Consider the following 121,896-nt stretch of genomic DNA (forward strand, 5'->3'; position numbering starts at 1 on the left):
GAATAGTAACACTTGCTTATTTCACTGATGTGCTTTGGTGACAAATGCACCAAAAACAAAAGGACATTCACATACGACAGCAGAAAACCATTCACTGGAAATCCTAAGAGTTGTTTAGCTCAGCTGTGCAGACAGAGCAGCCCCTGACTGCATTCAGTGATTCGTTCTGCCTTACCGACAGACTGTTCCTCAGGAAAATCTTTGGGTTGTGTTTTTTTTCCCTGAACATGCACAAAATGTTTTAAAGTGACTCATGAGGAAAAAGCTCTTATTGGTAACAGCAGGAAAAAATATGAGTCAGGCGGAGGTCATGCTGAACCTCTGCCTGGCCTTGCTCCTCCGACTGAGCGCCAATTGTGCAACCTCAGCACAGAGAAGCTCTTGTTTCCTCCCATGCTTTAATCGTGTGGTCCCGTTCCCGACACCGAGACTGGTACCAGATGTGAGGGTTGGTCACACTTCATACATGGCTTAGCAGTGCTGCAGGGAAGCACATCCCACTGAAGACGTTTCATGGCATGCTTGTTTACAGCTCTAAAAACAGGCATTTTCAAAAGCAAGCAGGCTGAGTGTCTGGTATTGCACTTTGCTATGATGGTTCAGTTGGAAGAAAAGTCAGAAGGTCTCTTCTGCTCAGCATCTCCATGGATTACATGGGCCAGGTCTGCCTGGAGGCCCCATTCAGCCAAGAGTAAGGCCTGTACCATGCAACCAGAGGCTCTGCTCTCTGTCCTGCTGGCCGAAACATCATCCTCTGCAGCAAGGAGCCAGGAACAGAGCTGTGACACCAATCCTGTTCTTTGCTGACCTGGCTCCATGGGGCTCAAGAAAATAATGTCATGCAAAGACCAGCCACTAGCCCACGGACATGGCCAGGCTCCACCAGTTTTGCTGAGGTGGCTACCTCTATCTCTTTTTTGATGGAGAGCACCTGCTGCTCCTCCTGGAAGAAGGATGACTTCCCACTTCTTAAACCTCCCAAGCCCATCTGACACACAGGTGGGATACAGATGGGAAGGACAGGGGACTGTGCACTCCACTGACAGATAGCCACGTGAATCCATCTCTTACACACACATACACAAAATCTGCTTCTGTTAAGCAGGTCTGAAGCACAAAATAAAATGGCCAAAATATACAATCCACTTCCCTTTTTTAATCAGCACATGATCCTGCTTACAGCTAAGGGACGTATACACAAAACCAACCACATGCTTCTGATGAGAGATTTATCTAACTGTTTGCACAAACCAGTCTGTAATCCAAACCCTAGAAAACATTTCACAATTTGTAGAACATCTTTCATTGATGCATTAGATTTAAACACTTAGAGAAAACATCTCACTTTGAAGGACCTAAAGGGAAATTGCTTCTGTGTGGTGCTGAGCCAGTTCAATTAAAAACAGAGAAGCTCATGAAGGAAGAGGAGACTTTTCAAGCAGAAACACTGAACTAAGGGAACCTTCGTATACAGACAGGGAAAATTATGGCACCCTCACCTACTGCATGGATATTAAGTATGGACATCGAGACAGGTTTGCAAGAAAACAGCACATTTTAACTTGCTTAGAAGGTACAAACCCATGAATGTATTTGTTTAGAAGAAGGAACACAGTAAGTAGTTTTGGGAAGGCGTAGCATTTCTTTTTCTTTTTTTTTTTTTTTCTCCCCTTGTTAATTACTTCAAGTGTGATCATCCCTCATTACTAAGTATAAAGGAGTTAGGGGAGATAGGTTTTTCAAACAGGCAGAAGAAAAAAAAAATAAAACCAACACAGAACAGAAGCTGGGGTTGCAAGAAAAAGAATAAGAGTGTTAATATTTGTGCCAAAATGACCAGACAAGCCATGACTACAGATCTGTGTCTCTGAGGGAATCTAAACAAACATAAAAATCCCCAGTAGTTTCACAGATCTCACTGTATCCAGTGAAAAAATGCAATGCTTTTCTTTCTTCTCTCTCTCTCTCTCTCTTTTTTTTTTTTTTTTAAGAAAATCCTGGCCTTCTGTCAAGTCTAGCTGTTGTTTTTGAAACTACTTCTGTTTTGAGATTGATACTAAATCATCAGTGTGATTAAAATCAAAGGATCTGTGTTTTTTTTTCCACACCCTTGCTCATCCTCTCCCCACAAAAGCAGACTATGTCTTACAGACCTGTAAGAGCCACTGTGCCAGGTGCCTGATAGAGCCAAGCCAAATCTTGCCCAGAAGGCACTGCTGGGCTAAAAATCCCTCTGAATTGCTCAGCAGGAGGCTATTAGCATCCTGCTCTGACTCTGCATTTTGACGCGTATACATTTGCCACGGTTTCGCCCACCAAATGACTTCTGTCATCCGAAGCATCTGTTGAGTTCAGGCTTTTGCTTAAACACTGTGACAAAGCTCCAGCTGGCACCATGTTTTCCGGCATGCTAACGAGGTTTATTCTGTCAATACCTGTGAATTAAGTAACAGAAGAGTGGGAACCTAATACTAAGCCCCAGACGTCAGGCAAGGGGGGAACTTTGCAGGGCTCTGTGCGGGCAGAAGGAAGCCTCCTTCCTTCAGCAGGAGTTTCCCATTATCCTGGGGAAGAACCACGCTCCTTTGCAGCGTATTTTCTCATCTCTGATCTTTCCACTTCTGATGCCAGGAAAAGCTGTTGTTCCTCCTCCCTCTCCTCCATGCAGCCCATGCCCCACTTTGGCAGCACCGTCTGTTTCCCCAGGTACTGAGAGGAAAATCATCCTGACCTCCTCACAGCCTGAACTGCTGTCACAAACATTTGCAGTTTTCCTACTATACCCTAGTGCTGAAAAGGGAAGCAGAAATCAAAATGCTGGCTTGGAAAAAGATAATATTGCATCACGGGCTTGGTAGTCCATAAAAGACAAAAGCAATTGACCGCCTTCTCTGCAAACATAGTCAAGATAAAGGAGAGATGCCTGGCAAGGAGGTGACCTGAAGTTCAATGTTCAGAGCACAAAGAGACTTCAGACTGTCTTTTGGCATTCTCAGGTGAAGTGAAAGACGTGGTCACGCATTGTAAAACAGGAGGAAAATTGTTCTCCTGACTTCTCCTTCCTTCCACTTTTCAGGCCACAAAAACCCCAGCTAAAAATATTTAACTCTATTTAACTGAAAATAAATAAATCACATTTATTCTCTGGTATTTAAAGCTCAGAAGGAGATGCTTTTCAAAATGTTTATTGGCTTGTGAAAACAGTGGGTTATTTACTGAATCTGTTCTGCACCCTTAATTAGCACAAATGCCAGTAGGGAAACTTCCTGCGTGCTTTCTCCCATGCTGACCTTCTGCTTGAGAAAAATTCCCTAGTGAAAATAAATTTTAATTCCCTCCTTGAAATCAAACATCTGGCTTTCGTTAAGGAGGCACGTAACCCTGTCTTTTGTGATATTTGGATTGCAAGTGCTCTGGGGCAGGGAGTACTTTCTTTGTTATTTGCTGCTGAAACTGATAGGGCTTTCGGTTTACAGATATAATAATGACAATGCTACCACTGAAGGATGATAACGTGATTAATATTGGTTTATCATTCAAAATGCCAAGTGCAAATATCAGCTCACATCATATTATATCACCCTTCATCTTTGTAATTAATTTCTAACATACTCAAAAAGGTACTGAATATTGTCCTACTCAAGAGCCAGAGCTCATGAACAGACCTAAATCCTCAAATCCCCATTGGAAGGTGGAAGTCAGCAGTGTGCCAGTCTCCTCGGTCTCCTCAGAAACATAGTACTGCTGATATCAAGTGCATCACTTTAGTGAGAGACACAAAAAATGCACGTGCACTTCTTGAAAGGTGGAAGGCGAATGAGATAGGACTGCATCCAGCACATTTTCATTTAGTTTGATGTTCTTTGCTTCTCAGAGACCTGGTGGGATGGACAGACCAGGGCCCTCTGGCAAAGTCAGAAAAGGCTCTATAATGGCCTACAAAATGTCTATGCCTTAGATGCAAAGGATTTAAGAGGGCAAAAGCTAGGCTAATGGCAACAATAAATACTTGCTTTGCCTGTATGCCTCTGATTCTGATCAAGCAACAAAGAGGAAAAACATTGGAGAGCAACGTGATTCCCTGCTTGCAAAAGATCTGTTTTTGCTAGACCTTTGTTCTTCCAGAAGCAAGAGGGACAAGAATTCCTAACACAACTTTGGGCACTGGAAATGTTCATGCGACAAGTCCCAAGGGCTTATAAACAGCAGCAGATGGGCAGGCCCTTAATCAACTGCTTGAGAAAATCACCCTGATGTCACTGCTGGAATCGGATGCCTCTCCCAGGATGTGGTACATATCCTTACCAGCAAGGTGGAAACCTCATGCTGTGGGGACAGGAAAATACCCTCTCTGTGACACGTATATCTTTATGATAAACAAGGGCTCAGTAAAAAAAGCTTTTATCGTATGGTCCACAACTAAAGAATCATTCCCATGTTAAAAATGTCATGGCTGGAGTAGTTTTGCATTCTGATAAGCTGCAGTGAGTGTCAGAAAGCAGTCTAAAACTCAGCAGATTGCCCAGAGTTTTGTTTGACCCAATGGTGATGTAGACCAAGAATAGCAGGCTCTGTGTAATTCTCAGGTCCTTGGGGCAGAAGAAGGAGGAACAGTCAGTACATTTCTGCCTTTACGAAGATGCTGAAACATCTTCCAAGGGAGACACATCAAGAGGAGGTAAAGGCAATATTGATATCCCCTTTCTTTTTTTAATGTGCCAAGTACAAAAATGGAAAGTGTATCTTCTTTTTTAAAAGCAAACATCTGAATTTTGAAGAGTTGTGAGCCAACATTATGCAACAACTTAGTCCCCAACAAAATAGGCTGCTTTTCAGTCTAGAGTTGTCTAAAAATAAATGTGGGAGGACTGTTTTCCCAAAAGGGTAATGGTTATGAACACAACTCAATGTCCACTTACAAAATTCTTTTCTGCGTACCTACAAACAGCACTAATTATTATCCAAGCAGAAGGGTTTATTTTAATCTCATTTACTATTAGATCCTCTTCTATCCTTCTCTTTTACATTCTTATCAGTCTGAATAGTAAATATAGATGAATGTAGTAAATACAGATGAATGTTTTTATTTTTTAACTTGTCATCTTTGCCACTATATACATTTATTTGTATATACATATCTGTTTATATGCACACAGCAATATATGTGCCACTACATGTATATATAAAGACATTTACACAGGTACATGCATATGTACGTATGTGTGTATACACATACAGTGACATCCATCAGAAGGGCAATTCTACTTGATTCAGCAGTGTTGATATTTAAATTAAAAAGATGGAACTGTATCAGTCTGTTGGAACATTTTTCAACCATGATTACACTCTGTAAGGATTACAATTCATACAGAAAGCAATTGTGACAAGGAAGGACCAGATGTGACAAAGGGGGAAAAAATAAAAGAAATAGAAATGATGGCTTGCATTAGTCTCTGGCAATTGTGTGCAGTCAGTGGGTAGGGGAATGGCTCCCTGCACCTTGGATTCTTGGGCTGGATTTTGTAAACACCCTGTAGAAGCTTTTATCTATCAGTTTAGTTTCAGCCTCTGTCCTTAACAAGTCTTTACTTGCACACCATAAAGGCAAGTCCCATTGCACCTTATTAACTTGTTTATTCTTTCCAGCTCTCTGCATTCAAACTAAATCACATTATGCAATTAGCTGCTATGAAAACAAATGAAACGTATTTTGTTTTTGCATGCTCGAGCATCCATTCAAAATCTGTTCTCCTCAAAAAGCATTTGGTTGATATAGGATCAATCTGATGTCTCAATTGTTTTCCTGTCCTGTGAAAAGAAGCTTCAGCTGAGGTTATGTTTAAAACCACTGAGATGGTGCAAAAAAATCTGTGACCCAAACAGAAGGTTTTGATGATTTGGACAACCGGATCATCTTTCCCATAGGAGAGAAAGAATTCATTATTTTTAGGAGGTAGGTATGACAGGGGTGGTCTTGACATGCCACAAGGTTTATCCTGTAAGATATTTACATTTTTTTTCTGTTGAAAAGTCTTGCCTCCAAACTCTGGTGTTCAAGTGATTCAATTATTAGCAACTTCTGGCAAAAAAAATAAATTAATAAAAAAGGCAGCACATCTCAGCTATGCTGCATGACTTTTATTTGTATGGGAAAAGGAAAGAGACAGTTACCATGTAAACAAAAGAAAAACAAGAACAAAATCTCACTTGCTCAGCTGAGCTCACCACCAGCTAAACACAATTTAGATCAGCACCAACAGCAGGATCTGCTCCGATAGATTTTACCATAAAAGGAAATTTGGGGGTTTACTGTTATCAGAGGGGCTGAACAAATGATGCAATACCAACAACAAGAAGAAACTCAAACTATTCGAAACTGTTGGTTTTAGCATGCATTTGCTTTCTAAATGTGTAATATGCCCACTGTGGCTGTCATCAGAATGACTCTGAATGATTTATTTTGTGACTTTCTTATAAAAGTCAGTTCATATAAGCCTATTTCCAGCGTTAATGTATTCCCAAAAAATGCAGAATGAGGGCATACGCTGGGTGTACCCCAGGTCATAGGAAAAAATTAACCCAAGAAGTCCAAGAAGGCTTCCTGGTTGTCTCTCTCTTATCAATGTATTTCAAGTAGGCTTACAACTTACCTTTTCAACTTACCTTTTATGTTATTGGAGGCCGAATTCAGTCACAAAAATACCACCGTCCTACAAGTCATGGCAAAAACTATTGATGTTCAGGGGTATGCAGCAGGTTACTTGCCTGAAACCTACTACAGAACTGGGTCTTTGCTTTCTTCTATCAAGCATAGTGCATGCTGGGTGTAAGAAGTTCCCAAATCATGTATACTATATTGGTAACAAAATGTCATCTAGACAAACATTAGAAAAATCCTTAGTCCTCCTTGAAGAGAAGGCAAAATATTTTTGCATGGCACGTGAAGACAGGATTGTTAAAAGGGAGTATTTAAAAACAAACTAAAATTTAAATTATATTACAACAATTTCAAATTCTATTTCAAATAAGTTCAAAGTAATTCCCACTGAAAATAAGTGGGATAAATTTGAGAAAACACAAGGCTGTCTTTCAGTAAATATTTATGGAAATACAGAAAGAGGAACAGAAACTTGGTCATAAATGTGCCAAGGTGTCATTAACATTTGCTCTCTCTGTATGAGCCATGGGTTCTTCCTCTTGGGGGAATCACAGTGGAAAACTGTAAACAAATTTTTCTGCACAGCATCATAAAATAAATTCCCAGTTCTGTATTCAGTGCTGGGGATATTGCCAGGCAACAGGAAATTATTGCTCTATCTTGAGAGAATGCCGCAAATTTATTATTTTTAGGTCATCCATCAGTGACACAATGAAAAGTTTTGCCTAGGTTTTATTCCAACAAGCCCATACTTGAAAGTAAACAGATGTCCAGAAACTTCAGCAGATTATAAAACAGAAATTAATTGCTGATGTTCATTAAAATCTGTAGCAATGAAGTGATATCAGTATGCAATTTAATGGGAATTAAGAGTTTGTTTATGCCCGTGCAGCATTACCCTTCAAACTGCCTCATTAAGAGCTTCAAGGAGACGTGTGAGGGTCATTTCCATGCCAAAGAGTTCCTGCATGCTCCAGACACACCATCACTGAAGCACTAGCTACAGGAACGTGCACGAGCACAGGCTACGGCACAACTTTCTGGCAGGACCCTGGTCCTGATGGCAGTGAAGCCCCCATAACCCCCAGCAACTTCCTCCAGTAGCTAATAACCATCGCTGCTAAAATAACCCTGCAGTTCTGCTTTCTGGAAGTTCAGCTTCCAGTCCTGGGAACCTGCTAGGGTGTTATTTTTTTTTTTTTTTTTGCTGTCACATTAATTACCTTTTTTGCTTAGCACATTTTCAGAGGAAACGCTCCTAATTTTTTGTTAATCAAAGAGATGATGATGGTGAAAGGATCTGGTCTTTCAGGCAAATAGGAAGGATAAAGCTCTACCAGAAGCTATAAATTCAGTATGGGGTTAATAGAAGGGTTTTATGGACTATTTGCATGCAGGCGTATGCTATATGATTGAAAGAGCCCTCTTCAGCTTCAGAATTTTAAAAACCCAGAGCTCTGTGTAAGTTACAATGACAAATGACTTCATTTTCAAACACTTTCTTAAAAATGTAAATGCATTTGTCATCTTTGAACATAAATCTATTAACCATTCGGTGTCATATATGGCATTTTAAAATATTAAACACTTTTACATTCATCCTTTTTAGTGGTGTTTTGTTTTGTTTTGTTTGCCACTGGCTACAAACACGTTTCCAGCCATATTTTTCAGCTTCTCTGGCAGGAGCTAATTTGTCAAGCTCTGGTTAGCTAGAGCACTTGCAACTGCCTTCCCATACCCACCAGTTGCAGCCAACTAACATATGGAGATGCAATTAGGCTGAGCCCAGTTTTTAATTACTGTACACACAAGCAACCTCTGTTGGTACACACTTGGACAGAGGGGCTGGTCTTGGTGAAGGGGGAAATTAGGGAGAGCAGAGACAATGAGAGTGGGAAGGTAGGAGGGAAAGGACAAAGCTGCATGGTGCTTGAAATAGCATTTGCTAATTGCATATAGACTGTAATGCCTCAGAAAGCCCCAATTAAGGCAATGGAAATGCAGAAGCAGTAATGCAGGGATGAATCATCTGACCTAAAATAGAGGGAATGATGAAACATATAAGGGAAGAAAGTGTGTCATTTTAGCTTTAACAGCGAAATAATTCCACCTATAATCTTCCAAAAATGTTTGGCCAACAGAAACCACAAGGCAGGGTTGGTTACTATAGCTTTATCCAGGTACAGTGGAGAATTTACCTGTCAGAAGCTATAGTTGAAAATGGACAGCTCTGCCCTTCTGCAGGTATCCGGCACAAAAGCTAGCCACCAAGCCAAGTACCACGCGTGCTGGCCAATCTCCAGTCTGTAGTGACACTGTCCATTAAGGAGACAAAATAACCCAAAGATCAATTCATCAACGTTAAAAAATCAAACATGTCATGAATTATAGAATCCCCTTTCACTTTCTCTCTTCCCGGTCAGCGTTGTACTAATAAATAAAAAAGACCACAAATTAGCTCTCATCCCAGCGTAGGTCTGCAGCAGGCGTGAAGCAATGCAGAAAAAGTTCCCAAGGCAGGGAGCCTGCACGTAGTCCTAAATTTACATCCATGATTTATATGAAAAAATGGCCAGCTGAAGGGGGGAAAGAACAAATCCAGGCAGCCGAGCAGCATGCCGGAGAGAAGAAGACAGCTCCTCTTCCACATCACACCTTCACGCAGATAGCTGGGAACAAACACAGCCCTTCGGCAACCCCAGTGTCCATTGACAAGACACTGCAGGGTCAGATTCCTCAACCACTGACGTCAGGATTTAGGAGTTGCTTTAAATCACCACAGCCAACCGCCTCCTCTAGTCTGGAGACCACCAAACTAATCTCCTCTGCCAGCATATCAGGTATCCCATATGCTGTCCTGGCAGCAGGGCACCCTCCACCTTTTCCCACTTCAAATACGTCCATCATCCACACAAACGGGAAATCTGTGTTTTCACCTCCAACAGGGAACTTCCCTTTTGTATTTAAAGACAACCTCACTACTACTTTGTGCTACTGCAGAAATATGAGGAGACCATAAAAAGAGAAAGAATGGCCACAGACACTGAAGATGCAACAGTTAGGGCCTCCTGTGCCGCTCTGAGACTCACAGCGTTTTCTGTGCTTTAAATGAGCCACTTGGTAAGTGCCATCATCTTCTAACGCGGTGTCAGAATATTCCTTTTACCTGCACAAGCCAAAGATTTCTCAGATCAGATACCATAGCTCAAAAAATATCTTCTCATATCTGCAGTACAGACGGTTCAGGCATACAAATAACACAATGTACAAAATTAAAAAACATTTTCAAGCAAAAATATCTCTGCATCCCTTCATCCTCTTTAGCAGGGCTTCAGTTCAGTTTCCCAATTTGTGCAAAAAGAGACAGATACTCATGTCACGTGCTAGTGCATGTCGCGTGCACTTGAATGCTCAGCCTTCACTGCAGTCTGCCCAAAAGCAATTGCCTGCTGGGTAGAAGCGCACATTTTCAGCAAAATTGGCTGAATTGTGCAGTGCGCGTGCATTTGCACCACCTTACAACCCTAGCTCAGTCCGAGGAACTGAGGTCTTCCTTTCTACGTTCCCATCTCACTGGCTGAGTTTGTAACTCCGAGGCCAAGTGAGGCCTGGTGGTGTGAGGCCTGCCACCGAGGTAGCTGTGTAGGGAGCTCCCTTGGGTCTTCAAACTCTGATTAAAACTCTGGGTAGTTTGGCTAGGGCAAAAATTTGAAAGGTTTTGCTTGTTTCGTTGTCTGTTTTTTAATGCCAGTGACAGCACCAGGGCAGATGTTGTAAGAAGTCATCGGGTGGTGAAGCAGCGCGATGCTTCTACAGAGAGGCAGCCGGCCTCTGTTGTCCATATATAATTGTCTCAGACATAATGAACTGCCACAGGGAAGTGGGGGAAGAGCATCACGTAGGCAGAAAAGCAGGTCATGTGAAAAGGCCTCTTCCAGAGCACCATTTCCTATTCCCCAGCCCTCCTAGAGATGTCGGGCAGTCAGAACTGTAAAGCAACGTTTACAAATAAATCCCCTTTCTGGTTTCATCACACAAGGAATGTAATTTAATGGCACTGAACTGATGATAAGGAAATCAGCCAGTAGCGTGAACATAAAGACATCAATAATTCAGGATCTTTGCTTATTTCTGCTATGCTGCTTTAACTTTCTACTCAGCGATGAATAAATCAGTACTGCGATGACATCAACAAGGCTGCACGGGCCATCAAATGCAAAAGCTGACAGACAGCTGTCACAGGGCTGCATTTCTGTCTTCACGGCCCGAAAGAAAGTTTCAGTTCCCGAACTCGTATCACGGTCACATCTTTACTGTGCACAGAAAGGCACTACGCTGAGTCTAAAGTTGTTAGAAATTGTTATAAAATGTGTATTTTGTAGTCCTAGGAGCAGCAAGTAAACATCCTGTGTGAAATAGCCTAGTGACAAAACAGCTCCCTCAGGTGCAGTGAATGCTTTTAGGCTGCATAAAGTGAAAAATGCCATATAGAAATAGCACAACTCTTCCGACGCCGTTTGATCGAGCAAACAAACGCAGGCAATTTTTCAGTAAGCCAATAGGTTTGCTTCCTGGTGTTTGTATTTTCTACATAGTGGGAAATTACCGCAAATCATTTCTAACATTCGGATACAGTCCTCTGAAGAGAAAAATAATCTACTTGTAATACCCCACTTTTTTTTTTTTTTGGCATCTTAACAATGCACAAACAAAATGCACTTGCTGCAGCTCCGAAAATTGCTATCCATCTCTGCGCAATCTCTCACCCCAGAAGATTGCTGTTTGAGGCCAAACTGCTGCCGAGGAATTAAGGCATCAAGCTGACTTCTTAAATATTCCACCGCATGAGTAGCTCTTTGGTGCTCTCTGATTCACTTATAGACAGACGTAGAGAACCGAGGCTACATTCGCTGTGCTTCCTGCCAAGAAATTTAATCCCTAAAGCCACGTTTACAGGAAAACAGGAGGATAAACATCACTATCATGCTAATGCAAGATTTCCCACTGTCAATCCATTTATTTTTTTCCAGAAAGTAAATTTTGCTAAACATACACAAAAGCATGAGCCCTTTTATATATTTATATATATGTGTATATATATATAACAATCATGAAACACTTCATTTTGCTTAGCTTTTCTTCGTTTGGCATTAGTGTATGGACAGAATTATGGAAAACGCTTGCCATATCGTCTGTCTTTCCATTTGCTCTTTCCTAAATTTCCATTCGTACGCTTTGTCTAAAATAAAGAGCCAGGATGCACACATTCATTAGGAAATCAAAGCTGCTTTACAAAACTGTCTTACACATGTCCACTGTAATCAGAATACTCTGGATTTTATTTTTAGAAGACCTGAGAAGCCAAACTGCAGCCGAAGTTAACCATAGCTGTGAAAACCGATAACATGAAATCACTCCCTGTCTGTTGCACCGTGACAAATTTTGTATTTCAGTCGGTCTGGCAGCTTGCTTTTATCAACATACTTTTGAAAGCATCCCTGAATGGCTTACTAGTTGCAAGCGAAGATACATTATTCTTTTAAACAATAAGGGCGGTACCGTGACCAGCTGGCTGCTTAGAGAATGCATGCCTTAATATTTTGTAGCCTGCTATTCTCCGCAGCATTGTTTGACCCACGGAACTATCACCTTTTTAAGTATGCATCTGCTTACCCCTATTGAGCAGCTTTCTGTGGTAACATCTAGCTTGTCGTTATCTGGCAGCTTTTATCTGAAACTGTCCAAGCTGCTAGAATCATGCGGATTCGGAGTGGAAAATATTAACTAGATTCTGCTATTTGCAGAAGCATGAGGGTGACAGCTAAAAAAGCTCAGAACTTGGCACTACGAAACTGCGAAAACAGGGATGAAGAGGGGAGTCTTACGTTATATCGTATTATAGCTATTTTCCTGTTAAAAATTTAAAACTCCAGAAAGAGTTTTGTTTGTGTCCCATGCTTCACATGGGTTATGGAAACACTGTTGTATTTGTAATATTCACGTTGCATATCTTATTGCCTGGTTGTCAGTCGGTTCCCATTCTCTGAGTGTCATATTTTTGTGATGAGCAGTGACAGCTCTACCTAGAAGGAATAAAATTTCCTTTTACCTGCTAACAGTCATGATGGGAAGTTTCATATGAACGTGCAAGAACAAAACCAAAGATAAAACACATGTTCTTTTCCATGGACAGCTGTCAGCATTGAGAAACTGGTGACAAATTGTATCTGTGTATTTTGGCAAGTCATACTTTACCTGTGTTTTGGCAGAGTATTTGGGATCAATAAAGCGAGACCTCTGGCATTTCCAGGAGCATTTGCTGCATTCTGCAGGGGCAGAGAGGAACGGGTTCATGCAGCCGTTCTCTGCATGACAGGTGACAGCGCTTCGCTTCCCAGAGGTTCTGGGATTGCAGGGGAAGGGTCGGTGTGCTCCAAAGCATTAGCGCCTGCTCCACCACAAAGCCTTGGGGCCAACCGGGGGAGCTGGCACACTTTTTAGAAATTAATTAGCTCCCTCTCCAATATGTCATTGGCAATAATAATTCCAAGGGTTTTGGTGGAAACAACACATCACACGCTGGCCCCCGCAGTACTGTATTTCTGCTCTTCCAGCAGCTAGGAGAGAACTGTAGCGTTTGAGAAGCCACACTGCCTGCAAGGAGAGGATGTGGCATACACATCCACAGCACATTAAGTCCCCAAAGTACAGAACAGACAGAAGACTCAGAAAATTTACCAAAATTAAAAAAAAAAAAAAATGGGTATAAAAAATACCCAGCCAAGGTTTCCCCTCCAAAATGAAGGAAAGTTAAACTGCACGACTTTCCTTCTGATGCCCTTCTTTCTTTAACCTCTCTCCTCCTCTTCCCCCAAATCAAGCTTTTCTCTACAAAACTTTATCTCAGCTGCTGATATATGGGTGCCAAAGCGTACGTGAGAAAATTCTAGAACTGTAAAATAAAATAACCTGATGTCATTGGTTTTAAATCAAAGACACAGGGTCCAAACCTTCACTGAAAAGACCTAGGGGTCTACAAATCAAAAATAACTTTGAAACTACAGATCTAGAAAAAGCCTATCTCAAGGACATGATCTTCTTCCAAATATTGTTATATTTTAAATAAGTGTTAACATTACAAAAGCAAACTGTACAGCATACACAATTTGGTCCTGTTGTAAAATACATTTACATCGTAAAAGAGTAGCTTCTTATACATACACGTACAATCAAACCAAGTGTTTAAGTTTTCATATACATGCTTTCTCACCAGGTCCATATATAATCATTCATACTTCTTATATAGTTTGCTTTATGTTCATGTTTTGCAGGGGATTGTGTTTTAACAAAATTCCAGTGATTAATCTCGCTGGCAAGAGTGACCAACAGTTAATCTGAGCAGCTACTGGATACTCTGAATGTAAAGGAAACCTTACACTGATCAAACGTGCATCTGGTAATAACAGCTGCAGCCACACATATATAGAGGGAGAATGCTCCATCAAAGCATTTAAAATTAGAAATGTTTTTAAAAAAAAATCATAACCATGCTATTCTTAAGGAATGAGAAAGTATTCAAACAATTGTGAATGAACACGTTTGACAAAGTTAACCTACTTAAGAGACAACTCAAACCCCAACCAGCTCTAGCACGTGAATTCCTTGCCTATGTTCCATTGCAATCAGGAAAAATCTGACTTAAGGGAACTGAAGCATCTACGCAATGTTAATAATGTCAACTAAACTCAAATATGAAATGCAGCCAGATTGAGTCTCGTGTCTCTTGAAACCACAAAACCTTTGAGAATTATCTTCAAAATTCTCTCAAATCATCTGCTTAAGGTAAGGACTACAGAGATTAATTGCTCTCTGGTACCAATATTACACAAGCCAGTACACAGGCTCTATTCAAACAGCTGCACTTTCCCTGGAGAAATTGGCAAATTAAGAGTATTGACAGTAGCTGCACAGAAAGGCATATTTCTACATGTACGCCTGTGTGTAGACCTTGAAGAACACGGTCTGTTCAGCAGGTGATTCCAGCGTGGACGTTCCCCATCTGTGACACAGGTCCTGTTGGGAGAACTGGGGATGAGAAGATTACACAAGACCCGTTTGTTTCTGCTTGGCTGATACACCACTGAGTACATATGAAAAAGGTTAGCAGGGCCTTGCGGGACTCATGATCACAGGCAGGTTTCACAAGCGCTCCGCTGGCAGTGGCAGCACATACACTGGTCTATCCTGACAGATAAAGCCCGTTTCTGAGTTGCCTGCTCCCAGCAGCACGCCAGGCCCACGTGCCACGCCAGCAGCTGGCACACTCGCAGAACAGACCAGCCTGGGGACGCGATCCTGCCGAAACCAAGCGGCTCGCTCGCTTTTACGGTCCTTGATGGCGCGCTCGGGTTGTTAAATTGTTCATCGCCACGCACGTGGCTGCCGCCGTTACTACCAGCACGCTCGGGGTTTCGCGCTGGCTCATCGCACAGAAGAGACGGTGCCAGGGGAAAATTCAGGGAGGCACTCGCTCCCTTCCAACCCCCTCCACAGGCATTTTGGTGCTCTTCGCCCGCCCAGCAGCTCTCCGCTCTGACAGAACCGCGGGCACAACGCGCCCGCTTTCAACAGGCGCGCGCGGCGGAGCCGTTGATCCCCTCGCGAGCCCACCGCCCTTGCCTCAGTTTCCCTCCCGCGCGCGGGCGGCCGTTAACGGCCGCGGGCACGCGCGCCGCGGGGCGGGGCGGCGTGTGGAGGGGGGGGGGAGGGAGGGGGGGGATCCCCTCGTCCCCGTGCCCGCCTCGCCTCGCCCCGCTCCCCCCCCCTCCCCTTCCACCCCCCCCCCGCCGCTTTCCAGGCTCGGGCGGGCGGACCAATGGGAGCGCCGCGCACGTGACGAGCGCTCCCCGCGATGACCTCATCCCTGGTGTGGGATGACGTCAAATTCAAGATGGATGGAATCACGGCGGCGGCAGCGGCGGCGGCGGCGGGGGAGCCGTGAGCGGGGCCGCCGCGGGGGGCTGAGGCGGGGAGCGGGTGAGTAACGGCCGCGTCTCGCGCCCCCCGGCCCGCAGCGTGAGGGGGACAGGGGAGGGGAGGGGGGGGAGCCGAGCAGGCGCGGGCGAAGCCCCCCCCCCCCTTCCTCCTCCTCCTCCTCCTCCTCCTCCTCCTCCGCCCCCCACGGTGTACCAGAGGCGTCTTTTCCTGACGTAACTCCGAGGTGCTTTTATTTTTTTATTTTTTTAATTTTTTTTTTTTTTTTTTAGCCTTTCCCCTCCTTCTCTCTCTCTCTCCTTCTCCTTCTTTCCACCCCAGCGGCGGAGCGCGCCTGCGCCGGTTACGAAACGCGTCGTCGCCGCTGCGCCTCGCGGCACGCACCCGCCACATCGCCCCGCCGCTCTCCCCCCCACCCCCAACCCAACCCCCCCACCTCAACGCCCTCCGGCCCTGCGCTGTGCGCATGCGCCGCGCCCGCGCCCCTCCTCCTCCTCCTCCTCCGGCGGGCGAAGCGCGGAACTGCGCCTGCGCGGAGTGGGGGGGGGGGGAGAGGGGGTGGTGCGCGCCTGCGCTGGGCGGCGGGAAGCCCCGCCCCGCCCCCTGCGCGTGGCCGCGGCTGAGGGGGCGGTTGGCGGCCCCGTGACGGGGGGGGACGGTTGTGAGGGGCGGAGGCGGCCCCGCCGCGTCCCGGCCGCTCGCAGGTGTTAAACGAGGCGGGAGCTGCTCGCCTCAGCCCTCCCTGGTCACGCTGAGCCCTTGAGGAGGGAGTAGTGTGTAGTGGAAAAGCGCCCCGGCTGCCCGCCGGTGACATTACCAAAAGCTGTGCCATATCGACCCCGTTAGAGCTGTCCGGGTTCTGCCTCAGTGCCCCTCAAGTTTCAACTCCAAACTCTCTCACGTACCCAGCCTGGTTTTTGCTCACACAAAATCCCAGAAACGCTTCGTCTAAAGCAGTCGTTTTCACGAGGCAGGACCTCATCACATACTGAGCGAGCGCTTCTCAAGAATTAAATGGCATTTGTTTAAAAACTATGTTTCTAAAAACTTTTTTTTTTTTTTTTGTCTAAAAGCAGTTTTTGCTGTTGGAAGTACAGCAGCACTAATAGGCTGTAGGTACAAGATTATGTTGGACCACACAACCTCAATTTTTTTCAAGTACAGCAACCGTTTAGTCGTTAACAGTTAAGATACCACGAATATTTTTATCCTTAGGACAATGTCAACACAGAAGCACAGTTTCTTTCTAAACACGTTTTTATACAACCCATTTTTAATTTTTAGTACCGAATCGGGAGCAGTAAATCCGTTTTACAGGTAGAGCGGGTACTGCTCTGTATTTGTGTCCCCCGAGCACTGCCAGTTACAGCCCTCTCTTCTGACTTTGCTCAAACGGACGAACCGACTGCCTTGACTAAAATTTTCCACCAGCCTTGTGCTGATGTTCTTGGGGGGGAAAGTTTTGAGCAAACCGTAGCTACTGTTTTTATAAAAACTGTTTGCAGAAAACAAATGATGTGGCCAGCTCTTGAGTGGATGAGGATCTCACATCCTTTTCTGTCTGAAGCTTTTCTTGCACTCGTGGTACAGAGTTGTCCTCTCAGAAGAACCTACCTGTAGAAAATCCACCGAGTGTGGCTGGATTGTGACTGCTGAAAGAATTTACAAATACACGTTCTCAGTAGGGACTTGCAGGGAGGTGTCACAGATGATAGCTCGTGGGGTCCTCAGCTATGACGGCGTGTGTCGGAAGAGGATTTATTGGGGTTTTCTCCAGCTTTGAGCTCCCCAGAGCCTGCTGGAGCTACGATCCCATTGCAGATGAGAACTGAGTGGGTGACTGTGTCTCATTTTCAGTGGTAGTCCTCCTCTGATTTGATCACATTCAGCATTGCCTGTGATCCCAACTGTGGGATCAAAGTCATAATGAACTGGATGTGTTTTTAAACACCTACAGTGACTTATCATTTAGTATTTATTAGCAATTTAACTTCATGTGAAAAGCAGCAATAGCATATAAGAAGTTCCATGAGTCCTGTTTGCTCTGTACATTTAATTGTACACAAAGACCATAAGGGAGGCCACGTGCCCTCACTTTTCCTCCTGTGCAGATCTCCAGAAGCTGGCTGTCTCTAAGACACAAGGGTTCTGAGCTCATCTTTCTCCTGTGTGTGCGATGCCAGAGAATACTGGTGCTCAGAGAATCAGAGAGCTGGTGCCATGATCATCCGCATAGGAATGGCCAGCTAAGCTTTCCTTAGGGTTTGAGTGGACAACTTCACGGAAAGCCGTGAGCTGTCATGGTGTACTGAAGCTGTTTATTTTTGAACTTCGGTGGCTGTCAAGCAGTCAGCGTTAAAAACATCAAGGAGTTGCCATTTTTAGTTCTCAAGGTTCTGAAAGTTGTTTTGTCTGCACGGCAGTGATAACTCTGGTCTATAAACAAGCGTGGCCTTACTGGGGAGAGGAAGGAGGAGCCGGGGAGAGGAAACGGGGCTGCAACCACCCTATAGCTCGTACTGCGCTCAGAGGTGCTGTGCTGTGAGTCACACACTACAGTTGCAGCTGCTTCCAGCGCTCATTAAAAGAAATTCTCAGCTTTAGAGCAAGTGAACTGCTTTGTAGTGAACGCTGCTACATTGAGTGGTCAGAGATCCTCAGAAAAAGGGGAAAGAAAAAGTCTTGATGCTGCACAATCCTCTGTTGCAAAGGGAAAGATCGGAAGAAGCAGTACTTTAAAATAGACATTCTGTGCAGAGGGAGTCGCTTTCCTCAAATATTTATACTGTAGATTCAATATTATTTAATGTTTAACTTTTCCTTTTTTTCTTTAGCAATAATATTTAAGACAGCAATTCTATTACATCTTTCATTTGGCAGTGAAATAAAACAACAAAAAAGCTGTTGCTGTCGTTCACCAGCTACTTCAGGTGTTACGCTGTTCTCCAATAGTGCAGGTGTGTGTTATGAACAAAACAATAAAGAGCTGAACAACTTCTCTACCTTCCTAAACTCATTCTAAGCCCCCCCCCACACACACACACACTACCATCAGCTCTAAAAATCTCGCATTCCATGAAAAAATAGTTTTAAAATCAATCAGTCCTGATTGTCAGCTTTTTTTTCGTCTTCCCGTCTTTGCTATGCAAAATCTTCCGTGCAATCTGTAATAAAAAGGCATTAAAAGTCCTCTGCCCAAATAATTTCAAAAATAGCTGAGTTGCAAAACTTGTCCTTTCACAGTAATTCATCTACGATCAAATTCCTTCCTTTGGGAAAGGAAGAAATACTTTTTCCCTTTTTCCTCAGAGCACCAGCCTCCGTGCCCGTGGTTTATCGCACATCAGCGCTTAGCAGCGTGAGTAACCCCTGGGTTGTGATTCATTCCCCGTCGTCCCCTCTCTAAGTTGTGGTTAGCTCAGGGGCACCTCTCGCTCTGAGGTCAGCCCAGGTCCCCATCACCCCCCCTCTCATTTCCTTCCAGGAAAGGCAGGCACCGAGCCTGATGCCCCAGTAGATTAGGAGCTGGGGAAGTAGCAGTAGCACCCACCAGGTAACAAACGTGAGGGCTGCTTTGGCTCCAGCTGGTTGACTTCCTGGTCTGAATATGTTTGTGAGCATCTTAGGAGGGTTTTGCAGCAATAGTGTCCTTGTCCAGCCAATACGCCTCACAGGAATCCTTTTAAAGTAAGTTAGGAAACACGGGAGGAAAAGCAGCAGAATTACAGTGATTGCCAACCACTCTTTGCTGCAGCCAGGTCCGTCTGACCCAACTAGAAGGAATTTGTCTTGTGCCAGGACCGAACTCTGGGTGCAGCCCTGCAGCTATTGAGGTCAGCAGCCAAATTGCCCGCAAACTTAGCAAGAAGAGGAGCAGCTCCTTCCTTGTGCGTTCTTCAGAGGTGTAACAAAAAGCTACAGTGTTCTTGGTCGCTAGTGCAAGTGGAGGAGGAGGTTTGCTTAATAAATGAATGAACAAAGCTGAGACACCCAGCTCCAAGTGCACGGGGACTTGGAGCTGAAGATCTTCCACGTGCTTTTTGTGACCCTGTAAGTCTTCTGCTTGACTCACGTCCAATTGCTGTTGCCTCCCCACTCTTACAGTGTGCTCTTAGCGATGGCTGTGTGGACTTTTCTTTAGATCCCTCCAGGGGGTAGAAGACACCTGCGCTCCCCAAATCCTGCAAACTGCCGAGTTGCTCACTCGGCGAGTTTTTAGGCTCAGCCCACATTCCAGCTTTTATAAAAGTTCTTTTTTTTGCGTTAAAATTAAGTACGTGACTTTTGCCCCCGTCCCCCTTATTCTTGTGCAAACCTTAGTGTAAAAATTGCGTTGGTAGGAAATCATCTTACGTGGGTATTATTAACTTCTCTTCCCACCCAAAATTCACCATTCCCATAAAAAAAAAATCTCTATATTAATGGGCATATTGCCATCATTAGGGTTTGTCATTTTCACTATGCCAGCAAACTTAAAAGCAGAACGTAAATACGGTTTTGTTGTGAATTGGGCCAGTTAAACAAAACGAGAGCGGCTCATGTAGCAAAGCAGGTGACTGGAGGATTATCCAGCTTGCTAAGCGTTATCTCAGCCTTGCCAATAAAATAATAAACCCAGCCCGCAGCGGGCGCGCAGCCATACACATCTGGTGTGCAGCTCCCCTCCGCTTTCGTGATTTCACGCGTCTCTTATCAAAAAGTCCAATGAAATATTTCTGGGGATCATTCATCAAGTGTTTAAACTGCACGCTCTGCCACTGGGTCGCTGGGGCTTGTCCCATTGGAGATTTTAGTGGCAGTGTTACAAAACTCGGAGGAATGAAAACCGAAGGCTTCCTTAGGGAAAGGGATTTGAAAACTTCTTAGTCTCTTGATTTTTATTACAACAATTTGGATGTCGAGTCACGCACTCCTCGGTCGACGTGTTGAGGCCAGGACCAACATTTTATCAAACCGCTTTTAATGTGTTTAAATCTTCCAAGAAGGATGAGAGAAGCTGTTCCTGCCCTCTCCCTTCCATCCAGTGGTTGTGCAATCCCCCCGTGAGCTGGGTCAGTTTTCTGGTCTGACGGGGAGCTCGTCCTTCCTTGCAGAGGGAGGAGGCACGCGCTGATCCTCGCCCGAGCAATCCCCGATTAGGCAGGGTTGGGAATGAGGTGAAATCGCAGCCTTTGCTGCTCGCTCCTGAACAGGGGTGTGAAGGGCAAGCGGAGCCTTGTGGTGGTGGTCTGGGGTTTTGTAGAGTGCTGCGGGTCAGGAGGAGCTGTGCTGAGTGTCAGTGGGCAAAACTGCGGGTATGGTCTGCGTGTGGAAAATGGTTTTTAATTTCTAATTGGATGTCTGGTCTGCGACAGGACAACTGCTGGTTATCTCTCTGTGGTGGAGGGCGAAAGACTGCGCAATGTTGGAGAATTTCTTCTTTTCCTGTCCTTAAATTTCTTTGTATGCCTGTGGGTTAAATAGTTGGAAAATAGTATACCGATGTCACACATTAACAAACGCATTACTTATCTGACTTTATGCCCATCTTCATACCAGTAAGGCTCTGCTGCTGCTGACCTACTGGAAGTGAAATGTATTTGTCATCCTGGAGAAAGTTTTCAGCGTTGTCTGCAGTGAAAAACACAGCAATAGCAGCTGAAATCACATTTTACAAAACCCAGAAAGACAAAATCCCCAAACCTGCAGCAGGAGATCGCTCAAATGCGTAGTTAGAAGAAGATGCCAGAAGTGCAAACCACCTTGCTCTCTCTGCAGGTTCAAAGCTTGTGGTTCTGCATCTAAGAAAAGGCATTTGATAAGCTGTGGTCAAGCTCAAATAATAAAATCCAGCACAGGGTGCTCGAGCAGAAGTTCAAGCAGTGTCGGCTGCTTCTGCATCTGGACTCTTGATGGAGAAGGAGACTTTTTTTCCCCCGGTGTCTGAAAGAGCACGAGAGCAAGCAGAGCCATCGCAGCCCCTGCAGGCGCTTACAGCTGAGCTCTTACAACTTGCCCGTGCTCACCTGGGAACCGCAGGGAGCCCCTGGTGTTTCTCAGCCGGGTCCCCCAGTCCGTGCTCCTCTGGGTTTTGGTGGGTTCCCCCCCCCCACGGTTACGTGTGCATTTCCCTGTTAAAACCACCCTTAACCCCCGCTTGTTGCCTGCCCCCTCTGTGTGCACCCCTTCCTCTTCCCTTGCGTTTTCTGGTCCTGCCTGTGGTTTCTCTCAGCCCTGACACCTCCTTGCTGCAGCGCTGCATCCCCTTACGTGTCTCAGGGCGCAGCCTGTCCCACTGCCACCCCCAACACGCCAGTAACATTCAGCTGACAGCTACGTGGCTATAATGGGTGTCAGCAGGCAACATCGACATCTTATTTTAGTCGCTTATGTACACGCAGGTGTAAGCTGTTATGTGTAAACTTCTCACAAGTCGGCCTGGTTCTGGTTGTAAAGTTCCAGCGCTGGGGACTTCTTTGCTTCTGAAAGTGATGTTTCAGAGCAGCAAGGCTGATGGAGCGACTTGCTGACAAAGAATGAGCAGTTTCATGGCTTCTCTTGCGGCAGCTCTGAGGCGTCTGACCTCTCGGTGAGCTGATTAATCTTCTAACCTTATAAAAGAGCAAGCTTCTAAAAGGCTGGGTTGATTTTTTTTTTCTTTTTCCTGCTTCATTTTAGGGAGCTGAATCAACTTACTTGGAGGTCAAACAGGCAGCAGAGCTGGTAAAAGGAAGAGGAGGGTCCCAGAGGGCTGGGAGCAGGAGGCAGGAGCGTGAGGGACAGAGGAACAGAAGGGGATCTAACACTGCGAGGGCAGGTAGCTGCTGAAGATAATGAACTGCTGAGCCAAAGAGAAAGCTTTTTCATCCTTTACTTGTGAAGAGCTTTCAAGAGTAGAGCCTTCCTTTTTGCAGAAAGTCATTTTGAAGTAGTAGAGGTGTCTTCTTCTGCCCTTGTTCAATATATATATATATACACAATGATCATCATCTGGCCGAACGTGGTACTCCAGTCTCCGAAGCCTGATATCGGTAAGGGGCTGTCGAAGGCTGACAGCACAATTTCTTCCCAACCTCTCAAAGGAAGGCTGCAGCCACTTCTGCTGCACTTACCTCTGCTGGGCCTGGAGTCTCGCTGTCACTGTGCCTCCTGCAGACCCGCAGCTGCTGTAGCAGCTGAACACAGACGGTGGGAGATCTTTTGGTGTGCTCCGTTTCCTTGATGTCACCCCAACACCAGGGAAGAAAATAGGAAGTAGCTTTGTTTCCGGTCAGTAGTGAAGATGGCTGGGAAAAACGGTTGGAGAGAGTAGAAGGTGATTATCTGGAGGCTGACAGGAAAGGGCTTAGGCGAAATAATTTTCAGCTGAGGAATTATAATTCCTCAAAAACCTGGAATCAGATCTAGAGGCTGGCATAGCTCTGTTATCTGCACAATGCTAGGCATGCCGTTTGTATCGGGGTGGAGTGCCAGCAGCCTTACATCAGCTTTAGTGGAAAGTTGTTGTAAGGAGTTCTTGTCTTCCTAAAGCTGCAGCGCTGCCACCGTTTGCTGCCTCTTCGGTTGTGCCAGAGCAATTGTTTCTGAGATGGTGCTTTACTGTGAGCACTGACCGGCATTTGAAAAGAAATATTTGTTTTCTATTTATTGCCTAACCTGGCCTGTGATGCAGGCTGGCAAATATTTGTATGAGTGTGGTGATTTTACGCAGCTGGGCAGCTGAACTCCACCACAGCTGCTCTCTCACTCCCCCTCCTCAAAGGAAAAGGGGGAAAAATACAATGGAAAGAGCTTAAGGGTTGAGATAAGGACAGGGAGATCCCTCAACAATTACTGTCACAGGCAAAACAGACTCGGCATAGGGAGATCAATATAATTTCATGCCTATCACTAGCAGACTCGAGCAGTGAGAAATTAAAGCACACTAAAAACACCTTCCATCCACCCACCGTCTCTTACGTCCTCCCCCCAAGCAGTGCAGGGGATTGGGGAATGGGGGCTGCGGTCAGTCCCTGATGCTTGGTCTCCACCGCTCCCTCAGGGTCCCTCCCTGTCCCTGCTCCCTGTGGGGTCCCTCCCATGGGATGCCGTCCTTCCCCAGCTGAGCCTGCGGGGGCTGCCCACAGGCAGCAGCTCTTCAAGCACTGCTCCCACACGGCTCCGTCCCACGGGGTCCATCCATCCATCCCCCAGGAGCAAACTGCTCCAGCACGGGTCCCCCACGGGTGGGCGGCAGCTCCCCCCAGGCCCCCTGCTCCTGCAGGGGCTCTCCATGGGCTGCAGCCTCCTCCAGGCCACATCCACCTGCTCCATGGGGGCTCCTCCACCCATGGGGGGGCTGCAGCGTGGAGATCTGCTCCATGTGGGACCCATGGGCTGCAGGGGGACAGCCTGCTCCACCAGGGGCCTCTCCCTGCACAGGCCGCAGGGGAACTGCTGCTGCCTGCCTGGAGCACCTCCTGCCCTCCTGCTGCACTCACCTGGGGGCTGCAGGGCTGGGTCTCTCAGTGCTCTCTCTCTCCTCTCCCAGCTGCTGTTGCATGGCATTTTTCCTCTTCCTTATCTCTGCTCTCCCAGACGCCCACCCAGCATCACCCCCTGGCTCAGCTCTGGCCAGCAGTGGGTCCCTCTTGCAGCTGGCTGGAGCTAGTGCTGCTCTGGCATGGGGCAGCTGCTGGGCTTTGTTCACAGAGGCCACCCCTGCAGCCCCCCTGCTACCAAAACCTTGCCACATAAACCCAAGACAACCAGCACAGCTGCAGAAGGTGTGAACTGTGGTGTGCAGATAGGATGAACCAAAGGGAGCAGGAGTGTTTTGGATCAACTTTATTACTGCCTAGTGTTCATGCAGTGAAACTTTAATACAGCGTACATTTACACTAGTAATCTTTGTGGGGGTTTTGGTTTCTTTTTAAATCTGTCTTAAGGCTTTCTGGTAGTCTGTGTAAATGTGTTGAAATGGTTCTGCATGACCAGTTCTGGTTTTGTTTCTTAATGCATCATGTAACTTGTTTTATTTCAGACTGTTGCATTTAAAGGCTGTTAAGCTGAAAGTCAAGCACTTGAATTGGGCAAGTCCGGGATTAAAGCTGCCTTTGCAGGATTAATTCAGTCCCTTGCTAGTTGTAGATGTCGCAGCCTTGGTTACTCTTAAAGGGACAGAGTTGGGTTACGCCAGAGCTCTGCCTCCTTCAGAGCACACGAGCTGTGCTTGGAGAATGAAACGGGGGATTGTACTAGCATAATTATCTCTGCCTCGTGTAATGGAATAAATTGAAGGTGTTCTACGAATAAAAAGGGGAATGCAGGAGGAAAAATGGGGGACTGTTGGGTGCTGCTTGAGATGTGTCACTTTTACCCCCGTCTGTACTAACAGCATGACTGTGTTATGGTGAACAAATGAACACACAGTAATTAATTGCACGTTTATTTTGCAAATGTCTTACGGAAGACACAGGGCCTGGGTAAAGCAGATTAAAATGAAAGATTTGAAAATATTTCAAAACACTTGGCTGTCTCCTTCCCAGAGCATCCTTGAAGTATGGGTTCAGCAGCAGCTTCCAGTGGGTGTCTGTACAGTGATGCGTTTGGTTCAAGTTTCCTTCCTAAATACATCGTTCGTTTATTTCTCTACACTATGCTGCAGCTTGTATCACAGATAAATCACTTGAGCATGTAAACTCAGTTTCTTTAAGGTGAAACCAAAGGAAGAGATGCATTCCTGGAGCACATCCTAGTAACACTGCAGGTGTTACTGAGTGCACAGGCCTGGAGACCGGACAGTCAGACCCCGGCACTTCAAATGGCAGAGGTGTCCCGAAAGTAGCTCACGCCCCAGACAGTACTTTTACATAAAACATAGAAAGCAGAACAAGACAGATGGGTTTCTCACATTCATAGAAGCCTCACAGTTCTGCTTTTTTAGAGGGAGGTGTGGGGGAATTAAGGATAAGTGACTGTGGATGAAGCAACGCTGCAAGGCACTGAAACTCTCAGTTAAGAGATCTGGTGAGGAAACAGAATTCAGCCGCTGCTGTTGCCATGATGCTGTTCCTTCTTTCAGTAGGTTCAGAGGTAGCTCAGTCCTGTGGCATGACCAGTGCTCTGAGAAACTGTATCCCACGCCCTTGAAGTCATCTCAGTAATACCAGTTCAGACTTGGATCACCTCTTTCTAGCCACTGGTTGTAAGATTTCCCATTCCCGTTTATTAATTACAGGGTTGTGATTTCTTATTTTTTGATGTATTATTTTTTTAGCTTTGCTTGTAAGTTGATGAACGGTTGTGCTGGCTCTGGCTGGGATGTTACCTTTCCCTGCAGCAGCCCACGCAGTGCTGTGCTCTGCACTTGGAGCTGGAACAGCAGCGTTATCACCCCAGTGTTGTGTCTGCTGCTGAGCAGTGCTGGCACCGCACCAGGGCTCCCTCCAACCCTCCTAGGGGGTGGGCAAAAAGTGAGGAGAGAAACATCACTAGGGCAGCTGACCTAACCCAACCAAAGGGCTATTCCATACCATGTGGTGTCACGCTCAGCAATAAAAGGGAAACAGGAAGAAGAGGGGAGGGGTGGGCTCCCGTGAAAACATCGGTCCTCCTCCCGAACACCGGCTGCGTGCGTTGAGGCCCTGCTGCAAGGACGTGATCAAGCATCGCTCATTTGTGGGAAGTAGAGAGTCATTTCTTTCCTCTGCACTTCCACACAGCCTTCATTTGTTTTGTTTTGATTTGTTTTCTCCTCTCCCTCTCCCTTTTCCGCTTTCCTTTTTTTTTTTTCCTTTAGTTAAATTGATTAGTTAATAATAATCTTTCCTTAATAATTATTGTTTGTTTTGTTTTGTTTTGTTTTTCCCTTTAATTAAATTATCCTTATCTCAACCCGTGAGATGTTCTCTACTTCACTTCTTCCCCTCCTCATCTAAGGAGGGGGAGTGAGAGAGCGGTTGTGGTGTTTAGCTGCCTGGCACGGTAAAACCACCACAGCAGCGAAACCTTTGTGGTATAATAGCATACACCTTATGTAAATATCTTTCAAACAGTTTCTTAAATCAACTGCAAAAAGAACAGAACTGCTTCTAACAGACACATCGTTGATTTGTTCTACATCACCATAGAGGAAGATGGTGTAAAATTCCTACTTACAGGGTAACGAATTATAATAGTAACATCTGGGGATAACTGTTCCTCTAGCATCTAGGTGGTGGGCAGAAACTGCTTTTATGCTGATAAATAAGATGGGGCGTTCAGCTCACTGATAATTTTTAAGCTAGAACAAAGCCCTGCTGGGATGCTTCAAGCAAAATCATGAAATTTCCAAGAAACCAGATTGTGACAGAGCAGTGCAAGAAGTGACACATGTATCGTAGCTAGAAGGGTATGTTAACAGCACTCGCTAAATATAAGTGAACATGATGAATTAATCTAGATTACAGACACTAATCCTGCTTCTGTCTCCCTCCCCAGTATTATTGTCCTTTCCATCCTATTAAAAATAACAAAAACCCTTTAATTTGCTCCATCAGCAGGAGGCTGTCGGGGTTGCCTAACTTTAGAAGGTGACTTGGCATCATTAAGTGTCCTCATTTCAGCTGGGACGGAGTTAATTTTCTTCATAGCTGCAAGTACAGTGTTTTGGACTTAGAGTGGAAACAGGGGCGATAACACGCCGATGTTTTAGCTGTAGCAGAGCAGCACTTGCACAGAGCCAAGGACTTTCCAGCTCCTCGTGCTGCCCTGCCAGTGAGGGGCTGGGGGTGCTGCAGGAGCTGCGGGGGGCACAGCCAGGACAGCTGGCCCGGGCTGGCCCGAGGGATGTCCCACACCACAGGCGTTGTGCTCAGCAATAAAACTGGGGTGTTGGCCGAGGCGGGGGGGCTGCTTCTGTCTGGGGACTGGCTGGGCATCAGCCAGCGTGTGCTGAGCTGCTGTGCTGTGCATCAAGTGCTTTTTACCTTTCTTTTGTTCCTCCGTTCCTCTGTTCTTTCATTCTTTCTTCCATTCTTCCTTTTGTCCTTTCCCTCTCTCGTTCTTTCCTCCGTCTGTTCTCATTAAACTGCCTCAACCCACAAGTTCTTGCACTTTTACTTTTTTTTCGGTTCTCCCCCACCTCTCTGTGGGGGAGTGAGCGAGTGTCTGGGAGGCACCTAGCTGCCTGCTGGGTTAAACCACAGCACTATCTGATTCAGAAGTTCATCGCTGCAGTTGCCAAGGTTGATCTTCATAAAGCTAAAGCTGAGAAAAAGGTGATCAGGGGAAACAATTAAATGGCACTCCTTCATGTGGATGGGTATACTGCAGGTAGAGAATACAGCCCCTTCACACCCCTCTAATTAGTTCAATGTAATAATCTGTGTAAGATCATTGTACGATCAACTATTAAGGTATGTTTGAAAGTGTTCTTTAACATGAGTTGGTTCTTCTCGTGCCTGTGCATCTGCTGGGGCCAACAATATTAATTCCCGGAGCTGTCCTCCAAACTAGCTGTTTGCTTCAGCAATATTGATGGCCTTTTAGCCTGTTTATGAAGGGCAGACAGATTAGCTATGTTCACATTACCTCCGAGAACTGTTTGCATAAAGCAACCTGCGACTTTTTTCTTGTTGTTCTCTTTCAGAAACATCCGAATCATGGAGGGGCTCTTGCATTACATAAATCCGGCACATGCCATTTCACTTCTGAGCGCACTGAATGAGGAGCGTCTAAAGGGACAGCTGTGTGATGTTGTTCTGATAGTAGGAGACCAGAAATTTCGAGCTCATAAAAACGTTCTGGCTGCCAGCAGTGAGTACTTCCAGACTCTGTTCACGAATAAGGAGAATGAGTCTCAGTCGGTGTTTCAGCTCGACTTTTGCGAACCAGATGCTTTTGATAATGTGTTGAACTACATCTATTCCTCATCCTTGTTCATTGAGAAAGGCAGTCTGGCAGCTGTGCAAGAACTGGGCTACAGCCTTGGGATATCCTTTCTTACAAACATTGTTTCTAAGAGCCCTCAAGCTCCTTTTCCAGCTTGCCCCGTTAAGAAGATACTGTATCAAGACGAAGAGGAAAGTAGTTCTCAGAAGAGAAGTGTCATTGTCTGTCAGAACAGAATTGAAGCACAAGGGAAGAGTATAAATCAAACACAACATGACTTAAGCCATACTTCTAAACCTTTACCCTCTGTTGCTGTCAAAACTAGCATTAGACCGCAAGCAGCAAAACCCACCGAAACCCTTCACAATTTATCACTGACTGAAAGGAGATGGCTGAAAGACAACCCTGTGAGCTACACCAAGCTTCATGAAACTTCTGGAACTGTAGAGGATCAGAGCAGATGTGGCTTGGTGAAAAGGAACACAGTACTGCCTCAAAAGCCCTTAGCAGAGAAAGAAATTGCAAGCGATGAACCTGGAAGCAGCGGCCAGCTCTTGAGAGGAAAGGCTGCAGAGGTGTCATTAAAGAGGCCGCGTCCTCCGGTCTTATCTCTGCGGGGCTCGTCGGAATCTACGTTTTTGCTGCGAGAGGCAGGAAAAGGAAATGGCCAAGGTGAAGACAGGAATTTGCTATACTACTCCAAGTTAGGGCTGGTAATCCCGTCTAGTGGATCTGGTCCTGAAAACCAAAGTATTGACCGAAGTGGGCCACTTGTAAAAAGCCTCCTTCGAAGGTCACTGTCCATGGACAGTCAGGTTCCTATGTATTCACCTTCTGTTGACCTAAAGCCTTCACAGGTATCATCCTCCTCCTCACCGGGAACTAACGATTCCCAGAAGACGTTTAACGTTGCATCTCAGAAGTCGTGTTTGAAGGAGTCGTCAGAGAAGTTAGTCTTAGACGAAAAGCCACAGGTAATGCACCCACATCGCCTTAGGTCTTTCAGTGCCTCTCAGTCAACCGATAGGGAGGTGGCTTCCCCTCTCACAGAGGTGCGAATAAAAACTGAACCCAGCAGTCCACTTTCAGATCCTTCCGAAATAATTAGAGTCACGGTGGGCGACGCATCAGTGTCTACGAATAAAGACTTTGCTTTCAAAACCGAGGATGATCATAAGGAGCCAAGCAGACTGCCTGCGAAGAGGAGATTTCAAGCGGATAGGAGGCTGCCGTTTAAGAAACTGAAGGTGAATGAGCAAGGTTCCCCTGAGTCAGACGAAAACTTTGAGGAAGGCTCGAGCCCCACGCACCTTGATGCTGATTTTGCTGATTCCGACGTCAGCAAGGATGAATACAGTGAGATGGAAGAAGCAAGACCAAATAAAAAATTTAAATGCAAGCACTGCCTTAAAATTTTCAGATCAACAGCAGGTCTTCACCGTCACGTTAACATGTATCATAATCCAGAGAAGCCCTATGCTTGTGACATATGCCACAAGAGGTTTCACACCAATTTCAAAGTGTGGACGCACTGCCAGACGCAGCATGGAATCGTGAAGAATCCCTCGCCTGCTTCCAGCTCGCATGCGGTTTTGGATGAAAAATTCCAAAGAAAACTGATCGATATAGTGAGAGAGAGAGAAATTAAGAAAGCTCTCATAGTTAAACTGCGACGCGGCAAGCAGGGTTTTCAGGGACAGTCTGCTTCACAAGCACAACAAGTCATCAAAAGGAATTTAAGGTCGAGAACGAAAGGAGCCTATATCTGTGTCTACTGTGGGAAGGCTTACCGTTTCCTCTCTCAATTCAAACAGCACATAAAAATGCACCCAGGGGAGAAACCAATCGGAGGAAACAAGGCTCCCAAGCAGAAAGACCACGCTCACATTGAAAGTCCGGTGGAGAACAAAGAAGTTTATCAGTGCCGTCTCTGTAACGCTAAGCTGTCTTCGCTTATCGAGCAGGGGAATCACGAGCGACTCTGTAGAAACGCTACTGTCTGTCCGTACTGCAGCCTTAGATTTTCCTCCCCGGAGCTGAAGCATGAGCACGAAAGCAAGTGTGAATACAAGAAGCTCACCTGTCTGGAGTGCATGCGCACCTTTAAGTCGTCCTTCAGCATCTGGCGTCATCAGGTGGAAGTCCACAACCAGAACACCATGTCTCCCACAGAGAACTTTTATTTGCCTATCCTGGATCACAACGGAGAAGTAACGAGCTCGTCGAGGTTGCCTTCCCAGCCGGAGTCCAATAAAGCGAACAATTTTGCCGCAAAGGAGGATGGAGTATTCAGTGACTCGTCAGAACAGATCAACTTCGACTCTGAAGACTCCTCGTGCCTGCCCGAAGACTTAAGCGTTTCCAAGCAGTTTAAAATCCAAATCAAGGAGGAGCCCACGGACGATGTAGAGGAAGAGGCCAGTGAAACGAGCAGAGAACCCAAGGAAGTGGTCTCCAACAAAGACGCCGGCCTGTGGCCCTGTGAGAAGTGCGGGAAGATTTTCACGGTGCGCAAGCAGCTGGAGCGTCACCAAGAGCTCCTGTGCTCCGTCAAGCCGTTCATTTGCCACGTGTGCAACAAGGCCTTCCGAACCAATTTCCGGCTCTGGAGTCACTTCCAGTCCCACATGTCCCAGGCCACAGAGGAGTCCTCGAACAAGGAGCCCGAGATATGCCCGCCCGCTAATTCCCCGTCACCGCCACCTTTACCTCCGCCCCCACCGCTGCCCAAAATCCAGCCTTTGGAGCCCGATAGCCCAACCGGCTTGTCCGAAAGCTCCGCTACTACTGAAAAATTGTTTGTCCCACAGGAGTCAGACACGCTCTTCTATCATGCTCCACCGCTCTCGGCAATCACGTTCAAAAGACAATACATGTGTAAACTCTGTCACAGGACTTTCAAGACAGCTTTTAGTCTTTGGAGCCATGAACAGACACACAATTAGCTTTAACAGATACCTTAAAGAGCTGGCTCAGTGGAGGCTATTTTCAGGATCTCGGACGTCTGCCATATAAACCAGAAAACGAAGAGGATCAAAGCAACGGCGACAGGAGATTGGGAATTTGTGATGCTGCTTGGATTTGAAGATTAAGGTAAACTAACTTGGTTAGTAGATAGCAAGCCGAGTAATTTAAAATACTGTGGTCTGGGATCTAATAGCAACAGAATATTTTGATTTCATTTAACACTGAAATGCAATCGCATCTGGATTGTATGCATGGATCTTCATCCTGTGATGTTGGTGTGCGCGTGTGTATTATATATAAAGTTATATATTAAATGAAAGAGCAACAACCATGTGGATTCTAACTGTGAGTTTATAGTAGTGAAATACTGTAACCAACTTCACTGATTTTATTTTTATTTTTCATTTTCTCCTTTTAAATAAACCAACACACAAGCTCCATATAAATATCTGCCATGCACGTGCAGTTAGGGAGGAAGTGGATGGAGTGTCTTGCTGTATCGACTTGGGTCTTAGAGATCTTTAGCAATAACAAATAAACCTCAAGTTTCAGTAATCCTGGTATTATTGGATACGAATGTTTGATACTTTAAGGGAAGAGAGAATTGTTTGTTGTTATATGGAACTTGTACAAATTAAAATAGAATCTAAAGTCAGCAATATTATTACTGAGATTTTATATTAAAAAAAAAAAAAAAAAACAGCAGCAAGCCTGCTTTCAGCCATTTAATTATAAGTTTCTAAGAAAAATTGGGGGAGGGGGTACATCGCTTTATATAATGTCCCAAAGAATAATTTACTATAGATATTTCGGTAGCTGAAGTTGTATTAACAACCATTATAACTCAAATGGTACTGTTTATAACATGAAGTGAGATTGAATAGATGTCAGACAAGTTTCAAAATTTTGTTTCCACTGTTTGTACAACTGTTTGTAATTCTAACTACAAAGGAATGTATAACTATTAAAGCAAAACAAGAGAGCTCGTTGAGGGATAGAAGAATAGTTGTGTTCCTACACACAGTAATAAGCTTGGCCATGAGTACAAAGATATGTTTTATCAAAAGCGAAAAATGTAAATATTTATATAGACACCTGTATAAATGAAGAAGTATGTATTTGAGATTCGTATTAAGCGTACATATCCAGCGCAGAGCAGAGGAGAAGACATCACACTACAATCACTGTATTTTAGGAGTACAATGCATAGAGTATTTCTTTCTGCCGCTTTCTATCATTTGTGGTACTGTGTTGCAGTTTTCTAATTTGTTAAAAATCATGGGTGTAATGGGCTGCAGATGCTTCGTGTGGTTCCATTATTTTACTGCAAATCACAACTGGAGCGTTTAGCATAAGCAGGATCGTAGAAGCTATAGCACGGGTCCAAAATTACTCTGCAAGTAAAGGAAATACTTACCCAGAAGCAGTGGTAAATTAACAGGGAGAAGATTTTCCGCTAGAATTTACACCTAAAGGAGTGGTGCTGGATTGAAGTGAGCAGCAAGGATATAAGAGACTCAGACAGTGCTTATGGCCTTGACCGACGAGCCCGGGAGGCTGGGAGATGGGGACCGCACCGCACACTACCTAGCCAGAGCCCAGCCCGTGTTCACGGAGAGCAGCAGGAGGCCGGTGCCGATGTCACTGGGAGCAGCAGCGAGGCTTTAATCCTCTCTGGTTCTAATCACGCGTTTGTTTCAGCATCCCAAACTCCAAACGAATTGCACACTGATCCCAGGATCTGAGGATGTACATCCTCAGTTAGGCACGCACAGGGAGAGTTTTTTTCTCCCAACTGTGCCACTGTTAGTTTTTTTCCTAACGGAATTTTTTAGTGTTTTTTCCTGCAATTTAAGTTTAAAAGTGTTGGCTCAGTATGGACCACTGACTTTGTTCAGCTACCAAAAAAAGGTAATGCCATTTTCAAGCCTCTTCTTTCATTTTTTGATGAAAATCTAAAATTGTTACTATACATGCTAGTAGTAACACTTTATCCTTTTTGTTCGCTTCCAAGCAAACTGCATCTGAATGTGGTAAACTGTAAGAATATCAAATTCTTTACATGAAATTGCAATTGAAACAAAATTCTTACATACTCATTAGGTGGAATAGAAAATGTCACTATCAAATAAGACTAAATTTCCTTCTCACAAGAAAAAAACAATAAATGAAATGCTTAATACACTTAACCTGATTTAACAAAATGAGAAAGACATGAAGACTTGCTGAATACGCTTTAAATGTGCATAAGAAATCTGTGCATAGAAAATAGCAACATGTCAACTGGTACCTAAGTTCTCACCAATGATTCTTCTTCAGATACACTTAAAATAGTTTCTATCCAACCTTTTAAAAATCAGTGTGCTTTCTAAGGGAAAGTGGCAACTAGTTCATCAACGCTACAGTCATCTACCATCCAACTGGGTTCTGATGTATGGTATGATGATAAATACGGCACATTTAAAATCAGAAGCTCATACAGTGTCTTTCAAGAAACCTTGACCTTCTTCCTAGTACACTATGTATTATATTTAACAAACAAACAAACAAAAATATTTCTGGTCTAAATAGCCTCCTTCTAAGCTTTTCTGCAGAATTTTTTAAGTTTTGTTTTTAACTTTGAGCGTGTTCTGTGTTTTGTTTTGTTTTTTTTTTTTAAATTCGGTTCCTGCTTAGTAAAGGAATTCAGGATCTCTGAAGTTTAAATATGAGATGTTTATATAGTAGTTCTGGTTTTCTATTAGCTTTTTATACAGTATCTTTAAAAGCCCTTGATAGAAGTGTTTATTTTGGAGGATACGGAATAAATATGCTTCCACTTATATAACTTTAATATATGTTTTAAAAGTTAAATTATGGAGAAAAAAAAATGTTAGTTGCTTGTTTATAAATAAAGGTCTTCTGAAGAGTGTCTAGCTTGGCCACAGCCAAAATAAAAGGCAAATTTATTGACACAAAAACCTGTCCTCATCATATTTTGTTTAATTTTGTAACTGTGTACTGAGGTGATGCAAAGTTAGAGCTCTTGTTAAATACAAAAACTGTTGTTTTTTTTTTTTCTTCTTAAAATTTGTGACAGGAATGTGCAGATGTTTTAATATATAGATTAGAATCTTTAATTCTTTCTTTTGGGGTTATTTTTATAATCTGTCCAATGAATCTCAGAGAACTAAACTGCTTCAGTGGAAGTCCAGCGAAAACTTCCATTGCATTTACGAGGAGCAGGGTTGAGCCATGAAATGTATTTTGTTTGGGGACTTCTCTTCCTTTCGGGCACTGTGTTGGCAAAGGTTTAAGCATATGCTTAAGTTCCATGGAGATCAGTCTTAACTTTTTTTTTTAAATACATGCTTAAGGTTTTTCATATTTTGGGACCATGATCACCCACTGAAAGTGAGAAATGGCAGAAAAAAAGACATATGGATACAGTATTTAAGTTCTAGAACCAAAAGTTAAGTTGAATTTTCCCCTACATAAAAACTGCATGCACAGCTAAAGCTTCTGCAGTTTTACAGAAACAAAGGTCATCAACCAGTAATCATTTAGGTGGATTTCTGTAAGGCCTTTGGTGTGATCCCCCACGACATTCTTGCCGCCTCGTTGAAGGGATGTTGGTTTGATGGATGGACTGTTCGACGGAGAGAGAATTGGCTGGAGGGCCACGTCCAAAGAGTTTTAGTCAACAGCTCAGTGTCTGAGTGTAAAGACAAGGGGTGTCCCTCCAGGGTCTGTGCTGGGACCAATACTATTGAATATCTTCATCAGGGACAGTGGGATTAAGCTTGTGGGTGACACGAAGCTACTCAGCTCGTGCATCGGTACAGCAGAGGGAAGGGATGCCATCCGGAGGGACCTTGGCAGGCTTGAGGTGCGCGCCCCCTCGTGAAGTTCAGCAAGGCCAAGAACAAGGACTGGGTGAGGAATGGACCGAGAGCAGCCCTGCAGAGGACTTGGGGATATGAAAAATGGGATGTGAGCCAGCAATGTGTGCCTGCAGCCCAGAAAACCAGCCCTATCCTGGGCTGCATCAAAAGCAGCGTGGCTAGCAGAGCAAGGGAGGGGATTCTGCCCCTCTGCTCTGCTCTCCTGAGACCCCACCTGAAGTGCTGCCTTCAGCTCTGGGCCCCCAGCACAAGAAGGATGTAGAATTATTAGAAAGAGTCCAGAGGAGGGCCACAAAGATGCTCAGAGGGATGAAGCTCCTGTCCTATGAAGACAGGCTGAGGGAGCTGGGGTTGTTCAGCCTGGAGAAGGCTCTGGGGAGACCTTACAGCAGCCTGCCAGTACCTAAAGGGGCCTGCAGGAAGGCTGGGGAGGGGCTCTGTCAGGGAGCATAGTAATAGCACAAGGAGTAATGGCTTTAAATTAAAGGAGGGTAGGGTTAGATTAGGTATAAGAAAGAAATTCTTCACTTTGAGGGTGTTGAGGCCCTGGCACAGGCTGCCCAGAGAAGCTGTGGGTGCCCCATCCCTGGGGGTGCTCAAGGCCAGGCTGGATGGGGCTGTGGGCAGCCTGGGCTGCGGGGAGGTGTCCCTGCCCATGGCAGGGGGGTGGAACCAGGTGGTCTTTCAGGTCCCTTCCAACACAAACTGTTCTATGATAATACTGTCTCTACTTCATGTATATATATATTTTTTTTCCATAAGGGGGAATGAAACACCCGGACAGTTAACTGAGCAGATAACCTGCTGAAGCAGTGGGTGACACTAGAGTTTGTCTTACGTCCTTCAGAATGGAGATGTAGCCTTATCTGTGAACCAAAACACACAGCCATGACTTGTTCCTGCATTTCCTATTTAGGCAAGCATTCTAGTGGCATCCAGTAGATTTTTTATTTTTTTTTTTTTGGTGGTGGTGGTTGGTTTTTTTGTTTGTTTGTTTTTATCCCCCAAGTAGGATGTGCGGGTTTGGTCTGAAGCTACACGTACTCTGTTTTTGTTCCAAGCTTCCAGTGGTAAAACTAGAAGTTCCTCATATGGGACAAGGACAGACTATGCCTAACTTCTTGGCACTAACAGTGAGGGTGCAAATATCTGGCATGAGCCTGTAATCTGGCATGTGCCTATACTGTTCAATAAAATTGTTTACATTTTCCTACCAGAAGATTTAGATAAAAATCAAAGTAAGGTTAGCTTTTTTTAACGTTGCTGTTAATGAATCAGTGTTAATTTTTATTTTTTTTTTTTGGTTGAACACAGCCTGATAGTATTTTTTAATGTCATTGATTCTTGTTTATTTAAAATGACTTGTGAAAAATTGTACTATAAGTGTTGTACATAAGGGGACACTATCAAGAGAAAGGTTGTATACTGTAAAAGTGCTTATCTGTATTAACAATACTTGATATGAATAAAATCAATTTCAAGACATGAATTGACTCACAACACTTGAGCTGCTTAGGCATGAGAATGCCTACTAAAGGCATCCGCAGTTGTTTCAAGGATGCCTGTAAATTGTATCTGAATTCTGTGGGCTGAGCTTATCTTTCATTTTGCTTTTTCTCTAACTGTTCCAGAATAAAGGACCTGATCTGTTTTTTCCTTTTTTGATTTTTCAGTGATACACCGTACCTTCCAAAGATACAAGCTTCCCACTACTGCAGCCACATGTTCAATTAAAACATGTATGTAAAGGCAGAAAGAAAAAAAAAAAAAACTTTTTGCAAAATAACTTCACAAAAGATGTACAAAATATTCATTTTAAAGCTTCTTCTTGACAGTGTCCCTTTTTAAAAAACAGGAAAATGGAATCACTTGTAGTATTTGGGTGCAGGGGAACAGTTTCCTACAGTTTCTACAAGCTGGAATTATCCAATATATTTGCTATAGAATTTTCCAATTCGTTACGTAAAATCACTTGTCATTTTAAAGCATTATAGAGGTAAGACAAAAGAAGCCGGTTTTATAATCCTGTATACCTTACAGTCATTGTATATCAATTCAATACACCAGTGCTGAATTTTAATTAAGAATGGGTTTTTACTTTTTTTAGGACTGAGACTTACTAGCTTAGGGTAACTTTTTTTCTTTAATGTAATGTAAATCCATTGCTGCTTTGTACAACTTTTTCTACTGTGTGTTTTCTTTACTTAGATCTTGACTAAGAAATGTTGGCGTCCAATAAACTTACACTTTGTTTCTTTTGAATTATCGTGTTTTATACTGGATTCTCTTGGCAAATTGAGATGTTATTGTACATGCCATTGTGCCTGTGGGACTGGAATTTTGTTTACAAAAAGACTTCTTTTGATCTAGTTGTTGAATGCAAATGACAGTTTTTACTTTACTAAAATAATGACTTTTTGTGTGCTTTAGTAAGTGTCTCAGCAAACTTTTTGCTGGAAAATACAAGAAAACTGACTGCTGTAGAAAATCTGATGAAAACTTGAGCTGTGCCCAAATTCTGCTTCCTCTGCAATCAATGATTAAAACAACTTTGTGGAAGCAAGGTTACATTGACTGAGTATCTCTTTCATCTAAAGCTGGATTGAACCAGATGTTTGAAAATACACCGTCAGGAACGGTTATGGTGTTTTGCAGTGCTCTCATCAAAAGCTGTTTTGCAGCATATATTTCCATCTCCAAAAGCCTGTGGGTGAGAATGCAGTGTGTGCGTTCTCATGATGCAGAAAATTTCCTGTATCTTTTGGGAAGGGGGTTTCCTAGGTTACTTTCTTGAAAAAAGATAAGACACCTGTCTGTGAAAACTAGAGCTGTTTTCTGACTTTTCTGCACTCCACATCTGCCATCCTTTTCCATTTTCCATTGGTTGAACCCACCAACCAATTTCAATCACATTTAATAAGATGAGCCAAGGCCTCAAAGGAATTAATCTCCAACAAGTTTCATAAAAACCACTGATGTGGAAGCATAGAAGGGCCTTAGTGGGAAGGGTAGATTAGCAGTGAGAGCATGTGCTTAAGTTACCTGTCCTTTTTACACGTGCGTGCGTGTGTGTGGTGTCTTGTTAGAGTGGGGGAGGCCTGAGGTCAGGTGGAACATACTGGCAGAGCTGAAGTTCCACCAAGCGTCCAAAATGAAGGGTTGAAAGGGTACTCCAAGGTCAAGAGGATTTGTGCCTTTGATAATCCCTAAATCTCTGTGAAAACAGGGACAAAGGGCACCTGGCCTGTCCCTCCATGGAGCATCCCTGCGTGTCAGAAGATAAGCGAGCTGTAGAAAAAGTGGGGAGAGCTGCTCACTGATCCCCTCACAGAGTGGTAAGTCACCACAAGTTTGGCTCCCTCTTTCTGCTTTCAGCACAAGGAAATAACCTCTACTTCTTTCTGCATCCAGTCAAGATCTACATACAGTTTTCCATCTGTTAATTGTTAAAGAGCATTTGCTCGTTAACATTTGCTTAAATATTTAATATCTGATCTAGAGACCATACAATCTGTATTTGACATAAAAAAATTTTGACATTGGAATTTGACATTGAAGGCAAAGCCAGTTGCTGCTAACAAAGGATCTGCTTTACATTACTTCTGCAGTTATGATACAACCTTTAACAATTTCTTAATGTTAGGTCATCCAGGACCTAGGATGGATACAGCTGGATGTCATGGAGTCCTGGCTGCTGTCATTAACTTAAGCTGATGTTTGAGGGCAATATGCATCTCTCCAATGAAGAGAGATCACTGCTTGTTAAACACGAAGCAGTGATGAGGCAGCATGACCTGCTGGGATTACTAGCATCCAGCGACGCTTCTGCTATAAAGAAGAGACCATGCTGAGTTTTGTAAACTCCACAGGCAGGTGGAGCATTCCTTAATGAACGGCTTGGAGCCCCTGGGGTTTGACACCTTCCAACCCTTTTTGGCTGACAAGAAGCTGCATCCGTTCCTCTATGCTATGAAGACTATCAAATAGTTTAGGGGAAGAAAGATGTCCCTGACACAGCTGATCCTGCAAGGGGAAAGCTAAAGCCTTCCTCCCCTTCACTCATCAATCAACTGAGCAGCCAGGTGCCACCAGAAGGAAACTTAAATTTGTTAGCTTGCATTCAGATTACTTGGTTTCATCAGCAGAAATCTGATAGAAGCATGTCACTGATTTTTTTAAAGATAGAAATGTGAAAAAGCAAGCTCACCATGAGTAAGTATAGAGAAAAATCACTGATAATAAAAAATGAGTTTTAAAGTTGTGTAGTTTTTTAGGAAGTACTAATGCAGCTCAGAAGGCTTGGGAGAAGAATTACATCGAGCCTGAGATGTAATTAACTCTGTGGAGTTTATGGAGATGATCCTAGAATTTATTATGTGCCTCTAACACTTTGTATGGGCACTAGGAGGAGCCAGAAACAAAGGACTGCAAGGTACCATCCACCTGAAGAGCCCCACATGAATGCACCACACAGACAGGGAACCTCTCCCTCTGTATGTATGCATGTGTCTGCATATGTGTGTTTAAAATTGACTCTGTTTTGTGGCAGTTTCTGAGTTTGGAGAAAAATTCTTGTTTAGTCAAAGGCACGTTATTTACGCTTTCATCTAAAACCTGTCTTCTGCTCCAGTATTTATTCCTTCCACCAACCAGTATGTTTTCTGCCTGACCTCTGGGAGGGGAGAGACGATGTGCATCTCCGGATTCTTTAGTCTTGGCCTCCCTCTTGGGACTTCCAAGGATGCCAGCTTGTCCCAATGGTTTCTGCAGCGCAGACAGTTGTGTGAGAAAATACAAGAGGGTTAACTGTGATTTAACACTAATTATGATAACTTACAGTCAATATAATTGAACATAAGGTGAATTCATGACTGAGGAGTTTAAACTTTTTGGCCATAGAATCAGAGAATCACAGGATATCCTGAGTTGGAAGGGACCCACAATGATCATTGGGCTTTAAGTCCTGGCTCCGCACAGCACCACCCAAAAATCAGACCCTATGGCTGAGAGCACTGTCCAAACATTTCTTGAACTCTGTCAGGCTCGGTGCCATGACCACCTCCCTGGGGAGCCTGTCCCAGTGCCCGACCCCCCTCTGGGTGCAGACCCTTTCCCTAACCCCCAGCCTGACCCTGCCCTGTCCCAGCTCCATGCCGTCCCCTCGGGTCCTGTCGCTGTCCCCAGAGAGCAGAGCTCAGCGCCTGCCCCTCCGCTCCCCTCGCGAGGGAGCTGCAGGCCGCCATGAGGCCTCCCCTCAGCCTGCTCTGCTCGGGGCTGAGCAAACCCAGTGCCCTCAGCCGCTCCTCAGGCATCGTGCCCTCCAGACCCTTCACCATCTTTGTAGCCCTCCTTTGGACACTCTAATAGTTTTATGTCCTTTTAGTGTGGTGCCCAAAACTGCACACAGTACTCAAGGTGAGGCCACAGCAGCGCAGAGCAGCGCAGGACAACCCTTCCCTTTGCCCACACCATAACACCCTGCCTTCTTCCCCGTCCCCTCAAGCAGGCCACTCAAGCACCACACGCTGCTGCCTCTCCATGCCAGCCCCATGGACTGAGGCTTCCTGGCGCTCTCTGCTGGGGAGAATACAGCTGGCTCCAGCAGGTGAACATCAAGGAGGAAAGAAGAAGCTTGTGTCATGTTTTCCTTTCTAAAAGCTCACGGCGCTTTGCTGAACTCTAGTAAATATCTTTTGGAAGGGTTGCTGTAACAGAAAAACAATACTCTCAAACATACTTCTCCTTCTTTTATTGCATCGCCAGATACAAGTAGTAAAAGGAAGGATCAGCAATCCAAGACACGTGTCATTAACCTTTGTCTCTTTCACAAAGTCGTGACCACTCAGGAAGAGATTATTTACCCAGATATTGTAGCATGGGAAGAGCGCAACCCTACAGAAAAAAGAAAGTAGTTACAATACAACTAAATGTTAAGAAACTTCTAAGATTAATCAATAAAATACTGAGATTTCGATGAATACAAACGTGACAGTACCATTATTTGTGTGGTTGTTGTTTTTTTCCACATTGTTGTTTGTTTGTTTTCTTTTTCTGGATGTATTTTTGGTGTGTGAATAGGTTCAGAAGAAACTACAAGTACCCGAGGTGTACCAAGTTCCTTCCAAGGTAGAACTGAAACGTGGCATTATAGTTGTGCTTTATATCCAACTATGTATTTTGAAATTAATTATGATCAGTCAAAATAAAACACTGTGACCAACTTGTTTTGAACCTTAGCCAATTTGTCAACAATCATATTTATGGTGCATGGCTGTTTTTCAAGATTTTTGTTTTCAGGACCATGCCTGTGTATTAATAACGTATATAATAACAAAGCTATAAGAGCAATTTCCTGATCTAATGAAAAACTCAGCTCCTGGCAGTGTGCCCTCTTAAGCTCTTAGGAGATGTAGACCTTTGGGCAAAGGAGAACTAAACAACCTAAATGAAATGAAGTCTTTCTACTGATGTCACTATGCAAATATTACTTTTTTTTTTTTTTTTTTCCCAACAGAGATTGGTGCTTGGATAGATCAGATGTCTCCTGATTTTGCAAAAGAACCAAAAATAAGAATAATTAGTCAAATTGAAGGTCCAATGATGTCATCGCCTCAGCATTTTTGTATGTAGTTGAACTCCCTTATTAAGAAGATATTCTCTGGTGGGAGGAGCTGTTCCTGATCAAGAGCCTGCGCTGTGCTAGCCTCATTGCCCCATGCTAGCTCCTAGGTATTAAAGCCTGTTTAGTGGCAACTCCTCTGGTCTCAGGCTGCTGACCTACTTCCAGCAATGCTTCTCTGGGTATCCCACCTGGTCCTTGCTCCAGCCCTTTGCTCTCTTTCTCAGACAGACATCAACGAGTAGGGGGCAATGTTTCTGGTATGTCAAGTCATGTGAGACAGGAAGGGTCATAGGTGCCAAATCTCAGCTAGAAGGGAGTTACAGAAAACAGACCAGAGAGTACAAGAAAGAGCAGGACAAAATGCAGAAACACATCTTCTGGCTTTAGGATTGTTCCTCTCCCTGCCCCACTACCCCTGAGCAGACTTGCCAGGGTCAGCAGGTAGAAGGATGTGCCTGTTTCCTGCCTCTGGCACTGAGGGTAGAACAGTGGGAAAGAGGTTCAAGTGCTATATGCCAAAGGGATAATGGTCCGCACATATATGGGACCAAGTTATGTGCTAAGAGGTCCCGTTTCATGTGTGGAGATTTACAGGTCTGCCCCTTCCAGCAGAGCTGGCAGTGAAATACATGAAGTGTTTTCACCTCAGGTTGATAGGGTAAATGAAATCTCATAAGGAAGGCATGGTTATAGCCACATCACAGGCGTTATCCCACAGAGTCCCAGGATGCTGGGGAAAAAAAAAAAAAAAAAAAAAAAAAAAAAAAGCTCCACTGGCCTTTTGGCAGTTTTGCCAAATAAGCTCCCCTTACACTTTTATACTGCCCGGACAAAACACTTGTTTTGGACTTCATGTTATGCACTTCATGTTTTGTTTTGTTTTGTTTTGTTTGTTTTGGTTTGGTTTTGGTTTTGGTTGGTTTTGTTTTGGTTCTACTTAACAGATTTAGAAATGTAACTGATGACATAACTATGATCTCATCTGACCCTTTTGCCTGCATCTGTACCATGGGACTCAGGGTCACTTTCCAGGTCCTAGGTTTGAGCTCTGCTGTGTCCCAGCCCAAGGCAGGACAGGACCCTGGCACACACCATTCCCCCATTTGCCTGTGCTAAGCCCTAGCCACTGTCCCATCCTCAGGCAACAGATCTGGACATTTCAAACAAATTATTGAGGTCCTAAAATTCTGCCCCCGTTCTGTCTGCAGGAGAGCAAGAGCATCTCCAGAAACTTGGATATATGATGAATCTGGCAGCACTGGTTAACAGGTGAGATATTTTATTTCTGTTCATCTGTCCAGGGTAGCTCTAACAGGAAACCATTCTAGTATAGACCAGGTCATAGCAAGCTACGTGTCTGCAGTTTTCATCTTGCCTTTCTAACACAGCGAGCGAAACAGTTTACAAAATTCAGGCTTCAAAAGACCAAAACGTGGAGGTGTGAGAAAACTGCAATAAATGATGCATTTAAAACTCCCTTGTTCCAGAATCCTTGTGAGATCAACTCTGTACCATTTTCTCTCACTTCACCTTATTTCAATCTTGCTTTGCAGCCATCACTGGTAGAGATACATACTTGCTAAGTAAAAAGAAAGCTGAGATTGGGAAATACAAAGGTTCTTTAATAGAAATACAGTGGAGAGCCTAGCAGAAAAGTCAGAATCACACTTCCCAGCTTCAAAGAACGTGGAATTATGAACAACTAATTACTTTACTAATCTCATCCCCAGAGCTATACTTTGATGGGCAAGATCCTGAATGCTCTGAGAGGGCTATTCCAAGTTCACAAGCATATGAAAAGGGAAAGTAATTAAATATTAGCTGCCATATATTTTTGTTATACTTTAAAAGTAAAAACATAGAATATTTATAGTAACAAACTAGTTGATAAAATTCCAGAAAGGGAAACTGTTCTTAATATTTCAGTGTAATCTTTTACATCTTTTTTTCATTTCGTATTCAGTAATGAGTCTCACAACACTCGTGCCAGTTAAAGAAAATTGTCTAGATGGCATATGTGGGGAACTGAAACATGGGACAAGCTAAGGGCACGTTTGTCTGTCATCCTGTAGTACTGTGTTATAAATCCCTGAGCTATCCGCAAACCAGGTGGTACAGCAAAGTGCAATACAAGCAAAGACACCAGGTTTGATCTTAAACTGAACGTTCCCAGCTAATAAATCTGATCTCTCAGCAGGGTCAATTAACCCACGTACAGTGCTGTGCTAATGTAGCAATTGGTTGGATCTCTGGAGATCTCAGCAGCTTGCTCCTTGGTATCCTGTAGGTACACTCTAAATCTCCTGCCAGGAGCCAGGCAGGCAGAAGGCAGCAGGTCAGTAAATGGAGTGTGAGGTTTCCCAGTTCACCAGCAACATGCCATCATGGCAAAGACCACCAAACGGTATCCTGGGCTGCATTAGGAGGAATGTTACCAGCAGGAGTAGGGAGATGATCCTTCCTTACACTCAGCACCAGTGAGGCCAGTGGTGAGGCGGAGTGCTGGGTCCAGTTCTGTGCTCCCCAGTACAAGAGACAGGGACGTGGTGGAGAGAGAGTCCAGCCACAAGGCCACAAGGATGATTAAGGGTCTGGAGCATCTCTTATATGAAGAAAGGAGATGGAGCCAGGCTCTTTGCAGTGGTGTCCAGCACCCCAACAAGAGGCAATGGGCACACAAATAACATGAGGCTCCCTCTGAACACCAGGCAGCACTTCAGGAGCCCTGGCACAGGCTGCCTAGAGAGCTGTGGGGGCTCCTTGGGGATCTCCAGAAGCCGCCTGGGCCTGGCCCTGGGCAGCCTGTGCTGGGTGGCCCTGCTTGGGCAGGGCTTGGAGCAGGTGGCCTCCAGGGGTTCCTTCTCACCTCAGCCACTTGGTGACTCTGTAATGTACTCACTTATGTACTCACTTCCTTTTTTTTTTTTTTTTTTTTTTTAACCTTTGCTTCTAGCTATGAATCAGCCTGAAAGCGTCCAGCACACAAGCATTTGCAGTGTGGTCTGCGAGCCCGCACAACTTCTGCACCTCAACATCTGCCACCCTGGGGCTCCCCTGACAGAGCCCTGTCGACTTCCCTCTGTGGCCCACGGCACACACCCAGAGATCTGGAACCCCAGTTTCCAGCTAAGAAAGGGCATTTCTGCCCTGTAAAGCAACAGTCTGAACCTGAGTGGAGCAAGAAGTTAAAGCGGTGTTTCAGTGCCAGCCTCAGTGACTTCATCTTGAGGTCTCTTCCAACCTAGAAATTCTGTGATTCCGTGATCACGGGTTGTTTTGGGGCATGGATTGGGCAAAATAACACACACAGGTGAGGGGTTCCCTGCCTAGGAGTAGGTCAGTGTGAGACAGAGGGCGAGCAGGCACAGCAAAGCAGAACAAAACTGAGGACACAGCGATAGGGCAGCGCCCCAAAACACCCCAAAAATGGGGGAAACTCGCGTCTACACGAAGCGGGGAGGGGGCACACAGCGCCTGGATGGCGGCAGCAGGGGCCGGGCCCGGCCTCCCTCCCCTCAGCGCCCCGGCGGCGGGGGCGGGCGCTGCGGGCGCCGAGGGCGGTGCCGGGCGGGTCCCGGGGCCGCCGCCGGCCGCTGGGTGCGGGGGGGACGGGGACACAGGGACACGGGGACGGGCTCGGGCTCGGGCTGCGGCGTGGCGGTGGTGGCGGTGGGGGCTGGTATCGCGGCTCCCATTATGGTCAGCCATGGCGGGGCTGGCGGGCGGGCTGGGCGAGCTGCGCTGGTACGCGCTGGTCGCCCTCTTCGTGGCGGCGCTGGCCACGCTGGCCGTCTACCTGGTGCAGTACGCGCTGCTGGCCCTGCGCGGGGGGCGGCGGCGGAGGACCCCCAAGCAGCAGCAGGAGCAGCAGCAGCACCACCACCACCATCAGCAGCAGCAGCAGTGCCAGCAGCAGCAGCAGCAGCCCCCGTGGCGGCCTCGGGACGAGCTGCTGGAGGAGGGCGGCTCGGTGCTGGGCTGGGCGCTGTCGCTGTGCAGCTGGCGGCGGCAGTGGCGGCGGGCATGGGTGGCGGCGCTGCGCGACGAGGCGGCGGCCAGGGCGGTGAGTGCCGGCCGGGGAGCTGCGGGGAGGAGGTGGGGGGGGACGGCACGGGGCGAAACCCGGAGCCGGGCCCTCCGCGCTCAAACACCGCCCCGCCGGCTGCCTGCGGGGCTCCCGGGTGCCTGCGGTGCAGGGCGGCGGAGGGGAGAGCCCTCGGTGGGGCAGCGGCGGGGGGGGGGAGGTGGCTGTGCAGCGAGGTTTAGGGCAGCAAATGTCCCAGTTGTGGGGACTGCGAGCTGGCTGCTTTAGTGGAAAGGGCTGGGGATGAACGAGCCGGTGCTGCTGCGTGGCGTAAGCCTGAGAGGGAGCCTGCCCGCAGCACTCCTGGTGCCGGCAGGGCTCCGTGTGGCCGGGCAGCAGCGAGCCGGGGCTTGCCGTGCACGGTGGGGGAGGCTGGGGCAGGAGGAAGAGCCGGGCAACATGTGTGCCTGGGAGATAAGGAGAGCAGCGCGGCGTGCGGGAGGAAAATACGGCGTCCTCCGGGCTTGCACGGCTCGGAGAGACTGGGTTAAGACGCGAGGGTTTGCTGCTGGAAGGGGAGAGCCGAAAGGATTTGGGAACAGGTGCTGGGAAGCGGAACGGAGAGGCCAGCAGCAGCGTCCTGTCCCCAGCCAGAGAGCGAAGCCGCCGAGCCGGGCGTGCAGCTGGAGAGCCAGCAGCTGGAGCGGTGTCTTGCGATGAGTTCACCGCCTGGCACTGCAGCACCGCGCTGCTCCCCAGCACCACGCAGCTCGCCAAATCCCTGCCGGCCTCTGCGCTGCTGCGCCGGCATGCGCACCGCCTGGGGAATGCGATAGCTGCTGCCCCAGGAGCGTGACCTCACCGCCAAAACCTGCGCCTGCTGCCCTGCTGCTGCTGCCAACGCCGAGTAGCTGTCAGCGCTGCCGCTTCCACGCACCAGCAAGGCCTGGGGAAGGGCTCGTCCCTCACCTCTGCAAGCTGGGCTTTGGGTTTTCTTAGTTTTGGTGTAGACTTGAGCAGCTGCATGACCTCCCTCCCCCCCCCAAAAAAATATATATATATTTTATTGCTAGGCCAAACCAAAAATGCTCGTGGAGCATAACTCTGGTTAATCCTTATCAGGCAGAGCAGTTTCGCTGAGCTCTGTCGCTGCGCATGGGCTTCACCCTGCAGCATGTTGTATACCTTCATATTCTGTACAGTGAAAGATGATTAGGCCTGTATGTATGTCCTAAGTATAGGTTTTCAGGCTCTACCTTGTATTACATGGTGAGCTGTCACACAATTAAAACACGTGAGTTTTGACATAGGCTTGCAGTTCTGTCGCTGGTTCTTCCAGGATCTTTACAGGCCATGAATTTTCATCACTCCTTTTCAAGTGATGGGTTTGTCAGCTAATCATGCTTCTCTTCTTCTTTCTTAGGATTCACAATTGCTGACATTTGAGGAAGATGACCGACCAGAACCACTTGAGCTAGCAGTCAAACAAGTTGTTAGTGTGGTAAAGTCAGCTCAAGAGAAGGTAAACTTCATTTTTGTTTTGTTTCAGTTTACTTTTTAGCAAGAAGTGTAACTTTTTGTATGAGTGTCAGCAGGAGTTTGATTTCTCAGTACTTTGAGCATTTGACCTGATGAGTTTGTGGAGGCTGGTAGGGGACTGCCTCTCTAATGAGCCTGTGCAAACTCTTTGCATTGATTCACTTCTAGTGCAAGTCGTGAACAGCGTGCTCCAGGGCTTCTACCAAATGAACAATAACTAGAGCTATGACAAGTTTATAGAAACACCTTTTGTCACCTCCTACAGCAGCCTTCTCCCACCCCCCGTCATTACGGCTCCCCATCCTATTGTTGAAGCGTGGGGTGGGGAATTCATGAAGAAGGAAAGGGACACTTCTCCTCTGGGACAGGAAAGCATCTTTGTCTGCCTCTTGCTTGCTGTTTGTGTGGCTGATTACAGGTTTGCTTCATGAGTCCCAGCCAGATAAGGATCAGTGGGGCAGGTGCAGAGTCCTCAGGGTGACATCGTGGCTACTGAATCCTATATTCAGTGAGGAAGGGATTGTTTGCTTCTTTCTCGCCCACCCCCCCAGCGCCTACCAGGAAGTGTTTTTTCCCACACTTAGTGCACACAATATTAAAATAAGGCAGAATGTGGCTCTTAAAATAGTGTACAGATGCCTTAAAAGGAAAAAAACGGTTGTGTGCTTATTAGCAACGACAACTTTTGCGTTTTCATCCTAGTTACTGTAGCTACTAGTCAACATGCACTGATGCTTCAGGCACCTGAATCAGTTTAGCTTAATACTTCTAATTCTGCTTTGTTGTTTTTGTTTGCTTGTCTGATTTAAATGTTAAGCAGCTATACTGTGATTCCTTTAAAAACTATGCATGCTCATCTGTCTGATACTCAACTTAAAGTCACGCCCTGATTGATCAGTGGCAGCTGAGGGTTGCCGGTGTGTAAAGACATTTGTGCACTTGTTCTCTAGCCTTGATTCAATTTTTTTTTATTTTTTTTCCTACCAGTGCTCCCTGCCCCAGCAGTTAGGGCTAGCGAGATTGAAGCTCTCTCCCCTCTTGGCAAAGTTGTGATGTTTCAGTAGCGTTGGCCCCACAGTGGCCTGAGGCGGGTGAGCTGCTGTGGCGTTGCACAAAGCCATGCTGTGGGGCTGCTCTCTTGCCCTGTTCTACCTGGAGCTTTGTGCTGTTGCCTGCAGTCCCCTGGTCCTTGTCTGACCTTGGGTTGAGCCATTTCAGGATGCTAATGGAGCTGTTAATATTGCGACCAGCAATCTAATGGGGTTTCATAGCAGCTTGAAGCAATATAAGCACTTTTTAAAATGTATTGGATTAAGACAGTTTTGCTTATGTAAATTGGGTTGTTCTGAATTGCGCCAAAACCTGTTTCCATAATCATGTGCATAGCTGCTAGAAAAATTGCTCTGAACTATTCGTACGCCTTCAGTGAAGGTATAACCTGAATAATTTATTTGGATTTCAGTATGTAATAGCCTTGGAATTGCACTCAGGTGCTACTTTCACTCCTTCACTAAATTTGTACCTTTCTCTAAACACCTCAGGAGTTTTCTCATGTGGTAATTCTCTCTCTTATGTACTCTTCAGGAAATACCAAAGGTCCAAAGTTTTGGATTTATTTTTTTTTTCCCCTGCTCTTCAAACCCTTAATCTTTGCAAGCATTACCAGAAAACACAATATGAAATTGAAATCTCTCTTGGCAGCTTGTCCAGGCTCAGGCCTCTGGTCTGACTGGCTCTGAATGTGGCTTGTGACCATATGCTGCTTGTTTATCAATGCTGTAGCGTCCCACGGAGCTCTGCACTTGCCTGGGGCATAAGCTGGCACAGGACTGCTTTCCTGTAACTGGTTCAGCATGCTGCTTTACTTGTGATCTGGGTAGCGAGAGCGTATAGGAGCCTTGGTCAGCAGCCAGGGCTTGATTTATTGCACGTCGTTTCTAAATAGGTATTTTGAAGACTTTGCATCAGAGAGGTTGTGGTCATCAAAGGAAACAGAGGAATGAGGGTGAGAGTTCAAAATCTGTAACCGTGGGATGCAGAGGTGTGGCGATGGATCCCCGTGGCACACTTCTCTTTTGTGGTGGATAGTTTTATCCTCTTGAGTGCTGGGCCATGGAGCACACCAGAGGAGGGTCCTGCATGGTGCTGGGTGCGAGCCTCGTGACTGGCAAGGCTCGCCTGCGCTCACGCCGAATCAATACAGGATTGCCAGACAGGCTGTCACTGTTATATTACTGCTGACAGCCCTGTTTATGAGCAGGACGCGCTCCGACACGTGCTGTCTTGAGGTGCATGCGGCTGTCCTTGCCTTGAAGGAGCTCGAGGCTGTAAAAGCAGCGTGTGTTGGCCGATGCAAACGGTGTCAGGGAAGCTGCTGGCTGTGAACTTGGCAAACGCCGTTGTGATCGTGACGGAGCTGCTCCGTGGAGGAAGGTTACACCGCGCTGCCTCTCGACAAAGCCTCTATTTATACGTAGCTGTCGCTCCAGATTTGGGCCAGAGCCTAAACATATAGAACGAAGAGGCCTGTTTTCATTGTGTGGTGTTGGCTGTTTTGTTTCAATAAAGTAAACATTAGCAATATTCTCAGCTGATCCTGCCAACCTTTCCATTACTGCAGTCTATTTTCAGAGGCTTTGAACTTCCCAGAAACAATAAAAGGCTACAGGGAAGACAATTCTCTTGTTGCGAGCTTGGCACGGAAGGGTTTAGGCAGAGCAAACTTCCAAGTCTGTTCCCTAACCATAAAACTGGAGCAGAAATCCCCTCCTTTTCAAGCTTAAACAGAGCTGAGAAATGCCTTCAGAGGGCCCACTGCTCACTTTTCCTTTCACAAGTGGTTCATGAGAAGTTGCTGTAAGAGGAGTGACTGCCCCGCATCGCGTTAGGCAGTAGCAAATAGAAAAGCTAACGGGAAGCCTTGATATGATGGATCTCATTGGGAGAAGTCGTGGAGGGGAAGGAGGGCTACTCTGCAGGCTGACAAAAAGGCCTCGTTCAACCGCGTGGCTGTTGCAGCTTCATCCTCGTCTCCCTTTGCTTCCAGCTGGCAGCCCGTGCTGGCATCCTGCCGCAGCTCACCCACCTCCACTCGCTCCAGAGCAAGTGAAGGCATTGCGAAGCAAAGGCTGTTTTCCACCGCAGGAGAGGCTGTTTTCTCGTCCTGAATGCTACAGCATTACCTGGGATTCGTCCCTGGTTGTGTACATGTGTTTATCGACGATTAGTGTTGGTGGGCTGAACCGCCCTGACCACCACGTGCCATCTCTGTTGTCCTTTAACTCCTTCTTGTGCTTTGGAAGGTGTCCTGGAGATTTGCTCTTTTAATTATTGTTTGCTTGGTTTTTATTTATTTTTTTTTTTACAACCTTAAGAGGAATCATAGCCTATGCAGCTATTTTTTGTATATTTTTTTTTCCTGTACTAGCATAATCCTTTATCCTGACGGTATTTACTTTTTTTTTCCCCTGGTGCTTTCTGTCACTAAGTACATTACGGAGGAGTTATGTTTCCTTCCAGCCTTTGTTTGGCTTGGGTAAATAAGGTGTTCCTCAAGTCCCCTTTCGCAGTGCTGGTTTGCCAGTCACGCCTTTGCGTCCGGTCTCTGCAGCCGCTCCAGTTGGATTCGTGTTCCTTGAACGTGGTGGCTAAAGTGAAGCACAGCACAACAACAAGGTCTCCCTGTGTGTTGAGACTGACTGCTTCCCTGTGCCTCCGACAGCTCTTCCCAATGCATTTAAGGCTTCTCATCTGCCTCTCCTGCGGCTGCCTCACACCGTGGTTGACTTGATACATCCAGGTTTCTCTTACTTTGGTTTTCTCCTAGTGATACTGCCTCTATAGAGTGGAGCTTATTTCTTGATTCTGGCACACATGCTCTGAATTTGGTGTTACATTTCTCTTCTAGTCATCAAGGTTTTTCAGCTTTTCTGTGTAATGTCCTTATCTCCCTTTATATTGCTGCCTCCCAGCTTTCTTTCCTCAGTTCATATTTTCTTTCAGTTTTCTGCTGACGAGTTTTGGACATAGGTGTCCTTGTTAAAACAGGCAAGACAGCATAATAGATCTAACCTACCTAGGAACTGAGTTTCTTGTCAAAGGAAGACATCCAGGCTGGGATTTGTTTGCTTCAGTGGCGATAATGCTGGTTTTGGCACTGTCAGGCAGCTGCAGGTGCTCGTGGTCCTCCTGCAGGTTTGTGCCACATCTGCCAGCAAGTGCCAGGGGTACCCTAGCACCCCAGTGCCTTTCTCCAAGTTACGGTAGGACAAGCTGGCAAACCTTTCTTGCATTTTTTGTCTTCCATTTGTATCAGTGTCTTCAGCTATGCCACCTTCTAAGTTGCTTGTTTAACCTGCATGTTAGTGAGGCCAAACTACCCGGTCTATTTCTGGTGTTTATTTTCCACCTTCTTAAATATAGGTACTGCTTCTTGTCCTCCCACCAGCTCATGATCGCTTGGCCTGATAGGCTGATTGAAAAGTCTACCTCTCGTGTCTGCTTCTACTCCCTGATTGTTGTTTTTAACCACCCTTCCCCCTGCCCTTTTTTCCACTGCTTTGAATTTGTCTGCCTGTCAGACACAAAGGAATGGATAAATTCACTTGGTGTATCAGTTTTTGTTTTGCTTCTGTTGCTCCTGTGGTGTCTCCTCCTCCTGTGCACTCATTCCGTCATTCACCCTGCCTTCATCCCTGTGCTTATTGTCACTTTGGAAAACTGATCTGAGGTTTTCTCATTATATTTGCAGGCAGACTTGCTTTGATACCAGCTTCTTAAAATCAGCTACTAGCTGTGCCTGGGTTAGACATTGCGTTTGTGTTCTGTCCTTGATTTTGTCTGTCACATTTAATGAGCTGCTCGAGTGAAGATGGAATGGCGTAGAAGCTACAGAAAGCCCCTCAAGAAGTTGATGTACAGGCTCGCTTAGCCAAGGAAGGTGGTGTAATTCTCCTCTCAAACAGCTGAGCGTAATGACTGTGAAAAGGCAGAAGTTTCTGACTGGAAAAGTTTCCTGTGGGGAGGTTTTAAGCTGAGCACGCAAACCATCTTTGTGGCCGTGGACAAGATAACATGTCTGTGACAGAATGAGGGCCTTCTCTTTCTCAGAGCGGTAATCCAGAACCAAAATTGGAAATTGTGGGGCTCCTAAATCTCATAGCATCCCGATCCCTGCAGTTGAGATGAAAACAGCATTCACTGCGTTGCTGCCTCAGGGTATACTTGTTTCTTGTGCAAACTTTTAAAGATTTTTATTGCTTACATGGTACTGATACATGTTTCTTGGCCTCGAGTAACTTGTTCTTTCTTGAAGTAGATGCTAAACGCAGTAAAACTGATTTCTGTCCAGAGGAAAACCAATCAGGCCCGTAACATCGGGAGTTTTACACATGCACACGATACAGTCAGGCTTGGGGAAGGTGGAGAAGAACTTCTTCTGCTGGACTGTATGAACTTCCTTCTGAAATCATGGCCATTCATCATCCCTTTTACCACAGGAGGGGCTCTCCTGTCTCGCACAGAGAGATGGGGAAGAAGGGCTGATCTGGAGGAGTAACAGCAAGTCTGTGTGTGAAGCACAAATCTGTGTGGTGACAGGAACAATACCGAAACATCTCAAGGCAAGAGGACAGCCTGAGTGACAAGGAGAGGCATCCTGATTCTCCTTGAACTGAAGTAGCTTTTGCTGAAAGGAGAGAAGCTGAAATTCTGCAGCTCTGTCCAGAGGAACTGCAGAGTCAAGATAGAGAGGGGAAAGGCAGAGCAGGAGGGCAGGACTTTGGTAGCTGTGAGCACACATGTTCGGGCACTTCAGTTACGTGGAAAAATATTTGTCTTACTCTGACTGTAATGTTTCTTCAGTCTTGTTCCTTCTTGTTTGCCTCGAACAGTGTTTTAGGGTAATTTTACTAATAACTTTAGAGGAAGGGCTGGGAGCCACTGCTGGATAGAAGATCCTCAAAGTGCACGGAGAGATGCCTTGCTGGTGGTGGAGTGTCTGTCCATGGGGAGATGCTGGTGTGATAAGGCACTTTGGTCTTGCTGGTGGAAGAGTCCTGGTGTCTTTGTGCCACTGCTTCACCTTACCCTTCTACTGCAAGAGTACGAGGTCTTGCTTGTCCAGCTACAAGATAGCAAAGGCGAGGAGCTGGAGCATAACCCCTCTGGGAATCCAGAGTTAGCCAGCCACAGCTGCTGTGCAGTGGTACAAGGTCTTCATTTTAAAAGAAATTTTGTTATAGAAACTACAGGTTTTCTAGCCTCCATTGAAAGTGAAAGGTTGGTGACCAGGCATGTCCTTTGTGTGGAAGGGTGGGAAAGAGAGATGAGGAAGATAAGTGAAGTTGGAGAGCAATTTACCAGTCCAGATGCTACTGTTTTCTCATGAAAATCTACTCTCCTTCTTTCTCTGTTAACCAGATAGGGGTGCTTTGCCTGACCTTCCCTTTACCTGCTGGCAAATGCATTTTGTCTCTAGCTAGAGCTTTGCAGGATATGAATGAGCTGGGGTTTTTGGTGGTTGCTCTTCACTGGCTCAGAGAAAGGGAATTTGAGGAAGCAGGCTGGATGGGGCCATGGTGGAAGAAGAACACAGCACAGGAAGCTTCGGTATTTTTATTTATGTTGCTATTCTGGAGCAAATGGCCTATATATTTCTGCTCAGGTCTATCAAAAGAATCTGCTACGTTTCTAAAGAAATGTCACTTGCGAAGAGAAGTGGCAGTTGCGGTCTCTTGCTAGTAGGCAGCATCTTAGATGAAAACAGAACCTCTTTCTCTTCAAGTTTTTACCAAGAATTCTACTTTCTCGGTGTTCTTACTCTGTAAACCATCGTGCTGCTCCAGGTACTCCAGTTTTTGTGTGATATATGTAATTTTCCATCAACAAACAGGGAAACACTCCTTTTTGTGATTGGACTCAAACAGGCTCCTGTGCCTGACGACCACAGTTTCTTTCTCAAAAGTAAGGAGAGAAAGGGAATATTTGCTGGGTGACATTGGCAGAAAATAAAAAGCCCAAATGCTAGCAGTACATGCTCCTAAGCTACTGGTACAAATATTAGCAGATGATTTTGGCATATCTCAACAGGGTAGAGAAAGAAAAGTAGAAGTTCCGCCACTTGGATCATGTTTCCATCTTCTACTTGAAAGTGAAAACAAAAGCAAAAAGTTGCACATGAACACATCTACGCATTCTTCTACCACGCTTTTGTTTGTTTTATTTAAAGCAGTAGTCAGCTGTGTACCTGGTAACCCTGTCTCTTAGATGTCCAGAAGCTCCAGACGAATGGCCCTGCACCACATGTGCAGCAGGTCCAACTTGTTCTGAATGCATGAACTTCCCATGCATGTGTGGGTCAGATGTGTATGGGTGGTAAACCACCGTGCTTAGGATATGCAAGTGTCAGCAGTATTTGCATCAGACCTGTCCTTTTTCTCTTCTCTGCTCTCCATAAAGAGGAAGGACCTGTCATTTTCTGTCATCTTTAAGGAAAAAAACATGCTAATCCATCCTCATTGTGAATGAATTGAGTGATTCTGTGTTTTGACTCAACTACAAGTAAAATGAGCAGTTAGGGGTTTTGGTCTTGTTAGCTATAAAAAACGCTTAAAACTCTTTTCTGTTATGTCCTAATTGTGGCTGCTTATGGTGATTATATGGGATTAAGGGACATAAATCAGCTTTGAGGGAATTTAGGTTTTGGGAAAGAAGAGAGGTGAGGGAAGCAGATTTTTCCCACTTCCCACCTAGAGTTTGCAGAAGACAAACCTGAAAAGGCAAATCTCGATGCTCATGGGTGTGGTTGTGATAGTTATTTGTCCTGTCCACTCCCTCCCCCTGCTCCTTTGTAATTTCTCCCTTAATGGATGTGCTCAGAAGCCCTTGATGGTGCTCTGGTGCTTCTTACAACGTATCCAATAGAGCCCTGGGAAATGGGCTGTGTATTTAAGGAGAGACTGATAAGAATCTTCCTTAGGTACGTGATTCATTTTAAACCTTCAGCTTTAGTTCCAGTGCTTGTAAGTGCAGCAGTAAGTGCACAAACATAATTCACTGGCGTATGTGCAGAGTCTCCCTCAAACAAATCTTGCAGCAAATGATTTGTGCATCACATTAACCTGGTTAACTTGGCCTGAATCCATCCGAGGAGCATTTAACTCACCTTTCCAGTGGTGGAGCTGTGGGACAGTAACCACAGAGGAACTGCGATGAGCAGCTGTCTTCAACCAGCAGAGGCTGCAACTTTGCAAAGTGAACTTCTCCCCCTGGCTTAATGCATGACTTTTGACTTCTGTACCTGGGGGCTTCCTCTGCTGCCAGGTGCTTTCTGCATGTTCGTGGGACTTTGAGCACCAGCTCAAAACCTCAATTACTTTCAAGAGGGAGAGGGAAAAACAACAACAAAAAACCATTCTGTGTTTGTAAACTCACTGTGATAACAGGTTAAATTGCTGCTTATAAAGCTCAGGGCGTGTACTTAAGTGAGTGTATGGCATACAGGCTTGTCCCACACATTTAGCTTTACCACCAACGCTCAGTGCCTTTCTTGGTTTGGTCAAAGACTCAAACTTTTAAAGGCTTCTGCCCATCACCACCCTGGTGGTGGAATTACTCAAAATCCTCTCAGCAGCAGCATTATGCCAAAGTTTCACATTTGTAGGATACCGCTAAAATAAATCTTGCCCGGTTCATTGTAATGAGTTGAATGTTTGGTAAAAACAGCCATCCTATGATAGGATGCCTGGTTCCGGGTAGGAAAGGAGGGAGAACAAACTTGTTTGCATCCACAGTACAAAATTTAGATCTTAGAGATTCTAATGTATAGGTCTGTGAAACACAAGGAGTCTTCGTCAGGTGAGGAGTTATCTTGTGTTATATAACACAAAAGAAATTTTGGAAAATGCCAGAATTCTCAGGTATTAATCCAGAAGTGCATGTTTGAACTGCAGTGTTTGGAACTGAATGTGTAGAAGGAGGTAGGGATGTTAATGAAATTGCCTGGAAATCTTCCAGCTGCAGAACGTAGCATAATTCTGGTAGCCTAAAATCCCTCATTTTCTGAGTTGCTTTCTTGCTTTCACCATTCTTCCGAAGACTAAATTATTTTTCTCTTCCTTTGCCTCTTCCCCCTTTAATTTCTTTAGGTGGTTTCTTGTAATGTTGTGGGAGATTCCATTACGTTTGTTTTCAGTGTCTCACGTACTTCACCTGAAGCTGCAGAAAGCCAGTCATACAGTGTGAAACTGTCTCCAGTTTACTTGCAGGTAAGGCATTAAGTATTATTCTCTTTTTTTTTTTTTTTATTCTCTTGTTACATCTTATCTCCCAGTTCAGCTGAAAGATCTGAAAGATGGTATCAGGTTTTCACCTCCTGTTTGAAAAATTCATGTAAGCTCATCTGAACTCCAGTAAAACATTTAATAATGTTACAGTTCTATCTGGGGTGAGTTATAAATTCATGAATTAAGCCTCTTCTTTAGGACAACTGGATAAATAAAGCTTTGGGTAGATTGTTGAGATATGTAGAACAAAATTACCATTTATAACTGGCATATGCTCTCAAGTAACTTTTGGTTTCTTAGACTGTCGCTTTGGCACATGCTGACTCAGCAACAGGTATTCTTCCTTTGGTGAGCATCAGCGTGGAGCTTGACTTAAAATTTCTTTAAATGTTACCAGAACCCTCTCCGATAACTTCTTTCCTATCCACAGCTTCAGCTCTACGTGAAAGACAAAGGAGATGATGTCAAAGTTGAGTGGGTCCTCATTAATACCGATGAAACCAACTTTGAAATCCAGCCAACAGGGCAGGAGGTCAGTCAGTAAGTTTTATTTGTTGCAACAAATGCAAAGGTGCACTTCAGATGTGGAGGGACCTTAGACAACCTCTGCCAAATCTGCCCCAGGTGGTCACTCTGTCCCTCTGCTCAAGGAGGCAGAAAAGATGGGTCTCCAACCCTCTAATGCTTTAAATTAGCAGTAATGGTGGCTAGGGCTAAGCTATCACGTAAGGTTGGAACAACTGAAGTAAAAGTGCCTGTTCCTTTCTGCTGGCCACATTCAGCAGAAGAATGGGGCAGTTATCTATTGACAATGGTATTCTTAAACTGCTTCAGTGAAACTTGCCATGGCTCATCCATCAAAACCCCGCATCTCTGAAATCTGAGAGCGTCTCTCAGGATCACTGAAGCATTAAAGATAAACCTGCATTTGACAGACAAGTGACCTGGCAAACATTTTTCAGCCAAATACAAAGGTGTGAAGAATGTCTGTTACTAAATGCCTTCTTTTAGAGCACTTGTAAAATAATGAAAAAAATGTAAAGATGTACCCATCAAAGTAATTAAAAAATTGCCCCTTCTTTAACTTAAATAGTTTTGGAATCTGGTAACCCTGGTTCAGATACAGCTCTGAAAAAATTAAAAAAAAAAAAAAAAAAAAAGGAAATGATGGGTTATCTAGAAATATCTTGAGGCTTTCTGAATTGCACCTTATCTTAGTATATAAATTCTGTTTTTTGACACGTCCTGAAAGAGATTCTTCTGCCTTTGAATCTTCATAATTTTGGGTGGTGGCGGGGGTCACAAACATGGTGACTTTTACACCTTTCCTACACCAGTGGGTGTGTGGTTGCTTGTGTATTACGAGCTTGGTTTTCTGATTGAAAGACCTGTACTAAGTGACCCAGAATCATAATTTATTACCATAGCTTTTGTACGCAAGAATGTTAAGCTCATAACTAAAGAGAAGCAAGTCTTTTGAAGTGTGTTTTAATGGGGATTTTACTGTGCATCTAGCAGTGTAAATGATCACTTTTTGAGCAAGCATTAAGTACTTAACACGTGCGAATAACTTTGGCCCTGTCACTGACCTTCACTGGACTTCAAAACCTGCTTTTGGAGAGGTGCCTAAGTCCAGAGTTACAAAGTGGTTGCAGCGTGCTTTGCCTGTGTTTTTTAAATGAGCCTGTTAAGTTCTTACTACTTAAGGGCTTTTTTTTCCCCTTTGAAGTTTCTGTTAGCGTTTGTGGAGATGGCAACAAAGGAAGAGCTATTTAATGTATATAACAAAGAGCAACCTACCCCTTGGAAGTGCCTTCAGCTCTTAAACTTTAATGTTGGCTTTTGTGTCTCTTTTTCTTTTCCTCTTTCGGAAGAGATACTTTGTGTACAAATAAAGATCTGTAATTGCTGATGATTATCTACACAATAGTTCTGTCATCAGTCAAAAGAAGTGGATATAACGACCTATTTTCTGCTGATAAAAGCTGGATGAGCCGGAGCTACCTTTGGCAACCTGTCTGACTTGCGGGGCTTGGGTTGCTCGCGGTTCCGCTACCTTGACCTTGTGTGCTGCTTGGCCTCGAGCTAGCCACAGCAGCTCGCTGTCAGCCCCTGGCCTGTGTCAATCCCACAGTAAAACGTGTTGGATTGAACCTTTTTGCTTGGCAGTTAAGTCACTGTGACTTTGCAGGGTATGGTGTGATAGAGCATCGCTTTCCGAATAAAGATGGCTTAAAAAAAAAAGGTTGGCCGGAAAGGAAGCTCTTTAACCAAATTGTCTTGCAAATAACTATGGAAAAAAAAAAAACACACACACAGGAAATATCTACTAGTGGTATTCCAATGACAGTTGTTGCTGTTATTATTGCTAAATAACAAATACCAGGTTAGGTTGGTGGCAAAGTGAGAATTGGCTGGAATTTTACTACTTGGCAACATTCTTCGTCGAACAATGTGTAGGTAAGGGTAGGGGTGGCAAATCACCCCCAAAACAGTAAAACCAGCAAAAACAGCCAACAGTTTATCTTCTTAATAAAATATCCCTCAAAATAAAAATTAGTAAAACTGAGGCTTTCATCAGCCTAATTTTACTTCTTTCATATTTTTAAAAGTAAAAGTATTACCTGCATCTGCAGGAGTACGCTGCTGCCTCTTTCTTTGGCAGTTGTTTTGGGTACCACAGCGTGAGCAAGGCAACGCTGCAGAGGAATTAGCTGGTGCTCTTGCGGGTTTTGAACAGTAGCTGGATGTCATCAGGGGGTGGGTATGTAAGGAGGTGATGAAACAGGATTTCTGTACGCAACATTCCCGGGATTTTTATGAAACGCCCTGGATGTTTCTGTAACACTTGGGTAATTGGGAAAGGGGTGTTACTCCCGATTGGCTTGACCTGTTGTATAAGCTGCAACCATCCCTTTAGGAGATCAGAAGTAACTCTGTGTGTGTTTTCCTACTTTTAAAAAGGGGCTGAGGGTTTTAAGTGACAGACCATCACTTGACAAAGCTGGGCCTGCTTTGTTGGTGCTGCTTGCTGTGAATTGGTCACGGCATGCTTGCTGTAGATGTTCTCCCTTCTTCCAGCAGCATGTGGAAGGGCACCTTTTTTTCTTTTTCTGCTTTGTATACTTATTGCATTGCCCATCTATTCTGTATCTTCACCTGTAAGGTGCTTCCCTTTCTTTTAAAGCCTTGCTCTGCAGTAACACAGTCTCTCAATGTGATACCATGTAAGAAGAGATGGATGAGTCCTCAGATCTTTGTCTTCAACTTCAATCTTTTCTTTAGAAAACAAGCCTCATGGAGATTTCTCCTGGGCTGCCTTCAGAGCAGAGGTAGCATCATACTGCCCTTTATGTGACAGCTTCATTTGAAGATTTGCTCCCTTGTAGATAACTGAGCAGAAGAAAGCTTCCGAGTAGCGTTGACGCTGAAAGCAGGCTTCTACGTGGGCACAGGGGGAGGAGGGATGGTTCTCTGTCTAAAGAAACCTACAATTACTCCAGTGAAGCCACGCGTGTAAGCAAAATTGGTGACGTGTTCTGATGCTTCAGAGAGGAAGTGTGGAAGCAGGTGATGTTAAATGCAGGTGGCCATGAGGTTTTTGAGTAGGCAAACATATGAGTCAGTCCCATGGAGTGCCATGACTGCCTGTCCATGCAGCATGCTTTTTTTCAGCAAAGTTAAAGACCTGCAAGAGATGCTAAAATAACTTTCCAGTGCGGCCCAGGATTAGCACGTTCTCATCTGTCGCAAGCTGGCATAACTCCCATTAAATCAGTGGCACAGTGCCTATCTGCTTATCCCGTGGCCTGATCCGCTCTCCCCACAGAGTGCAAAGCAGTACAGAAACTTTAAAGCAGCATCATAAGATACAGACCGTCAATGAAACTTCTGTTTTTGTGGCTAATAGCTTTGCCTTCTTAACTCTCAGAACAGAGTGTGGCTTCATTAGCTTACATTTCTAGTTTTTCTTTAATGCTTAGTGTAGAAATTGAACTAATTATCTGCACGATCTCCTGGTACATTTTGTTGTTGGCAACAGAAACCATCTCTCTCTCTGATGAAGCTAATTTTCAGTAGCTTTGCTAGTTTAAATATACCAAGTGATATATATTTTTTTTTGCCTTAACTTGTATTCTTCTGAATTTTGAACAGCACAATTGTTTCTCCTTAGGGACAGGGAGCAGGGACATGTGCAATATCTGAAACACTCAGAGATGTTTTGAAGAACCTCTTTAGCTCAGTTTCTCCATCTGTAGTGTTGAGTACAAGGCCTACAGACATAAAGGAGATTCAGGTAAGTCCTATTCCTACCTGAATCTTTTGAGAAGTCTCTTTCTGCATTGTGCTTTTATTTACCTATTCATGACCCACAAACAAGTAAGTTTAACACCACTCAGTGATCAGAAACTGCAATGCTTGCTTTAAAACAACATAGCCTTTGGCAGTGGAGGCTTTGTGATTATAACTCCCATGTGGCTACTTGTAGATGTTACACCACATCACGTCTAATTCCCTATATTAATGTGACAGAAGCTGAACGCGTTTGCATATGCACAATCCCTCTTCTTTTGCTCGCTTTTCACAGAATGTACAGAACACGAGTGTTCTCCCTCAGGGCACTAGTCCGCCTAAACCTCCAAGGGCTCATGAACTGAAACTGCTGGTAAAGAACATTGCAGTAAACCTAGCTGATCACAGTGCTGCAGGTAAGGTAGCCCAGAGGATGCTGCGCATTTTTAAGTAGGGTGTTTGTTTTGTTTATTTCTGTGTTTGTTTTCTTCTGGCTGAAATCATTGGAAAGTTCTAGTTTACAAGCTTTGCTCAAAACAAGACGTAATAAATTGCTATGCTCTGAGAAACGGGCTTAGTCATGCTTGTACAAAAATGTGTTTTAGACTGGCTGATTATTTAGACACCTTAATCTTCATGGAAACAAATTCATCATGTTTGAAAACAAATTAAAATGAACATATTTGTAGAGCTGGTTGTTTATTTTTGGGAGTTACTTTTTATTTCTAAATAAACACACTTAGGGTGTGTACAAGGTAGTGGGGGAGGGCTCAGACCCAACTCTTCATTAACTCTTAGCAGTGGCATTGGGTTAGTTCAATATGACCTTGTTTTTACATCTGCTTTTCTTTACTTCTGAGCAATTTACTGATTTATGTAAAACTCTCCTCTTTTATGCAAACTTTCTGCAAAGGAGAGGGGTTTTTTTTGGTGGTGGTGGTAGTTTTTTTTGTTTGTTTGTTTGTTTTTTGTTTTTTTTTTCCAATACGGTACCTCTGTGGGGAGGGGAGGGGGGTACCTCTTGCAGATGGAGAATGAAACCAAAAGATCACTGCCTGGTGAAGTTGCACTGCTGGTTTAAGAAAAAAACACTGAGCCTGTCTAACAAGTATTCAAACTACTTCAAGTGCAAGCATGCTTGCATCACTGCTTGAGGCATGAGTGAGCATATTTGGGATTTTGTCAGAGGAAATGCAGACATGAGGCCCTATGATTTATGGTCGCTAACAATTCCGTAACAATCTTTTTAATGGAAGCTTGTGGCTGCTAAATTGGGAAAGGTACTAATTTTGGATAAATATATCCTGCTTGCTTTACTCCTTTTTTCAGTTAGATGTAGCAAGTTTCTGCCCCAGACTGTTGCATAATGCTGCTTTGCTCATCCTGGTTGGAAGCGACTCCTCTAAAACTTTCTGCAGGCTGTTTTTTTAAATATATATGTATATATATAGCGGTTCTGGAACTCTTTGCAGTGAAATGTCCTCTATAAATAAAGCTGTGCTGGAAACTGTAGAGTGCAGCAGGAAAACTCATTCAGAATTCATTGTTACTCTACAGTTTTGTAGTGCAAGCTAAGCATTTTCGTAGAGCTGATCATTTTGGCTGCTGTTAAAAAGTCATGAGATGAGATGCCTTTATTAGCACAGAGCACATGCTGCAAAGGATTCATTGCTGTGGGAAGGCTCGCTGAACCCTCCTTGAAAAGGAGAGGAAGAGGGGACAATTAATGCACTCTTCTTTAGGAAACTAGATACTGAGAACCAAAAATCACCGCTTGCTCTTCTAAGAGGAGATGGAGGAAATCTTGGTGGTTCCCTAGCAACTCTTGGAGCTCAGATGCTTTGGAGCTGAGAAATAAAGTTTCACAGTGGGGTTTAGCTGGTCACTTTAAATCCAGTGAAAATACTGCACAGCTGGGTAGATGCTGGCTTCTGGACATAGCTTGCTGCCGTTTGGTTATTGTTCCCTTCCCTCTTCCTGGCCTTGTCTTGGAACAATAATTAACCATCCTGTTGCAACTCTGAGACTCCCTAGGAGCATGCACTATTGCAGGCTCACCACCGCAGATACATACTGGGTTGGGGAGGGGAAAGGAGGGTTTGTCCATCCTGACCATTAAGCTCAAACATGGGTTGCCAGCAAGGTTTATAGGAGCTTGTGGCTTTCCTATGGATGTGTGAGTTCAGCCGGTGAGTAACCAGCAACAGAACTGGCCTCTGCTTATGGGCTGCATTTGGTTTTGTCTCCTTAATTTGTGCATGTAATCAAACACTGTCCTAGGTTGGTGCTATATGGCCCACAGTGCATCATCAAGGGTAAAAGGGACTTCTCCTGTTAAGGAAAAAAAAATCATTAGCTGTGAACAGCAGAGAGCATGGGGCGGAGCTGTTAAAATACCCCGCTGCAGTGTCAGTCCCTGGGTGGCTCCAGTGCAGAGCTGTTTGCACTTTTCTGCACCAGGCTGCTCAGCTCTGCTGGCAGCATGAGCAGGCAGCAGGGACATATGGCTGCTATAACAGAAAACTGCCCTGGGTTCATTAACTCAGGCTCAGCATGCTGGGAAAGCAGCTAAACTACTTACTCTCGGGTTAGCTTGGATCCCAAATAAGCTGCGTGTACGTAGTGCTTTGTCTCCTCTGATAACCTTGTCAGGCCCAAGCTGCTTCTCTGCTTGAGACGGGGCTTCTCCACAGCCCAGCCACACCACCAGTGGACAACTGAGAGCTGGTGGTGATGAATGTAAACCTGGGTTCTTCCAGAGGGCTGGAGGCAGCATATCTTCTGTTTGCTTTGCACAAAGTCATTACTGAGCTTTTCGCTGCTGCCCTTGCTATAGGGGGACCCCAAGACTGAAATGATTTCTAAGGCTGTGGAAGCCAAACAGAAGAAGTTGTTTTAAGAGTGACATGTTGAGCAAATTATTTGCACTTGGATTAGCAAATAGAAAAAAAACTACTCTGGTACACCAGTTAGTCACTGGAGTGAATTCCAAGATCAAGGTGTAGTAACTCTGCACCAGTACTCTGAAATGCCATGAACTTGTTAGAAACTGCAGTTCATAAAGCCATCATTAATTAACATGACTGTGATTGTTCCCTTGCTAGCAGAAGAAAGTTTATTTGGTGTCCAAAGAAACCGTGTGACTCTGGCCACTAGGAAATTTGGTCTGCTTTTGTAGAGCAGCTCAAAGCAACTTTACTTCCCCACCCACACCACCACCTCCTTGTTATTCACTCTGCATCCACATCCTTTCTTTTTATCTTTCTGTGCCTGCACTTCCTTGCTTCATGACAGAATTTAAAATGGGTCACCATGTTTCACACTGTATAGAAGAGTGTGTAGGACAACGGTGACCCGGTCTCAACCAGTGCCATTATTGCACATGGTTTACAAACCGAGGGGAGAAATTTATTCCGTGAGTGGGTAAGAAAGTGTTTCCAAATGGTCTGTTCAAAAGTGCAATATGTAAGGAAGGGAATTCTTCACTTTCTTTTGAGTAAGTATATCTCCTGGTGATGGAGTATTAATAACTTTTTTTTCCCCCCCTTACAGGCAGCACAAACCTTGTGTGTATAGTTCAGTTGAATGACCCTATGCAGAAGTTTTCCAGCTCTGTAGCCAAAAATGCTGCAAATCCCTTTTGGAAGGAAGAGTTTGTCTTGTAAGTAACTTACCTACAGAGAACATTTCATAGTTTTTTGTTTTGTTTTGTTTTGTTTTTTACTGGCACTATGTGAAGTTTCAAGGGAAGAACAATGTTTTGAAATATGTCCTGTCAGGTGGCCTCGGAAAAATCTGGAGCTGGTAGGGACTGCTGGATATCTAATTACCCTCTGCGTGGATATGAGATCAAATAGGTCTCTAGATCTCCCTGGCAGATATCTGGCTGTAGTTAATGACAGCAATAACAGGCAAAACAGATCACCCTGTACTCCAATTCAGTGTCAAAAAAAAAAAAATGTTAGCAAGGTTTTTAAGTCACTTTACCTTGAAAACTGCATCTGAGGAAATCTGATGTCTCTCCCTTCCCTCTCCCCCAACTGGGACATGTAAATGTGCAGACAGGTTGACTGTCTAAAAGAATTATGGCTATTATACAAAGCAGAGTGTAAAACTAGATAGTAACTAACTAGGTTGTTGTTTTTTTTGTGTAGAACATAAATGGGAATTTGGGGCAGCCTGCACAGTATTGTGTGATTTATGCAGCTTCTGTAAATAGGGTCAAAAGTGAGCAGTTCTGAAACTGTTTTAATTTCCACTTTCTGGTGGCAGAGCAGAAAATATCTGGTTGCTTCTGTGTTGTTTGAGGAGAGGAGTGGGAAGCCACAGATACGGTGATGAGTTATAGATGTGTTTCTCTAGTGGCTTTAGACAAGCACACAGGCTGAAGCAGCTTTCCAGGGAAATGGGGTAGTGATGCTGCCATGCAACATACTACAGGTGCTGCCTTTTTTTTTTTTTTTTTTCCTTCTACTGGATTATTAACGTGAGAGGCACTTGGTATGTGGTAGACTATCCATGGTTCTCTATGTAGCTTTCCTCTCCCACTTCAGTTCCATTCATAGAATCATCTAGGGTGGAAAAGACCTTTAAGATCATAGAAAAACTTGGGTTGAAAGGGAACCTTAAAGACTATCTAGTTCCAAACCATGGGCAGGGATGCCACCCACTAGAGAAGGTTGTCCAGGGCCTCATCCAGCCTGGCCTTGAACACCTCCAGGGATGGGGCATCCATAACCTCTCTCAGCAACCCGTGCCAGTGCCTCACTGCCCTCTGAATGAAGAATTTCCTCCTAACCTCTAATTTAAGTTTCCCCTCTTTTAGTTTAAAACCGTTCACCCTTGTCCTGTCTATCTGATTGAGCAAAAAGTTGCTCTCCATCTTTTTTATAAGCGCTCTCTAAGTATTGAGAGGCTGCATTGAGGTCTCCCCAGTCTTCCCTTCTTGAGGCTGAACATCCCCAGCTCTCTCAGCCTTTCTTCACAGGAGAGGTGCTCCAGCCCTCTGAGCATCTTTGTGGCCCTCCTCTGGACCTGCTCTACCAGCCCCACATCCTTCTGGTGCTGGGGGCCCCAGACCTGGACGCAGCACTCCGAGTGGGGCCTCACAAGGGCAGAGCAGAGGGGCACAATCCCCTCCCTCCACCCGCTGGCCACCCCTCTGCTGATGCAGTCCAGGATGCAGCTGGCCTTCTGGGCTGCAAGCACGCACTGCTGGCGATCATCAAGAACAAGTCCACCTGTTTTTCTTTGATGTTTTTCATCACTATCTAGTCACAGCGTGGCATTCACCATACTCATTCTTTCTCTTGTGAAGCAGAACCTCACCTTGCAAAGGTCTGAGTGAGCATTCAGCCCTGTGCCTGTCAGTGCTGAGTGCTGCCTTCCTTGAGGAGTGCTGTGCACTTCTGTGTGTTTCTCCTCAACTTCCAGGGGAAATAAGTGCGCAGATCTTTTCCTGCCTCCCCATTGCAGTTTTACTGGGCCGTGCCTACCTACTTTATGGGAGCGTGCTCTGCAAAAGCAGGAGTGTCGAGGGGAAAAGCAACACGGGTTGCTTGAAATAAAGGAAGGCACTGGGACTGGTTGTCAGAAGCTGTGCAGGACTTTGAGAACACTTGACTCCTCTGAATGCGTGCAGAAGGTGAGATGATAAGAAGTCACTGAGGTCAGCAAATTCAAATGGATGTTGCAGAACAACACTGAGAAGTCCCATCTTTCTGTGTGGCTTGGTGGAGAAATATGCCTCGTGTCTCCTCCTGCTGGCAAGCGGAGAACCAGCTAGGAAGCTCTCTTCCTACAATTCGATGACTTCATGTCTTACAGAGCCTGATTTCAGTTACGAGGATCTACAGCTTTTGTGGGAAGCCAGAGCAGGCTGCATTGTTCCCATCGCAGCTTAAGGATTAGTGTGATGCAACTTCTTCTCCACAGTAGGAGAAACAATGCGCTTTGTTAGCAGCTTTCTTTTCTGGCGTATCTCAAAGTGCTTCACTCCCTAGGTTTGTGAATCACGTCAGCCATCTGTTGGTGGAGCAGCATGTGCTCAGTGTTGTCGAACAGACACATGCCCAGCACTTTCAGACAGGAAGTTTATAAGAATAATGACCTTTCCAACTGAAAGTGCAGAGGGAGGGCAGGCAGGATGTGATTAAGTTGACTGGAATTTGGCCTTGATGCTAGGGATAATGCTGGGTTTTCCACGATGTTTGCTATTTTTCGGAAGGGCATGAGGTAAGCTTGGGGACTTTTAAAGATAAGTGATCAGGATTTGAGTGTATACTTTCTTTCACATTCATTCCCCCCTGACTTTTTTAATTCGGAAACAAAAATACCCACCAGCTTGAAGACCAGTGTCCTGACCACCATGTCAGGACTTGATTTAGCTTTGTGAGAAGAGCAGCAATGGGTAGCCTCAAGGTGCTTCTTCTCAGGTTTTGGAGGTGCAGGAGGGGATGGTAGAGGCAGGGAGAAGGTTAAAGCCTGCTGCATAGGTTATGTCCTGGAGCATCTGATGGAGCTGGAGTATCTGCAACCAAGATCACGCCAGCCTGAAGTGGAGACATGAAAAAATAAAATACATGCATGTGTTCCCTCGAGGTTTTTGGCAGAACACTTGCCAAGATGGGCGTAAAATCAAGTTTTACTACAAGACTCCTCAGTAGCTACCCAGTTCACTGTTTCACTGGAGGGAAGTTTTTGTTGTTGTTTTTTTTTAATCTCTTGTCTGTTACATCTTACAGAGTTCTACAAATGCCAGTAGTTCTGCTAATAGTACACATTAGTTCTGTCACAGAGAAACTATTTCTTCTTATCTTGCAACATCCTTCAGTCTTATTTTGGAAAAGTCATACTGACTTTTCCCACTTGAGCCTGTTGACTATTTCCTCGCTTCTCTCTTGCTTTGCAGGACGCTTTCCTGCTTTGACAAGATAATGCACAGCTTTGAATAGGCAGTTGATTGGATCTATTCCAGCATCTTAACTTAAAAATTTCAGCAATGCTCACTTCTGAACCTGCTAGGAAAAAAAAATGGCTTTCTTAGTGCTGCTGCATAGCAGTTGGACTAGGGACTATCAGCCTGAAAGGCAGTGCTGGGGAGAAGAAAAGCCTCTGACAGTTTAGGCAGTTGAACTTCTGAACCATGCTGGAGGGAACCAAACCCTGTTTTTCTGGCTGAGATTCCTTTAGTCATTCTTACTGAGGTCAAAAAGAAGCCACGCACACTGCCTGCCCAGCACCCTGGTGGGTTGGCCGTGTGGGGCTGTGCTTGGTGCAGGGCAAGGAGTTGGGACCAGAAAGAGACAGGGAATATCTACATGGGAAGGAGAATCTTTTGCATACAAAAACCTAACATAGTTTCATTTATTTTGCAGTGAACTAAGTGCCAAATCAAAAACATTGCAACTGCAAATAGTAGAAGACGGAAAGTTGGATAGTAAGTATTAAAACTGAGGCGTTTTGCATGATCACCTCATGAGCATTGCTAAATGTTGACATGAATCCTCCTTTAGTTCCACCTGGCTGTATAGCCAATATAAGAAACTGATTTGTGAACCTGTATAGAAGTTCAGGTGTCTTATGCTGACTCGTCCTGACTGTCCCATAAGCTGTACTTTCTGTAATGTAGAGAGCCCTGGAGGAGAAAACAACAGCAAAAGGGAGATCAGCCGAAAAGAGCTAGCCAAGTTTATACAAAACAGACATGTTGAGGAAGATGTGTAAGCTAAGTTTATGTTTTAAAACTCAGTAAGCCTGTCCTCAAATGTAGGTCCTAGAGTCGAAATCCACAGAAAATTGCAGTTTTTGGGCACGCTGATCCACCTGGGTCAGCCGCTGTCTAGGGACTTTCTTACTTCCTCCAGTAAGCCTAGACAGAAGAGAAATAAACTGTTAAAAAGTATCTGTCCTCCTCAGGACAGATTTAAGGTTGCAAATGAATCTTGAATCAGCCTTTGTTTCTAGGCTGTCAATAGCTGTTGGTAATCCTTATTATTTGCCCTTCTAAAGTTTTAACAGTTTCTCTGTAAGTATTTTTTGTTTCAAGTTAATCTTTCCCCTTCTTTCTCTGACTGAAGGGTAATTGTTCATCCTAACTCCTTCCTTTTCAAGCCCAAAAGACTGCCCAGCCATTACCAAGTATAAAATGCACTAATTCTGGTTGCATTGGATTAAATATAAAACTTATGGAATGAAATATTTTTGATTCTATTGTTACAGTTTACAATTAGTTTTCAGTGGCAGAGAAAAACTCACCACCAAACTATTGCACAGTGTTTATTCAGAGAAGTATTCCCTTCCAAGTGCTGAGGGTAAGGGATGGGTAGGTTTTGAGACCAGGGAGCATGTTGAGCTGTTTGCATGAGCTTTGTAAAGTTGCTCCAAAAATACGTTGCTTACCTGAGCTTTATTGAAGTGATGCCACAAGTTCATAAATTCTTCTCATAGGTACTGCTTGTCCTTTTGCTGATACACTTCTGCTTTAACTAGAAGTAGCAAGTGTATTTCACCTCTTGAATCCATTTGCTTTTTCCTTCTTACACCATGTTTCAGATATAAAACAAACAGGCAACAAATGACTATTTGTTGAAGGATTATTTGAAGGATGGGAAGTCAAATGTAAGCAAATGATTTTAAAAAAACCTCTGATGTGGATGCTGTTTTTCTGTTTGAGAGAGAGAGGGGAGATCTATATAATCAGCAAATGCATATTGTTTCTTACATAAAGTCTAGTCGTCAAGCATCTTTTGTAATGGGTCTTTCAAACAATACCAGTAGTATACCACATCCTTCTGAGAGTGTAAATATCAACCTGGTTTTAAAACAAAAAAGTCCCAGTTGATTACAATGACAATTGTCTTTCTTCTTCCCTGGCTCCACCAATGCCTTAGCTGTTCTTCTCCCAAAAATCTGAATGGAAAACTCAGAGTAGAATCATGAGAGTGGGTAATGGGAGTATAATGTAGATCTCTGTGCCCTTGGATTTTGCATAAAACTAGGATTTCATCCCTGAAATGATGCAGTAATTTTGCTAATGGTTTGTTCCAGTCTAATGTAGCTAACAAAGGGGAGGAATAAGAGAACTGACACTGAAGATCGAATTAAGAAACAATATTCTTGATGATACACCAGTTTACTAGGAACCCAAGGAGGTGTTCTCTGAAAAGAAAGATGGAAGTAACCCATTAAGGAGATTGTTCAAGAACATAATATTACTATTTCTAACTGTTTTTTTTTTTCCTCTAAGCATTCTGCTTATACAGGGGGGGAAATGGCCAGAAATAGTGGCAAGCAGGTCATGTTTCATGTATCCATTCTTTGTTGCTCAGTATTAGGCCAGACTGGGGAACAGTTGAAAAATGCAAAGAAAGCTCTGAACAAGGCACTCACTGTCCTGTGTCTTGTAATTAGCTGCTGTTCTTCCTCCTTTCCTGTCTCCTCATCCTTAAATATATTGACAGCTCAGATGAGTGCTGATTTATTTATTTATTTATTTTTAATTTATTTCTTCTAGGTTCTTTGTCCTCAAAGGCAACTGTACCTCTAGATTTGTTCAGGAAGCAACCTTCTGGCCAACAAAGCTTTGCACTGAACAGCACGGCCAGTGAGAGCAGTCCAGAGCTGGGGCCTCAGCTGGGATCCATTAGTGCAGAGGTATGGCCCGGGGATATTTTTAGGGTGGATCTTTGACTTCTGGAGGGCCTTGTGAATGCTCATCTTGTGCTGTGGACTGTCCTTCACAGTGCAGTGCAATGTGTGGCCCAATTCGAGTAGCACATTCATATTCTATGGCAACACGTCACACTGTATGTGTGCATATCAAAAGTAATAGCTGGCTATTGAATGTTCCTAGAAATGTTAAAGGAGCGCTAGCTAGGAATGTTAATGTCCTTCTTGCTTATCTGCACTGCTAAGGTGAAATATCTTTTCTCTTCCTAGTTCTTCTTTATAGAACCTAATGAGCTAAAGACCTGGCAAGTTTCTTCTCCAGTGTCAAGCACTAAGATAGAAAAGGATCGAACTGTGATGCCCTGTGGGACTGTGGTCACTACTGTAACTGCTGTGAAAACCAAACCTCGACTAGAAGGGAGATCATCTCCTCTGAGCACAGGTGAGGAAGTCCAATTCTTTCTATGTTTGCCGTTAGCATTGTCTGTGGGGAGCAGGAGAATTTGGTGCAAGGAGAGAGTGGGATGAAAGGGAAGGTGCTGGTGTCCAGATTTCTCTGATATGTTGGTGGTGGGGGGCATTTTTTTTATTCTTCAAAATCAGGTTTTTAATTTTCATGAAGCCTTGTTCTTACGAGAGGAGAGGTTAGTACTCCTTTTAGTACACGTTTTAAAGCTTTATGCTGGAGTAATAATGTAGAAGAGCTTTGTGGGTGTTTTTCCCATGTGACAAAAGTGTCAGTCTCTGAGTGCTTGCTGGTGACAGTCTTGTTGCTGTGCCTTCTAACCTCGGTATGTATTATAATCTGTGGCGAGGACTGGTGTGTCATTCTCTGACAAACTTTTTTCAGAATACCTTTGAGGAGTAGACTCAATTCTTCTTGGGATATGTATGAAAATAAAATCTCTAAACAGTCTTTGTTTGAAGTCTCACAAAGAGCTGCAGTCTCTTCAGTTCTCAAAGCAGATCTTTTGCTTAAATGGATATTGTCTAGTATATTACAGAAAATGCTTAAAAATAAATTCCTATACTTCACAGGTCTTTAGGGGGTCATGCTACCATAGAGAGCATGCATTGAGACTGCTTTCTCAAACACTTATGTTTTGAACAAGCTTTTAAATTGGTATAATTTACTCTTATTATTTTCATAGTAAGTGTCTCAAATAGTTTAAATAACCAAGAAATTTGGTCTTCAGATTCTCCTGTGAAAACTCCAGTTAAGGTCAAGATGATTGAAAAGGATTTCTCTGTTCAAGCTACCCATTCTCATGGTGCTACAGTCAGCAAAACTTTATCATCTTCAGATACAGGTAATAGAAACTTTCGAGGCTTATAATCAGAGCACGTCTCTCTAGGCTGCACATGGGATTAATGTAATCCTGTTAAAATAACAACAAACCCACATGGCTACTGCCTTTCAACAGGCACTGAGTTGTTTATGTTAGCAAGTGCTGTGGTTAGGGATATAGCAGTCTTGCAATAGAAGCCTGTTTTTAATTGGAGATTTAAATTACTAATTTTGAAAAAATAACAATGAGCTGTGGTTTGGAGAGGGGAGATGACTGCAAAAAAAAAAAAAAAAAAAAAGCCAGGCTGGCTTTTCTCTTACTTCTGAATGAAAGGCTCCTCCTTTATAAAGGCATGAGGGATACTGCACAAAATGAAAAACGTCCAAAACTTAACTCTAAGGCCATTCTGAATTCCCCTCTCTGAATAGAAGGCTTCAGGCTGGCTTGATGTAAAGCAGACCGGAACAGCAGGAACACTGAATTCTCTTCCAAACTCTGCCACTGTTGTTTTGTTTGGTGCTAATGCAAATACATAACCTTGCTGTGCCAGTTTGTTCACTTTCCTAAGTCACCTGGCATGTAGTTGAAGAGCCATTAGGTTCTTCAGAGCATCAGGTAGCATTGACGATATCTTTAATTACAAATTCACTTTGAATTCAACTCGATTTTGACTCTGTGCCCTGTGTTTTCGGGGTACAACTGTGAATCGTCAGCATATTTTTCAGGCCTTTGTGTTGTCACCATTCATTCTTCAGCTCTGTAGGCAGCAGTGATGAAAGATGTGGTCCAGTATAGCTGTAAATGGCACGTGATGTGGAGTTCAGTTTTCTTTGTACATATTTGAGCACACATGGGACAATCTGGAGACGATCTAGGCTGCACCTGGAACAGTCAGAAGGCTTGTTCAGAGATAGAGATGTACAGGCAAAAAGTCAAAAATTTGGGAAGGACTGCAAACTATGGGTTAATAACACTTGAATTTTTCCCTGTCTTTAGACAAATGTTACCACAAAGCAGGATGGTATTTACTAAGCCAATCTGGGAAGCCTTAGACTTCCAAGTTTTCTCTCATAACTTATTTTGATCTCAAAGATAAAAAGCACTTACTGGAAAACCTGTGAATGCAGCTTAGGGCACATTGAGATGGGCAGTGTTTTTCTTTTTATGGGAGTTCAGGGGAATTTCTGTGAAATATTAATACACCACAACAGGAAGAATTACTCATTAGATCAAAAGCTCAAGGAAAATGAAAGGAATACAAAGGAGCATTCAGTATGGCAATAACTTAGGTAGTATTTATTACAAACATGAAACCATAATAGCTACAAGCTCTATGGAAAAGACGCTGTGTCCTTGCCATAGTTCTAAATAATGACAACAATAAGAGTCGGTAAGTGCTTCTGATGCTGTCCTGAGCACTCAGCTCTTCCAAGGGGCTTTGCAGTGGTTATGAAGGTGGAAAAGCAGGGGTTTGTATCAAATGTGCAGGCGTGCGTGGGTGTGCATTCCACTTGTGCACACCTACTGTTAAATTCCAGAGGTATCTGAGGTACTTAGTGTGGTATTATTATTTAGGCCTCATTTTTTTGTGCTTTAATGTCACAATAACAAAGAGACACCACTCAGTTTAATCAATGCTATTCCTGACTGTATCCTTTTGTTTTTAAATCTCTTATTAAAGAGCCCACCTCCAATAATTAAATCTGTGGGTTGCTTTTTTTTTGCTTCATTAACTTTATTAGATTTGTTTGTTTCAAAGCTTGATGAATTTGATTAGTTTATATTTGCTTGTGCCCAAAGTTACTGCAGTGTAACAATGTGTTGAAATAATTAGCTGCTTTGCCTAGGTTTCTAAAAACCTTCTGTGTGTTCAAGGCACAGGTTTGTAAGTGCAACTTTTGTACCTTTTCTCAGAACAACGGGTAACATAGACTGAGAAGAATGGAAAGATGAGACCCTGTAGCTGGGTGGTGGATTGGAAAATGTTTTGTTATTCATGGTGTTTATACTATTTCTGCTAATTTCTTTGAATTTTAATTTAAGAACAATATCTTGCTCCAGTACTTCCTTTTTTTTTTTCTTCTTTCTGAAATAATTCTTTTGTTTCAGAACTGTTGGTATTGAATGGCACCGATCCTGTTGCAGAAGCAGCCATTCGACAGTTAAGCGAGTCTGCAAAGCAGAAGCTGAAGTCTCCTAGGAAGAAAAGCACCATTATCATATCAGGGGTGTCCAAGGTAGAGCAGAAAGCAACACGTTTAATTCTTAGTCTCTAGACTGTAACGTCTTTGCTCCACTGAGTACTACATGAATGTGCTTTCTGTTGTCTCCCATTCAGCAGTTTCTGCAGGATCTAGGTCTGTTCTTTTCTTACTGAAGAATTTTGAATTGAAGAAGTTTCTAATTTGTTTCAAGCTGAGCCAAATACAAGTGGGTTTACTGCAAAGTGGGTTGGTTTTTCATTCTTAATTTGACAGCTTGATTAAAACGTATGGTGTCCTTGGACAGGAGTGGGATGATTAGGAATTTGGGAAAGCCAGTTTAGGTGAGGACAAAAGATTAGTCCTTGTCTGTGTTTTGGATTTGTGAATTTGTATTTATCTGATATAGCTGTCAAGAAGTCCTTCTACAAGATGAAATACATTGATACCTATATTCTTAATAATTAAATAATAAGATTATAAATAATAAGATTATTTTCTATGCAAGCTGATACATTGTTACAGCAGCACATGTAGAAAAGTGTCCCCTTACTTATAGTGGGGCCAGTGACAGGAGTGAGGCATGTACTTAAGTCTTTTTTTTTTTTTTTCAGTCATTTGGCTTTATCAAGGCAATGTTTAGGTGAATATGGTCACCTAAATGGTCACCTGAATATGGATTCTTACTAGAATTTGACTATATGTTCCTCTCCTTTAGTGGAGATAAAGAAGCCTCACGATGGCTTTCTGATAGCCCTGAGCAGTGCAGATGAAAGTGTAAAGCAGAGAGAAGAAAAGAACTTTTGCAGGGATGTTTGTTGTTGTTTTTTTGTTTTGTTTTGTTTTGTTTTGTTTTTCTCTGGCAGAGCATCTTGTGTCAGTGTTGTCTCTTTATTTATTTTTTTTTCTTTCACTGGGCAGACCTCTTTATCTCAGGACAGTGAAGCTGCACTGATGATGGACTATGCTGCAGCCATGGACAGCTCCTGCAAAGAAGCAGATCCAGCACCCACTGGAGAGGAGGCTATTGCAAAAGTCACCTCTGATGAAAAGCTGTCATTAGGTGCTTCAGAAACAGTACCTGATACTGACCCTCAGCAAAGTGCCCATAAGGCTTGGGGCTTGGAGAATGGCAGTCAGCAGTGGAACTCCAACACGCTCTTAGACCAGACCTGTGAAGAAATATCTGGGAGCTCATTAAGTGTTTCAGAAACTGGGAGCATGAAAAAGTCTAAAGGTATGTGAGCCTTACCTCTCCTTCAGTGAACGTCTGCTTTTTTGTACATAAGTGACAGCGTTGTGCAACATTGTATATAGTAGGTTATCTTGTACTGATTTTTCTTCTGTAACTCCATGCAGTTGTGATGTTGATGGAAGCTGTCTTACTAGCAGCTATAAAGAGTGCAGACCTCCTGCTCCCAGAGGTACGGCAGGCTCTCTGACGTTCTCCTCCATCTGGAAGCTAGAAGGGCTCACCCTTACAAGCTGCAAGGCAGACCACTAAGCCTGACTCAGTATCTGGGAGGGAGATAACTGACCACATTGTCAGTTCCTCAGTGAGAAATGTGTTCTTGTAAACAAGGACTTGTGCTGTGTTAGGAGTCCCATTACTGATGTGAAATGGCAAGGTCCTGTGGTTGCTTCCTGGTAGGTTGCTTGTCTTCCTTTTTTCTTCCTTGCTTCTCTGAGCACAAGCTTCCCTGCCCTCACTAAAATATGTGCTCAGTCAGCACCAATGGCTGAGCCAGAAGTTTTTCTGTTTTCATTAATACATAGTTTTCTATAAACTGTAATAAAGCATAATTTAATAAGTAAATAAAGGGTCAGATCATTTTGCTCATGTAGTTACATGCCTGGATAGCTGCAATTTAGAAATGTCTTAGGATTCGTTGTGTTTCCTTTGACCAATGACCTCTTAGGCTGTTGTGCTGTCTTGTGGCTATGTGGTAGACACAGGTGGCTGTTAGAAAGTCTGAAAGAAGAGTGACTTCAGTGGACTTCCACCTGTGCCTTGAACAGGCAGCACACCAGCCTCAGGGGATGCGCATACAAGTTGCAAAAATGGCAGTTTCTCACCCGTATTCATCCCTCTTTTGCTTTATTTTATCTTCTTTCCTTATCCTGAGATAGTGTGAAATGGCTTTCTACAAAACCTCAGTATAGTACTAGATTATTGTAATGTGCCCCACATAAGGTGTATCTGTAAGGCCTCTTTGTCAAAGTTCTCCCTTAGGACATTGAGGTCTTGTCTTTTCACAGCACTTTTTTTTTTTTTTTTCATCTGATAGTTTAGAATGGCACAGCAACAATCAGTTTGGCATTAGAAAGTTTTGGGTGTGTTTGGGGTGGGGTTAGGCAGCTAAGCATGAAGTGAACATTTGTCTTTTTGGTGAGATTTACAAAGCTGTATGAGATTTTGCAAAAACCTCTGAACTCCTCTTTAATGTGTTATTCAAAATATGCAAATGGAAGTTTGTTTGTGAACTGTTGTCTCTTTTTTTTTTTTTCCCTGTGCAGTACGTTGCAAAGAGATCAGACTTCTGAAGATTCTCTTTGCACAGTGTAGGGTGGGACTGCTAAAAAAGGGCAAGTTATCTCTAATATTTGAGACAGTTGTCTCAGCTGAAAAAGATCTCTAAAAACAGTCTAAAATCCCTTTCCTTATGCACAGATCTTTGTGTGGAAATCTTGAATCTCTGCTTTGTCACAGCCAAAGAACTTTTATAGAGTGAGATAGGGAAAGGAGGTAGAAATGTCTTCCTGAGTTAGGTTTGAATAGTTCAAGGGGTTTTTTTGTTAAACGCCTTCCCTTCTAAAAAACAAGAACAGCAACAGCAAAAAACAGCCTTCTTCTTTAAAATGCCTTGTGTATGGTATTAATGTCTTAAAGTTAGCGTTGTCTTTCTCTCTATTTTTTTAGTCTTGCATATTTTTGTTCTTTACCTTTCTGACTTCCTGTTTCTTACCCATTCCCTTTTATAAACTTAAGAGGACCACTATGCCAGCCAGAATTAATTACCTACACAGTAAGTTACTTTCGTCTTACTTTTTAAAGAAAATGTAGCTTTACAATGGTACTCTCATTGTAAAAACCAAAGCAAAATGTAGTTTGGCACCTGTCTTCTTCTCCCCCCATCCATTTCTTTCCCCCCTCCAAAATGGCCTTCCTGTGCTCGGATGCCCTCGCAGACTCGTCTGCCGTAACAAATTCGTGGTGGGTGTGCTGTCCAGGTGGGTCACACGGAGTGGGCTGCAAGGAAGGCTTGGAGGGGTGCTCTGTGCTCCCGATCTCTGTCCACCATGCCCATTCCTGTCCTATCTGGTTATCGGTCAAACATCTGCTCATGCAACCATGTGTGACCCCATACTGGATATGCATACACAGAATGCTTATTTTAAAAGCTGCTGCTTACAGTTTTCTAGATCTCTTTTCTAGCCAAACTCCTTGAGCTACAAGTTCCTCAGCAGCTGTTTACAGTCACTTGGATTAAAACTGTTTTGGAGTTGGGAAGGAATGGAAAGAAGCAACTCTATTCGTTTCCTAGTAGATGTAGAAGGGAATCTGAATCTAATTTCTGTTATCGACCAAAGTGATCCTAGCCCCACAAGCCTGTGCTCAGGAGCCTGTGAAGACCTGAGTCTGGACAGTGCTCTTGAGACTCTCTCTGCTTATCTCCTGGTGTTAGGGGCAAAGTTGGCATGCGGATCCTGTTGAACTCGAGAAGTAAGCATGCAAACAGCACGAGCATCACCAAGCTTGTGATTTGCCCTGTACCCGATCTCCTCGGTCGGGGTGCATGCCTCCACAGCAGCTAGAGCCACCCTCAGGCAGCACGTGCCAGGCTGGCTGGAGACTGATGGGTGGCAGTGGGGATGTGGCAAGCTTCCAGGTACCGGTGACCTCAGTACCTCTGAAAACACAAGCTTTCATGCCAAGGGGCTCCTGCTTTTGCTGAGGCCATGCTGTTCTCAGGGAAGTGCTGCCTGCAGCTTTTTCAGCTGTAGCGAGTTGTCCTGGGCCACCAGCACAGGTTTTGCATCATTCTTTGTTTGGTTCTGTTCCCTAGGATGGAAAATCGGTCTGAATGGATAGGACTAAGTATCTGTTTACAGATAAACTCTTCTGTCCTGTACCTCCCATTGGCACAACTTCTGCTGCAGCTGCCAAGTCTGCTGGGCAGAACAGCTGAGTGCTAAAACAAAAGCCGCACAGCAGCAGGGCCTCAGCAACCTCCCCCAGCCCCGGCATATTAACAACTGTCAGTGTCACGGGGTAAAACACTGCTTCTTTTATGCTGTTGACAAGAGCTTGAAGTGGTACTGCCTTGCCAAAGTGATCAGTCAGGGGGTGATGGGAGAGCAGTCGAGAGTCAAATCCGTGAGTTGCAGTTGCTTTCAGCCGACTTCTGCTTCAATCCCGTTGTGCCTGGTGAGCTAAGTCTCGGCCTCAGCCAGACAAAACGTGCTGGAATATCCTCCCGGATGCTGAGTGCCTAGTCCGTAAAATAAAAAGTAATAATGCCAAGCACACATTTGTAAGTGTTCCGGTCTGAACAAAACATCTGGCTGCGTGGAGCAGGGCTGCCATGAATTGCCTATTCGGCAGCTGCTGCTGTGCGAAATGCCACGCAGCCCGCCTTGAGTCCTTTGATAATGATGTAATCCTAGTTGTTGGACATGGTCACATGCAGGAATTAGTCTGAGCATTGCTTTTTGCATCCGTTTGCAATGGGAGGAAAAGCAGAATGGAGACTGCGTGGTGACACGATTTAATGGTTGATTTGAGAAGGAGTAAGGAAACCTGGTTGTGGTAGGGGAGCAGGCTGCGGAAGCTTTGCCGGGGAGGTGACTGTCCTCACGCACGTACCCACCCGACTGCCAGAAACCTCCTGTGTTGGCTTGCTACCTGGGTCCTCCTCCGTTCAAATTGGCTTGTGCCACTGGGGCGACGACAGTGCCCAGTTCTGCACAAATCGATCACTGTGTTAATGCTGGGCTGATGTGCTGGCACCTGGCTGAGTGCTGCTGGTAGCATCCCTGTCAGCTGCCACCGGGCTGCCTTACACATCAGGAATGCATGTGGAAAGGGAAGGTGGAATTTGGCACAATGCTGGCTGCAGAAACAGCCAGGGCTTGCAAAGAAGGAAAACTGCTGGTGTCTGGTGTTGCCAGCACGAAGCCCTGGTGAGACGATAGCTGCAATTGCCTTGGCTGCACAGCAGGTTTGACATGGGATCAAGAGGAGGAGTACTACAAAAATAAAGGAACCTGGACTGATTTACCACAAGAAGGGATTTGGGCAAATTTCTGAATCTATTGGCAGCAGGTGTAATATTATTTGTAATCTGTTTGAGGTGAATTGTTATTTCTAGCAGGATTTTCAAACAGCGAACGCTTGATGATGGCTACTCTAGGTGATGGTGCTGACCTCTTGTAGAATACGTGCAGCCTGGCTTGTTCCAGTCTGCTGCATGCGGGCTGGCTGCCAGGTGCTGAGCTCAGGCACCAACCGCGTCCTGCACTTCAGATTAAAATGCCACCTTCACTTTGTGCATAACGGGGTCATCTTTTTGTTTCAGCTTCTTTTACTGCTGAAACAACAGACAGTAGCATTTCTTTCTCTATTTCATTCTTTCTGTGAAATACACCGTACTTTTATTGCATTAGAAAGGTTGCATATGCCTGTTTGACGTTTGAGAACCCAGTGTGCAACCCACACTAAACGCTGTGCATGTGTATGTTTGAACACTATCATAGCTTTCAGAAGAACACTTGAAACAAAGTGTAAGGAAGGCAACTTGCCCGAGATGCGTGGATTGACTTTAGAAGTTGAAATCAGAGGATTAATACTTGATTGCTTGTAGATAGATTGCACGGTAGCTTTCCTTCCTTTTCAACTGCATCAGTTCGGAGAGAACTGAAGGAAAAACTACTCTTTCTGTAGTGCTCCTCCAGCAACGCGTGCGAGCTCTTCTCTCCTGAACTTACCTGCTGACTGTAAGAGCGTGTGGATATGCATAGTTGTAGAGCTACCACAGTCTGTCTCGAATCTAAGCGATTCAGTTTGCATGATACCTGCATGGAACGAGGAGAAGCAGAGAAATACATAATTTCATGGAGCCTGAATTTCTTCATGGTATTTGTCTGGGTCGAGTGGGGGAAGGTGGATTCAGTAGCATGTAGTGTATGTATGTGTGCCTCTGGCTGACAGCACAGCGATTGCTCACGTTTGCCAGTATCCAAAATCACTTGTTCCAATGCGGGACTCGTGCTCCTATGTCCCATCAGTTACAAGCCATCAATATTGCTGATTTAGATGCACCACTCTCTTAGCTTTCTAACATTGAATTGTTAAGAGGGTTGTGCTCAATCTGGAGATGTTGAGACCCAGGCTGTTTTTTAGTAGTGGTGCAGTTAAAGGTAAAGCTGTGGTCCAAGAGGAAAGCAGCCCGTTCTGTCTAAAGTGTCCTGTGCCTCTGCTCTCTGCTTCTGCAGGTGGGATTTTGAAAAAAAGCGCGAAGCTCTTCTTCCGTCGGCGACACCATCAGAAGGACCCGGGAATGAGCCAGTCGCACAACGATCTTGTCTACCTGCAGCAGCCCCTGTCGGAGGAGACACGCAAGAAGGGAGGCACGCTTTCACGTCTTCTTAACAGAAAGCTGCTTTCCAAGAACAAAAGCAAGAGCAAACTGAACGGTGCTTCGGCAGAACCATATGTATAAGAGCGGACGCTCTCTGGTGGGATATTGCACATCAGTTGTTTACAGAGCAGTACTAAAGAATACGAATGAGGCTGATGACTTGCATAAAATGATGTTCGCTAACGCAGTGGTCAAGGAATAAACAGAAGGCTTGTCTTTTTTGTTTATTCTTCCAGAACATTTTTCTCTCTGGTTATCGAGTTGTTCCTCCGAATACAGGCAGCGCTAATTGCATCGTGACAGCTTTTGGAGGATTGAGTGGGTTATTGTACAAAATGAGGGAGGACAGGGAATGGTGCAGGTGGAGAGGACCTGCACGTGAGCACATAGTTTACATTAGTGGGGAGCTGAGAACTGAAAAACCATACCTGCTCTATGGCTGAACCACTATCAAGAGAGAAGATGCCACTGTGCTTCCTTGCTGCAGCATGGAGTAGTAGCAACACAAGTCTCAGTTTGTGTTTCTGGTCAGGCTGAAAGGGAAAAGAGAGACCCAGATCCAGTTTGTATTGTAATTTGGAAACGGGTAAGTTTTCAGAAGCAGACCTAAAATGCTGATTAAGATAGCCTACTGTAATATCTGTAGCCTGCTATAATAACTGCTCAGTCCATGTAGGTGGAGAGATGCCTTTTATATTAGCCATAAAATCAATAAATTATGCAAACACTTATACTAGCATATTGTTTAATGTTCTGTGCATAGGTTATACTCTAAAAAAAAAAAAACAGAACTTTTTTAAAAGTCTACTTGAGTCTACTTGCAAGCAAAACAGTTAAGACTTCTCCTCTGTAGCTTTTCTTCCCTGTGTGAGAAGCTGTGCTGCTAATGCAAAAACCTATCTTAGGGGCTCTAATTCCTTCTACCAAGTACTTGTTAGACAAGGATATAAACCATCATATCAAATGCAAAGCTAGGAGCAATAAGTGTCAAACAGAGCATATTTAACCCTATATAAACTTCTCATTAGACAGCTTGTTTTACTTGCCAAATACTTACTGAGATCTTAGAAAACACAGTTGTGAAGAGAACTCTTAAAAAAAAATAATGATCACAGTTCCCTCGGTCTTTCAGTTTCTCGATCTACCAGTGTTGCTATGGGGTGAGCGTTCAGTTGGCTTTCTGACTTTTTTCCCCTCATTAAATATTGCAGCTGGCTCCTTTAACTCCTTTAAGTTGAAAGGAAAAACTGGTGAAAGTAAAGGCATAGTTCTTGTTTCAGCTATTTAAGAGGGTAAAAGGCAGTGTTTCACAGGTACCACCTTTCATGCATACCTATAGCTTTCCATTGTATACATTCCTGCTGAGGACAAAGGACCAAGCCTGTTCTCTTTCTCCAATAAAAACATCCATTCCATCAAAACTACTGACACAAATGGAAGATAGACTGTGCCTGCTTTGCCAACAGGGTTTCCCCTTCCTGTCCCTTAAAATTCATCCAAGGCTTTGGCAGATATTTCAGCTTTCAACTTAAACCATTCTTCAAAAATAGAAAGTCGCTGAAGAACAGAAACACGTATCAAAACTTCCAATGGACTCTAGGTTCCTTGGTATTTTCTTTTTCAAAGATAAAAATAACTTTTTTTTTTTTTTTTTTTTTAACCAGCAAAATAGTAGAAGAAATGAATTGTCAAAATATTTTAACTGAGTCTACTGCTTAAAAGTAACATTTATGTGTAACCTAGTAAAATCACTGTAGTACAACAGTCCGGACTATCAGATGGCTGTATGTTTAAGCATGCTGCTTATTATGAAAACACTTGAAGGCATTTTAATATTCTGTGTTTTGATAATTTGTTACACATGAGTGTCCTGGAGCTGTAATGTGCTTAAAAATCCCAGTTTAGTAATATGGGTTTGTCCTGCTTGAGTGTGTGTGAACACTTTTGTTTGTAGTTATTTTAACACAAAGTAGAAGTTAGGATTCATTCATTCATTTTACAGCAGACCACGATCTGAGCATCCAAAAACCTGAAGTCAAGTTTCTTAAACGTGCACTTTTCCCCTCGACTTTGCTAGGAACTCTTTGCATGCTGGGGCAGGGTGGGTGATGAAATCCATCACAAATTTTAAATGTTCGGTTTTGTTTGCTGAAAGAGGAAGACTAACCACCAAATTGAAGAAACCAAAGCGAGACAGCTCTGCGGATAGCAGCACCCCATACACTAAGAGCTGGAGAATTGGGAATGTAGAGGGAGTATATAACACTACTTGGAGTCTGTTTAAATTACTGAACTGGGATTTTAATTTACAAAAGCTTTATCATTTACTGTAGGATGAAGTGGAAATAACACTGAATAATGTGCAGAATACAGAAGGGTTTGCTTGTATCTTACCCCAAAGAACAGACACACCCTGAGGCATTTTTGGTGTTTTTTTTTTTGTTGTTGGTTTTTTTTTTTTTTTTTGGTTGATCTTTCCAAAAGTCTTGGTAATTGCCTAAATGTGTGTCTTAAATGGTGGGAACTGCAGTGTGTGTATATATATATATATATACTGCAAACTGTGTGAAGATTTGTGCTCACGTATATTGAAAGAGAATTAATTATGAAGATGAGGAAAGCAAGGCATTTGGGGTTAAAAGGAAATCACGGGAATCTTGTTTTTTAATTGCCTTCACTCCTCAGGAAAATAAACATCATTTGGTTTGATATTTGACCTCTGCATCTGGCTGGCGTGTGTTCCTCACCTCTTCCAAAAAATGATTTTTGTCATATTGTAAAAACAAGATAAATATTTCTGTCCATAATTGAACCTTCTTAGTCTGTGTTTGTGATTTGCTTTTGCTTTATAACATTTAAGCATTTCGTTTTTATGACATGACGACCTGCATCCCTACCTAGCCAAGATTTGCCTTGGCTTTTCTGGGAATTTTAACTGAACAAGAAGTACAAGAATTAAAAATTTCTTTGTAAATTAAAGTGATAAAGCTGCTTAATATCTCACATGTGAATACAACCTAGGTAACTTTGTTAATGTTCACTTAAAGATCACTTTAAAAGTCACTTTGAAGAGGAGGGGCTCCTTTATCCCTAAGGCACTGTGTTTCACATTCAATTCACCCCAGGAGAAAATGTCAGTCATTTCACTCCCAACACTTTTGAAACTGAGGCTGCAGGAAGAAGGGATGTCATAATGAAAAAAAAAATATATATATATTCATTTAAAAAGCAAAATACCTTTGGCAAATTTGTTCGGCTTAATGGAGAGGTAATAAAACTGTGCAAGCATAAATTCTGGGCTTTATTCTTATGCTTTCTGTTAGATTTTTATTCCCCTGCTGACTCTTTGGCTGGGGCTCTAGGTCATACAGACCCATAGTTACTGCCTGGCTCTCAAGAGGGCTTGGTTTCCAGTCCTGCTTTTCTCAGACGATGCTGTTGCCTGCCTGTGATACCAGTTCGAGGATCAGTGAAGTTGAAATTTTAGGGTTGTTTTTAGTGCTGCAGCTCCTCACTAGTCCCAGGTGGTTTTCAAATGAAAGCTCTCTGCTATGTATTTCAAGTAATACTTTGGTGTTCTTGATATGTGAAATATCATAGGGAAAAAGTGGAATTGACTACATAAAATGTTGAATGTATGGGGGAAGAGAGCCTTGCTCTTGTTTTAACATCTCTTTTAGCTCTGGTAAATCAAGGTGTTACAAGGGGCAAGAGCTCTACAAGGTGGGAGTCACCTGGATTTTCTGTTTTAGCTTATTGCTGCATTTTACCTGTAGAGCTGAAGCTTGAGGTAAGCGCTTTTGGTACAGAAGGAAGCGTACCAGAGCTCCAAAGGCATTCATTCCCCCTGTGAGCAGGCACAGCTGACCTCCTACTCTGACCTCCACAGCACCTCGGTGGATTTATTCACGTGTTTTAAGTTAGCAAATGCCTCGGCGCATTGCTGAGCCGCAGCCTTGGTGACAAACAGTCCAAGATTAACGACGTAACAGGGAGGATTGCTTGAAGTCAGGGGTGAATAATACCATTTCACTCAGGATATCCAAACTGCTACTATGCAAGGTGCTGGCACAGTGCGAAGGATCTGTGAAGGAGGGATCTGAGGTATTTCCAATACTGTAACTTTGTATTTCCCAACAATGTACTATGCTTTGATATTCCAGGGGGAGTAAAACATTTTTTCCTAGCATACAACTGTGATGGTCACTTCTGTGGTGTTTTATTTTGTTGTTGTTGTTTTTCTGTGTGTGTATGTAAAATTAAGTTGGTGTAATTAAGAAGCCTACGATGTACAGATTTATTACATCACTAAAAAGCGCGAGGATTTTTTAAAGAAATAACTACTGCTGTACATACAATAAACGCCAGTTGACTCTGTGTTGTGTGCTGTCCTACGTACCTAGTCAGCCAACCTTAATAAGCAGTTTTCTACTCCACGAATTTGACCTGTTGTTTAATGCAGATCGTTCACCTGCTTGTCCAGGGGCAGACTCCTCCACCTACTCTGTGCCGACACCGTGGGTTATTTCTGATAATCCAGGCGCACCCAGCCCTACAAGGAGCCCTCTCTTGTTCCTTAAGAATTATCTGAAACACGGACAGGGTGGGAATCTAATGGAAGGGGGAATTGTAGAATCACCATGGTTACTCATTATTTATTCTCTCAGTTTTATAGTATTACCCTGAAACCATTTGTAATTTGGGGGAGGTATTGGGAGGCAAAAGGGGTGTTAGTGCATAGGTCCTGTATGAAAGACACCAGTACTAAAATGAGCACTGCCTGCGAATGAGGTTCTCTTGCGATCTTTCTGACAAAAAGTTTGCATTCTAAATGAATGCTTCCACAAAGCCCTACCAGACTGGAGGAAAGCAAGCCAAAACATTCACATGAAAACAGACACAGCAGTGCTTTTTCTTCCCAAAAGTGAGTGTTGCACCTTCTTTTGCAAGGAAACTGTACGTTGCCGTGAGAGTTACTGCCCACACCTCTCTGCCTATTTATTTCAAGTCCTTGAAGCGCTTAGCTGAAATCCCCTATTGCGCTCCTGACAAAGTTTCCTCATTTTCCTTTCTGCTCTAATCTTGGGTCTTTATTTATTTAACTTCTGTGGTGCTGTGAGGGTATGCTAGCAAAAGTGACAAGAAGCCTCCGAGCTATGGCAGGTGCCACATTCTGTCGCTTGGTTCATCGTTCCTGAACAGTGAATGAAAGGCATCCTCGTTTTTTTCATCTCTGTGCCAAGGATCAAGCCAGGTATAATGCACGAGTTCGTGGCCTGATGCCAATGCTGAAAAAATACACACAGAAAGCGTGTGGGAGCTGCGGGGTGCGGGCACACACGCGTTGTAAACCCAGACTGCTTTGGCTAAGAAACGTGCGTGTAACTCCCGATCAGAGAATCATAGATGGGTTGGGTTGGAAGGGACCTTAAAGGACACCTGGATCCTGGATCCACCCCCCTGCCATGGGCAGGGACACCTCCCCCCAGCCCAGGCTGCCCACAGCCCCATCCAGCCTGGCCTTGAGCCCCTCCAGGGATGGGGCACCCACAGCTTCTCTGGGGAAAGAGCCGGACCGCTTCCACACATCGCAGAGTAATCCCCCTTAACCAAGCAACCCTGACGCTTCATTTATTTATTCATTTATTTATTTATTTAATTTATGGATCCCGTTCACCAAGGCGGCAGGGGGGAAGAGGGGAGGGGGGGTGGTGGTGAGGACACGGCGAGGACTACATCTCCCAGCGTGCCCCGCGCCCCGGCCGCGCCGTCTTCCGCCGTCGCGTGGTTTCCGGAGCGGATCGGAACCCGGAGCCCGGATCCGATCCGGCTCGGGCCGTTCCCGGGGCAGGTAACGCCGCCGCCACGCGCCCCCCCCCACCCCCCCTCCCCACCCCGCGCGCGCGCGCGCGGCCCCCCCTCCCCTCCCGGTTCCCCCCCCCCCTCCCTCCCCTCCCTCCCCTCCCGGGGCCGTGGCGGCGGCGGGGGCGGGCTCCGGGCGCGGCGGCGGCGGCGGCGGCGGCGGCAGCGGCGGCTCCGTCCCCTCCTCCACGTCCTCCTCCTCCTCCTCCTCCGCCTCCACGCCGCCTGTTCTTTGTTACAGCGGCCGCGCCGCCGCGCCGGAGGGAGGGAGGGAGGGAGGGAAGGAGGGGGGCGAGCACCGCGGGTCCGAGGCAAAACCCGGCGGAGCCGCTCCCGGATCGCGGCTCGGGCCCCAGCGGGAGCCCTCCGCCGGCTCCCTGACGGGCGGCGGCCGTTAACGGCCCTTAACGGCCCTTAACGGCTGCTGGGGCGCCCGCCCGCTCTGAGGGCACGGGAGGGTGTCCCCCCCCGGGTGCGTTTCCACCTGGGTTGTGGCCGCCTGGCCACCGCTGCCCCTTTGTGTGGAAATATATATATATTATATATATATAAAATCTTATTTTATTTTTTTTTAATGTGAAAAATATAGAGAGAGTGACACATGTTGACGTGGAAAATAAAAAGGGAGTTTTCTCGCCGGCTTTGGTTTTTCCCCCGTGCAAGGCAGGGTGGTTTGGTGCGGTGGGACGGGTGGCTTCACGTAACACTTTTCTGACAGAAATGCTTCAAAATAATTTAAAAAAAAAAAAAAAAGAGCCCTGAATAAAAAAAATGTATAATATATATATAGCCCAGAGTGAACAGGAGATAAAAGGTGAAGTGAGCGTGTGCCCGGTGCCGCCGCGTGATGACATCATGGCACCGGGCTCAAAAGCCCCTGGGGTTTGTGAAGGGTTTTGAAGGGTTTTGAAGCCCGCAGGTGAGAGCTTGTGTATCTGCACATCAGCATCCTTAAACCCACTTCTGGCGTCCTTCCTTCCTTATATTTCTAATAAATTACGAACGGGAAGACAACGCCTCAGGAGCTTGTAGCAGTGCAAGGGCTGATAGTGCAAGGCGGTCAGTGCTCCTCCTGCACCTGCACGCAGGGACGCGGGTGGGTTTGACACCTAATACCCGTTCCTGTTGTGTTTTGATTTTTTTTCAGAGCACAGCAGGTCACTGTGCTGAGCGCAGGAAAGATGGAGGCTGACTCAGAAAGTTTGCTCTGTGGAAAAGGAAAACGCTCGCTACAAAACTGAAAATTAAGGTAGTGCAGATGATAGCTGAAATACAGTCTCATCAATTAAGTGAGGTATGTGTGAGGGACCTCAGCAGTTTTTCTCCATCACCTTGACTGGTATTTATGCCACTATGATTTCTCTCCCCCCCCCCACTTTATTGCTATTCTGATCTTAGGGCTGCTAGAGCAAGATCGACCTTGGTGCTCTGGTAACGCTGCCGGTCATCAGTCTGCTGTTTGGGAAGGGTGACACAGGAAAGCAGGCGCGCCTTTGAAGAGCGGGTTGCACAGCAGTACTGCTGATCTTGCTGCACCGCATCCCCTGTGTATCTGAACCACTGACTGAGGAGAGTAGTTGTTAATTCAGCCGTATTTAGGATGAAAGTCTTGTCAGGACACAAACTGTCTAAAAATAACTGGACATACACTTCTTGAAATAGTGCAGAGCATCCACAGAGCATCTTGGTTAGGAAGCAAACCATTCTTGCCATCAGCCTGTGGTTCACTTTCTATGGCTTGTTTTGTACTAGTGCACCCCAGGTGCACTAAATACCTGTTGCGTTGCCTATCTGCTTTCGGGAAGATAGCTTTGGGGAATTTCCCTGAATTGCTGCTGCTTCCCAGCACCAGACTTCTGTATAAACATGTAAATGTCTTGTTACGTGTGTTTATTCCCCAGGAGCCATAAACGGCTGGTGCTGCGTTGGCAGTGATAGCCCCTTACGAGGCAGCAGGCGTTAGGAGGGGCCGTGCTGCTGGCAAGAGGAAGGATTTGGGAGGGCTGTGCAGGAAGGCTGGGGTGCCCAGGCTTGTGTACATCTTTGGACAGGTTTCTGTTGTTGCAGTAGCAAATTCTAGGCCTTTTTTCAAACAGGGCTCTGCCAGCCTGGTGTGTCTTTGGTCACCTTCCCTCTCCTCTGTCCTCCTCACAGGTTCAGGCTCTTGCCTGTTATCTTCTTGACCACTGTACTTGCTGTTTCTGCAGCCACATTCTCTCTTGGACTTAGGTCAGGATCTTTGTGTTGCTTTGCCTCTTGCTGGGGCATTGGGAGGATCCCTTATGCGAAGAGGAGAATTTCAAGGTTTGAAAAGGGAAAACTGTCTTCTAGAGCCCACTTGAGTGATCTTAGTCATGCATAATCACAGGCTGCTTGCCAAAAGGATTTCAGATCGTCTAGACATCGAGGAGCAATAAATAGTGCTTATGTGAGTTTTTAATACATACTGCCAAAACTGGTTTATGAAAGTGAATGTGGATTATCCTTGTTTTACAGGTGAAAGCAAATTGGTGGGTTACCATTTCATGGCAGGTCAGTGACAGAGACGGGATTTGATTTTCCGTTTCCTGATGCTTGTTACCAACCTGTACATTTGCCTTTGGAACAGATCTGTATCTGCAGAGTGTAGGCTTTTGTGTTTATTAAATCAGTAATCCAGCCCTTCACAGATGATTTTTAATCTACCCTTCGATATGATGTTGCTTGTTCTGAGGTTCCACAAGAGCTTCTAACACAGGGTGCAGAGAAATGCCTGGAGGTTGGCAGGAGGGGAGCTGCTTAAGATGGCATTGCCTAGAGAGAGGTGCCCGTGAAGCTCCATTTGGGCTTCTTGCAAGTGAATTCAGCAACGCGTGTAATGATACAGCCATCACTGGGGGATTTTCCTTTTCTGTCCCAGCAGGAGCCAGGGGTGTGTTTGGGTGTGCTCTGGGTCAGTCAGCATCATCACTCCGTAACGGGATGTTTCACTAATATGGTGAAAGTAAAACTCATTCAGAACTAACTTCATCTCTTGTGTTTTGGCAGGCTTGAAAAATGGCTGAAGATGGCAGCGATGAGACTATGTTTATTTGTAAGTACTGGAAGGAAGATGAGTTACCTCTTGTGATGTGACTTGTCTCTGCAGAACGTTTGAAATTAAAGACTGAAACAGACTCATTTTTTATTTATGTAAAGGAAGCTCAGACAGCTTATGGGGGAGTGGAGAGAAGGCTGCTAATTTTAAGCATACACATTTTCCTGTTTCCGTCGGCAAACAGATGAAGAGCCCTGTGGATGTGACTTAGCAGAACAGCTTCTTCATGGCTGAAATAAGTGTGGTTGAAGGCTCGGGGCTTGCCAGGGACAAGTCTAAGCCCTGTGCTTGTACTGCCAGCTTTGGCAGCCAGGGCTTTGCACAGGGAGCTCTGACCTGTAGCCTCCAGCAGGAGGATGCAGGCTGGTTAATCTTTCAGGACGAGCCCAGTGTGAGATGTGCTGCCTGAACAGGGGTGCAGCGGGCAGCAGCCTGTGCTTGGTGGACCTCAGCTGTGGGCTTGCTTCCCAGCCTAACCCCTCTGTTTGTCACCCGTCTGGTGCTACAGTGGAAAAAAGGTTAGAAGATGCAGAGTTCACTCACATACATGTGTGAGCAGAGGGGACTTGGGCATTCTGGGTCCGATCTGGGAAGAGCAGAGCAGAGCCTATGTCTTTGGTGATAGGAATCCGCAGTCTTTCGCTCTTGATGGCTCCACAGCTGTGCGTTGACTTTATGGTAGCTAACTCTTCCCTCTACAACATATGTACTGGGGTTCCTTAAAAAACAGTGATGACTTGGTGGGAATTTTTGTTGAGTTGCAGATACCAGTGGTGAGATTACGGTGACTTCTTTTTCGTAAAAAGACCCTGGTAGATGCCGACAAGGATGGGGATGTGGTATCATTCCCTAATTTTAGATTGATGGTGTCACACAGCCTTTTTTCATCTTCCAGTGGAGGCAGAAGTCACTAAATTTCTTGTGCTTTCTTGTGCTCTGTGTAAGTTTTTCCCATGGAATATGGGGAGTGCTCAAGCTCGGGAAGAGCGAGTTGTTATGAGTGGTGCTGTGCACTCCCACAGTTAACGCCACTGAATATGTATTTCATAGACATAAGAGAGTTTCGGAAAATTTTTCATAAAACTTTGTGAACTTGCCCTCCCCAGGGTATTTTGGCATTTAGGCTAAATGCTTAATTTCTCTTGGTTTTGTATTTCTCCCATGGCCGTAATCTCTTGAAAGCGTCCCATATGGCGAGTGAACCAGCCGTGGGGGTTGTCTGCTCCAAGGCATCCCTCAGATTTTGAGATGTGCCACCCTGTGTCAGTCTCTTGTTCCCTCTGCTTCGATCATTCATCCATGCAGCAGCGAGAGGCACCTATCTCCTTCCTGCCTGTACTTTTGGACGATGCTCATTGAACCAGTGCAGTGGCTATTTTTGCAGGAGTGAAGGCCGCTTCGGTGTCGCCAAAAGATAAGGGGAAGAGCAAACGAAGTGCTTCCTTTCCTTTGGCAGCAAAGCCAGCTGAAGAAGCTGTCATTCCGGCTATTCCTTCCAGTCCCCGTCGGTGGTGACAACCCATCCCGGGTGATAATCCGGTTCTTTTCAGCAGTCTGCTTTACACATTCCTCCGTGGCTCCTCCACCCTAGTTGGTGTTGGAAATTTACATTTAACCCGGATTATATTAGAATATTAAGTGCAGTGCGAGCTACAGGTAGCTGAGTTTGCCACACAGAAGAGTGGGATGGTGGGATGGTAAACTGCCACTGCCAGCGTGGCAAACTGGGCTGGGAAATTCCTTCTGCTGAAAAATGAACTGATGGGCACTGGATGGTTGTTTTGTGACGGAGTTCACCAGCAGGCACCGCAAAGAGCTGTGCAGGAAGCAGTGGCTGGGCTTGGGGCTTGCGTGAGCTGGCACTGCCATTTGTGAAGTTTCTGTGGATTTTCACTGCTAAGCTCTTGTGGTTTTTTTGCCAGGAGAAAAAGAAAAACAGCACAACCGACAGGGAGCTGTGTTGTGTAGTTTGGGATCCCTTTTCCCCGTCTTAGATGAGATCCTGTTGTTAGTTCAGTGAGACAAACTGGGAGGGAGAGGTGTCCAGTTAGGAGTACAGTTTATCTTCACCAGAGGGAGCGTGCCCTGGGACAAAACTGCTTTTCTCTTGTTCTCATCCCAAACAAAGTGTACCAACCCTCTGCTTTGCAGCCTTGCTGGGGTTGCCTGACCTGCCCTTGTGAATGGGGAGCGCTAAGAAGATAACCCCTGTGCGATCATCCCCTGTGCTGCGTCAGCAGCTGCCCGGGCAGCGCAGTTTGACAGCTGGTTTTCACAGTGAAGCAGTGTATGCGTGTTTGAAATCCTGCTAAGTTAGCTTATTTTGCAAAGTTTCAAATCATCCCAGTCTGAAAATTATTTCTTAGGAGCCTTTCAGGTCTGAGTAATTTGCACTTAAACTAGAAGTTAACTGAGGTGAGCTGAAAGTGAGCTAAGGAGTAGCCTCGGTGCGTTGCTTAGTCAGCCGGCTTGTTTGGGAAGGCACCAGAAGCTGTCTCTGAGCTCTGCTAACTCGCTGCCAGACGCTGCCTCTGCCCTGCCTGAGGAGTGTGAGCGCATCAGGTGCTCGGCTCCTGCTCCACCTCCGTGCCTTGTGCAGGTTCTGCTACTGGCACCAGGGATTTGCATCTCTTCTTTCTAAAACAACCGTGCTACTCAAGCTGTTTCTAAAAGCCTGGAGTAAGGCAGTTTTGGAATAATGCAGCCAGGAGTAATGCAGTTTTCTCAGGCTGCTAGACATCATGGCACTTTATCTGAGGAATAATCCCATCTTTAAGCAGAATATTTCTTGTGCATGTATGGTAATTAGTTTCCTCAGAGAGAAGATTTAAACAATTGTGTTCTGATAGTACTGATCATAATGTATATTATCTCACCTACGTGGGTGCCAGCTATCACCTCAGTGTTCTGTTATACGTATTCTTTTAATCAATATAAATAAAACACTGTTTTATAAGTATTTTGCTTTGTGCTAGATTTTGCGTTTGGCTCTTGAAAGAGGCAGCTGTGCTACAGCAGCACTTTCCATGAACTTTGCTGTCTGCTTCCTTGCAGGGTGCGAGGACTGTGGGCAGTACCATGATTCAGAGTGTCCTGAGCTGGGCCCAGTGGTGACAGTCAAAGATTCCTTTGTGCTGAGCAGGGCCAGGTAAGGAGCATTTGTGTCAGTGCTGGCTAACCAAAGCTCACATTAGTGCCTCAAGTCAGATTTGTTTGTTAATGGGTTGTTAACGCTGACAGCTGAGAAGTGAACTCCCAGTCTATGAAAAGGACACAGCCTTCACAGAGAAGTAGAAAAAATGATGGAGAAACTTAAGTGCTCGACTGAATTGAAGCCAAAAAATAACTTGCTGCTCATCAGGACTTGGCTTCTTTGCTTAAGTTTCTGGCAAAAAGTGAGACAGCGCCAGATGGGGTGATGTCTTGGTCGAGTACCTGCAGCTCGTTCCCCTCCTCAGATGTACCGTACAGGTTTCAGACAAGCACAGAAGGATTTCCCAGTGCTGTGAATGGTTGTATCCTCCTGCTTGGTATAACCTCTGTAATTCCTCCACTGAGAAGCAAAACAAGTTGTTCTCATTATTGTGAGCCTGTATGAATGATTATGGATAATACTCCTGTCAGTAAGCCTACAACAGCGCAGCAGAAACAGTCATGCTTGCCAAAAGAAACAAAGAGGCTAAATGCAGTAGGAGAAAACAACAGTGAGTAGTGTATTTTTTACAGAGAAAAGAAATCTGGCATTGTAAGCAAAATTCACTTCAATGTGTAAAATGTGGGACTTTTGCTAAGGAGGAGAAACAGCTATCATGAAGATGTGGCACAGATCCCAGAAAGGGAAGTGAGTTCAATGGGCTTCACGAGCTTTATGAAGCTTCTCTATTTCTTGGGAAGTCACAGACAGAAACCATGGGCACGTGGGCAGCAAGTCTGACACGTCCTGGCTGTGCAAGCCATACCGTGTGTTCCCAGGATCATTTTGTAACAAACATCTGCCGTGCGTGTACCATGACGCCTCTCTGCACGGGCAGGGTGCTCTTTGTGGCCCAGGGTGCACGTTTGCTGGATGTACGCATGAGCAGTAGCCATTTCTCTGAGCCTTCAGGAAGTCCAGCAGCCCCGTGTAAGTTCCTGATAGACGTCAGTTTCTATGGCTGCAAATCCTCAAATAACAAACTTAGGCAGCCAGTGTTCATGGGGGCTACTGTTTGAACAGCCCCGACAGTAGAGGTGCTTTGGACATGAGGGTAATTTTGAAATGCCTGAAGGAATGGTATAAACTGGTGATGGAGGTACTTTTCTAAAAACTGGTCCCAGGCTGGGCGGTGCGGTAACTCCAACCTATATTAAGCAGATTCAACAACAAGTTAAACTACTATCTCATACCTTTAATGGTTGGGCTTTTTGTTGTTGTTGCCTTACGATTTAATACTCTTGTTTCTTCATGTGGTGGAGGACTGCAGTAGTGTCCAGATGTTCCAGTTGTGAATCCTTGTGAATGTGGTGTGTGCACTGGTTTTCAGCCTTTTTGAACACAGAGGTGCTTAGGTGTTCCTTAGTGGAAGCATTGGCTGCTGGCTTTAAAAGCAGGATTTTAAAATGACCATGATACAGAAAAATGTATTTATTTTTGAAGAGTTTACAGCTGAAAACCAGTAGGATAAGAAAGGGAAACAAGAAATGTAATTGAAACAAGATGTAACTTATTTTACATCTGGGGAACAGTATCTGAGAGAGTGATTTGTCTGAGGTTGAGGGCAAGTTTAACCACAAACTGGATATGAATCTCTTAACACCCTGTCTAGTTGCATAACCACATGATGGTTGTTTTCCTCTGTCCCGCTGGAAAGATAAAATAAATGCTCAATGGTTAGAAAAATGGCATTAAGAAACGTCTCCTGAACTTCACCGACCCTAACGTTGCATATTCTATTACTAAAACTGAAAGCAGGTTTTTTCAGTTGATTTGCTTATCACCAAGATTGTAATCTTTCTGTATTTCTCTTCATCTAGATAGGAAAGCAGATCAGCCAGTGTCAACTTTTATCCAGTAGCCTGTCTGGTTATATTTAGGTTTTCATTCGCTAGCACAGAACTGAAAAATCAAGGCTGTATTGGGTGTTTGACCATAACATCCCAACTTGGATACAATAACATGGTCAGAGATCGTGTTGAAAGCCTTGCTAAAGTCAAGGGAAATGACATCCACTGCTCTGCCTTCATCCATAAACGGGTCATTTTATCCTGGATGACAAATGGTTTGTCAGGTATGGATTTCACTTAACCGATGCACATTCGTCATGTGCCCATGAATACCTCCCAAAGTGTCTTGCTCCATGATTTTCCTAGGGACTGCAGCAAGGCTGATTGACCTCTAGTTCCTTTTGCTCTTTTTTGAAGGAGTGCAACATTTTTCTTTCTCAAATCACCAGGGACCTCCCCTGATGTCCAGGGTCTTTCTTTCAAAGGTGACACAGAACAGCTTCACTGTGGTACTGGATCACTCCCGTACACCCTCAGGTGCACCCTGCTGCGTTCCTGGACTTATATATTGCTTGAGCACTCTCGAGTAATTGCTGATTTGGCCCTCCTCCACCACTGGTAGTTTTTCTCCTCTGTTTATAAATCCTTACAGAAATCAGGGTATTTTGACAGAAAACTATTTTCTGTCTCTAGAGACTGGAGAAATAGATGCTGACATCTTCCTTCGATGAGTTCCTGCAGTCTTATCCCATATATAACTCAATTCTCTCTTCAATCTTAGATCATCTCTGCCTTCTAATTTGGAGATAAGACAATTGGAAGATGGGACTGAAGGAGTATTTGCTTTGACACAGCTAGTGAAACGTACGCAGTTTGGCCCATTTGAATCCAAGAGAGTTGCCAAGCTTGAAAAAGAATCAGTTTTCCCACTGAAGGTAAGATATGGCATGTGTAAAGCAATTGAAGTGAGTCTGTTTTACCCACGATGATTTTATGCTATCTACTACTATGGAAAAAAATGTGATGGCAATTATTTGGGACATCATTTAGGCATGCCCTATACCAGTCTACCTAAATGAGCATTCTCTGGGCACGATGCAGAAGAACTGATCTGGGGGCTTGTTCTGTGTGTTTGGAGTTAACGTCCTTATAGGAGATAAAGCCAGAATACTGTCAGCAAAACTGCTTGTCTGGCACCTAAACGTGATGATACAGGAAGTGTCATGCCTATGGCAGTTCATTTCTTTCTTTTTTTTCTTTTTTTTTTTTAATAACTGTGTTCAATTTGGTTTTGTTTGCTTAGTCAGTGGCATGTGCATTATTCTTATGGAACGTGCAATAAATGTATTTTTGTCTGGCTTGCATTTGTGTTATTTTTCTCTTTAAAAGTTTTGGTGGGAGAAATGCCCCGGTAAAAATGTAATTCAGTACTACGTGACTCAGAAGCAAAGATTTAGAGATGTGACATGGGCTGATGGGTGTTTCCCAGTGTGCTGTTTGGATTCTACACTGTTTACCTATATACAGTCATTCAAATTTTGTGAAGAACTAGTGGCTAAAGCAAGACTTTGGGGATAGAAGTTCTCTTTGTTCCCATGCTGCCCCTGGTAGTCTGCCTTAGACTTACTCATCTGAAGATGAGACTGATACATGATACATGCCTGATGCATGCACGGGTTAAGGCTTGCTTCGTCTCTGATGTACACTGAAGGAAAGCCATTACAAAGTAGAAAGTATAAATTCTTAACTTTGCATTATTAGTTACAGTTTTATTGCATGTGTAATTTGCTTGGTAGGTGTTCCAGAAGGATGGGCCCTTGGTTTACTTTGACACCTCAAATGAAGATGATTGCAACTGGATGATGATGGTGCGGCCAGCCACTGAGCACAAACATCAAAATTTAACTGCCTTCCAGCATGATAATGATATTTACTTCACCACCTCCCGGGACATCCCGCCAGGAACTGAGCTGCGAGTGTGGTATGCAGCTTTTTACGCCAAAAAAATGGAAAAGCCAGTGCTGAAGCAGGTCTCTAGTATTGCCAATGGTATGTGTGGGGGCCTTTCTTCCTTCCTAAGGGCCCAGTCCTGAGAGGGACTGATAGTTGTAGTTGACAGTGCTGTTTATTGAGTAGGCCTTGACCCTGAACATGGTAGCCTTTAGAGTCAGGCTAACCTGCATACATGGTTGCCTTACAAGAAGAAAGCATGGGTTCTTTACCACGGTATAACTGAGTTTTTGAAAACAGATGACTTAGTTGATGATTCGGCCTCTTCAGGCTGAACAACCTTGCTAAATAGTTCTTAACTAAAGAACTGGTATCAGAAGCAGCTCAGGGTACAAGAGCAAAGGGTCTCAGGTGTCAGTGTGTGTCTAAACATATAATGTAGATTTGTTAAAGAAGCCTTTTTTTTTTTATAGTTGTAGTGAAAATGTGTTGGTTTTGCTCAGAACTGCTGCACAGTTAAAAACTAATTTTACCTTGTGCAGTCTCACGTGAAAGCTACTAGAAAGAAGTAAGTTCAGATGTGAGGTGCCATTCCACATCATTGCTTGTGCATTGGCAAGGAAAGGCAGCAGATTTGTTAGTCTGAATTAGAATTTATTCCTCTGCCCCCTCGGTTTTCTTCTACTTCTGCATTTCTACAGCTAAAGGGCATGATCCTTTAGCATTGCAAGGGCAATTTCTTTCTGTTGTTGAGCTGGGAATACTCCTTATACAGTGTTATCACTTTGCTGAGTGTAATTTGGGGTGACAAATATCCTGGGGAGAGGCCAATGCCAATAGCATGTTTTATGGCTGATCTTGGTGGTGAGCACAGTCTTGAATGCTGAATCTGTCCTCTTAACACATTTATAAATTCTAAGATGTTTTCAGTTGGTATTAATCGAGTGGTTTCATCTTTTTCCTATTTAGCTTAACCCATTCATGTACTTTCAACCCATTCTCATGTATACAGTTTGTGCAAATGGGTATTTAAAAATATTTAGGTAAAAAGCTTAGGTATGTCCTGCTGTCTCTCTTCAGCACTTTCATTATATACTCCATAACATCAAAGGCATTTATGCAAATCCAGGCATAAAAATGTCCTGGTTAGGATTTTACATGAGAATGAGTTTTGCAGGCCTGCTGTTAGGCAAAACTTTGTGACTCTGCGTGCTGCTGTCAGTACAGAGGAAGAGAATCAAAAGGTCTGGAAAGTAAAGAAAAGGAACTGTTTTTCCTCTCCACAGATATGTGCTTGGTAGTGATGGAATATGATAAAGAGGGGAACAAAGTCTCTTCAAAGCCTTCGACTGCTGTCTTCCCCCATAAAAAAACGAAAAAATCCAGCATACCAGTAGCTGATCCAGCAGGTATGCAAAATTATGTTATTTTTGAGAGAGAGAGAGAGAGAGAGAGTAGATACAGATCTAAAGAGGGTAGATAGAGATCCAAAGAGCTGCTGGGTATGCCATTTCTCTGCAGATATCATGGTTATGTAACATTCAGCAAATCCTAATGTGTAGAGGGTTTGAAAGTCTAGATTTTTCTTTTTATTTTCATGGGCACTGTGCTTAAAACACATAGGCAGGTTCAAAAAAGGCCAGAAGGGACAAAAAGACCTCCAGGCAGATGATTTTCATGAAAGCCCTAACTGCTTCTGAATTTGCAGGTGGTTAAGGTTTGGCGGGGGACGTTCTAAAGAAAATCTGCAGACTTTCTTTGCAAACTGTAATAGTTCAAATGGCCAGGTGCTAGAAGAAAACATGAGATTGTGAGTGTAAGAACAGTGCTGTTTGGAAACAACAAAAATGCTGCCCATGCCTAAATGACAGTGATACCAGAAGTCTAGAAGAATTCAGACTGTATTTGCTGACAGGAACTCAGATTTATGTAAATTTATGAGCAATACAGGTACTATTGGCAAAGAACACAAGGTTAGGAAACAACTAACAGAGTCACAGAAGCTTAGTCCCCAAGATTGATCATGAAGCAATTCCTCTGTAATCTCTGATAAGAGAGCAATGAAATTAAGAAGCTGTCTAACACAAATTGCCTTGTCTTGCCTTGAAGTAAACTCAGAGTACATAGTTTGCAGATCAGGATGAAAATAAAGTATTCTGGGTCTCTTCTTTGAGAAGGTTGGTTTGCTAAGTTACTAGTATTAAAAGTAGTCAGGAGGAGAGGAGGAGATTGTTGCAGATGTGAACTTCATCAGAAGAGGTCCATACATTTTACCTGGATGCTGCCACAGCTGAAACATGAAGCTGGCTGAGCAGTTGCCTTTCAGTTCAGCATAACTGATTTTTCCTGGAAAAAAACAGTGAAGAATTTGAACAGCCCTTTCTACGTCCTTTATGCTACTGTCTGAAAGGCCAACTTCAACAGAAACAAAATGTGTACTGTTACATTTCAGAAGCCTTAAAGTGTCCCCGCTGTTGTAGTGTTTTGGTGCTTACAAAACAAAATATGCCTGTTTTGATTCTGACTGCTGACCCCAAGTCCTGCAAAGCTTCTGGCAGCTGACAGCTTAACCTGGAAGCCTGAAGAAGTGGGACGTGACTCTCCCTGGCAAACCAGTGCACCTAGTACCTAGGGTCTCTAGGTTTGAGGTAGATAAAAGGAGCAAGGGAAGTGCAAAACCAGAGATAATTTCCAAGACAGATTTCAGTTTTGCAGATGGTGGCTTTTCAGTTTTACTGGCCAGCAGCATCATGATACGGATCCAATAGCTTAGCTTACATGTTGTTTACCGATTTGACTTCTAAGTTATGCAGAATTTGGGGGTTCAGGTGTGTTGTCCTTGGCCTCCTGGACAAAGCTCTCAAGATAAGAAGTTCTTTTTGTAGCCTGTGAAGAAAGAAGTTCTGTTTTTGAATCATCATTTTTTATATATTTATTACAGCGCGGATGAGGTCTGACGCATGTAGTGCAGAATGTTGAACATGTTTGTAGCAGGGAACTATCAGAGAGTCTTTTATTTTTGTTTAAGAGCCAAGAGTGAGAAGGAGGAAGTATTTTTATCATCCCATTACAGATGGGGTCCTTAGGCAGAGAGAGATTAACTGACTTGCTTACTGTCACGCAGGAAATCTGTGGCAGAAACTGAGGTACAGTCTGAATTTCTTGCACTGGCATTCACTCAATCTAATTACAGCCTCATCCTGCTTTCCGGGGGATTCTTGTGTACTGTGGAATATTCAGCTTTGTGTGTCAAAAATTCTGTGAACCAGTCCAGATTTACCAGGTACTTGGCAAATTCAGACAGATCATCCGAAGAGTGAAAGTTGAGGGACTGTGAACCTTTTTTTTTTTTTTTTCCCAATTCCAGATCCATTTTCCCCCTAATATCTGTATGCGTGTTTGTTGGCTGATAGTTAAAATACTGATCTGGTAGTCTGATAGAACACCCAGTTCATGAAACCACTCAAAACCAGGTTTTTATTGTTCTCACCCTTACATCTGTTAATCCAAATGCTCTTACTCTGTGATGCTCTTTGGAGAGAGCAAGGAGGATTTTTCTACTTCTGTCCTCAACTGACCCAGAAGAGTACTAGTAGCTCCACTGCTAAAAATTGATTTGCATCTTGTCTTTGATCATCACTGCTCTTTAGAAAGTGATAAAGGGACCCTTGGGACCTTACAAGAGCGCCAATGTTCTCTCCTGCAGCCATTTGGATTCTATTCAGTGTTCTCATCTGTTTTGACTTTTAAAGTAGTCATGTCTGGAAGATCCCGAAGTGGTCCCAGAGAATAAATCATACATAGGTTTTCTTGTGAATTGCACGTGTTACAGGCATGTGACTACTTGTTTTGTTTGGTCTGCTGGTTGGAGTATAGCTGGGAAGCTCAAAATTAAGCAGTTGCCTCTGTGGGCCACTTATTGCTTAAATCATAGTTTGTGGTATGCAGGGAGTCACCGCAAGAGGAACAAGGCTACAGGGATTTACTGCTTCTTTTTCCCATTTTCAAACCTTTAAGTTATTTCTTCTTGTGATTTAGTGAATGCTTCAGAAAGCAGCGGAGCTGCAGAAGCAGAGTCCAGCCAGTGGACGTGTAAAGTCTGTTCTTCTGCTTTCCAAGAGCCTCAGCTGCTGACAGGTAAGGAGTGTTAGAAATTGATGCCAGAGTACTGAGCAGCGTTAGGAGAGTTCAGTTCTCCCAGAGCACAAGGCTGCAAAGCCATGTCCTCATCCATGATGCAGGTTTTATATACTCATGTAAAAATAGGTTTTATATATTTGTGTAAAAATTGTTTGCGAAAGGTAAAACAATGATGTTATTGATGTGGCAGCAGAAAATCTCTAGGCATACAGTTGTGATATTGAATCTAGAAGAAATAAAATTACTGTCTAGAAGATGACGTGAGCGTTAGGAGCATCAAGGGTAGAAAACTGCATGAATGATCTATAACATCAGACACGTCAGCTTATACTTAATGATGCTATCTGTCTGGTATTTATAGCACAGATGCAGTAAAGGTAATGAAATAGGTGGGTTCCTTTTCTCTGCATTTCATTTCCAGCTGTTTTATTCAGTCTTCTAAAGATCTTAAAATATTTAAGAGCTCCGACCGTTTGAGAAATCATTTTTGAAAAGGGGACTTTGGCTGCTAAATAACTTGGATATTTGGAAAAATGTACACACTGTCAGGGGCACAGCCTATTTCCAGTTATATCTATTAAAAATTGCAGTCCATGTTAGTAATTGTTTGCATGTTTAATAGACTTTATGCTTTTAGTTAGGATGGTATTGTGACTGACTGCTTCTGAAATAATTTGGAGTCCATTAAATGAGGTCGACCTGATTGATAGGTTTCAGCTAGATTTATCCCTGGGGGAATTCCATGGCAGTTTCTTTCCTCTTTATTCTCTTGTTCTTTCCATCCATCCAGAGCACTTGCTGAGTCACCTGGAGCAAGCTAAAGGTGCTCCCCAAGCCAGCCAAAATGAGGCTGTTACAGAGAAAGCAACAGAGACTCCCCCTGCGGATCCGCCAGTGGTTTGTGATGCAGCTGGTGCCAGTACAGACTCCAGGAGGAAGGCCAGACGGGGAAGAAAGCCCAAAACAGCAAAAGCAGAAACGCCCCTCGTCGTTGTTGAAGAGAAGGATTCGGCAGGTAAGACAGTGCTAAGTATGTGTTCCCCTCATATGTCTTTAGTTTTCAGAAAGGCCTACAAAGTAAAGCACAGTCAGGGTGGAGGTTTTCAGGCGGATCACTAAAACAGATGATTTACAAACCTGTGTTAGTTATCTGCAAGGTCCATGTCTACAGTAAAGGTTGCAACATCTGTGCTTAGATGACCTGCATTCTCCTGCAACAGTTTTAGGAATAGAGGGGCCCAGAGACAACTGTGTAGCATCCTGCGAGAAGAAACAGGAGAGAAAGCATCCTCCCTCTCAAGAAGAGAGAGCTTCCTCTCTCAGACTTACATTGTATTCCTAGAAGGGGCTTTTTTCAGGGTCTTACTTCCCTTTAAGAGAAGTTCTAGTAGGAATTTGCAAGGCATGGTCACCTGTACTAGTAGGCTGGAAAGGTAAGAAATTACATCTTCGTAAGCGATGTTAGCTACAGCTCACTTGTGATTCAGTAGCCCCTTTCTCTGTCTTGAAAGTTCTACCTACTCATTTGCAATCAGTTACTTGTCAAGGATCCTAGTTCAGTGCCACGTGTCATTACAAAAGCAAGTTCCTGCAATTAAGGTTTTCTTTCAAGCTCTCCACGTTAACACTTTATTTTTATGATGTGTTTGCAGCGGAACGTGTAGCTAGCACTGCAACTGAAGTCCCGCCAGATGAGGTAGCCCTGCCTTCAGCTACAGAAGAGAGGATTATGGAATTGGTTTTAGGAAAGATGCCTAGCACCACAAACAGCATCAGTTCAGTCACAAAGTAAGTGTTCTGGGATGCAGAATTTCCTCTCGGGCTTAATCAAGTCGGAGTAGCATGTAACAGCTCTGCTCAAACACTGAACCCACAGATGCTGTTTTTCATTAGTGTAAAACTGCATGCTGCTGCCACTAGAAGAGCCACAAAGCTGGATCGAGCACTGTAGGATGATGCACAGTTGGTGAGAGATTTGCACTAGAAGGTTGTAATATAAACCATGGGAATTTAATTTTCTGACATGTTAATGGTTTCATTCAGTGTGATACCAAAGCCTCTTCCAGTTGCACAGTGAAATATTACTCTTGTTGAATGTTGGTGATAAAACAGGCAAAAAGTTTTTGGCTTTAAAAGAAACAACAACACATTATTATTCAGTCTGGTTTGTATCTTAACTCATAAATGACTTCATACTGATTCATGTTCATGATACTTCAGACTTGGAGCAGTAAGAAGGGAAAATTTATGTATACCAGAACCTCAGGGAGACTGCTAAATATCATTGACTGATTTAAAATCTTCTGTGTTTTTCCGGCTTGATAAAACTGTCTTTTTGAATGATTTTTTTTCTTTTTCTTTCATTTTTTTTGGTATAATAAATTAATTGGTGTTTCAAAATTAGCTAGTAATGCTATATGCTAAAGTCCTGAGCAGACGGAGGACCATCAAAATGCATTCCAACGGGTGGCTGTGCTGGGAAATAGAACAGTACCGCTTCTTGGTGCCCTGCTGCCTTCTTGTCATACACGCTTTTTGCATGAAAACAGGTTTCTAAGCCGAAGTACTGCTAAAGTTTTTAGAGAGTAAGCAGAACAGATCCTTTATGCTGCTCTGAGAGGCCTTAAAAGACGATCTCTGGGGCTGGTGGCTGCTGCTTTTTTTCTTTTTTGTCCTGGGTGAAGTTAATTTGGAATGAGCTGCTTTCTGACATCTGCTGCTACCAGTGGGTGGCCGGGAGGTCATCTTCTCAAGGATGAAGCTCCAGCACTCCCTCTCCTGCCAGAAGCTGAGCGTAACACTCTTCTAGCTTTTGCCAGCTCTTGGGACTTCCTTGCAACCTGTGGGATACCTTTCAGTCCCTGCCTTTCTTTCTCTGATCCAGTAGGTTTGCTCATCACCAAAACACCATGTCCCTCAAAAGAAGTTTAATTCTCTCCAGTAGACATGGTATACGGCGGAAGCTGATAAAACAACTCGGGGAGCACAAACGTGTCTATCAATGCAGTATCTGCAGTAAGATCTTCCAGAACAGCAGCAACCTCAGCAGGCACATCCGTTCTCATGGTGGGTTTGCTTTCTGTCTCGCTTGCATACTGCTTCTGTCTCTCGTTGGTTCCACCTTTGAGTAAAGCATTTAAACTATTCTTAATATTGGTGTGCATAATCTTAATAGAGTTGCTTTTTTTAAAAAAAAAACTTTCTCTAATGACCTCTTTAATTTTTTCAGTCCAAAGCATGAGAAGATAAAGTTGGAAGTTGAAATTTGAGTATTTAGAATCTGAATGTAGGTACATATTATAAGCAAAGGCTAGGATGTGATGGCTTTTCCACAACCGTTCCAAAACTGTTCATCACTTTACATACACACAGTCCCCCATCTTCACAGGCTCATGGTCAACATTGATGTGTAAATACCAGCTGAGTGCTTTTTGACCTGTGGTCTGCAGTTCCAGGGGGTGCATGACCTGCTTCTAAGGATTCTGTGAAAAATAACAATTTCAAAAGGGTTGGGGGGAACCAAACGTAATTCTTGTCAGTAGGTAAACTGCACTAAAATGGAAAAGGTCAAAATCCATTATCTGCGTCTCCTGAATTACTTAAACTTCTCATCACTAGCCTGTTTATTTGCAGTTGCTTGTCCTTTGGTTTCCCCTGTCTTGCCTAGAGTTGATTATTATCAGTCTCTGACTTTTCTTTTTTTTTTTTTTTTTTAATCTTGATTGATCCCCTCAGGTGACAAACTATTTAAATGTGAGGAATGCGCAAAGCTGTTCAGCCGTAAAGAGAGCTTGAAGCAGCATGTTTCCTACAAGCACAGCAGGAACGAAGTGAGTGGAAATGACTAGCGGGCTTCTTCTGAGGTTAGGTGAAAATGCATCCAGGTGCTAGCGGGGGAGTTTGGGTCAATTACATTTGAGTAGATACCTGTGAATTTCTTATAAGTGAGATAAGACTGAGGGAGAGGTAACATTTTCTGTTACAACAACAGATTAGTTTGGAAAATGGACACGCTTTGGAGCATGGAAGTCTTTTTTCATGTCTGAATTTTCTATAGAAAATTGTTTTCAGGCATCTGTTACAGCAAGAGAAACTGGAGATAGCTGGACCTGCATGACCTAGAAGTGAGATCTGAATTCAGTTTATTGTACTAAAAAGGACTATTCCAGTCTTGTTTGCCTGTCCTGGTTTATCTATCACCACCTGTAGCATCATTTAGTGGGTGAACTCTGGGTGAAGGCTGTGTCAGTAAGGGCTGTGATCAGATGTGTAAATGTGTGATGCTTATAGTAGCAGTGCTGTGCCTGCTATGAGGGCCTTTCAGTGCTGCTGCCATATAAATATTTAACACACCTGTGGTGGAGCCTTATCAGTGAATATTTCTGTTCTTGCTGGGCATCAAGGTCCTAAGCTCTCAGACTCCTGGCATCTGCTTCGGAGCTAGAGGATGAGTCAGATTACATCTCGCTTTTCAAACATTCTGTCTCCACATCGGACTGGGAGGTTATTGGGAAGACTGTTACAAGCACACAGATGCATTGTCTGTTCTTTTTGTTTTGTATAGAGGTCATATGTAGAAACATGGCATGATAATCTAGCATTAGAATTTTGTATCTGTGTATTTAAGTGTCCTGTTGAAGGAAGAAAAATTAGGAAAGGCAGAAAAAGTAATTGAGATTCAGAATTTCTCTGTCAGATGTGACTTGGCTTTTTCCCCTCGTAAACACTGTTTGCAATCCTCAGGTTGACAGTGAGTACAGATACAAATGTACAACATGTGAAAAGGCCTTTCGGATAGAGAGTGCGTTGGAATTCCATAACTGCAGGACAGGTGAGAATGGCTAATGGTTCAGCTTCCTCTCATCTTTACTCAGTTTTGTGGGTATGGCTACAGATCTATCTCAGTATAGTAACTGCAAAGGGGAAGTAGGCATTTGGATTTTTTCATCACCACAAGCAACCTGCCCCCTTCTTTCCCCCTTTTCTCACAAAACCTGAAAAAAAAAGTTAAAAAAAAAAAAAAAAAAAAAAAAGTGAAGACAGTAATCTGTAGAGGTTTTTTTACATCCACTTTTGTATTGCATTTTTTAGTATTTCCTGCTCAGCTATATAAAATCCTAACTAATATTTCAATCGTATGTTCACAGCTACCCTGTCACCATCTGTTTAACTTTCTTTCCTGAAACTAAGTTTAGCCTCTTTTCTCTGAGATAGGGGAACTAGAAAAGGAGCCAGTACTATCAATAGTTTGTAGTTCTCTGGGATTATAGTTTTTGTGGTTTTGTGGCTCTGGGCAGCCTGCTCTAGTGGTTGGCAACCCTGCCTAGACCAGGGGAGTTGAAACTAGATGATCTTTAAGGTCGTTTTCAACCCAGGCCATTCAATGCTGCTTTTTCATGCTTTGTTTATACTTGCAGTAGTCTCTACAGATGCTTCTTTCTTGGTATCACTAGAACTTGTCCTTTTCTTCCACAGCCATCCCTCGTGGTTACTCATATTAGTTGCACTGAGTGATCTTATGCTTAGAAAATGACATCCCGATTACTTTTACAGACCCATGATAACTCTCAGTTTAAAATCACTTGGGCTATTGCCCCTTCCACACCATCCTAAGTAGGTTTTCTCATTTCCTTTCAGAGGAAAAAAAAACTCAGCCATATGTAGAATGGAAAGTAATGCTGAGTGACCTCACTCTTGTGTTCATTCAAGGACAGCAGCATACTTTCTGTCTCTTGAGTTGACTGTTAGCAAAATGAGCAGCAGTTTTTACTCTACTATTTAACAAACCAAGCTGTTACTTCATTGTGATTACTTTAGCGTTGGCAAATTCCACCTACAGCACCAGGCTGTCATGTTTTGACAAAAGTCTCAACTGCTGAATATCAAGTGAATTTCCCGTAGGCCTATTATCATGTGATGGTTTGCTTTTTGAGATTTTATACTTTGTTCTGGAGTATACCGTACTGGCATGTATTACACAGTCAACTCCAAACATAATTTTAATGTATGCTAGACCACAATGGAGATAGCCAGGTTGAGGAAGTTATGATGCTAGAGCCAGTGTTCAAATTAACATAATATATTTCTATTGCTTTTGGAAAAAATATGTTCCAGTGCATTCCAGTGATACTTTCACATACTTTTTTACTACCTATTTCATAGGTAGCAAAATTAAACGTGATATGTTGTTTGATGTTTATTATACCTTTAATGGGAAGACAAATTTTGAAGAAAAAGAAGAATACATGCTTCTGCATTTCCCTTCTCAATCCATATAATGATGTATTTTATGTTAAAATTCAGGTCTAACAAAAGAACTACATGTCCCACAAACACGCACAACCTGCTTTCCTCTGTAAAGACCTGCATGGTTTCTCTTACAGATGACAAGACATTCCAGTGTGAGATGTGTTTCAGATTCTTTTCTACAAACAGCAATCTTTCCAAACACAAGAAAAAGCATGGAGATAAGAAGTTTGCCTGTGAAATCTGCAATAAGATGTTCTACAGGAAGGATGTCATGCTAGACCATCAAAGACGACACCTGGAAGGTAAGTATACTGCATATGAACAGAACTGTTATGGTAGGTGTCGTTTTTAGTCAGCTTCCTGACCTAAAGTAGCAAGCTTCAGCAATATGTGATATTTATTAAAAAAAATAATAGTAATGAATCCTTGAGGAAAGTTACCTAATTCTGTGAAACCTTTCTAGGAGCTGCACCATTTTTTTTCTTCATGTGATTGTAGTCAGTGCTGCTAACAATCACATGAAAGTTGTTTGGGTTGCTATGCATTAGCTTAGACTAGCTGATTTTAACAGTTTATTTTTTATTTTTTAAGTCTGAGTTCTGTTCTTTTTTTTTTTTTTTTTTTTTTCTTTAAATGTGTGGTAACTTGAAAATTTGAGGGCAGAGAATTAACTTGCAATGTAGGATTGAAAGTGACTACTGTATAAATTTATTTTTAAAGGCTGCTACCTGGCCAGTATAATATAAATAGAATGCTGTGTGATGTTAATCTTCTGAAATCTGGGGAAATGTATGAAAGTAATATAAGATTTGTCTGAACTTTCAAGCATCTAAAGACCTTATAGGTACTCAGAGAGAGTGGAAAAAGTAGGGTAATGATAGATTGCTGAAGTATATATTAAAATGCCACTAGTGGTACAGATGATAAGACCACAGGTGATTCAAAAAATTAAAAAAAAAAAAACAGGTTATCTGATTTGGTGCTTTGGGTATAGCTGATTGTCACTGGCCTCTCGTGATTCAGCCCTCTGTGTCATGAGCAGAGGACAAGGGTTAGAGTGGCAATGGCAAGAAATTTCATGTTCAACTTCCACAGAACAGCAGCAGCCCTCTTGAAAGTAGCAGAGAAAGGTCTGAAAGCTCCTTCTCTGAAAGTTCCCTCTCTCCTTAGAGATATTTGGGGAGAATTTCTAGGCCAGATAACCGATCAAAATGCCAAGGCCTACTGCATCTGCCTGTTTTCCTGTTGACAGTAAATGTCTGTTTTCAGACACAGCAGAGTTGGTGTAATGTCCAACACTTTGGATACGTCACTTTGGCAGACTGCTTCTATATTCTTAAGGCACCGTTTTAACTAAGCAATTATCCTTTTGCTAGCAATTAACGTCTGCGTTGAGGCTCTTCCCAGTGTTTCACTCTTCTTTACAGTATTCACCTGAGAGGGCATGCAGATTGGAGTGGAAAACCATGGTTTATTTTTTTTGTTTTGTTTTTTTGATGGGGACTGTTCTGTTAAGGGGTGAGGCGTGTGAAACGAGAAGACTTTGAACACAGCACGGAAAACATGGTTCGCTACAAGAAGGAGCCTTCGGGATGCCCCGTGTGTGGGAAGGTAGGCTTCTTCGCCAGCGTGTGCCCCGTGAAGCTCTGTGTTGTAGCTCCAAGAACACTCCAAGGGTATGCTGTGCCTCAACCCAGCGCTTCTGAATGAATTATCGTGGCGTAGCAAGTTACCACCCATGTATTAAACCACAGTAACTGTCTACCTGAATAGACACTTAGCCTGCCAAAAGCTTTTAGGTAAATGACGTTTACTAAGGTATCTGCCAAATCAGATTACCTCGCAGCTCAGACAGGCATGCGGTCAGTTAGCAGCGAGTCCTGGGGCCCAGCCAAGGTGTTTGTTGCTCTTTCAGCTGCGTCAGCTCCATTATATGTCCAAGCACACTGTGTCTAGAGACACTGAGAGCTCTTATGGCAAAAATAAAAGCTAAAATTAAGTTCAGACTAGAATTTCTTCAGGACATGTAAGAAAACATAGAGTGTTACTTGGCCACTGTGTCTGTCAGTGAAATCCCTTGGCTTACACTACTTAGCATAAAGTTTTTCTGCCAGAATGTGAACAGCTAGAATTGACTGTGTGCATTGAAAATCATTTTCTATTAGAATTCAAAGTGAACTCATTGTGTGACCATGCTGCTGTTGTGTTTGGGAGCTAGTGGTCACGATCTGAAGTTGCTGTTGTCACCAGTACGAATATTGTGGGTTTAACTAGTGATTCGATAAATGTTTAATGATTTGTGGTGCTAGATGTGCTCAAGCAACTGTTAATTTGGTCTGTAGGCCCTTATTTTGGATTATTTCAATACATGAAGCATCAATGAAGACAGATTTTTGTAAGTATCTTTTTACAGATAGAGGCAACGTTACCTTATGTAATTCTGCTCCATCTTTTTTGGAAGCCCACCTCTGACAAGCAGGCAATTTCAGTCAGTTCTTTGAAACTGTTTATGTGTATTTTGCTGTGTTGGCAGTTTCTGAGGTAGTCTGCTGAGTTCCTACATGTTTCTGGCCAGAATGAATAATATGGGATAGTAAATATGTTCTGAGCAGTCCGTTGAATAACTTATAAAGAATTGTAGTCCTGCTGGATGTGATACAAAAGCCCATCCTTCTTCTTTTGTCTTAGGTATTTTCATGCAGAAGCAATATGAACAAACACCTTTTAACACATGGAGACAAGAAGTACACCTGTGAAATCTGTGGGCGTAAATTTTTCAGGGTGGATGTGCTGAGAGATCATATTCACGTCCATTTTAAGGTATTGCATTAATATTTTAGTAGGAAAGGCCTGTTATTTAGCAAGCATTAATAAGCACATCAGTAAATATGTTCAGACTGCTACAGCCACGTGTTCATACTGGCGACACAAGAGTGATTGTGTACCCTGTGCAGTGATGTTTCTACGGCAGCCTAGCAAGTGTCGTGTTCTGCTTTACCCATGGCTCTGCTGTGTTCCACAGGTGGACTGCTACAGAGCACGTGGACTATCATGTTTAAAGTTATTGCAGGTACCACTGCAGAATGCTGTTCTGAACATAATGCAAATACACTTCTTTGACCTTGGGTGAATCAGACAGGTTGCTCAGTTTAAGGCAGGGAGAATAACAACTCGTTTAACAGGAGGACTGCTAACAGATGCATTGTTCCAGCAAACAAACCAGAAAAGTAATTGAATCATCGTGATTGTGATTCTCTTGCATATGCCAGCATAACTGTCTGTGCGCTCAGTTCCTAACCTGGTTTAATCAGAATGACCCACATCATTTTAAAATAGAAAAAAAATAAAATAAAAACACCACTACTACTAGTGCCTAATCAGATACTGATTGTTTTGACATAACTGGGTTAGCACAAAATTGAAAGGAATTGTATCACTCATGCTTATAAAGATGCTTATATGGTTGTAATACTGAACCAGTTGGGTATCTTTTTACATTCAAGTTCCTTTCATATACAAAAAATGGAGTACTATCTGTTCAGATAAACAGTTGTTCCTTGTTTAATCATGAACAGAGGGACTTTGTTTACCTGAACTGAGTGAAGTGGGAGGATATTTTAAATAATATTACAGCAGTTAATGTGAAGCAGTCAGGGTGGCAAAAAAGAAAAAGAAAAAAAAAAGCTGTCAATCTGTTACCTTTTCACATAGGTCTTTATTAAAACAGAATATTCTTTCCTACCCTACACAGGATATAGCACTAATGGACGATCACCAGAGGGAAGAATTCATTGGTAAAATTGGAATCTCATCAGAGGAAAACGATGACAACTCTGATGAAAGTGCAGATTCTGAGCCTCACAAGTATAGCTGCAAAAGGTGCCAGGTAGCTTTAAATACTTTCAAATTAATTTGATGGGCGGGAGGGGGGGGAAAGGAGTGGAGTTATTTATAAATTTTTAATTTTTAAGTAACACTGAGGATTAGGAAGTAGAAGGCCAGTTCACAGGTCTGCTCTTCTCTGTAGTGCTTGTTACCTCTATTCTAGGAAGTGATCTTATTCCGTAAGACATCAGGTGGTGTTCTGTAAGGCAAATGCTAAATACTTAAAAAGATAAACACATAAATATACACTTCCCTCTGTGTAAGGCAGCAAGCAAGCAAAACTGGAGGAAGAAACAGTAAAGGAATATTCAAATTTTATGCTATCTTTTAATTATATGCAAATTAAAGTTGTTGTGGCATTTCTGAACGACACCAACCACAATTTGATTAATTTTGACAAGATCAGATGTCCTCTAGTCGGTATCCAGTCTGGAGGATTAACACCATTGTTAATGTTCAGCATGACTGCTTATTCTTGGCCTATTCTGTTACTAACAGGATGGTTCTGCTGGCACAGACTTTACTCACTTGTCAGTGAACAGAGGAAGACTCTTTCAGCCTCTTATTGCATGGCTTTTGCCATTTAGTAAAGAAATAATGAGGAAGAATGGGATCCTTAAGCCCCATTTGGATTCTGTACAGTAACTGGGGGAGCACGCAGTGCTGAGGTGGGGGGGGATGCAAAATGAATCAGTGACAACAGCAAAACTGGGCAAACTGGCAGTGGGACAGGAGAACCTTGGTAGTTAAGCCACTGACTTGGCCTCTGGAAATCAGACTTTATGTCACAGTCTACTCTTAATGTGATGAAAGTGCTTAGGCTATCTTCTTCTCATTTTAAAAACTCAGAGATATTAATACATCATTTTTCTATACTTATCTGCAAACCGTTTTTAAATGCAAACTTATTTTAAGCTTATGTCAGTAAGCATAAGAAGATGTGGTATCACAGCAGTTAATCATGCACTTGCTTTCAATGTGGTAATTATAATGTCTGGCGCTTAATGGGTACATAAACTGCACAAAAATGTGTGCTTCTAAATGTGGGAAATTATGCCATTCAAATTAGAAAGCTCTTTCTGGAAGCTTTTTTTGTTTGTTTGTTTGTTTTCAGCACTTTTTTTAAGTGTCTGTGAAGTAAGAAACCATGTAAGGCAGTGGGAAATGAGTGTTACCTGTGATGAGATGGGGAGGCTCTTTTTGGCTGAAAATTTACACATTCTTAAGGGATTCCACATATATATAAGTGTTAGTGAAATACGTCTTCTGAGGATATCTGTCTTTATTTTTTCCTTTTCCCAAAGGACATCTTCACCAAGCTATGCAGTACTGTCAGTTATACTCTGAGTCATTCCAAAATCAGAGCAAAAGATCATGTCATGGCACTTCGCCCTGATATATGGGAGCATATGTGTATATGCAAGGTCACTTAGCCCAGGTCAAGCACCTGGCTGTCATAGCTGTAGTGCTTCCAGGGCCTGAGCTGGAATTGCTGCTCTGCAAATGCCTAGAAACAGCAACTCTTCTTGCTCTGCAAAGGGAGAGCTTACTGTATCTGTAGAGTCCAAAAGACATTTCTCTCCATCTCTGACGTCCTTGGTTCAACAGCTAGTGGAGGTTAGATGTGGCTCTCTTCAAGTCTGCTCGTCAGTGCACAGATAATTGCAGGTCCTCTACTTGTGCAGTGTAAGAAGCACGACTTCTGTCCAAAGCTGAGCAAACTGTTCTGTTCTTCTGCACTTCTGCCCTCTGTCAGCAAGAAGCCAGAGATACCATCTCAAGCTAGTTTTCCAAGTGAGTTAACCGATGTCCTGTAGCAGCGTGCTTGTAATGGCCAAACAGGTTCAGGCCTGAATCTAGCTTTCCCAGAATTTTCACCTGGTGATACGCACGGTATTTCCGACTAGTAGCTCTGGCTTGAGATCCCAGTAACGCAGTATGAAATCATTGCTGTTCCTAAGGACATTTTTCCCCTTTCATTCACTATTGGTTCATTCCACAGTTAACTTTCGGCCGAGGGAAGGAGTACCTGAAGCATATAATGGATGTGCACAAGGAGAAAGGCTATGGCTGTAGCATTTGTAATCGACGGTTCGCTTTGAAGGCAACTTACCATGCACACATGGTCATTCATCGGGAGAACCTGCCTGATCCTAATGTGCAGAAGTAAGACGACTTATTGGACTGATACGAGGAGCTATCTTGAAGTCACAGTGGCTCTGCCATCTGACGATTTTAGAGAATTGGGTTGTACTAAAAGACCAGAAACTAATGGGTGTTATAATGTTGATTAAAAGTTTGAAATGCATTATATATCACTGCCAATTCACTTAAAATGATTAGTCAACAGTTACCCAGTTTGGGCTTTATAAACAATAAATCTATGGTTTTAATAAGAATTTTTAAAAAATACATAATTTGAGGACATAGCAATGCCTTCAGCAAACCTAGAGTTTCTAAGGCTCATTTTTAAAATGCATTTATGTTTCAAGGAACTTTTCTAGTAGTTAGTATTACCAAACACACTGGCAAAGATGCCTGAAAACCATCTCTGTCTCAGGAAAAGCTTGACAGTTTTGGTCTCTCTGGTTTCAGATACATCCATCCATGTGAAATCTGTGGAAGGATTTTTAACAGTATAGGGAATCTGGAAAGACATAAGCTTATACATACAGGTAAAAATGTTGTGTTTCTTTATCATTCTCAGTATTACAAAGAAATTTCTGTTGCCAATGCCTGCCTTATTTTTTTTCAGGGAGAAATAAGTTACGGGTTTTTACTGTAAGTTACAATAAGATAAATGATATATTTATGCTTTTAAGGTAGACCAGTTTTCTAAAACAGATAGTGTTAATGAAGATGTTTGGTCAAGGCACACAATCCAGATCTTAGTTAATATAATGCAGGATTCATCTGCTAAAATCCTAATTCTGTGTTCCGTTCTTCCTCAAATTCTTCTCCATGTCACCTTCTCACCATTACACAGGCTGAAAACTGCTATTGCAAAATCATTTTTAACAGCTCATTATTATTTCATGCTATGCAGTATTTTCCTACCTCAGGCTTTCTTTTTGTAGATCTCGCACAAAAAGCCAGCTTTTTTCTCTCTCTAATGTCTCCTAATTCAGTTTGGGCTACAATATGCATGAAAGATATGGCTGTCAACACAGGTGGACTGTTGCCTTCTAATTCACCAGTTTAATCAGGTTTTAGGAGATGCACATTTTTCATTAACATTTTTTTTGTTTATGTTGTCTTTTAAATTTATTTTTAAGGTGTAAAAAGTCATGCTTGTGAGCAATGTGGCAAATCATTTGCTAGGAAAGACATGTTAAAAGAACACATGCGGGTCCATGATAATATCCGAGAATACTTGTGTGCAGAATGTGGCAAAGGTATGTCTGATGCCTTGTTTTCCGTTAACTGTGATACTGAATAACAGGTGAATATCTGAATTAAAATGACTTCCATTATTCTAATGACTTAGAATATTGGGAAGGTACTCAGAATGTAAATTCTTTATTTTTGAGTGTTGGAAACTGTATTCATTAGGAGCCTTACGCGTATATTAAACACTCCTAATTTTACTATCTGGCTCCACGACCTGTAAGACACTTCTGATGTCAATGAAATTTGCCTCTGTTCTGTTAGGTTGAGGTGTGCTTGCCTGAGTGAATTCCACTGCATTTCCAGTTCCAAAGTGAATAAAAGTTGTTTTGGTTTGTTTGTTTGCTGTTTGATTTTTCATTCTAGACTGTTTTCAGACTTAAGAATTAGTAATTTCTCTTTTTAAGAGCTTTAAGAGTCAAAGTTGCTTTGAACTTTTGAATTACCTGAGCTATAACTTGAACCATAATTGAACTGGCATATTAGCGGAAGGCAGTAAGTCTGACATCCCTAAGGATGTTTTATCTTTGCTTCTCCCTGCTGTTTTGCTTCTTCCGCATGGTTCTTCAGATGTTTTTCCAGAGCTTTTGCCTGGAACTAAAATAATAATGATAATGTGCACTGCTACCTAAACAATTAAAAACACTGAATAGCAGATATACAGTGGGTATCAACTTAGAGCTATTGGCTAACAAATGTGTTAGGTCATCCTGAGTTCCCTTCTGAAGGTGGGAGAATGGAGAAAATCATCATACTGTGCTTTTAGCTGTGTCTTTTTACCTCATAGGAATGAAGACAAAACATGCGCTTCGTCACCACATGAAGCTTCACAAAGGGATTAAAGAATACGAGTGCAAGGAATGTCACCGGAAATTTGCACAGAAAGTCAACATGCTGAAGCATTACAAAAGACACACAGGTGAGGTCCCTAAGGATGTACAAAAGCTGCACTGATTCAGCTAAATGAATTTAACATTATTAAAAGAAATATGCATATTGTGCTTTTTGAAAAGTGAGGTTTTGGTCAGTCAAGACCACCTATTATACAGTTAAGACGTGTTTGGTTGCTTGCATCTTTCCATTTTTTAAGGGTGGTTGGTTTAGTCTAGGATAGACTTAGTGTTGCTTTTGTTTTAAATTAGTCTCTGGTTTCCTATTTCACAAATCAAAATGTTATTTTCTGATTTATTTTCTGACTGATACGGTTGCATGGCTTAATGAAAATAGCCGGTGAAACTGGACTTCTTTTATTTGTTTGGCTGTGGGGTGGAGTGTTTTGTTAATACAAGATTCAGAATTGTCTCAGATGCCTTAGATCATTATTGCTCTTATGCTAAATGTACTCTTACAGGAATCAAAGATTTTATGTGTGAGCTCTGTGGGAAGACTTTTAGTGAGAGAAATACGATGGAGACTCATAAGCTAATTCATACAGGTAAATCCTCTAAAATACAGTAATAGAAGACTAGAGCTTAACTTTACTCCTAGTTATCGTATGATACTCATCTTTGGGGGCTGTTGCTAACAGCTTTTCCTTCCATTTGCCACCAGTAGGAAAACAGTGGACATGTTCAGTCTGTGATAAGAAGTATGTCACTGATTACATGCTCCAGAAGCACATACAGCTCACTCATGATAAGGTGGAAGCCCAGAGCTGTCAGCTGTGTGGGACAAAGGTTTCCACCAGAGCATCCATGAGTCGACACATGAGGCGTAAACATCCAGAGGTGAGTTAGTTTGGCAGGTAGATTATGGAATGGTTTGGTTTGTGACTTTTTTCTTTAGCAAACTTTATGACCTTCAGTGACTTGAAAGGAATTCCTCCCCCATCACCCCCCCTCCCCTTTTTTTTCCTGTTCTCTTTTTTGGGGCCAGTTTTAAGGTTAAGGATAAACTAAGATCAGCTCAGGTAGTATCTGTTAAGCATGCACTTAGCCAAATCAGCTGTTTTGTTATGTTTCAGTAGTAAATATATCTGATTGCCACTCCCTAAAAATGAAGTTCTTCTGATAACTTAAATCCCTTTTTTTCACCCTCAGCTTAAATGCATATTTCTTTTCACGTTTTGTCTTCATCTACTAGTGACCATAATCGATTCTTTTTTTCCCCATTGTGTTCTCCATATTTAGAAGTGATCTGAAAGAAGTGGTGAATAGAGATGATGGCAGTATCTGCTGCTGATGTAGAATGATTCTTAGTACTAAAGATGAATGTTGACTGCAGAGAATTTGGATTAGAGGGATGTTCTGTCTGGCCGTAATGGGGCTTTTACTTTGTTCTAAATTTATGAATAGATATTGTATTTTTTCTCAGCATTTATTGTTTAGGTTGACTAAGGCTTCTCCTCTCCCTTTGAGGTTTTATTTTACAAGCAGTTTATCATCAGCATTGCTTTGGATTGAACTATTCCTTCCCTGTCATCATGATGAAAAGTAGGCAGTCAACAAAAAGCTTTGTTTATTGATCTTTGGTTTAAAAATGCAGCAATCTAGAGGGCAATTTGTTTCTGCTCTTTGATAAGCTGAGAAGTATAGATTTTGCTGAAAATAAGGGAATAGGACACAGTTAATATATTTATAAATATATTTATAAATATGTAAGTGGTGGTCAATGGCTCTATGTCCAGTTGGAGGTCGGTGACAAGTGGTGTCCCTCAGGGGTCCGTCCTGGGACCAGGGCTGTTTAATACCTTTATTAATGGCACGGACAGTGGGATTGAGTGCAAATTCAGCAAGTTTGCAGATGACACCAAGCTGAGTGGTGCAGTCGATACAACAGAAGGAAGTCGATACAACAGAAGTCGATACAACAGAAGGAAAGGGTCCTGAACCATCTAAAGGGTCCTGAACAAGGTTGAGAAGTGGGCCCACGTGAACTGAATGAGATTCAACAAGTCGAAGTACAGGGTGCTGCACCTGGGACGGGGCAATCCCAGACAGGAGCACAGACTGGGAGAAGAAAGGTGATCAAGGGGCTGGAGCACCTCTCCTATGAAGAAAGGCTGAGAGAACTGGGGATGTTCAGCCTGGAGAAGATAAAGCTCAAGGAGAGACCTCAATGCAGCCTCTCAGTACTTAAAGGGGGCTTATAAAAAAGTTGGAGAGCAACTCTTTGTTCGGTCAGATAACAACAGGAAAGGGGGAATGGATTTAAACTAAAAGAGGGTAGGTTTACATTACATATAAGGATGAAATTCTTCTCTGTGAGGGCGGTGAGGCGCTGGCACAGGCTGCCCAGAGAAGCTGTGGGTGCCCCATCCCTGGAGGGGCTCAAGGCCAGGCTGGATGGGGCTTTGGGCAGCCTGGGCTGGTGGGAGGTGTCCCTGCCCATGGCAGGGGGGTGGATCCAGGTGGGCTTTAAGGTCCCTTCTGACCCAAACCAGTCTGTGGTTCTGTGCCATATGATGAAGGCTACTTTAAAAAAAAAAAAAAAAAAAAGCTGTGGGTAAATGCATTATATTAAATGATAAGTGCAAAATGTTAGATTACATCATTTTTGCTTTGTGACAGGATTTATCAAGGCTGTGCTGTATTGTTTGGCTGTGGTCTGTTCTGCTGCTGTTCACCAGGCTGATACCTCTTTGTCCACAGATTCTTTCAGTGCGGATTGATGATTTAGAGCAGCTGCCAGAGACTACTACCATTGATGCCTCCTCAATTGGGATTGTTCAGGTAAATTGCTGAATTCGTATGGCGACAAGGTGTCAGGCCTGCTGGAGGGCGAATTGGGGATGTCAATTTTTTGTTACGTGTCATAGCCAATTGTGGGCTGGTAGGCAAGAAATACGGTTTTTAGAGAACTAGTCCCAGCTTAATGTGTGGCATGCTGTGTTATAAGACATAGCAGCATAAGCAGATGCAAGTTGTTCGTTTGTTTTGTTATATAACATGCTCATAACATTGAGGTAATTAGAGCATGAGTTCTCATTCTCTGAAAACAAGTTTTTGCTAAAGTTTGATCCTTTGCTTGAGGATCGACAGTAAAACAACTTCAGGTGATAGCGTCTTACTTGGAACTTCATCAAGTCATTTTGCTTAGTGTTTTGTTTGGAAATTCATCACTCCAGCCAGAATTAGCCTTGGAACAGAGCGAACTACCAGAAGGGAAACAGCATATGAAAGCTCCTAAACGTGGCCAGAAACGGAAGCAAAAGTCAGGTGAGGAGGAGGAAGCTCAAGTGCCTGAGGACCCTGCCTTCAGTGAATACACAGAGAAGGAAGCTCAATTCACAGGAAATGTTGGAGATGAGACTAATTCAGCTGTACAGAGCATTCAGCAGGTAAAGCTCCAGTAGAAGGGTGATGGGCTGCTGGCATTGCTTAGGGGGATAAACTACTTTACTAATAGCAAACACAGAAGAGCAATCAGAACATTTAGGGGTAGTTTAATAAACTGCAGTAATACAAACATAAATAAGAATTAAAAAGAAAAAAAAATCAGGCCAGACCATTCCTCGTATCTATTTTTCTTTCCTTTGGCATTACCATCTCTTTGTCTGCCAGTCTGCTAACTGGCTGAAGCTGTGACCACAGGTGTGACAGTTAATTTGGCTGAAGGTTTTGAAGGTTACATATGCCCTCCCCCATTATCTCCTTACTTCTACACTTGGAAGTTGTTCCATTCCAGCTTCCTATATTCCCCTCTATCTGTATGACTTCTTTTGCTGGCAGCAGCAACGTCGGAGTCCATCAGCACTCAGTTGTTTTGTTCTCCATGCCAGATATTTGACGGTCAGGTTACCTTTCTGTTTTTCCTCAGGTGGTGGTGACCCTTGGCGACCCCAGTGTCACAGCCCCGTCCAGTTCCGTCGGGCTGACAAACATCACCGTTACCCCCATTACGACGGCAGCTGGCACCCAGTTCACAAACCTCCAGCCGGTGGCAGTGGGCCACCTGGCTGCGCCTGAGCGCCAGCTGCAGCTGGACAACTCCATTCTCACCGTCACGTTCGACACCGTCAGTGGCTCCGCCATGCTGCACAACCGCCAGAATGACATTCAGATCCAGCCGCAGCCGGAGGCCGCCAACCCGCAGTCTGTGGCCCACTTTATAAACCTGACCACCTTGGTGAACTCCATTGCTCCTCTGGGGAACCAGATAACAGAACAGCATCCTCTGACGTGGAGGTCGGTGCCTCAGACTGATGTCTTGCAGCCCCAGGCGCAGCCAACGCCACAGCAGTCAGGACAGCAACAGGTTCAAACAGAGCAACAGCAACAGATGTATAGCTACTAATTTATACTTGGAGAAGATGAAATGGACAGTACTTACAGACAAAAACTCACAGACATTTGGAAAATTTCTAATAGGATTGTTTGCTGGATACCAAACAGATGGGAAAATGTTTATACAATGAAATGTAAGCTGAAATTGGCGTAGCACCCTGCAACACCCTAATTTTGAGATTCTCGTATCGTCTCTAGACCTTGCACTGTCTTTCAAAAAAGCAAAAAAAAAAAAAAAAAAAAGAAAGAAAAATCAATCTCACCATAAATTTAGCGCCCCCTTGCACTGTGTATTTTGTGCAGAAAGATTGAGATTTGACAGGAGCATCGTAATATATCCTAACCAAAGCAGGGAAATCCTAAAAAATATGGCACTGGTGATTTAGAAAACCCTTTCAGCCGTAACATGTCACTTACTTCTCTCCAGTCTGGAAATTATATATGAAGACCTTGTTGAGAGTAAGCTGGAGTGCACTTCTGGCCAGCTGGCAGAGACTGAAATGTAAACACAAATGGGCAAAACAATAATTGTTTTCTTTCTTCTTTAGGTCTTGTATCTAACAATGTTGGTAAAGTAGGTGGAGGTTGGGGGTGGGGATGAACGTGGTGTGGAAGAAAATATACCAATTTCACAAAGTGTTTTAATTTAGTGATGGGAAAAGCCCTGTACCCGTAACACAGTGTTAGTGCTACTCGAATCACATAGCTGGTCTAATGCTAAGGCAACTTTGATGGTCTTGTAGTCAAGTTTGAATCAAACCAGTTACGAACTGAGACAAGAATGTGATACAGTTTTATGTAATTATTCAAAACTGCTCTTTCAGTTTTGCTTTTAGCTACTAGGCCCGAAGAGCAATTGGTCCCCTTTGATCAAGTGCAGGATGTGAATTTTTTTCAATTAGCCTTCTTTCATCGTGTAATAAACATTTGAGAAAGCATTCTTTATATATATATACATATATATATATATATAGCCTTTGTACTTTACTGTGCATTCCTGGTGAATATTTGTGTGAAGAACATTGTTATCAATACGATGCATTAAGTTCCACATCCTCGTATTGCCCTTTCTCGCAGAAATAATGTATGGATTCTATTTCTTCAGTTTCCAAAATTCATTGCCACATCCAAGGTTGTATGAAATGCAAGACAAAAGAATATCTAACGCGTATTCTGCCACGTGGAGGCAGTGTGCCCTAGTGTATAATGATGGGCAAGGTTTGCATGAATATTGGGGATATAAATAGAGGGTTGGGCCAAATACATTACTGCTGATAGTACACTTTCATTCCATTCTCCATACATTGATGTGTAGTCTGGACTTTCGCGTGTCAAGGAGACAGTTTCTTTCCCACAGAGCAAAAGCAGCTGCTATCAAAAAGGAATAAACTAAAAACAAACAAACAAAAAGTTGCTGCCTGGAATCCTGAAAGGCAAATTTGTCCTGCCAGCTACAGTTGAAGAACAAGTTCCCTTGGGGCTGCAAACTGAGCCACAGAACCATACTAAAGATTTCTGCTGGGTTTAACAGTGAAGATGGATGGTTGTAAAAATCCTGTCTGTGCCTATCATATTTATGAAAATGTTCTATGTATTAGCAAAACTATGAGTAGGAATGAGTTTGTCTTTGAAAGTTGGTATTAACATGGACTACCTGACCCCTAAAGAATGCCTTATAATCTCTGCAGCAAATCCTTCCAAAGTATAAATGACTGGAAATTAAAGATAACCTCCCGTGGCTTTCTTGGTGCTGGAGCAACAGCCAGAGTCTCACTATGTCTCAAAACCTAATTGCAATGGGACATGGCAATAAGAGAGGAGTTTCTGGTGAAAGATGTACCAGAGGAATAGAGCTACTTTTCTGTAAATGTCAACAAGTCCTGAACTGTCTTTATGGGAGATGCCTACATTGGAGGGGAACAAGGATGTGTATCAGAAACATCTTTTACCAGTGTGGAAAAGAAATAATTTTCTGTTCCCTAGTCTCTCGTTTTCCCCAGTTCTTTTCAAACTGCACTCTGTGATTCTGTAAGTTTTTTTAGCCTCCCACCATCCCAAGAATTAGAGTTTGATGTCCCTCTATCATACAGATTATTCCACCACTGGCTTGGGCCAGATAAGTTTCTCAGCTATCCTCCCCATGAGTGCTTCCCCTTCATGTCCATTGATCAAGAGGACTCTAGGTTTTATTTATAAATCGTAATATGTACTTGAAACTTTTTACAACTTTTTTAAACTTTTTT

The 121,896-nt window shown here is 43.7% G+C and overlaps 3 protein-coding genes across 20 annotated transcripts; all 3 read left to right on the forward strand.

The window, feature by feature from the left end:
- The first annotated feature begins 15,539 nt into the window (after window positions 1-15,539).
- ZBTB21 (zinc finger and BTB domain containing 21) lies at window positions 15,540-44,820 on the forward strand. 5 transcript variants are annotated; one of them, XR_014696399.1, is made up of 4 exons: window positions 27,898-31,576; window positions 41,849-42,063; window positions 43,165-43,225; window positions 44,154-44,820. XR_014696399.1 is itself a non-coding variant. In XM_084530768.1 (2 exons), exon 2 carries the CDS (start codon window positions 28,255-28,257, stop codon window positions 31,426-31,428), a length of 3,174 nt encoding a protein of 1,057 aa, XP_084386894.1. In that variant the 5' UTR covers window positions 15,540-15,694; window positions 28,242-28,254; the 3' UTR covers window positions 31,429-37,897. The 5 variants fall into 5 exon arrangements, 1 of the variants encoding a protein (XP_084386894.1); XR_014696398.1 differs by having other exon boundaries at window positions 43,165-44,820; XM_084530768.1 differs by lacking the exons at window positions 41,849-42,063; window positions 43,165-43,225; window positions 44,154-44,820 and adding an exon at window positions 15,540-15,694 and having other exon boundaries at window positions 28,242-37,897.
- Window positions 44,821-45,623: 803 nt separating this feature from the next.
- On the forward strand, window positions 45,624-85,273 carry C2CD2 (C2 calcium dependent domain containing 2). 3 transcript variants are annotated; one of them, XM_084530784.1, is made up of 15 exons: window positions 45,625-46,019; window positions 47,404-47,502; window positions 56,666-56,785; window positions 57,234-57,335; window positions 60,978-61,100; window positions 61,392-61,512; window positions 64,649-64,757; window positions 68,473-68,534; window positions 70,611-70,750; window positions 71,036-71,207; window positions 71,962-72,075; window positions 74,164-74,291; window positions 75,177-75,492; window positions 77,245-77,281; window positions 80,751-80,933. In XM_084530784.1, the coding sequence occupies exons 1-14, from the start codon at window positions 45,663-45,665 to the stop codon at window positions 77,268-77,270; spliced, it is 1,989 nt and encodes a 662-aa protein (XP_084386910.1). In that variant the 5' UTR covers window positions 45,625-45,662; the 3' UTR covers window positions 77,271-77,281; window positions 80,751-80,933. The 3 variants fall into 3 exon arrangements, with proteins under 3 accessions (XP_084386909.1, XP_084386910.1, XP_084386908.1); XM_084530782.1 differs by lacking the exon at window positions 77,245-77,281 and having other exon boundaries at window positions 45,626-46,019; window positions 80,751-85,273; XM_084530783.1 differs by lacking the exons at window positions 71,962-72,075; window positions 77,245-77,281 and having other exon boundaries at window positions 45,624-46,019; window positions 80,751-85,273.
- Window positions 85,274-86,598: 1,325 nt separating this feature from the next.
- On the forward strand, window positions 86,599-120,591 carry PRDM15 (PR/SET domain 15). Of its 12 annotated transcripts, none has more exons than XM_084530688.1 (26): window positions 86,599-86,747; window positions 88,988-89,186; window positions 89,786-89,831; window positions 92,889-92,982; window positions 95,599-95,752; window positions 96,614-96,866; window positions 98,054-98,176; window positions 100,806-100,904; window positions 101,698-101,922; window positions 102,560-102,695; window positions 103,792-103,973; window positions 104,643-104,737; window positions 105,651-105,738; window positions 107,291-107,458; window positions 108,673-108,767; window positions 109,845-109,976; window positions 110,908-111,042; window positions 113,044-113,207; window positions 113,637-113,716; window positions 114,317-114,436; window positions 115,216-115,347; window positions 115,780-115,863; window positions 115,980-116,155; window positions 118,019-118,099; window positions 118,495-118,707; window positions 119,187-120,591. In XM_084530688.1, the coding sequence occupies exons 3-26, from the start codon at window positions 89,795-89,797 to the stop codon at window positions 119,661-119,663; spliced, it is 3,543 nt and encodes a 1,180-aa protein (XP_084386814.1). In that variant the 5' UTR covers window positions 86,599-86,747; window positions 88,988-89,186; window positions 89,786-89,794; the 3' UTR covers window positions 119,664-120,591. The 12 variants fall into 12 exon arrangements, with proteins under 12 accessions (XP_084386814.1, XP_084386808.1, XP_084386816.1 ...); XM_084530682.1 differs by lacking the exon at window positions 88,988-89,186 and adding an exon at window positions 89,255-89,290; XM_084530690.1 differs by lacking the exon at window positions 88,988-89,186 and adding an exon at window positions 89,255-89,290 and having other exon boundaries at window positions 115,983-116,155.
- Window positions 120,592-121,896: the final 1,305 nt, after the last annotated feature.

This window comes from Aythya ferina, assembly GCF_964211825.1.
Source record: "Aythya ferina genome assembly, chromosome: 1".
Taxonomy (NCBI): Eukaryota; Metazoa; Chordata; class Aves; order Anseriformes; family Anatidae; genus Aythya; species Aythya ferina.

Excerpts from the sequence above, each read along its gene's own strand:
- ZBTB21 (XM_084530768.1), top strand. The coding sequence starts at position 28,255 with ATGGAGGGGCTCTTGCATTACATAAATCCGGCACATGCCATTTCACTT.
- C2CD2 (XM_084530782.1), top strand. The coding sequence starts at position 45,663 with ATGGCGGGGCTGGCGGGCGGGCTGGGCGAGCTGCGCTGGTACGCGCTG. Across the intron at positions 46,020-47,403 it reads ACGAGGCGGCGGCCAGGGCG|GATTCACAATTGCTGACATT; the intron begins GTGAGTGCCGGC and ends CTTCTTTCTTAG. Across the intron at positions 72,076-74,163 it reads TTTATCATCTTCAGATACAG|AACTGTTGGTATTGAATGGC; the intron begins GTAATAGAAACT and ends CTTTTGTTTCAG.
- PRDM15 (XM_084530688.1), top strand. The coding sequence starts at position 89,795 with ATGGCTGAAGATGGCAGCGATGAGACTATGTTTATTT. Across the intron at positions 101,923-102,559 it reads TGAAGAGAAGGATTCGGCAG|CGGAACGTGTAGCTAGCACT; the intron begins GTAAGACAGTGC and ends ATGTGTTTGCAG. Across the intron at positions 108,768-109,844 it reads GATGCCCCGTGTGTGGGAAG|GTATTTTCATGCAGAAGCAA; the intron begins GTAGGCTTCTTC and ends CTTTTGTCTTAG.